Source organism: Bubalus bubalis, chromosome 6 (genome assembly GCF_019923935.1).
Source record: "Bubalus bubalis isolate 160015118507 breed Murrah chromosome 6, NDDB_SH_1, whole genome shotgun sequence".
In the NCBI taxonomy this organism is placed as follows: Eukaryota; Metazoa; Chordata; class Mammalia; order Artiodactyla; family Bovidae; genus Bubalus; species Bubalus bubalis.
This window is the reverse complement of record NC_059162.1, coordinates 54181356-54325534: the sequence shown is the minus strand read 5'-3', so window position 1 is coordinate 54325534 and position 144179 is coordinate 54181356. Positions and strand designations below refer to the sequence as shown.

General features: G+C 39.8%; 3 protein-coding genes and 1 long non-coding RNA gene across 15 annotated transcripts in view; 2 read left to right on the top strand and 2 right to left on the bottom strand.

Annotated features, from left to right (window-relative positions):
• Positions 1-27835: 27835 nt before the first annotated feature.
• On the bottom strand, positions 27836-67718 carry LOC102392713 (guanylate-binding protein 4). 2 transcript variants are annotated; one of them, XM_025288324.3, is made up of 12 exons: positions 67582-67711; positions 61754-61833; positions 61151-61346; positions 58126-58253; positions 48253-48362; positions 47851-48047; positions 46052-46297; positions 44701-44981; positions 34575-34787; positions 32970-33072; positions 32457-32650; positions 27836-28910 (listed from the first exon to the last, which is right to left on the bottom strand). In XM_025288324.3, the coding sequence occupies exons 2-12, from the start codon at positions 61754-61756 to the stop codon at positions 28725-28727; spliced, it is 1857 nt and encodes a 618-aa protein (XP_025144109.1). In that variant the 5' UTR covers positions 61757-61833; positions 67582-67711; the 3' UTR covers positions 27836-28724. The 2 variants fall into 2 exon arrangements, with proteins under 2 accessions (XP_025144109.1, XP_025144110.1); XM_025288325.3 differs by lacking the exon at positions 61754-61833 and having other exon boundaries at positions 67582-67718.
• An 18912-nt stretch (positions 67719-86630) lies between these two features.
• Positions 86631-105424, top strand: LOC102397482 (guanylate-binding protein 1). Its single transcript, XM_025288323.2, has 11 exons — positions 86631-86789; positions 93607-93806; positions 96415-96542; positions 97422-97531; positions 97807-98003; positions 98600-98842; positions 99657-99937; positions 101894-102106; positions 102749-102851; positions 103094-103287; positions 104633-105424. Exons 2-11 carry the CDS (start codon positions 93617-93619, stop codon positions 104747-104749), a joined length of 1776 nt encoding a protein of 591 aa, XP_025144108.1. The 5' UTR covers positions 86631-86789; positions 93607-93616; the 3' UTR covers positions 104750-105424.
• Positions 105425-123511: 18087 nt separating this feature from the next.
• Positions 123512-144179, top strand: part of LOC102398768 — a 22121-nt gene continuing 1453 nt past the window's right edge. The window contains exons 1-4 of one of the 5 annotated variants that reach the window (XR_003110119.2): positions 123512-123644; positions 123988-124099; positions 137063-137231; positions 138453-140009. This is a non-coding gene — a long non-coding RNA (uncharacterized LOC102398768). Of the gene's footprint in view, positions 123645-123672; positions 124100-124848; positions 125531-134129; positions 134262-137062; positions 137232-138452; positions 140010-144179 lie in introns of those variants that run through there. The other 4 variants (XR_003110120.2, XR_003110118.2, XR_006551821.1 and 1 more) reach the window with 4 other exon arrangements.
• The window catches only part of LOC102398022 (guanylate-binding protein 5), a 16265-nt gene continuing 2963 nt past the window's right edge, over positions 130878-144179 (bottom strand). For 2 of the 7 annotated variants that reach the window (XM_025288317.2, XM_025288319.2), the window contains 10 exons: positions 140436-140639; positions 139794-139921; positions 138542-138651; positions 138096-138292; positions 137087-137329; positions 135550-135830; positions 134020-134232; positions 133035-133137; positions 132542-132728; positions 130878-131111 (listed from right to left, as the gene is read on the bottom strand). In XM_025288317.2, coding sequence (XP_025144102.2) covers positions 130982-131111; positions 132542-132728; positions 133035-133137; positions 134020-134232; positions 135550-135830; positions 137087-137329; positions 138096-138292; positions 138542-138651; positions 139794-139921; positions 140436-140639 — 1796 coding nt within the window. In that variant the 3' untranslated portion in view covers positions 130878-130981. Of the gene's footprint in view, positions 131112-131136; positions 131465-132541; positions 132729-133034; positions 133138-134019; positions 134233-135549; positions 135831-137086; positions 137330-138095; positions 138293-138541; positions 138652-139793; positions 139922-140435; positions 140640-144179 lie in introns of those variants that run through there. The other 5 variants (XR_006551819.2, XM_025288318.2, XM_044944734.1 and 2 more) reach the window with 5 other exon arrangements.

Below are 144179 nucleotides of genomic sequence, written 5' to 3'. Positions count from 1 at the left end.
GTGTCGGGAAGGAGGAGATGGCAACCCACTCCAGTATTCTTGCCTGGGAAATCCTGTGGACAGAGGAGCCTACTGGGCTACAGTCCAAGGGATTGCAGAGTCAGACACAACTTAGTGAATAAACAAGAACAACAATAAATAAATCAGAGCTTTGAACATTTGCATTCCATTATGAACAGCATTTTTTTAATGGAGAAGGCAATGGCAACCCACTCCCGTACCCTTGCCTGGAAAATCTCTTGGACGGAGGAGCCTGGTAGGCTGCAGTCCATGGAGTCACTAAGAGTCGGGCACGACTGAGCAACTTCACTTTCACTTCTCATGCATTGGAGGAGGAAATGGCAACCCACTCCAGTACTCTTGCCTGGAGAATCCCAGGGACAGAGGAGCCTAGTGGAGGAGGAAATGGCAACCCACTCCAGTACTCTTGCCTGGAGAATCCCAGGGACAGAGGAGCCTAGTGGGCTGCCGTCTATGGGGTTGCACAGAGTCGGACACTACTGAAGCGACTTAGCAGCAGCAGCAGCAGCATGAATAGCATTTTTAACTCACTATTGGGATTGCAGTTTATTATTTTTATACTTTTCTGTGAATAAGTGAAAGTGAAAGTCACTCAGTTGTGTCTGACTCTTTGCAACTCCATTGAATTCTCTAGGCCAGAATACTGGAGTGGATAGCCTTTCCCTTCTCCAGGGCATCTTCCCAACCCAGAGATCCAATCCAGTTCTGCCACATTGCAGGTGGATTCTTTATCAGCTAAGCCACAAGGGAAGCCCAAGAAAACTGGCGTGGGTAGCCGATCCCTTCTCCAGGAGATCTTCCTGACCCAGGAATCGAATCAGGGTCTCCGGCATTGCAGGTGGATTCTTTACCAACCGAGCTATGAAGGAGTCTTTCTGTGAATAGTAAATTTTTAAAATGATACTAAATTCTTTGATACTCATAGAAGAACACATACCCAACAGGAAAGTACTTTTCCTCTGAAAAAGAGAAATCATTTATATTAAGAAAAATTTTCTGCTAGGTGATGGGTGTTGAAATCCCTTGTCATACGTTTACTTGATGAGTATTAATTAATGAATGATATTACACAAAATCTGTCATATAGAGTGTTCAATATCCTCAGATGAGTTATCTTGCATAGGAAATGAGGCCGCAATGAGGCATTTTACTCATCCTCATGGATTGGACAGAATCCAGAGTCAATTTATGTAGTTGCAGGGTGCAATAAGGGTGTTTTATCCTAGTGATTAAGTAGGAGACAAACATTCTGAACAATCACAGATTGGAACTCGACAAGGTTATTTTTTTCCATGTGGCTGTTGTATTTAGTCATTAAGTCATGTCTGACTCTTTGCGACCCCATGGACTGTAGCCTGTCAGGTTCCCCTGTCCAAGTTTTGTGTGGAAATTAGTAGTAAAATATTTCAGAATAATGTGTGCTGTATTTGTTTAGATGCTGACTCCAATTAATACCCACAAGTGAGTGAAAGTCTCTCTGCCGTGTCTGACTCTTTACGACCCCACGGACTGTAGCCTGCCAGGCTTGTCCATCCATGGGATTCTCCAGGCAAGAATACTGGAGTGGGTTGCCACAGCTATTTGTGGCCCTGATGAGTGGAAGCTCATGTATTTATTCACATGCCTTTGTTTGAATACCTGGGGCTTATGTGGTAGGCTTTGTGGTGGGAGCTACATAGACAGGGAAGAACATCAAAAAGACAAGATCATGAGGCAGTAGGAGACAAAATATAAATAGGTCGTTTCAGTACTAAAATTACACAAAAATCCTGTGGTCTGAAGGAAATCTGATACAATGGCACCACAGAGAAGGACACCAGACCCAATCTTAGGAAATCGGAGACGATAAGGAGGAACGGATGGTGACAGATCAGAGTTTCAGGCTGGGGACCTGGATTAGGGATATCTATGTTGGGCTCAAATTCCCAAAATCAAGAGAATTTGTCCTATTGGGGAATTGCCAGCAATTTATTCTAAGTCAATGGTCAAGCATCAGACAGCTAAGAAGAATTCCTAAAATGTTGAGTTGAAGAGAAATTTTCCTTTGAAATCACCATCTTTTAAAATCTAAGATTAGTACTTAGAGAACATTTTAGCCAACATACCCAGGGACCCTTTTTCTGTAAAGAATTAGGGACTAAATTTCAATGCCTTAGCGAGAACTCCAAATGACAAGAAAGTTAGGATGCACATCATATATTTTCCACTTCCTGCTGTAACAAGTAGGTATTCCCTGTTGAGCTGACATGTTATTTCTAGTAGTTATAATCCTTTCACCTTGTCATAGGAACTTCTTCATTCCATACATTATTCTGCTCTTAATTTTAATAACTGTACTTATGTTTCAATATGTAAGAATTCTTGAAAAATATAAATGTCACAGAAGAAAGTGTCATGCAAAGTTAGTTATCCTCTCATGTCTTACATGGAGAAGGCAATGGCACCCCACTCCAGTACTCTTGCCTGGAAAATCCCATGGACAGAGGAGCCTGGTAGGCTGCAGTCCATGGGGTCGCGAAGAGTAGGACACGACTGAGCGACTTCACTTTCACTTTTCACTTTCATGCATTGGAGAAGGAAATGGCAACCCATTCTAGTGTTCTTGCCTGGAGAATCCCAGGGATGGGGGAGCTTGGTGGGCTACCGTCTATGGGGTCGCACAGAGTCAGACATGACTGAAGTGACTTAGCAGCAACAGCATACTGTATTGATGTTTTCTTTCTGACTTACTTCACTCTGTATAATAGGCTCCAGTTTCATCTACTTCATTAGAACTGATTCAAATGCATTATTTTTAATAGCTGAGTAATATTTCATTGTGTATATGTACCATGGCCTTCTTATACATTCATCTGCTGATGGACATCTAGATTGCTTCCATGTCCTAGCTATTATAAACAGTACTGCAATGAATACTGCGGTACATGTGTCTCTTTGAATTCTGGTTTCCTTGATGTGTATGCCCAGCAGCGGGATTGCTGGGTCATATGGCAGTTCTACTTCCAGTTTTTTAAGGAATCTCCACACTGTTCTCCATAGTGGCTGTACTAGTTTGCATTCCCACCAATAGTGTAAGAGGGTTCCTTTTTCTTCACACCCTCTCCAGCATTTATTGCTTGTAGACTTTTGGATCGCAGACATTCTGAGTGGCATGAGATGGTACCTCATTGTGGTTTTGATTTGCATCTGTCTGATAATGAGTGATGTTGAGCATCTTTTCACGTGTTAGTTAGCCATCTGTATGTCTTCTTTGGAGAAATGTCTGTTAGTTCTTTGGCCCATTTTTCGATTGGGTCATTTATTTTTCTGGAATTGAGCTGCATGAGCTGCTTATGTATTTTTGAGATTAATTCTTTGTCAGTTGCTTTGTTTGCTATTATTTTCTCCCATTCTGAAGGCTGTCTTTTCACCTTGCTTATAGCTTCCTTCGTTGTGCAAAAGCTTTTAAGTTTAATTAGGTCCCATTTGTTTATTTTTGCTTTTATTTCCATTACTCTGGGAGGTGGGTCATAGAGGATCCTGCTGTGATTTATGTCAGAGAGTGTTTTTCCTATGTTTTCCTCTAGTTTTATACTTTCTGGTTGTCTTTTTAATTATAATGTATCTTGGTGTTTTGCTCTGGATTCATGTTATGTGAAACACTCTCCACTTCCTAGACTCCAGTGTCTGTTTCCTTTTCCAAGTTAGGAAGGTTTTCAGCTATGATGTCTTCAGTTATATTCTCATCCCACTCCCTCTCTCTCTTCTCCTTCTGGGACCCCTATACTACACTGAAAATATGTGTCAGCTTAATGGTATAGGGTCTCTTAAATTGTCTTCAGCCTTTTGGGTAGGGACAGATCTTGGCACTAAAGAGTCAATGTGGCAGCTGCCAAGAGTGTTCATGTGGTTCAAAGTTCCTCAATATGGCTGCCACCCAGAATCTGTGTCTCCAGGGTGATCTACAATCACCACCTCGCCTCTCCAGGAAACTCTAAAATTAGCCAGTAGGGCTGGCCCAGGCTCCTATAAAATTGCTGCTTTTTCTCTGGGTCCTCATGTGAGTGAAATTTTATGTGTGCCATTTTAGACTGAGTCTCTATTTCCCAAAGTTCTGTGGGATTCCTGAAACTATGCCCTATTGGCCTTTAAAGTTAGATGCTCTGGGGCTCATCTTTCGGGTACTGGAGTCCTGTGTTCAAGAGCCTGAAGTGGGGCTCAGAACTCTTGCTCCTGCAGGAGAACCTCTACAAGATGATTATTGTCCAGTTTGAGGGTTCCCTCACTCAGGGTGTATGGGATCTGATGATATTGTGATTTTGCCCCTCCTACCAATCTCCTTGTCATTCCCTCCTTATGTCTCTAATTATAGAAGATCTATTCTGATATTTTCCCATCTTTTCCATTGATTGTTTCTCTGCAAGTAGTTTTGGTTTGGTGTGCTTATAAGTGTAAGAAAGCTCAAGGTCTTTCTAAAATTCCATCTTGGCTGTTCTCAAAAGTTATTTCTTAACTAAGCTTTCAAGAAATTGGTGTCAGTTTCTCAAATGACATGTCAGTGTGTCCATAGAGTTTAAGGCTGTATTTAAGTCTAATTTGAGAAAATCTGAGCAACAATGCATGAATTCTGCCTGTCTCCTCCCTTGTTTCCTTTCTTGCTTTGTTTGATTAATGTTTTGTAAATGAGAAGTTCTAAAGTTTATCTCGACCCTTTTTCATGAATGTAAAGTGCTGGTGTCAATTTTAGGACAAAATGTGAAGTACAGTTTATGGTTAATAGAAGTGAAATTGAAAATGAAAGTAGGGAAGGATTACTTTGAAATAGGTCTAATGCTAGTAATCAGACCTATTTTGATTAGCTTCTTATTTTGATCAAAAAATGTACTGTTTATGTGGGAAACAAACCAAAACCTTGATACCAGGGACAGTTGAAACTTTTTGTAAATTGCATATAATATCAAGGTAAATGATGGTGAATTCTTTAAGTTTATAACCTGAAGAAAGTTCATTTTCTCATCTCTCTTTTAGAGTGTTTTTTTTGAGATAGTTGGGCAAATGTACTTTCCCTATTTTTAAAACTATTTATGTTTCATGTGTACATCACTATAATTTGACATCTGTATATAGAAATAAATGATCACTACCACAAATACACTTGTCATTCATCACTATACAGGTGATTCTCTTCACCAATTTTGTCTACCCCCGGCACTGTTTCCTCTTGTAATTGCCAATTGTTCACTGTATCTATGAGTTCATTTTGTTTTACTTTGTTTGCTTATTTGCTTTTTCTTTTTTTGTCTCCTCATACAAGTGAAATAATATGGTATTTGTCTTTCTCCACTTGATCTATTTCATTCAGCATAATAGTGTCAAGGTCCTTCAGTGTTGCAAAAGTCAGAATTTCATTCTATTTTATGGCTGACTAGTATTTATTGTATTTATATATAAAACATCTTTTTTTGTCCATTTATTCATTGACAGGCACTTAGGTTGTTTCATATCTTGACTATTGCAAATAAAACTGCAAAGAATATTGGGGTGCCTGCCAGGAGCCACCACAGGAGATCCCACCCATGACAAAGGTCATGCAGAAAAGACCTGACAGGCAAGGGCAGATCAGGCCTCGAGGGACCCCCTGAATCTGCTCGAGCATCTACCCCAAAACCAAAATCTCTCTGTTTATTATATTGTGCCTTTCACCAACTCTTCTGACATTAACAGGGGGCTGTCCCTGACCACCTTTCTCTGGAAAAAAACCAACTTAGGGCTTTAGTTAATGGACATGATAAGAGTGTTTCAATTCAGACCCCTCTGATGGCTTTCTAGCTTGCCTGACAGATTTATCCATGCTCTTGCAATTAACACACATGATTGCTCACAACTCCCCAACCTTGAAAGGCACAGGAAGCCAAAACATTCTAAAAGTCCTAATAAGCATAAAGTCTTTTAAGGGATGAAAAATTATTAGAATAGATAGTACTGGTAAAGGGCTTCATTATTGGGCCAGTGCTTGCTGCCAAGTTCCCATATCCTTTATCCATTGTGCACCTGGGAGTGCATTAGTTAACATAGTTGGAATGTAAGAAAAACAAGTAGCAACCTTGGAATTAACCACATCAGACCTTTGAGCTAATTGGTTCTTTATTTGTTGTGACCCACTGCACCTTTGCTCCGTGAGAATGTAACTTTATTTAGTATTTTCTGAGGCTGGGGAAAATAGAGAAAAAACACTTCAAGGGAAAATAAGTTCTCTGGTTAAGCAGCCTTTATCAAAAAAGGGTCATAAAATGTACACAGGCCTCCAAGGCCAGAAGATATTGTACACAACATTGTTTATGGGAAAGGTATGAAGAAAAAAATCCCGGTTTTGATAAAGACAAAACAGATATAATGTTTGGGCTGACTCTGTATGACTTTGCATCTTTCATTTCCCTCTACGTACAAATTAAGGTATAAAAGTTCCTTTTGAAAATAGTTATGGGCCTCGCTCACCAAAGCTTGGTCTCCCTGTGTCATTCTTTTTTTCCTTTTCCCTCCTTTTCTCTCTCTGTTGTTCTTTCAGGATGACTCCTTGGAACACAGGAGCTTTATTGGCTTTCTGTGTAAATCAAGGAAGATCAAGCCCTGCTCTCGGCTTTGCTATCCTTATCGCCTAAGCCATCATCCTGAGGGTACCCCTGGATCCTGCTGGGGCTGGACCCTGGCAGGTGCCTGTATCCTTTTGAGATATTCCCTGGTGGCTCAGATGATAAAGAATCTGCCTGTAATGAGGGAGGTCTGAGTCAATTCCTGAGTCCATAAGATCCCCTGGAGAAGGAAATGGCAACCCACTCCAGTTTTCTTGCCTGAAAAATCCCATGGATGAAGGAGACTGACAGGCTACAGTCCATAGGATCACAGAGTGATCACACAACTGAGTGACTACACTTTTATATCCTTTTGAATAACTTTTCCTATTCTTTGGAATAACCCTAACCCTAACCGTAAACCCTAACCCTAACCCTAACCCTAACCCTAACCCTATGCTCAGGATCCTTCAAGCTAGGATTCACAGCACATGAAGATTTAGAAAAGACAGCGGAACCACAGATCAAATTGCCAACATCTGTTGGATCATAGAGAAAGCAAACATCTGATGGATCATACAGAAAGCAAGAGAATTCAAAAAAAAATCTACTTTTGCTTCACTGACTATGCTAAAGCCCTTGAATGTGTGGATCACAATAAGCCATGGAAAATTCTTAAGGAAATGGGAAAACCAGACCATCTTATCTGCCTCCTGAGAAACCTGTATGCAGGTAAAGAAGCAACAGTTAGAACCGGACATGGAACAATGGAGTGGTTCAAAATTGGGAAAGGAGTACATCAAGGCTGCATATTGTCACCCTGCTTATTTAACATACATGCCAAGTACATCATATGAAATGCTGGGTTGGATGACTCACAAGCTGGAATCAAGATTGCTGGGAGAAATATCAATAATCTCTGATACATGAATGACACCACTCTAATGGAAGAAAGCAAAGAGGAACTAAAGAACTTCTTGATGAAGGTGAAAAAGGAGAGGGAAAAAGCTGGCTTAAAACTCAACATTCAAAAAATGAAGAGAATGGCATCTGGTCCCATCTCTTTATGGCAAATAGATGGAGAAAACATGGAAATAATGACAGGCTTATTTTCTTGGGCCCCAAAATTAGTGTAGACAGTGACTGAAGCCATGAAATTAAAAGATGCTTGCCCTTTGGAAGGAAAGCTATGACCAAACTAGACAGCATTTTATAAAGCAGAGACATCAGTTTGCACAAAAAAAAAAAAAAAAGTGCATATAGTCAAAGCTATGTTTTTTCCAATAGTCAAGTACAGATGTGAGAGTTGCACCCTAAAGAAAGCTGAGCACCAAAGAATTGATGCTTTCAAATTGTGATGCTGGAGAAGACTGTTGAGAGCAGCATGGAGATCAAACCAGTCAATCCTAAAGGAAATCAATCCTGAACATTCATTGGAAGGACTGATGCTGAAACTGAAGCTCCAATACTTTGGCCACATGATGCGAAGAGCCAACTCACTCTGGAAAAGACCCTGGGAAAGACTGAAGGAAGGAGGAGAAAGGGGTGACAGAGGATGAGATGGTTAGATGGCATCACGGACTCAATGGACATGGGTTTGACCAAACTTTGGGTGATAGTGAAGGACAGGGAAGCCTGGCAAGCTGCAGTTCATGGGGTTGCAAAGAGCTGGACATGACTAAGTGACTGGTAAAACAATGGTAGTTTTATTTCCAGGCTCCCTGACATTTCGGTGGCTTAACCTATGTTCAATTCTGGCTGTAATCATTTCTTTTCAGGGAGCTGAGATGCAAAATTATTCTTTCCCACGAGGGCAATTAACCTAACAATGGATTACTCAGTTTCCAATTTTGCATGAGTTGAACACTATGAAACAAGGCTCAGAAAGTTCAGCATGTAATAGCAAATTTTACAGTTTTCATCACATTATGGGAAAACAAGATCCCATTGATCTTAAGGAAACATGCTCTGTACTGGCTAAAAAATGCAATGAAAAGGACTTATTTGCTTTGATATATAATGAAACCATTTTATCCTTTCTAGTCGTGTGTGTGTGTGTTAGTCAGTCATGTCTGACTCTTTGTGATCCCATGGGATTGTAGCCCACCAGGCTCCTCTGTCCATGGAATTCTCCAGGCAAAAATACTGGAATGGTAATCCATTCATTTCTCCAGAGGACCATCCTGACCTAGAGATCGAATCCAGGCCTCCTGTATTGTGGGCTGATTCTTTACCATCTGATTACAGTCTACCTATAGGCATGTTCTAGTGTTATTCTCTTAGTTGTGTCTGACTCCTTGCAACCCCATGGACTGTGGCCTGCCAGGCTCCTCAGTCCTTGGGATTCTACAGGCAAGAATAATGGAATGGGTTGCCATGCCCTTCTCCAGGGGATCTTCCCAACCCAGGGATTGAACCCAGGTCTCTGTCATTGGAGGCAGATTCTTTACTATTTGAGCCATGAGGGAACCCCATACATGTACTAGGCCTGCTTATTCAATGATATAAAAATGTCCTCTTTTTAAATTGCTATGAAGAGGAATTTCTTTAAAAGGTTTTGTTTGTTTGTTTGTTTTAAATTTATTTATTTTAATTGGAGGCTAATTACTTCACAATATTGTATTGGTTTTGCCATACATCAACATGAATCCGCCATGGATGTACATATGTTCCGCATCCTGAACCCCACCCCCCCACCTCCCTCCCCATACCATCTCTCTGGGTCATCCCAGTGCACCAGCCCCGAGCATCCTGTATCATGCATCAAACCTGGACTGGCAATTCGTTTCTTATATGATATTATACATGTTTCAATGCCCTTCTCCAAAATCATCCCACCCTCTCCCTCTCCCACAGAGTCCAAAAGACTGTTCTATACATCTGTACCTCTTTTGCTGTCTCACATACAGGGTTATCGTTACCATCTTTCTAAATTCCATATATATGCATTAGTATACTGTATTGGTGTTTTTCTTTCTGGCTTACTTCATTCTGTATAATCGGCTCCAGTTTCATCCACCTCATTAGAACTGATTCAAATGTATTCTTTTTAATGGCTGAGTAATACTCCATTGTGTATATGTACCACAGCTTTCTTATCCATTCATGTGCTGATGGACATCTAGGTTGCTTCCATGCCCTGGCTATTATAAACAGTGCTGCGATGAACATTGGGCTACACGTGTCTCTTTCAATTCTGGTTTCCTTGGTGTGTATGCCCAGCAGTGGGATTGCTGGGTGATAAGGCAGTTCTATTTCCAGTGTTGTTGTTTTTTTAATTATATTTTATTTTTTAACTTTACAATATTGTATTGGTTTTGCCATATTTCCAGTTTTTTTTAAGGAATCTCCACACTGTTCTCCATAGTGGCTGTACTTGTTTGCATTCCCACCAACAGTATAAGAGGGTTCCCTTTTCTCCACATCCTCTCCAGCATTTATTGCTTTGGGTATTAGTTCTAAAAGGTCTTGTAGGTCTTCATAGAATGTGGGGTAACTCCTTTCATGCCTCATATGGGTATCATTAAAACATAAATAACTTTCCCATCTAACAAATCCTGCCTATTTCTCTGGGCATTCAAGGTCTCATTATGGATTCAGAAACTATGTTTCAAGACTCAGTCCTCTCTACTCTGCTACTGGGAATCTTTTTCAGAACTTAACCCAGGTGGCAGCTCAATGATGATATGATACCTATGTTGATATCTTCTCCATTTCATTTTCCTCCTCTTCACATGGACAGAAGTAAGAAAAGTGCTACATGTTCATGAATAGGAATGTAGAGTTCTCATCTCAGCCTTCTCACAAATTCTGCTTATGAATGCATACTTTTCCTCTTGGGAGTCTGATAAAAATATATAGGTTAATAGAAGTTGCATCAATTCTATAACATATGGAGTTTAGCTTATCAAGATATGTGGTGAATAACGGACAGAGAATGTTTCTTGAGACACTATTTTATATGTACAAAGTTTGGATTGTCTGTTGAAAGGAAAGTAGTGTCTCTTCCTGTTGGGCCCTTAATTTCTTGCAGGTTTAACCCCTTTAGGTTCTGGGCAACCTGGACTACCTGCTGTCACTCACTGTATTTTGTGAACTTCTCTTCCCTTGCTGGTTTCCATCTGGGATCCACAGTGTGATCTGAGTCCAAAGTCATCTAAATGTGTTATGTACTGTCTTCCTACAAACACTGGTTCTTCTGTGCACAGAGCTTGGACAATGAGGATCATAGGAAAAATTTTGCCCTGGCCTTTTAATTTGCTGTCTTAATTCAACTTTTGTGACATATTCTTGCCAATTGTAAACTCATATGTTGGATAATGAGGTTAAATTCTCTTGTTGTTCAGTCACTAAATTGTGTCCTATTCTTTGTGACCCTGTGGATTGCAACACTTCACCATGCTTCCTGCTTCCTGTTCTTCACCATCTCCTGGAGTTTTTCTCAAACTCACGTCCATTGAGTTGGTGATGCCATATTATCACTTTTTTTTTTTTTTTTTTGCTGAATATGTACTATATTTGTTCATTTAGAGCTTCTTCAACCTGGTTCTTGTGTAATGATGCGATATGCCAGAGTTTAACCACTTTTCTATGTATGGCTATTTAGATTGCTTTCAATATTTTGCAATTACAAACAATGCAGAAATGAATAGACCTACAAGCCTTCTCATATTTTTCTTTTTTTTTAATATAAATTTATTTATTTTAACTGGAGGCTAATTACTTTACAATATTATATTGGTTTTGCCATACATCAACATGAATCCGCCATGGATGTACACATGTTCCTCATCCTGAACCCCAGCCCCCCACCTCCCTCCCCATACCATCTCTCTGGGTCATCCCAGTGCACCAGACCCAAGCATCCTGTATCATGCATCAAACCTGGACTGGCAATTCGTTTCTTATATGATATTATACATGTTTCAATGCCCTTCTCCAAAATCATCCCTCCCTCTTCCTCTCCCACAGAGTCCAAAAGACTGTTCTATACATCTGTACCTCTTTTGCTGTCTCGCATACAGGGTTATCATTACCATCTTTCTAAATTCCATATATATGCATTAGTATACTGTATTGGTGTTTTTCTTTCTGGCTTACTTCACTCTGTATAATCGGCTCCAGATTCATCCACCTCATTAGAACTGATTCAAATGTATTTTTTTTAATGGCTGAGTAATACTCCATTGTGTATATGTACCACAGCTTTCTTATCCATTCATGTGCTGATGGACATCTAGGTTGCTTCCATGCCCTGGCTATTATAAACAGTGCTGCGATGAATACTGGGGTACATGTGTCTCTTTCAATTCTGGTTTCCTCAGTGTGTATGCCCAGCAGTGGGATTGCTGGATCATAAGGCAGTTCTATTTCCAGTTTTTTAAGGACTCTCCACACTGTTCTCCATAGTGGCTGTACTAGTTTGCATTCCCACCAATAGTGTAAGAGGGTTCCTTTTTCTTCACACCCTTTCCAGCCTTTATTGCTTACAGACTTTTGGATAGCAGCCATTCTTACTGGCATGAGATGGTACCTCATTGTGGTTTTGATTTGCATCTGTCTGATAATGAGTGATGTTGAGCGTATTTTCATGTGTTTCAAGCCATCTGTATGTCTTCTTTGGAGAAATGTCTGTTAGTTCTTTGGCCCATTTTTCGATTGGGTCATTTATTTTTCTGGAATTGAGCTGCAGGAGTTGCTTGTATATTTTTGAGATTAGTTCTTTGTCAGTTGCTTCAGTTGCTATTATTTTCTCCCATTCTGAAAGCTGTCTTTTCACCTTGCCTAGAGTTTCCTTGTTGTGCATAAGCTCTTAATTTTAATTAGGTCCCATTTGTTTAGTTTTTCTTTTTTTTCCAATATTCTGGGAGATGGGTCATAGAGCATCCTGCTGTGATTTATGTCGGAGGGTGTTTTGCCTATGTTCTCCTCTAGGAGTTTTATAGTTTCTGGCCTTACGTTTAGATCTTTAATCCATTTTGAGTTTATTTTTTTGTATGGTGTCAGAAAGTGTTCTAGTTTCATTGTTTTACAAGTGGTTGACCAGTTTTCCCAGCACCACTTGTTAAAGAGATTGTCTTTTCTCCATTGTATATGCTTGCCTCCTTTGTCAAAGATAAGATGTCCATAGGTGTGGGGATTTATCTCTGGGCTTTCTATTTTGTTCCATTGATCTATATTTCTGTCTTTGTGCCAGTACCATACTGTCTTGATGACTGTGGCTTTGTAGTAGAGCCTGAAGTGCAGTTTGATTCCTCCAGTTCCATTTTTCTTTCTCAAGATTGCTTTGGCTATTTGAGGTTTTTTGTATTTCCATACAAATTGTGAAATTATTTGTTCTAGCTCTGTGAAAAATACCGTTGGTAGCTTGATAGGGATTGCATTGAATCTATAGATTGCTTTGAGTAGTGTACTCATTTTCACTATATTGATTCTTCTGATCCATGAACATGGTATATTTCTCCATCTATTAGTGTCCTCTTTGATTTCTTTCACCAGTGTTTTATAGTTTTCTATAGAATATGAAGGCATGGAATTTTCCCCTACATTTCACACCTCTTTTCAGATGACCAAGGTTACTCTCTGTAGAGAAATTTTGGCATGTTGATTGTGAATATCTCAATTCACAATAGAAACAAAACTGTTCTTTTATGAAAACATTTATACATCAATAATAAACACCTGAGAATCTTGAAAATTATGTATTCCATTATAACAAGCATTTCTAGCTCATTGTTAGGGTTGCAGTTTATTATTTTTATACTTTTTTGTCGATAGTGAATATTTTTCCATGATTTTGATTCCTTTATAATCATAGTAGAATCATAGAAGAACATACACAACTGGAAAGTACTTTTCCTTTGAAAATGAGAAATCGTTTATTTCAAAAGAAAATTTTTTGCTAGGTGATGTGTATTGGAATCCATTGTCATATATTTGCTAGGTAAGTATTAATGACATTACACAATACCTGTCGTACAGCATGTCCAATGTATATGCATGAATTATCTTAATAAAATTGCTTACATAAAGAGGAGGCTTCAATGAGGGATTTTATTTGTCCTTTTGGTTTGGACAGAAACCATGGGCAAGTAATGAAGCTTCAGGTATAATAATGATGTTTGATTCTAGTGAGCAAGTAAGAGACAAATATTCAAGTCAATGGCAGATTGTAACTGAAAAAGGTATTTCCTCCATGTGGTAATTAACATTAAAATATTTCAAATAATAGTGTGCTGTGTATGTTTAGATGCTGACTTCAATTAATACCCATAGGGTGGTTAATAGAATGTGAATTGACCAAATCTAGAATATAACATTTTAGATAAGGTGATTTTTGTACAGGAAGTCTTTTCTGAATTAAGAAAAAGAGTTTGTTAAGGGGCATAAGAGCCAATAGTAATAATGAAATCAGTGTTGCTTAAGACATGTGATATGTTGGGAAAACTGAGCAGGTCCCAATCCTCTTGCACGAACAGGACATAAGGTAGGGATGGGCCACGGCTCCTGCCAGCTGTGCTGTTCCAAGGCTCCCTTCTACTGCTCTTATTAACCGCATCCCAGAGAAGACCAGCCCTTGATAGAACTTCAAGGCCAGAGGACCTGCCATAACTGGTAACCATGGACCAGGTGTTTGCTTCATAGAGCAGGGCTTCCCTAGACTGCAGATTGGTTGTTTAAATGTTCTTGCCTGTGTTACACTCAATGCTCACACAATTAACAGAAAAAAAAATCTGAGCCTGAGGAGACCAAAGGACCCTACTTGACACTTTCTTCCTAGTCCTGCTTCCTTAAGAAGATATTATTTCCCATATTCTTGAAGAGAAGTCTCTTTTCCAATCTGTGTGTTAAGCTTCTGTTTTTAATTTTAATAACTGTATTTATGTTTCAATAAGTAAGAATTTCTACAAAGTATAAAAGTCACAGAGGAATGTGTCATGCAAAGTTAGTTATCCTCTCATGTTTTACATCAGATATGCAGGTCCATTCCTATTGTGCTCATGGATACCAATTTCTTCTGTATTTTCCAAAGATAGATGATAATATATGCACATATTCATTATTTTTCCATTCAGTAATACAACTATATACACTTTTTGCATCTTGAGGTTTTCTCATGTTAGCACAAATAGAGTTTCCTTTTTCACTTCAGTGACTGTAGAGTATTCCTGTGTAATTGTGTCTCAGGATTTATCTCACTACTGTATGACAGAGGGACTTTAAAGTTGTTTCCTCTTCTGGAATTACAACAACCCTGCAGCAAATATACTGCTACATATGTCATTTTCAACTTGGGTAAATAAACCTGCAAGATAAATTGCTAAACATGGACTTCTGTATCAGCAGTATTTGCATTTAAATCTTTGGTACATATTTGCACCAATTTTCACTCTCCCTAGCATTTATCAGAGACCCCCATTCCCTGGTATCCTTGCCAGCCAGTGTCCTGTCCAAACTCTTCTTTCTGGACCATCTGGGAGGTGACATAAGTCCCTCCTAATTTTACCTTGTACATCATTTATGATCAGTAAAGTTAAAAACAATTCTCTTGTATATTTCTGCCAATTTAAAAATGTCTTTGTTGCTTTTTCCTCACTGATTTATAAGGGCTCATTATAACTTAAAGAATTGATCTCTGTAACTGTATTATAGACTGCAAATGTTCTTCCTCTTCTCATTTGTTTCTTGCTTTTCTTAACACTTTTCTAGAATTAATCATTATCTTACAAGTTGTTTTCTGTTTATTAAAATTAACTAATTTAATCAAAATTTTTTTTTCTTTTTTGCATATCAGGCCCTGGTAATCCCTTTGGTAATAACTTTAGTAATTTTTTGGTAGTCAGTTTTTATTTTTAAGCTCCTCCTGAACAAAACTATAATGATAAACATATTTTAAAAATGAACTGTAGTGTTACACTTCTAAAACATAAGAAGCCTTTCAAAATATACTTAGTAGGGTTTCTCAGCCCCTTTCATATGATCACTGAGAAGTTTTACTCCCACACAAAGTGCTTTATAAGCCCCAGCGAATATTGCAATTAATGTCACGCTAGCCGTATCAAGGACATTTGAAATGAAGGACTTATTTTCAGTTGTTTCAATATCTTCTTTTAGCTAATCTATCTCTTTAGTTAGCTCCTCAGCTTCCTTTTTAAATCCTTCTGTAAGTATTTCTTTTTGCATCTGTAAAAAAGGAGATTCCCCTTTTGAAAATGCCCCAGATTAGCATTCTGTATCAAAGTTACAGGTGATATGCATGTGCATCTATTTCTCTAATACCTTAGATGTTTTTTGATATTAGTCTAATATTTGCAAACATTTGTACTAGGGAAGAGAGAACATCCAGGGTTTGGAGCTTCCATGTTCCCTCAAGACCATCTTTCTGGGCACAAAAGACTTGGGCCTAGGTCATGCCTGAAAACTACCCCAAGAAGGGGTTCCAGCCCTAAGAATACTCTTTGGGAGAATATGTGAGTGCATTCTAAATATTTGTCAGTTTCACTGAGGTAGAATGACCACACACATGTCACCAAAATGGTACTCCTGACTTGCTTTAGAACTCTGGCCATCAAATTGCAGACAAAGAAAGTGTTTACTCTAGGTGTATAAAATGAATCAGGCAGACATGGAAACAAATATAGTAAGTTTTACAGTTTAGTATCCTGTATTTCATACCGGCACAATCTGATACCTTCAAGAACAGATGGAACTATTCCAGGTCTCTGACGGTTGTCCCCCAAATTCTAAGGACTCTAAGACTAAGGTCCTATTCACATGGGAACAAATGTGATACTGTAATCACCATGAACAGCAGCCCAGGAGCCTGGGCCATGTTATTGGTCCCATTCAAACACTAACACTACAGAAAGTGCTGAGTCTTTCAGAGGTAAACCTTCAGCACGATTCACATCTCTTTGATATTACAGTGAATCCTATGTTTTTGTATTTCCCTCTGGGATCTGATTTAAGGTCAAATTCCTGTCCCTTTATTCCTGAGGAGTTAGGGGTTCCCCATCAGGCCCAGCCCAGGCCCATCTAGACTTACCTTCAGCTTGAGCTCTGGCATCATTTCCTGCTCTCTCAGAAAGGTTTCTCTTTCCCTATCCATCTTCTCTTACAGTTGGGTGAAGTTTTCTTTGAAGCTTCTCTCTTTTTTTTAAATTTTATTTTATCTTTAAACTTTACAAAATTGTATTAGTTTTTGCCAAATATCAAAATGAATCCGCCACAGGTATACATGTGTTCCCCAGCCTGAACCCTCCTCCCTCCTCCCTCCCCATACCATCCCTCTGGGTCGTCCCAGTTGTGCTTCCATTTTTTGTTCCTCTTCATTCTGTTTCTCTCTTAGCAGCTCCTGTTCCCTCTTAGCTGTATCCTTTTTGGCACACTCAGCTCTTTTACAAGAGTTTTAAAGAGGGAAGAGTTGTGCTGAGCTGTCACCTCCTTTGCTCAGAGATAAAGTGGCTTTATTATTGTGGGAAGGAGTCTGACTGTTCCTGCTACTACATCAGACAACATGTTTCAGCCCCATGATATAGAAGCACTGATTGGATGTACATAAAACCCAAACTCCCCCGTTTATTTCCACATGTAGCAGAGAGGTTCCATGGAAGAAGAGGAAGGTCTGGTGTCAGGAAGTGTTTGTTCCCACATCTGCCAAAGGGCAGCACAGGAACCACCTTCCCCTCTGAGAGCTCAGTCCTCTCTGTACCTGCCATGGCCTTGTCCCCATCAGTGAGGGCCTGGTCTGCCTGCAGGATGGCTTCTTCTATTCCTCCCTGTGACTACAGGAAGCTCTGCAGGACCTCGTTGGCTTGAGGAAACAACAAGGATCAAAGACTCATCAGGCAGCAAAGATGTAGTGTCTTGCTATGGAAATTGTTGTTCAATAAATCTACAGACTGGATCCTGTAAATTCTCCATCCTTTGTAGGCTCCCCAAATGGTTACAGACCCTAGAATTCTGTGCAAGTCTACAAACCCCTACCATCCATTGTTCACATCTGCCATATCTGCATGTTCTTTTTCTCTTGACTAATGCTCATCTACTGTTTCTTTATTAGGGCATCATTTATGCATACTTCAACTTGTCCTTTCTACCTCATCTTCCTGGAAGCTTTCCTAAGCTATATTCTGAGTTCTGAATGGCTGCCAAGAACTCACAGCTACCCCACCAGTAAACCACTTGCTGGCTGTGTTGTCTTAAGCAAATTAATAATTTCTCTGTACATCAGAGTTCTCAATTTTATTATGGCATGACAGCAGTACCTAATTCATTATTCTGAGGACTAAAATCATTGTCTCATCAATATAGTGGAGTGGAAAGATCCTGAGTTCACCCCCAAAGTCTGTTTGCAAAACAACCATTGGTGAAAAACATGGAACCTATCAGAAGAGATCTCCTACAAATGGTGATATAAAGGAGGAACCACAGTGAGATGAGTAGGAGAAGTGGAGTCTCAATACAGTCAAATTCCATACCTCTGTGTGGGCTATTCACTATTGAGAGGATAATTATAACCCTAAACGTTTTCCAAGGAGTGAGAATTCCTAGATCTGTATCATCACCCACCCCTCCACCACAGCCATGGATCTAGCACCTTGAAGACAATCCTCAAGAATTTTGCTGTGAAGGCCAGTGAGGCTGAATTTCAGCAGTCCCAGAGGGCTTGGGGAAATAAGAATCCTAGCTCTTACAGGGTGCACACCAAATGTCACATGTCCCAGGACCCAGAGAATAAGCAGTAATTTGATAGGAGCCTGGGTCAGACCTACCTGCAGTGTGGGGCCTGAGCAAGGGGATTTATTGTTATTTAATGGAATGGTTTTTCCAAGAGTCATGTATGGATGTGAGAGTTGGACTGTGTAGAAAGCTGAGCACTGAAGAATTGATGCTTTTGAACGGTGGTGTTGGAGAAGACTCTTGAGAATCCCTTGGACTGCAAGGAGATCCAACCAGTCCATTCTAAAGGAGATCAGTCCTGGATGTTCTTTGGAAGGAATGATGCTAAAGCTGAAACTCCAGTACTTTGGCCACCTCATGTGAAGAGTTGACTCATTGGAAAAGACTCTGATGCTGGGAGGGATTGGGGGCAGGAGGAAAAGGGGACGACAGAGGATGAGATGGCTGGATGGCATCACTGACTCAATGGACATGAGTCTGAGTGAACTCCGGGAGTTGGTGATGGACAGGGAGGCCTGGCGTGCTGTGATTCATGGGGTCGCAAAGAGTCAGACATGACTGAGCGACTGTACTGAACTGAACTGACTGAATGAAAGTGTGCTCGGAAGGTCAAATTTAAGAGCAAACTTATCTGGAGCTGCAACCAGGGGTCAAGTCAGCTGCCCTGGCTCGCCCCTAGGACTCCTCCTGCGTCTGGCTCCTCTGGAAACCCGATTCTTGTATTCAGAAGCTGAAAAGCCAGCAAGTTATTAAAGGCCATTCAGGTATTGATGGGGATTATGAGAAAAGAAATCAAAATTGAAAGAACATGGATTTAAAAAAAAAAAAAAAAAACAGAGGCAGGAATCTGGAGGAAATGTGGGAAAGACAGGGGATGACTGTTCCTCCATGCCTGGCTGGGTAAGCTTTTGTGTCTTCTACACAAGTGGCTTGAATGTGGCCCAAGTAATGTGCAGATGAGAGTTCAACAGTCTGTCTCTCAGGGGTGTTTTTGTGAGAGAGGGGTTTGTTTATAAATTTTTCTCCACTTGAAAAATGTTTCATTTTTTCCTTTCTAAAATGTTTCTTCTTTTTAACTCAGTGATTTTTTTTAATATAAATTTATTTATTTTAATTGGAGGCTAATTACTTTACAATATTGTATTGGTTTTGCCATACATCAACATGAATCTGCCACGGGTATACACATGTTCCCCATCCTGAACCCCCCTCTCACCTTCCTCCCCGTACCATCCCTCTGGGTCACCCCAGTGATTTTTTTTTAATTAGTAAAAGAAATATGTGTGTGTACAAAATCCTTAATTTTATAGCCCATAGTCACTATTTTTTTTAATTGGAGAATAATTGCTTCACAATGTTGTGTTGATTTCTGCCATACAACACCACTAATCAGCCATAATTATGTGTATATCCCCTCCCTCTTAAGCTTCACTATTATTTTGTTTGAGTTTTCCTCTTTTCTTTTACTAGCGTGGATCCAGATTTGGAGGTTAAGGCTTGATTCATCCCTTCCATTGTTTTCTGTATCTTTTAAGGCATTGTACTAACCTGCAAGTTAAAAGTTTGACTGCTGCTGTTAGGGAACCAGGTTCTTTTGCCCAAGGAGCTGCAAGCCAAAACACTGAGACCCCAGGTTTGCAGCAGAGAGTTTATTTGTGAGGTATCAACTAAAAAAGATGCACAATTTGAGAGTTGTGAGTTAAGTCTTATTTGGGGCAAAATGAGGACTGTAGCCCAGAAGGCAGCACCTCAGGTAGCTCTGAGAGACTGCTCCAAAGAAGTAGTGGGGGATGTTCAATATATAAGGTTTTGGTGAACGGGGAGTTCAATGCAATCAAGTGCTTACTTTACAAGAGTTTTTCTCCTAGTCACGAGGATCTGATGTCACCATGAATGGATTTAGTGGTTTTCTAGATATGAAGGGGCTCTTCCCTGATAGCTTAGTTGGTAAAGAATCCACCTGCAATTCAGGAGACCCTGATTCAATTCCTGGGTCGGGAAGATCTCCTGGTGAAGGGATAGTCTACCCACTCCAGTATACTTGGGCTTCCCTGGTGGCTCAGCTGGTAAAGAATCCACCTGCAATGTGTGAGACATGGGTTCAATCCCTCAGTTTGGGAGATCCCCTGGAGAAGAGAAAGGCTACCCACTCCAGTATTGTGGCCTGGAGAATTTCATGGGCTGTATAGTCCATGGGGTCGCAAAGAGTCAGACACGACTGAGCGACTTTCACTTTCACTTTAGATATGAGGAGATGCAGGGATTGGTATCATAAAATCTGTTCCCCCCAAATATTTAACTATATAAAGACGTGTCCCATCAGATTCCCTGGAGCACAGAGTGCCTCATTCCACCCTGAACTTCCTCAGGGGTTGTTGAAGGTCAACAGCTGCAGCAGCACAGGGTTCAATCTCCTCAGAGGCAGATGACAAATGCCCTTATTGTTCAGTTGTTGGCAGTGCTCTTGGCAAGTGCCCATTAATAGTTGACAGAGGCAACGCAGTAAGGCTGCAGGGGCTGTGATGACAGTAGGTCATGGGACAAGCAGGTCTCTTCTGAGCAGACTCTGATGAGCTATATTGGTTTCCCTGGTTTCAGCCCGGTTTGTTGTGTTACAAGAGGAAGGAGTTTTCAAACAAGCTCTTCCCTTATCTGCTGTTCTGTAAAAGGAGCTCAAGAATTTCCCTTAGGTACCAGTTTCTGTTACAGGTTTTTAACCCTATGAATCAGGGTTTGGCTGTCCCATCTGTATTTCAGATGGCAATGAGGGAAAGGAAGGACATGCAGAGTATAGTCTCAAAATTCTACGCCCAAGCCTCCCCAAGAGCAAGGGCGGTTGCACATATTCCCTATGCAGACTTCTCTAGCTGCAAAGGCAACTAGAAAAGTATAATATCCTTAGATTACCATACACTTATTTCGTAAAATAGAATGATACAATATTTGGAGCGGCTGCTGCTGCTAAGTCGCTTCAGTGGTGTCCGACTCTGTGAGATCCCATAGATAGCAGCCCACCAGCTCCCCCGTCCCTGGGATTCTCCAGGCAAGAACACTGGAGTGGGTTGCCATTTCCTTCTCCAGTCCATGAAAGTGAAAAGTGAAAGTGAAGTCGCTCAGTTGTGTCTGACTCCTAGCGACCCCATGGACTGCAGCCTACCAGGCTCCTCGGTCCACGGGATTTTCCAGGCAAGAGAACTGGAGTCGGGTGCCATTGCCTTCTCCAATTTGGAGCTGCAGAGTGTGTTATAACTGTAAAGGTGTTTGTGACGATATCAAGGACAGATTTTTCTTGAATTCTGAGACCACACTTAGTATATTCAAGACTTGAACCCAAGCTGGGAAAATTACTGTGGCCCCATAAGCCTGAGTCACTGAGATTGATTCATAGGGAGGTTGGGCATGTGACCTAAAACCAGATAAAGTTAATCTTTTCTTAGTTACCTGTATCCAAGAAAATTTTCTCTCTTTTTCTCTCTCACTCTTTGTCTTTTTTGGGCTCTCTTGATTTCCTGAGAGATTTCTTCATTAACTTTTTGTTTTCATTAACTTTTTGTTGTTGTCAGCGAGGGAATAAAGATGTATGATTCAAAACGAAAATTTTAATGCCATTTAGATATGTTTGGCTCTGCAACATGATGTATATTATAAACATGATATATGTTATTACTTACAAATAAATTTGGAGTCTTTCAGTTTCCATGGTTTGTAATTGCTTCAGGAAAAAATACTTTAAAAGTTATATCCCATAACTCTAATTCACAAAAGTATAGTATTAGGAAAGGAAGAATGAGTAAAATGTGTTCATAAATGGAAGGCAGTCAATGAGATGATTTAACTGAAGATTTTTATAGTTGCTATTTATTTAACTCCAGAAAAAGTGGTCTTGCATCTTGTTTTAGAAGTTGTGCTTCTTTGTCACCTAGTAAGGAAATCAGTCCTGAATATTCATTGGAAGGACTGATGCTGAAGCTGAAACTCCAATACTTTGGCCACCTGATGCGAAGAACTGACTCATTTGAAAAGACCCTGATGCTGGGAATGATTGATGGCGGTAGGAGAAGCGAGCAACCAAGGATGAGACAGTTGAATGGCATCACCAACTCAATGGACATGAATTTGAGTAAGCTCTGGGAGTTGGTGATGGACAGGGAGGCCTGGCGTGTTGCAGTCCGTGGAGTCGCAAAGAGTCGGACATGACTGAGTGAACTGAACTGAACTGAATATTGAACCTTGTGTCCAGTGAAACATCTGAGAGGAAGAATCTCATTTCCACATCCTCAGAGTTTAATGCCAGACCACAGGGTGTGGATGGACCAGCATTATAAACAGTTCGAACATGAAGTACTTGCAGTTCAGAAATATGAGTGCAATTCTTCACATGGAAAATGTGGGCACAAAGAAGTACTAGCTCTTTGGGGGATAAAGTTCCTAGGCTTGGGGAGCTTTAGAATTGGAGAGAGTAACCATTGAGGCAAAATGTTGATAAAAACAAGGCAAAACTAAAAGCACCTTGGATGTTGCTGAGCACAGAAATAAAGATAAAAGAATAGGCATTCAGGACTACAAAATTGTAAGGTGATAGACCTTGTTTGCTTATTTGGCTATAATAAGTATGTCACTCTGCTTCCAAGCTGGGGTGGAGGTGTATCACCTGAGGAAGTTCAGCCTCAGTGTATCTGCAACATGAGGTAAAGGGATAACTGATAGTGTTCAAGCTAATCTCTCTTTAGATCTCATTTTTAAAGGAAAAAGTTATTTCTGGCTTAAGGTTCCTTTTACCATTTTTTAAGTGTCAGAAAGTTCACATGATCAAAGTCTGCAGTTAGTTGGGTAGGAGTTTAATATAGTTTAATATAGTTGGGTAGGAGTTTTGGGGGAAGGTGTCTATTAGAGCTATACAGAAACAGAAAGCAGGATCTAATACAAACCGAAAGCCCCAAGTGTCTGTGCATTCATCCACCATTAGTCTCATTCTGTGTTGTCCATTCTTCTAAATTTTTAGGATCCACATGTACTTCACCAGAAATGGTTACCTTCTCATTCATCTCCACTACCTTTTAAGAATATTGGAGCCAATAGTCATATCATAATTGTATTATAATCTAATTGTATTTGTATTGTACAATGTAATTGTATTATATATTACAGTTGTATTTATATGTAATACATATAATAAATAGATTTAAGAGCCTAGATCTGATGAATTGAGTGCCTGATGAACTATGGAATGAGGTTCGTGACATTGTACAGGAGACAGGGATCAAGACCATCCCCATGGAAAAGAAATGCAAAAAAACAAAATGGCTGTCTGGGGAGGCCTTACAAATAGCTGTGAAAGAAGAGAAGCTAAAAGCAAAGGAGAAAAGGAAAGACATAAGCATCTGAATGCAGAGTTCCAAAGAATAGCAAGAAGAGATAAGAAAGCCTTCTTCAGTGATTAATGCAAAGAAATAGAGGAAAACAACAGAATGGGAAACACTAGAGATCTCTTCAAGAAAATTAGAGATACCAAGGGAATATTTCATGCAAAGATGGGCTCTATAAAGGACAGAAATGGTATGGACCTAACAGAAGCAGAAGATATTAAGCAGAGGTGGCAAGAATACACAGAAGAACTGTACAAAAAAGATCTTCACGACCCAGATAATCACGATGGTGTGATCACTGACCTAGAGCCAGACATTCTGGAATGTGAAGTCAAGTGGGGCTTAGAAAGCATCACTATGAACAAAGCTAGTGGCAGTGGAGCTATTTCAAATCCTGAAAGATGATGCTGTGAAAGTGCTGCACTCAATATGCCAGCAAATTTGGAAAACTCAGCAGTGGCCACAGGACGGGAAAAGGTCAGTTTTCATTCCAACCCCAAAGAAAGGCAATGCCAAAGAATGCTCAAACTACCGCACAATTGCACTCATCTCACACGCTAGTAAAGTAATGCTCAAAATTCTCCAAGCCAGGCTTCAGCAATATGTGAACTGTGAACTTCCTGATGTTCAAGCTGGTTTTAGAAAAGACAGAGGAACCAGAGATCAAATTGTCAACATCCGCTGGATCATGGAAAAAGCAGAGAGTTCCAGAAAAACATCTATTTCTGCTTTATTGACTATGCCAAAGCCTTTGACTGTGTGGATCACAACAAACTGTGGAAAATTCTGAAAGCAATAGGAATACCAGACCACCTGACCTGCCTCTTGAGAAATCTGTATGCAGGTCAGGAAGCAACAGTTAGAACTGGACATGGAACAACAGACTGGTTCCAAATAGGAAAAGGAGCACGTCAAGGCTGTATATTGTCACCCTGCTTATTTAATGTCTATGCAGAGTACATCATGAGAAACGCTAGACTGGAAGAAGCACAAGCTGGAATCAAGATTGCCAGGAGAAATATCAATAACCTCAGATATGCAGATGACATCACCCTTATGGGAGAAAGTGAAGAGGAACTCAAAAGCCTCTTGATGAAAGTGAAAGTGGAGAGTGAAAAAGTTGGCTTAAAGCTCAACATTCAGAAAACGAAGGTCATGGCATCCGGTCCCATCACTTCATGGGAAATAGATGGGGAAACCGTGGAAACAGTGTCAGACTTTATTTTTCTGGGCTCCAAAATCACTACAGATGGTGACTGCAGCCATAAAATTTAAAGACGCTTACTCCTTGGAAGGAAAGTTATAACCAACCTAGATAGCATATTCAAAAGCAGAGACATTACATTGCCAACAAAGGTCCGTCTAGTCAAGGCTATGGTTTTTCCTGTGGTCATGTATGGATGTGAGAGTTGGACTGTGAAGAAGGCTGAGCGCCGAAGAATTGATGCTTTTGAACTGTGGTGTTGGAGAAGATTCTTGAGAGTCCATTGGACTGCAAGGAGATCCAACCAGTCCATTCTGAAGGAGATCAGCCCTGGGATTTCTTTGGAAGGAATGATGCTAAAGCTGAAACTCCAATACTTTGGCCATCTCATGCGAAGAGTTGATTCATTGGAAAAGACCCTGATGTTGGGAGGGATTGGGGGCAGGAGGAGAAGGGGACACAGATGATGAGATGACTGGATGGCATCACCGACTCGATGGACGTGAGTCTGAGTGAACTCCGGGAGTTGTTGATGGACAGGGAGGCCTGGCATGCTGTGATTCATGGGGTCGCAAAGAGTCGGACACGACTGAGCGACTGAACTGAACTGATCAAATCCTAAGGGCATATATGTGTCTTTGCAGACCTTGTTTTCTTGGGAGCAGAATAAAAGCACTGTTGTTGTTGTTATTCAGTCACTAAGTCATGTCCAGTACTCTTGCCTGGAGAATTCCATGGACAGAGGAGTGTGGCAGGCTACAGTCCATAGGGTCTCAAAGAGTTGGATTTTCTATTTGCATTTCTAATGAGTTCTGACAATTCATCTGTAACACTAAAGAATTTCCTTAATAAATACATTCTGTGAGGACTGTGTAATACCCAGTCAGCAGGCAAGAGACTCTTATGAGCACACCATACACAAGTCTAAGGAGAAGGGGAAAGAGATGTAGTGATGTCCAGAGAAGCTCACTCTTCCTGTTCTAAGTACTGTGTGAAAAAATGGTTGCCTTGCTGTCTTCCTCCAGAATTGTTCACCAAGTACTTGTGTAGAACTTTGATTCCATCAGTAATTTAACAAATATTTATTAAAGTCTGGAAGAGGCCTGGAGCCTTAAAATTTGTGTAACTTTATTTCAACAGATGACCACTTGGGACTGAACATCAGAGCAGTGAAGGTTCCTTTCTCTCTGCTTTAACAGTCCTTTCCCTCACTCCTGACCCCTTCCTTTCTCTAAGCCACGATCACTTCATGGCACAAATGCGTGTGCCTGTTTCTTGTTTGCATTACTTGTCATGTGTGTCAGGAAGATTTGATGGGGAAACAGAACTCCTCACTGTCCCTTCACCCCCTTTACCAGACCATCCAGACTTCCAGTGTTCAAGATATTCCTCTGATGACACCAGAGGGTCTTTGGGGACTGGACCAGCTGAAGGACTTATTCCAGAGACTTTGGTCAGAGAAGTGGCAATTGGTCATTAACCCTGAACCCTTCAGAAAGCAGAGTCATCCTATAGACTCTGCAGTTTGTCAGCATGTGGGTGGCATGTTCAGTGAGAAATGGATCCTCCTCACATCAAAAGCACAGTTTTATTTCAATAGACATTCCTTGAACTGGTAACAGTTATGGTGACAATATAAATTTTGCCGATTACTGGCTCTTTTTTTTTTTTTTTTTTTTTTTGCTATTTTAAACAATATCATTGTTCTGTGAGCCAAATGTGGTGGCTTCATTGCTGGGCAAGTCTCCTGGGAGAGAAACTGGAGGAACTCAGAGCACATGGGTTGTGCAGTCTCTCCCAGAGAAAAGTGGCAGGTTCAGATGGGTGTGTGTGTACTTTCTGCCTGAATTCTTTCAGTACCAGTTCCTAAAATTGTGCCCTTTATTTTGAGAACCCTAAACAGCAATTAATGTAGTAAGGAAGTGGCAATTTGGGCCCCTGATGGGTGGAAGTTTATGTATTTATTCATGTGTATTGTTTGAACACCGGAAGTCCCAGTGGTGGTCTTTGTGGTGGGAGCTAAGTATACAGTGAAGATCAACTGGTAGACAGGATCATGAGGTGGTTGCTGCTAAGTTGCTTCCGACTGCTGCTAAGTCGTGTCCGACTCTTGTGACCCATAGACGGCAGCCCACGAGGCTCCCCCGTGCCGGGGATTTTCCAGGCAAGAACACTGGAGTGGGTTGCCATTTCCTTCTCCAGTGCATGAAAGTGAAAAGTGAAAGTGAATCGCTCAGTCGTGTCTGACTCTTAGCGACCCCATGGACTGTGGCCCACCAGGATCCTCCGTCCATGGGATTTTCCAGGCAAGAGTGCTGGAGTGGGGTGCCATTGCCTTCTCCACATGAGGTGGTAGAGGAGATAAAATGTAAACAGGTCATTTCAATGTCGAAATTATATAAAAATCCTGTGCTCTGAGTGAAACATGGTACAATGGGGGCACAGAGAAGGGACACCATGCCCAGTTCATTTTAAGCACAAGGTCTAGCATTAGACAGCTGAGAAGAATTCTTAAATGTTGTGTTGAAATTGAAGAAAACCTCTTCTTTGAACACACTGTCTTCATAAGGTGTAGCAGGAATTTGGAGGTTATAACATTCCAGCAGACTTTATACCTAAAAATCACTTAGGGACTAGAAGTTCAAAGCCTTAGTGACAACAACAGTATGATACACATCTGGTGCTTTCTGCTTCCTGCTCTAAGTAGATTCCTCCTGCGGAGTTGACTTTTATTTCTCACAGTATTCAACACTGGCATCTTGTCATAAGAACTATTCCATCCCATGTATTATTATTTCTTATTTAATGTCAATAATTCTATTTATGTTTGAATAGGTGATAAATCATACAAAATATAAAGCCCACAGAAGAATATGTCTGGTATTTTTGGTCTCAGGTATGCAGGTCCATTCCTATTTTGCTCATGGATACCAGTTTCTTTCGTGTTTCCAGAGATAGAAGATAATATATTCATATATTGATTATGTTTTATATCAGTAATGCAATTTACACACTTTCTGCATCTTTATTTATTTATTTACTTACTTATGATACATCTTGGAGATTTTCTCACATTACCACAAATACAGCTGCCTTTTCACTTTAGTGATATAGAGCATTCCTGTGTAATTGTGTCTCAGGATTTACCTCCCTAGTATGTGATAGGGGGACTTTAAAGATGTTTCCAGTCTTTTGGAATTACAACAATCCTTCAATAAATGTACCACCATTCATTCCATATTCAGCTTGGGTACATAAATGTTTAAAATAAATCCCTAAGTGAGAACTTGCTGGATCAACAGTATTTGCATTTAAATTTTGGTATACATCTGTATCAATCTGCACTCTTCCTAGCAAATATCAGGCTGCCAATTTCCTGTAACCCTTGCCAGGCCAGTGTCCTGTCAAAACTATACTTCTTGGCCCACTGAGAGGTGACACAGTTATCTCCTAATTATATTTTGCATATCTTTTATAATCAGTAAAGTTAAATATTTTAATTATTTTCTTATATGTTTACCCATTTAAAAAATGCGGCTGTTACCCTTTCCTTGCTAATTTATGTGGGGTTGTTAGATCAAGCCTAAAGAAACTCTCTCCATATCTATATCATAGGTGACTGTCCCTTCTCTTTATGCTTTGCTTAAAACTTTGCTATGAATCAATCATTATCTTTTAACTCATTTTCCATTTCTTTAAATCAACCAAGTCAATCAAAATTATTTAGATATTTAGATATCAGGCCCTGATTCTTTGGTAATAATTTCTTATTTTTAAATTTTTCTTGATTGAAAGTATTGTGACATATACTTCAAGGATTAGCCACCCTTACATGAAGTTTTTTTTCATGTACTTAACAGGAATTGCCAGCTCATTTAACAATTCACCTGAGATCCATCATATCTATACACGGATAAAAAATTTAAATAGTGAGAATGCTAACATAAGGCCAAATGCTGTCAGAATTTTTAAAATTTCAAAGAGCCTATCATTTTTAGTTCTTTTGATTTCCTTTTGTAGTTGAAGTATCTCAATATGTAATTCACTGGCTTTCCTTTCAAATCCTTCAGTAAGCAGTTCTTCTTGCATCTGTAAAAAGAAGACAGTGCCCTGTTGAAAATATCCAAACATCAAAGTTTTATATCTAACAACTACAGGAGCTCAGCACCTGTGTCTATTTCTATATGGCCTTAGATGCTTTTTGATGAGTTTGTCCAATATTTCTAAATGGATGTGGGTGGGTAGAGAGAATATTTAGAGTTTACAGCTTCCCAGGATTTACCTAAATCAGTGACCCCAACCTTTTAGGCACCAGGAACCAATTTCGTGGAAGACAATTTTTCCACAGACCAGAGTAGGGGGGAATGGTTTCAGGATGATTCAAGCATATTGTGTCTATGTGCACACTATTCCTATTATTATTACATCATGTTATATAATGGAATAATTACACAACTCACTATAAAGCAGAATCAGAGGGAGCCCCGAGTTTGTTTTCCTGCAACCAGATGGTTGCATCTGAGGGGATGGGAGACAGTAATGTCTGAAATGTGTTGCTTATGTCCAGTCTACTAGGCAATCTAATTTCAGTTGCTGTTACTGCAAAAAACCCTGCTTAGTGAAGACAGGATGATGAAATGGAAGCAGGCTTTTCAGTGCTTTTGTGGCAACCTCAGGATATTTCACTTTGCTGTTAATCTGGAAAGTATTTGACATTTGAAGCTATCTCAAACATACTTTTAAGGCCACTGTCATTTGGGAGTTCATGCAAATTCATCCTGTTCTACAACGGATAAAGTTGATTCATTTGGTTTATTCACAAATGGGTTTCAGATCCTTTCCTTTCCGGTTTAGGGGTCTTTTGTGTTTGGGAAGTGATGTTCAAACTGTTTGGAAAGCCGAGATAGGTGTTCACACGCCGGTTGGGAGAAAGAGGCCCTGGCTCAGTCTTTTTCAAAATCTCTGCTAATGTTTGAAACGTGCCAAAAATCCCAGTGTTCACCCATCATCCGCATACTTACAGTTTGCCTTTGAATGCAGCCACTTTATCTGCTGACTTGAACACAGTTGTCATTCTCCCATGAAGTTGACAGATTGAGTTTGTTGAATATGTCACACAAGTAAGCAAGTTTGGGTCACAACCCATTCTGTGTCACTGAAATGTGCTGCCAGTGCTGTCTTTCTAAAAGGAATCTCTGGAGCGGCTCTCTTAACTCAAAAACTCTGGCCTGGGACCTACCTTTAGAAAGCTATCCCACTTTTGTGTATAAGAGATGTGTGTGCTCTACATCTGTTTCCTCACAGAGCTGGGAAAACAGACATGAGTAAAGGGCAGATATTTTAATGTGGCTGACAATTTTAATCACATCGTGCAAAATGTTGTTACGTTCAGGTGACATTTTTCATCTAGCCAGCATTTCTCTAAGGATAACACAGTGCATAGACTCACATTCAGAAGCGAGCTCTTTGACCTGAATAGTGAATCGAGAAAGCCATTCAGTCATGGCAGCCACTCCATCCGTGCACATACCAATACAAATGCCTGATTCAGGTGTCCTGCTATGTAATCATTCAAAGACTTGAATAGTTCTGTGGTTGTGGTGTTGGTTGGCAACAAAACTGCACATAACATATCCACATGCACATCCTCTGAAAAATAGATTCCTCAAAAACAAGATTGTTGCTTTGTTGTCAACATTCATAGACTTGTCAACCTGGATTGCATACCACCGTAACTCATTAACCTCTAACAATTATGCCTCAATGTCCTCTGCTATTTCATCAATTCATCTAGTTATAGTGCTAGCCAAAAGAGGAACTCATGCCACCTTCTGAACTGCAGCCTGTCCTGAAAGTTCCTGACAAATGTCCTTGGTAGTTGGCAGGATTAACTATTCACCAACTCTTCTTAGCTCTAGCATGTGGTTAGGCACTAAGAATGATGCTTTCAGTGCTGACACGTTTGATGAAGTGGTAGCCTTCAATAACTGCTTCTGTTCTTCTTGTTCACATTTTTTTTTCTTTTGAAAAACTGTAAAAGCTTGTCCTTCAATGCAGAGGGCTTGGTTTCTATGTGGCGAATCAGTCTTGAAGGTTTCATGGCTTCGATGTGTACCTGGTCCCTACATCTTATGCAGAGTGGGTTGGAGAATGTGAACCACCTAGTGCAATGAACCTGTAATTTAAGTAGGACTTCTGGTAATTTCTTTTAAATGCAACTTGCATTTATTTGGCAGTCTTAGCGTCTTCTGCGGTCTCATCATCACCTTTTCAAAGAAGCTGTACAGTGACATTTTTTTTAAAACTTACTTTGGCTAGGCTTAGCTTGTGAGCTCACCAAAACTGTGATTGAGACAAGTGAGCAGTGTGGAAAAGAGGTGGGGACAGAAGTGGTAAATAAAACAACCAGTGGGCCATATATGGACTAAAATAAGTGTTGGATTCTTACTTGAAACCTGCCACCAGATGTACAATTGAAGTACATCAACTCTTGCCAGTATAGAACCTGCCACGAGATGCAGCTTAATTAATTGTCACTTGCCACTCACTGATAGGGTTTTGATATGAGTCTGCCAGCAATTGATTTATGATGGCTCTGTGCAGTCAAACCTCTCTGCTAATGATAATCTGAATTTGCAGTCACTCCCCAGCATCACTGCCTCAGCTCCAGCTCAGATCATCAGGCATTAGATTCTCATAAGGAACACACAACCTAGACCCCCTGCATGCACAGTTCACAGTAGGGTTCAGGCTCCTCTGAGAATCTAATGCCACCACTGATCTGACAGGAGAGAGTTCAGGCAGTAATGTGAGTGACGGGGAGTGGCTGTAAATACAGATGAGGCTTTGCTCACTTGCTTGCTCACCACTCACCTCCTGCTGTGTAGCCTTGTTGCCAATAGGCCACATCTGCTGCCAGTCTGTGCCTGTGGCTGCCGACCCAAGCTCTACACCATCTCCCTGGGTAGGGAGGACCTGTTCCTCAGTCAGGCCTTAAAGCTATACCAGTGATGTGTTTCAGCCCTAAGAATGCATTCTGGGAGGGAATGTAGGTGAATTCTGAATATTTCTCAGTTCCCCTGAGATAAAATGGCCACAACTCATGTCACAAATAATGAGATCTGCTGACCCTCTTTAGGACACTGACTATCAAACTCTAGGTTTGAACAAAGAATACATTTACTCTAGGTGTGTAAAATGAATCAGGCAGATCTGGAAACAAATGTAGCAAATTTTAGAGCTTTCAGCATCCCATATATCATACCAGGCACAATCTGATACCTTCAAGAGCAGATGGAACTATTCCAGGTCTCTGATGGTTGTACCAAAAATTCTATCGACTCTAACACTGAAGTCCTATTCATCTTGGGGCAAATATGACACTGTAATCACCACAAACAGCAGTTTAGGAGCCTGGACCGTGTTATTTTCCCTTCCAGACCCTAACAGTACAGAAAGTGCTGAGTCTTACAGAGGTGAGTCTTCAGCACGATCCACATCTCTTTGATATTTACATAAAACATATGTCTTTGGATTTCTGTCTGGGATCTGACTATAGGTCATATTTCTGTCCCTTTATTATAGAGAAACTAGCATTTTGCCTATCAGATTCTGCCCACGCCCATCTAGACTTACCTTCAGCTTGTGCACCAGCACTGCTTCCTGCTCTCTTAGAAGGTTTTCTCTTTCCATCATCAACTTTTCTTTCAATTGGGCTACATTTTCCTTATAGCTTCTCTCTTGGGCCTCCATTTTTTGCTTCTCATCATTCAGTTTTTGTGTTAGCAGATCCTGTTTCATCTCTGCTGCTTGTCTCTTGGTACATTCCTCTGTTTCACAAGAGTTTTAAAGAAATAACAGTTATGCTGAGCTGTACCTTCCTGAGCTCAAAGACTAAAATGATATTAAATTGGTGGGAAGGAGTCTGACTGTTCCTGCTACCACATTAGACAGCTTGCTTCAGCATATGAGGTAGAAGCCCTGATTGGATGTACATAAAACCCAAACTCCCGTGGTTATTTCCATGTGTAGCAGAGAGGTTCCACAGAAGAAGAGGAAGCTCTGGTTCCAGGAAGAGTTTGCTCCCACACCTGCCAAAGGGCAGCACAGGAACCACCTTCCCCTCTGAGAGCCCAGTCCTCCCTGTACCTGCCATGGCCTTGTCCCCATCAGTGAGGGCCTGGTCTGCCTTCAGGATGGCTTTCTCTACTCCTGCCTGTGACTGCAGGAAGCTCTGGAGGACCTGGTTTGCCTGAGAAAACAACAAGAAGCAAAGACTCATCAGGCAGCAAAGACTAGAGTCTTGCTGTGGAAATTATTGTTCAGTAAACCTACAGACTGTGTCCCTATATGTTCTTCATCCTTCTTGGGGCCCCACAGTGGTTAAAGATCCTGTAATTCTGTGCAGTTGTACAGACACCAATCCTCGACTGCTTGCAGCTGTAGTCTCTGCACATTGTTTTTCTTCTAATGCTCATCTACTCTTTCTTTATTAGGATACCATTTACTGACAGTCCAACTTGTGGCCTTTACCTCCTCTTCCAGGAAGCATTCTTAAGCTTTATTCTGAGTTCTGAATGGCTTCCAAGAACATAACAGCTGCCCTGTAAGCACTACTACTTGATAGTTGTGTGATCTTGGGCAACTTAGTACATTCTCCCCATGTCATATTTCTCAACTTTATAATAAAGATGATAGCAGTATCTAATTTATATTATTCTGAGGACTAAATTGATAATCCAACCAAATCACCTAAGGTACAGTTGATGTAGTGAGTGCTCAACAGACATCAGCCATCATCATCATCACCACCACCATCACTGTCACTCATCCCTATCAATGTATATAATAACCATTGTCCCACCATATCCATTGACTATTTACATGTCCTTCTCAGGTAAGACCATAAGCTTCTTGAAAATAGCAGCTTTTCTTTAATGTTCCCTATTCTTTGCAGAAAGCCCATTTGAGGGAAATTTCTTTTTAAAATTTTGTTATTTTATTTTTATGCAATTTTTAAAGGTTACACTGCATTTAAAGTTACTACAAAATATTGGCTATATTCCCTATACTTTGCAATATATCTTTGTAGCCTATCTTACACCCAATCATTTGTACCTCACACCCTCCCTCCTGTATTGCTCCCACTCCACATTAGTAATCACTAATTTGTCCTCTATGTCTGTGAATCTTCTTATGTTTACTAGTTTGCTGTAGCTTTGGATGTCAAATATAAGTGATATCATCAGTATTTGTCTTTCCCTGTTTATTTCTCTTAGTATAAGTCAATCCATGTTGCCACAAATGGCAAAATTTCGTCCTTTTATTTTTTTAATAACTGTGTAAGTAGCATTCATATATATGCACATTCCACATCTTCTTTATCCATTCATCTGTTGATGGATATTTAGGTTGCTTGCATATCTTGGCTATTGTAAATAATGCTGCTATGAACTTTGGGATGAGGGTATCTTTTTGAATTGGTGTTTTGCGAAACCTAGTACATTGTTTGAATACGAGGAATAGTCTCTTTCATCTAGATCCTTGATAATAAGTCCTGTCTTTGGGTAGAAATATTTCTGGTTTGTTGAAGAGTAGCTAACACGCTGTAGATATAAAAGCTGAAAATGTAAAGATATTGCCATGCTCTCCTTTCTCTACAAAAGTTGTGCTATGGTCTTAGAATTTCAAAAGAACCAACAAAAACCCTTGGACTCCAATCTGTTGTTCTTTCCCAATCCCCGTACTCCTCACCTTAACTCCTTTCCTGGGAATGAGTTTATAGTTCTCTTCAAACTTGTTCCTTGCTTCTAAGTAACAATGGTGTCCTCCAGGGACAAAGAAAGTTCCCTCTGAAATATTCATCATTAAGGGCTCTGAAAGCTTTTTAAGCTCAGCCTGACAATATCTGACAGATGCTTCTTCATTTTGCAACAAGAAAGCATCTTTCTTTTTCTTGATCATGATCTGTTGAAAAAACAAGGAGAAATGCAATAGAAAGGAGCTGTTAGAAGAAAACATCCAACTGTGATCCTCTTGAAGGAAGCAATGGGACAAATTGGCGCACATGAGACACAGAATAATAGATACAGAGTCAGGAGACTAGCTTTAGTCCCAGGTGTGACCAACTCTGTGTGACTTATAGGAAGTCCCTTAACTTTCTTGTCTCCATGTCAGCATCTGTGAAATGATGGGTTGGCAGATGTGAATTTCATTGTTCCTTTAACAGTAGTAGGATTAATAGTGATAAATCCATCAACAATGAAAAATAACAAGTTCAATTATGATTTGAAGTAGGCTTTCTTAGGCATACTAGGTGCTTTAGATAAAATATATATATAGCAAATCAACTGCCTAACATAGTGAGTGAAGTACACACTGAACAGAGTTTTGAACTTTTTCTGAATTCTTGTTTCATTGAGGGTTTGATTGTGTGAAAACATAGGAACAGAAATTTCATACCTGTCCTAATAAATTACAGTTGGGCTGGTTTTACTCTGAGAGATTTTTGTAACTTGTAGGACATACAAAGGTAGACTGAAAGACAAGGTTTCAGTGATGGTGCTAATGGTAAGTAGAATTACGAACTCTAAGAATTCTCTCCCTTGGTGTTCACACTGCATGGTCTCTGGACCTATGAACATGATGAACGTTGATCCTGTGTTTAGATTATGTCTTATTGTACAGGCTACTTTAAGAAAGTGAGATTACCCAAGTGGGCATTACATAATCACACAAGCCCTTTCCATGCAGTCTTCTCTAGTTGGTGGCAGAAGAGGTAATTGGAGTGATTAGAAATAAAAGCAGAATACAATGCACCATTACTGGCTTGAAAATGAAGGGGGGTTCCCCAGAGCCCATATGAGTTCTGATGAAAGATATATTCATATATTTACATATGGGTAGGACACTCTGGCTTATACATGATTTAAATTAAACTTTATGCTAAATACAATAACCTGTTTTGTGGCCTATCAAACATGTACATCTGCTCTAACCATTAAAAAAGAATGCATTTAAAAATCACAGTGGAGGGGGCGGTCCTAAGATGGTGGAGAAATAGGATGGGGAGACCACTTTCTCCCCCACAAATTCATCAAAAGAACATTTAAACGCTGAGTAAAATCCACAAAACAACTTCTGAATGCCAGCAGAGGACATCAGGCACCCAGAAAAGCAGCCCATTGTCTTCGAAAGGAGGTAGGAAAAAATATAAAAGACAAAAAATAGAGACAAAAGAGGTAGGGACGCAACTCCGTTCCGGGAAGGGAGTCTTAAAAAGAGAGAAGTTTCCAAACACCAGGAAACACTCTCACTGCCGAGTCTGTGGCGAGCCTTGGAAGCACAGAGGGCAACATAAAAGGGAGGAAAAAAATAATAATTAAAACCCACAGATTACGAGCCCAACAGTAACTCCTCCAGCAGAGAAGCAGCTCAGACGCCTGCACCCGCCACTAGCAAGTGGGGGCTGGGCAGGGAGGCATGAGCTGCATGGCTTAGAGTAAGGACAGGGCCTGAATGCCCCAAGGGCACTCTGAGAGAACTAAGTTGGGCTAGCAAACCAGACTGTGGGATAACGACCACGCGCAAAGCCAGCCCTAACCTAAGACACTACCAGGCCTGCGCACAGAACAAAGGACTGAACAGAGATAGCTGGCTGCAGACCATTCCCCTCCAGTGACAGGCAGCCAGAGTCGGAAGGGGGCAATCGCAGCCCCAGAGAGACATTATCTACCAAACTGAAAGCAGGCTTCTTTGCTAACTAAGACTTCTTGGGGTTCTGGACAGTCAACATCTGCCTGAGAAGGTGTGCCGGTTGTACACCCAGAAAACCGAGCGGCAGGGACAAGGGAGGCAATAAGTCGCAGCGACCATGCTCACCAAACATCTCATTACCTGAGCTACTCGGACCTGGGAAGGGCACAAAATGCAGGCCCAACCAAGTCTGCACCTCTGAGAACTACCCGAGTGCCTGAACCTGAGCGGCTTAGACCTGGGAGGTGCATGAAGCCAGGGCCAGCCTTGGACGGTACCTCAAGGAGCAACATAGAGCCTGAGCAGTGTGGACAGGAAGGGCATATACGCCATGAGTGGAGGCAGGCCCAGTGTGGCTGAGGCACTGAGAGCACAAGCCAGTGTTATTTGTTTGCAGTGTCCCTCCCTCCCCACAGCGTGACTGAACAAGTGATCCTAAAAGAAAGTGTCCACCACCGCCACCTTTGTGTCAGGGCAGAAATCAGACACTGAAGAGACCAGCAAACAGAGGAAGCTAAAACAGAGGGAACCACCTTGGAAGTGACAGGTGCAATAGATTAAAACCCTGTAGTTAGTACCAACTACATGGGAAGGGGCCTATAGATGTTGAGAAATACAAGTTAGACCAAGGAACTATCCGAAAGTGAACTGACCCCACAATACCCACAATACCACCAGAGAAAGTCCTAGATATATTTTTACTATTTTTACAATCATTCTTTCATTTTTTTATTTTAATTATTTTTTTAATTTTTACATCCTCTATTACTCCTTTAATTTTCACTTTTATAACCTACTAGTACTTTGCAAAAAAAAAAAAAAAGACCCTATTTTTTAAAAGCAAACTTCATATATATATATAATTTTTGTGACTTTGGTTTTTTTTTCTTTTCTTTTTTCTCTTTCTTTTTTTTTCTTCTTTTCTTTAATATTGTATTTTTTAAATTCCAAACTCTACTCTAGATTTTTAGTCTTTGCTTTTTGGTATTTGTTATCAATTTTGTACCTTTAAGAACCCAATCTTCAGTACCCATTTTTACTTGGGAACAAGACTACTGGCTTGACTGCTCTCTCCCTCTTTGGACTCTCCTTTTTCTCCACCAGGTCGCCTCTGTCTACTCCCTACCCCCTCTCTTCTCTACCCAACTCTGTGAATCTCTGTGTGTTCTAGACAGTGAAGAACACTTAGGGAACTGATTACTGGCTGGATCTGTCTCTCTCCTTTTCATTCCCCGCTTTTATCCTTCTGGCCACCTCTGTCTCCTTCCTCCCTCTTCTCTTCTCTGTATAACTCCATGAACATCTCTGAGTGGTCCAGTTGGGGAGTGCACATAAGGAAGTGATTACTGGCTAGCTTGCTCTCTCCTCTATTGATTCCACCTCATCTCATTCGTGTCACCTCTAACTCCCTCCTCCCTCTTCTCTTCTCCATGTAACTCTGTGACCCTCTCTGGGTGTCCCTCACTGTGGAGAAACTTTTCATCATTAACCTAGATGTTTTATCAATGGAGCAGTATAGAAGGAGAAGTCTTGAGACTACTGTAAAAATAAGACTGAAAACCAGAAGTAGGAGGCTTAAGTCCAAACCCTGAGAACACCAGAGAACTCCGGACCCAGGGAACTTTAATCGACTGGAGCTCATCAAATGCCTCCATACCTACACTGAAACCAAACACCAGCCAAGGGCCAATAAGTTCCAGAGCAAGACATACTACGCAAATTCTCCAGCAACACAGAAATGCAGCCCTGAGCTTCAATATACAGGCTGCCCAAATTTACTCCAAACCCACTGACATCTCATAATTCATTACTAGACACTTCATTGCACTCCCGAGAGAAGAAATCCAGCTCCACCCACCAGAACACCGACACAAGCTTCCCTAACCAAGAAACCTTGACAAGCCACCTGTACAACCCCACTCACAGCGAGGAAACTCCACAATAAAGAGAACTCCACAAACTGCCAGAATACAGAAAGGCCATCCCAAACTCAGCAATATAAACAAGATGAAGAGACAGAAAAATACCCAGCAGGTAAAGGAACAGGATAAATGCCCTCCAAACCAAACAAAAGAGGAAGAGATAGGGAATCTACCTGATAAAGAATTCTGAATAATGATAGTGAAAATGATCTAAAATCTTGAAATCAAAATGGAATCACAGATAAATAGCCTGGAGACAAAGATTGAGAAGATGCAAGAAAGGTTTAACAAGGACCTAAAAGAAATTTAAAAAGAGTCATTATATACTGAATGACACAATAAATGAGATCAAAAACACTCTGGAGGCAACAAATAGTAGAATAACAGAGGCAGAAGATAGGGTTAGTGAAGTAGAAGATAGAATGGTAGAAATAAATGAATCAGAAGGAAAAAAGAAAAACAAATTAGAAGAAATGAGGACAATCTCAGGGACCTCCAGGAGAGTGTTAAATGCCCCAACATTCGAATCATAGGAGTCCCAGAAGAAGAAGACAAAAAGAAAGACCATGAGAAAATACTTGAGGAGATAATCATTGAAAACTTCCCTAAAATGGGGAAGGAAATAATCACCCAATCCAAGAAACCCAGAGAGTCCCAAACAAGATAAACCCAAGGCAAAACACCCCAAGACACATATTAATCAAATTAACAAAGATCAAACACAAAGAACAAATATTAAAAGCAGCAAGGGAAAAACAACAAATAACACACAAGGGGATTCCCATAAGGATAACAGCTGATCTTTCAATTGAAACTCTTCAGGCCAGGAAGGAATTGCAAGACATACTTATAGTGATGAAAGAAAATAACCTACAGCCCAGATTACTGTACCCAGCAAGGATCTCATTCAAATATGAAGGAGAAATCAAAAGCTTTACAGGAAAGCAAAAGTTGAGAGAATTCAGCACCACCAAACCAGCTCTCCAACAAATACTAAAGGATATCCTCTAGACAGGAAACACAAAAAGGGTGTATAAACTTGAATCCAAAACAATAAAGTAAATGGCAATGGGATCATACTTATCAATAATTACCTTAAATGTAAATGGGTTGAATGCCCAAACCAAAAGACAAAGACTGGCTGAATGGATACAAAAACAAGACCCCTACATATGTTGTCTACAAGAGACCCACCTCAAAACAGGGGACACATAGGGACTGAAAGTGAAGGGCTGGAAAAAGATTTTCCATGCAAATGGAGACCAAAAGAAAGCAGGAATAGCAATACTCATATCAGGTAGAATAGACTTTAAAACAAAGGCTGTGAAAAGAAACAAAGAAAGACACTACACAATGACCAAGGGATCAAACCAAGAAGAAGATATAACAATTATAAATATATATATATATATATAACCCAACATAGGATCACCACAATATGTAAGACAAATGCTAACAAGTATGAAAGGGGAAATTAACAACACAATAATAGTGGGAGACTTTAATACCCCACTCACACCTATGGATAGATCAACTAAACAGAAAATTAACAAGAAAACACAAACTTTAAATGATACAATAGGCCAGTTAGACCTAATTGATATCTAGAGGACATTTCACCCCAAAACAATGAATTTCACCTTTTTCTCAAGCTCACACGGAAGCTTCTCCAGGATAGATCACATCCTGGGCCAAAAAATAGCCTTGGTAAATTCAAAAACACTAAAATCATTCCAAGCATCTTTTCTGACCACAATGCAGTAAGATTAGATCTCAATTACAGGAGAAAAAACTATTAAAAATTCCAACATATGGAGGCTGAACAACACGCTGCTGAATAACCAACAAATCACAGAAGAAATCAAAATATGCATAGAAATGAATGAAAATGAAAACACAACAACCCAAAACCTGTGGGACACGGTAAAAGCAGTGTTAAGGGGAAAGTTCATAGCAATACAGGCATACCTCAAGAAACAAGAAAAAAGTCAAATAAATAACCTAACTCTACACCTAAAGCAACTAGAAAAGGAAGAAATGAAGAACCCCAGGGTTAGTAGATGGAAAGAAATCTTAAAAATTAGGGCAGAAATAAATGCAAAAGAAACAAAAGAGACCATAGCAAAAATCAACAAAGCCCAAAGCTGGTTCTTTGAAAGGATAAATAAAATTGACAAACCATTAGCCAGGCTCATCAAGAAACAAAGGGAGAAAAATCAAATCAATAAAATTAGAAATGAAAATGGAGAGATCACAACAGACAACACAGAAATACAAAGGATCATAAGAGACTACTATCAGCAATTATATGCCAATAAAATGGACAATGTGGAAGAAATGGACAAATTCTTAGAAAAGTACAACTTTCCAAAACTGAACCAGGAAGAAATAGGAAATCTTAACAGACCCATCACAAGCACGGAAATTGAAACTGTAATCAGAAATCTTCCAGCAAACAAAAGCCCAGGTCCAGACAGCTTCACAGCTGAATTTTACCAAAAATTTAGAGAAGAGCTAACACCTATCCTACTCAAACTCTTCCAGAAAATTGCAGAGGAAGGTAAATTTCCAAACTCATTCTACAAGGTCACCATCACCCTAATACCAAAACCTGATAAAGATGCCACAAAAAAAGAAAACTACAGGCCAATATCAATGATGAACAATAGATGCAAAAAATCCTTAACAAAATTCTAGCAATCAGAATCCAACAACACATTGAAAAGATCATACACCATGACCAAGTGGGCTTTATCCCAGGGATGCAAGGATTCTTTATTATCTGCAAATCAATCAATGTAATACACCACATTAACAAACTGAAAAATAAAAGCCATATGATTATCTCAATAGATGTAGATAAAGCCATTGACAAAAGTCAACATCCATTTATGATAAAAACTCTCCAGAAAGCAGGAATAGAAGGAACATACCTCAACATAATAAAAGCTATATATGACAAACTCACAGCAAACATTATCCTCAATGGTGAAAAATTGAAAGCATTTCCCCTAAAGTCAGGAACAAGACAAAGGTGCCCATTCTCACCACTACTATTCAACGTAGTTTTGGAAGTTTTGGCCACAGCAATCAGAGCAGAAAAAGAAATAAAAGGAATCCAAATTGGAAATGAAGAAGTAAAACTCTCACTGTTTGCAGATGACATGATCCTCTACATAGAAAACCCTAAAGATTCCACCAGAAAATTACTAGAGTTAGTCAATGAATATAGTAAAGTTGCAGGATATAAAATTAACATGCAGAAACCCCTTGCATTCCTATACACTAATAATGAGAAAATAGAAAGAGAAATTAAGGAAACAATTCCATTCACCATTGCAACAAAAAGAATAAAATACTTAGGAATGTATCTACCTAAAGATACTAAAGACCTATATATAGAAAACTATAAAACACTGGTGAAAGAAATCAAAGAGAACACTAATAGATGGAGAAGTATACCATGTTCATGGATCGGAAGAATCAATATAGTGAAAATGAGTATACTACCCAAAGCAATCTATAGATTCAATGCAATCCCTATCAAGCTACCAACGGTATTTTTCACAGAGCTAGAACAAATAATTTCACAATTTGTATGGAAATACAGAAAACCTCGAATAGCCAAAGCAATCTTGAGAAAGAAGAATGGAACTGGAGGAATCAACCTGCCTGACTTCAGGATCTACTACGAAGCCACAGTCATCAAGACAGTACGGTACTGGCACAAAGACAGAAAAATAGATCAATGGAACAAAATAGAAAACCCAGAGATAAATCTAGGCACCTATGGACATCTTATCTTTGACAAAGGAGGCAAGAATATACAATGGAGAAAAGACAATCTCTTTAACAAGTGGTGCTGGGAAAACTGGTCAACCACTTGTAAAAGAATGAAACTAGAGCACTTTCTAACACCATACACAAAAATAAACTCAAAATGGATTAAAGATCTAAACGTAAGACCAGAAACTATAAAATTCCTAGAGGAGAACATAGGCAAAACACTCTTCTACATACATCACAGCAGGATGCTCTATGACCCACCTCCCAGAATATTGGAAATAAAAGCAAAAATAAACAAATGGGACCTAATTAAACTTAAAATCTTCTGCACAACAAAGGAAACTCTAAGCAAGGTGAAAAGACAGCCTTCAGAATGGGAGAAAATGATAGCAAATGAAGCAACTGACAAAGAACTAATCTCAAAGATATACAAGCAACACCTGCAGCTCAATTCCAGAAAAATAAACGACTCAATCAAAAAATGGGCCAAAGAAATAAATAGACATTTCTCCAAAGAAGACATACAGATGGCTGACAAACACATGAAAAGATGCTCAACATCACTCATTACCAGAGAAATGCAAATCAAAACCACAATGAGGTACCATTTCATGCCAGTCAGAATGGCTGCGATCCAAAAGTCTACAAGAATAAATGCTGGAGAGGGTGTGGAGGAAAGGGAAACCTCTTACACTGTTGGTGGGAATGCAAACTAGTACAGCCACTATGGAGAACAGTGTGGAGAGTCCTTAAAAAACTGGAAATAGAACTGCCATACAACCCAGAAATCCCACTGCTGGGCATACACACCAAGGAAACCAGAAATGAAAGAGACACGTGTATCCCAATGTTCATCGCAGCACTGTTTATAATAGCCAGGACATGGAAGCAACCTAGATGTCCATCAGAAGATGAATGGATAAGAAAGCTGTGGTACATATACACAATGGAGTATTACTCAGCCATTAAAAAGAATACATTTGAATCAGTTCTAATGAGGTGGATGAAACTGGAGCCTATTATACAAAGTAAGACAGAAAGAACAACACCAATACAGTATACTAACACATATATATGGAATTTAGAAAGATGGTAACTATAACCCTGTAAGCAAGACAGCAAAAGAGACACAGATGTAGGCAACAGTCTTTTGGACTCTGTGGGAGAGGGAGAGGGTGTGATGATTTGAGAGAATGGCATTGAAACATGTATAATATCATATATGAAACGAATCGCCAGTCCAGGTACAATGCATGATATTGGATGCTTGGGCCTGGTGCACTGCGATGACCCAGAGGGATGGTACGGAGAGGCAGGAGGCAGGGGGCTTCAGGATGGGGAACATGTATATACCTGTGGCAAATCCAATACAATATTGTAAAGTAATTAACCTCTAATATAAATAAATAAATTTAATTAAAAAAATAAAAATCACAATGAAGTAACTGTAGGGCAGGATTAAAAATTGAGATTTGTGGCCATTGTAGATGTGGTTTCAGATATGTTTCTGCATCCCTGAGAACCTCAATCTTCTGAACTGTATTAAATTCAAGGATGCCACCATCCATTCTCAAAAGAGTGTCTGCTAGTAACTGGGAGCTGCACACTTAGGAACTCAAAGTGTACCATTGTAAATATGCAATAGTTTCAGACCCCAAACAATCCTTCTTTAACAAGCACTCTTATTTCTTTCCAGCTACAATCTTAATTCTTGACAAATAATACAGGTAATTTTGCGGGTTTTGCCTACAGTAAGGGTTCCCCGCACCCTGCATTTTGTCATGCAACAGAACAGAATTCAAGTTCTTCTTTAATCTGTATCTTTGGGCTCTAGTCCTCATTTGGCTCAAATAAAACTCTTTTCTTATCCTGAGAAAAGTTGTTTACTGATTATTCTTGGTGGTATTGCTAAACCCATTTGAACCTTGTTTTTAGCTTGCTGTGCTCTGAGCACATCACCCATACACACCCTACACTGGCGTATGACCTGTAAAAGTGTGAGCGAATAACTGTGTGCTGCTTTAAGCACCAAAACAAAGGGTAATTTGTTTACAGTAGAAAATAAAAAGGCCAGTTTTTAGGGAAAAAAGAAGGAAAGTGGCCTGTAGAGTCCTGTCATTCACAAGAATCCAAACTCCTTTTACAATGAGAAGCATATGAATCATAAGTGAATAGAAGGCACCTAAGAACATTTCTCATCCTCTGCAGAGGATGAGATGGTTGGATGGCATCCCCCACTCAGTGGACATGAATTTGAGCAAACTCCAGGACACAGTGGAGGACAGAGGAGCCTGGTGTGTTGCAGTCCATGGGATTGGAGAATCAGGCATGACTGACCTACTACTGAACAACAGCAACAACAAAGCACATTTCTAGAACCACAGGAATCAGGAAGGATATATTTTAGGCCACATTACCGCAAGCTTCTTCTGGAAATCCTGATTTTCATCCTTGAAAGAACGCTCCATGAAGACTGCAATGGCTTCCTTCTCACAGGCTGCATGCACCTCCAGCAGATCCTGGAGCGTGTCTGTGGGGAGGCTCAGTCGCTGGGCCATCTGCTCACTGTAGTGGTCAGCTGCCTTCTGCACAGCTGCTGAGTTCTCCAGCTGGGCCAGAGTTGTCACTGCGTTCTCCAGACAAGGAACTGATCCACTGTTGATGGCATTTACATAGGCCTCCACCAGAGGCCCCAGCCCTGAATAACATATTATATTGTGTTGTCCAAAAAGTTCGTTTAGATTTTTCCCATAAGATGCTACAGAAAAATCCGAACAAACTTTTTGGCCAATTCAATATTTTGAAAATAGAAAGTTTTCATTCATTTTATGAACCTTAGGTCAGTATCCTAAACATCACTAAAATTTTATTGAGCTTGAAATTTTCTTTTCTTCTCTTTCTTCTCCTCATCTTCATATCCTTCTCCTTTTTCTTCTATAATTTTCTTATAATAACACCAGTGTCCCCTATTCACTCTCTTTTATGGTTCTCAATTCATCACAATACAATATTAACTGAATACCTCAATAATATGTTCAAAGTTCTCCTGGAACACTTTCCCCATTGTAGCAAAATACAGAGAATTATTTATATATGTAAATAAATTGTGTATTTTGTGGGTACTATTTCCAAATGAAAATGCAGTGCCCCATGTAAAAATGTCATCAAGAATTTCCAGTGACAAAAACATTAAAACAGAGCACATCTCAGCACAGGGCACTGTGAGACTGCTCAGGTAGCCTGTGCATGAAGACAGCTCTGTTTATAAGACTGTATTTACATTTGTTTCTCAGTCTTTCAATGAGTTTACATAGATTCGTGGTGTACTACTTATTTTCTGATTCATGTGAATTCACAAAATAACTTGTATATCCTCACTAGAAATACTTATCCACCGGATGGCTCATCATAATGAATATTTGCATCCTTAACATAGCTTCAATGTAAATTTGGGTTGGCCAAAAAGTTCGTTTGGGTTTTTCCATAACATCTTACTAAAAACCTGAAAGAACATTTTGGCCAGCCCTACAGTTTCATGAGATATGGTAGTCTTCAGAAAACCCTCATGTAGGGAAATTTTAACAAAGTAACACGCACTTCTATATGGGGCATAAATATGTTTTTCCAAATTATATAGAGAAGACACAACTGAAAAAAAGAAAACACAATTATTGGCAATCCCAGAGGATATTCACAACTTCAACTCCACCACACATTCCTCACCCACACTGAATCACAGAGAGCCATGCTCTAGCAAAGGAGGCTCACTTTTCCCGGTGACAGTGATTCCTTCTTTTAAGGTCTTGGTCTTTGCATGGGTATAGATATATGAACAGAAATCTTTTGATTGCTTCTGGAAATCCTCATCCAGTTGATTATCTGGCATTTCCTCAAGATGGAGTAATTGTTTTTTGTTGCTTGCAGGACGGTCAAAGACAAAACACTTCCGTTTGGGAAAAAACTTCCTGATACACTCTCTGGGCAAGTTGAAATTTTGAATTTGGGGACCTTCATCTGCAAAAGTGGAAAAAGAGCAATCACAGAAGCGACAGACTCCAGGTAAGGGGGCTGAGGACTTTCATTTCCAGGGATTTTTGTATCACTCTAATTCCTGTGCCTGTAAATCTTTTTCAGTCTTACGGTAATCTACTATGGAAACTCTGTTTTGTACTGAGCCAAGAGTGAAGAAAGTACTCCTGGGGAGGAAGAAGAAGCCTCCATTCCAACTGAAGAAACCTGTGGTTGTTTTCCTCAGCCATTGTATAGTATGCCATGGATTAATTATTTATTAAATGAAGACCTCATACAGCTTATGGCAGAAACCCTGTTGGGGATTTATACAGACCTGCCAATGAACTTCCCTTGTGGCTCAGATGGTAAAGCATCTGCTTACAATGCAAGGAGACCTAGGTTCAATCCCTGAGTCAGGAAGATCTCCTGGAGAAGGAAATGGCAACCCACTCCAGTATTCTTGCCTGGAAAATCCAGTCCATGGGGTCTCAAAGAGTCAGACACAACTGAGCGGCTTCACTTTCTTGAAAGATAAACTAATACATATAATTGTCAGAAATACTTTTCTGATCTTACTGTCTCCATTTCAGATATGAAATGTAAGCTCAAAAGTAAAGAAATCATAGAAATAAGGATATTCACAGTATTTCTGGGAAAGAAACCACGTGGGAGACAAATGATACACAAGGCAGTGAAGTTTTACAAAATCAGAGTAAAAAAAATGCACATTCTATAAATATGTTTTGCGATTACTTTAGCATACACAATCTCATGGTAAGATTGGCCTAAATGAAACTAGGACACCTCATCAGTCTTCTGTGACATTTTCTGTTGGAAGTGACAGTAGCATCCAGAGAGATTCTGAGCATATATCTGCAGTTCAATAAATATTTATTGAAAGGGTAAATAAATGATTAAGCAAACAAAATCAATATTTCTTCTAAGTACCACTCATTATTCTCTCTGCTAATTATAATCTGTTATAACTAATTTGTTATATAATATGACATACTATGTAAGGTTCTAGAATAAAGAGTGTGAGACTAGGCGAAAGCATTTGAAGACATTTCACAGTCTCAGTGAAAGGACATAGCAATGCTTTTCTTTGGAACTAATTAAGGTATAAATTGTCTGTCTGTGAAGAATGTATCCATATAAGATAGTAAAATACACTGTGTGAAATATATTTAAAAATTAATTATTTTGCTTACCTTATGATTCTGTATTTACTAATTTCAATTTGATGGGTTATATTTCTCAAATAGAAGAGGAGAAACACTTAATATGAAACACAGTATATGAGCCTTTCTTTTTCATGGTATTACTTTTTCTAAAGTCATTCGGTAGAATATTGGATTCTAAATTTCCTCTATGAGCTTAAGTTCTGGTGGCTGGGGTTTTCCCAGTAACAATAATGACTGAAGCCACCTCCCAGTCATTCACCAATTACCATTAGCATGGCCTCAAATCCAACTTCAAATCAAGTTCTGACATAAAGGGCTCTGTTGACCCCACCTCCTACTGAGCTTCCTACCACCCTGGCCTTGCTCTGATACCTGGAATCAACTTCAAGGCATTCTCCAGGTACTCATCTTCCGTGATGGAGTTCCCATCTAACTCCAGCTCCAGCATGAAATCCCGCACAGTCCAAATAAAGTCTGGAAAGAAACTCACAAATCGGGCTGAATCCTCTACTTCATCAAAGCTGGGAGATGATTTGGTTCTGATCAGCTCTGTTAATTCAGTCACATAGCTGGAATTTTAGCTAAGGAAAAAGAAGTACTCTCCAACACAGTTTCCAGATCTCACCTCAAAACAAGTTCTATCATCATTCCCTTTTGCTCCATTTTCCATCTTCATCAACCATAAGAATGAAGTCATGGGCAAGAAAAAAACAGTGTCAGTTGCTATTCCCATAAACTCAATGAAACACAGTGGTTCAATTCCTGAAAGGATACTGCAGCTGCTGCAAGGCCTGATGGTTGATGCTGTTCATGCTGTTGTAGATAAAGGTGCTGCTCAGGAGCACAGCCAGGGCAAAGATCCACAAGTCATTCTTGGAGTCCTCCTAGAAAGTATGTTAGAGAGTGAGGACACTACTCCTCATGCTCTCATTCAGGTGTTCATTCACTATAACAGCTGTGCTGTAACTCAGTTGTAAGGTAAATAAATTTTCAAGACAATGATAAATTCAAACTTTCTGGTATTGATATTTTCCGCTTCAAGTGCTTCAGTGTGATTAGCTATTTACAGAAGTGAATGACATCTTATATGTGATTAAAATGTTTAATACAGGCCTGGAACATAGAAGTTGTACAACAGTAAGTGGGCAGTGATTGCTTTGCAAGTTTTTCTAGATCACAATGTATATTAGAGTCAGAAATACTATTTAATTAAATTTATCAACTGCTAACTATGCATCTAGATAGCAAAAGATACTTATTTGCTTATGAGGATATAAAGTTCCACATGATAATGCCCACCCTAGAGAGATGGCTTTCTTGAGGGGCAGATATACATGGGAACATACAAATCTATCCACAATGACAAACAGCCTGGCATTGAACCAAATGTTGTACTGTAAAAGACAAAGTGGCAACTCCCAAAAGACAGAAAAAATACTCTGTGCATTCAGAGCCATAATTAATTATGTCTGATAGTGACATGATGGAATTAGGTTAAAAGGAACTGTGCTTTCAAAAATTTGTAGAATGTGGATTTGTGGAGTTATAGGGACTCTGCAGGTAGAAGGGCTCACAGAAGCTGATCACAATTGCCAGAAAGTGTGGTCATACAGAGAAATTACAAGGTTATTTTATTTGACTGAAGTAGTTTTACCCACGTAGTAGTAGATGTTGAGGCTAAAATTGAGATTTGGAAGGTCATGAGTGACTTTGGAATTGATTATATATATATATATATATATATATATATATATATATATATATATATATATACTACAGAAATGGGCTCCCTGCCTGACAATGCAGGGGACATGTATTCAATTCCTGAGTAATGAACATCCCCTGGAGAAGGAAATGGCAACCCACTCAAGTATTCTTACCAGGAAAATCCCATGAACAGAGGAGCCTGGCAAGCTACAGTCCATGGGGTTGCAAAGAGTTGGACACGACTTAGTGACTGAGTACACATGCATACTACAAAGATATTTGACACACAGTGGGGCAGCAAGGGGTTCTGCTGCACAGACACAATATATTCCAAGTGATGAAAGGTGAGAACCAACAAACAAGAATATGCTACCCAGCAAGAGTCTCATTAAGATACGATGGATAAATCAAATGCTTTCCTGACAAGCCAAAATTTAAGAGAATTCAGCACCACCAATCCAGCTTTGTTTGTTGTTCAGCAAGAGCAACACTTGCTCAGTAGTGTCCAACTCTGTAAATCCCATGGACTGCAGTATGCCAGACTTCCCTATCCTTCACTGTCTCCCAGAGTTTTCTCAAATTCATGTCCATTGAATCGGTGATGCCATCCAACCATCTCATCCTCTGTCACCCACTTCTCCTCCTTCCTTCAATCCTTCCCTGCATCAGGGTCTTTTGCAGTGAGCCAGCTCTTTGCATCAGGAAGCCAAAGTATTCAAGCTTCAGCTTGAACATTATTCCTTCCAAAGAATATTCAGGGTTGATTTCCTTTAGGATTGACTGGTTGGATCTGCTTGCTATCCAAGGGACTCTCAAGAGTCTTCTCCAGCACCACAGGTCAATAGAATCAGTTCTTCGGTGCTCAGCCTTATTTATGGTCCAACTCTCACATCCATACATGACTACTGGAAAAACTATAGCTTTTACTAGATGGACCTTTGTTGGCAGAATGATGTCTGTGTTCTTTAACACACTGTCTAGGTTTGTCACAGATTTTCTTCCAAGGAACAAACATCTTTTAACTTCGTGGCTGAAATCACCATCTGCAGTGATTTTGGAGCCCAAGAAAATAAAATCTGTCACCGTTTCTATTGTTTCCCCATCTCTTTGCCATGAAGTGATAGGACCGGATGCCATGATCATTTTTTGAACGTTGAGTTTTAAGCCAGCTTTTTCACTCTCCTCTTTCACTTTCATCAAGAGGCTATTTAGTTCCTCTTTGCTTTCTGCTGTGGCATAAGGGTGGCATCATCAGCATATCTGAGGTTATTGATATTTCTCCCGGCAATCTTGATTTCAGCTTGTGCTTGATCCAGCCTGGCATTTCTCATGATGTACTCTGCATATAAGTTAAGTAAGCAGGGTGACAATATGCAGCCTTGACATACTTCTTCCAAGTTGAACCAGTCCGTTGTTCCATGTCCAGTACTAATTGTTGCTTCTTGTCCTGCATACAGGTTTTTCAGGAGGCAAGTAAGGTGATCTGGTATTCCCATCTCTTGAAGATATTTGCACAGTTTGTTGTGATCCACACAGCCAAAGGCTTTAGCGTGGTAGCCAATGAAACAAAAGTAGATGCTTTTCTGGAATTCCCTTACTTTTCCTATGATACAACAGATGTTAACATTTGATCTCTGGTTCTTCTGCCTTTTCTAAATCCAGCTTGTACATCTGGAAGTTCATGGTTCATGCACTGTTGAAGCCTAGCTTGAAGGATTTTGAGCATTACCTTGATAGCATGTGAAATGAGTGCAATTGTGTGGTAGTTTGAACATTCTTTGGCATTGCCCTTCTTTGGGGCTGGAATGAAAACTGACCTTTTCCAGCCCTGTGGCCACTGCTGAGTCTGCCAAATTTGCTGATATACTGAGTGCAGCTCTTTAATGGCATCATCTTTTAGGATTTGAAATAGCTCAGCTGGAATTCCATCACCTCCATTAGCTTTGTTTGTAGTAATGCTTCCTAAAGTCCACTTGACTTCACACTCCAGGATGTTTGGCTCTAGGTGAGCAATCACACCATCATGGTTGTCTGGGTCATTAAGATCTTGTTTGTGTATTTCTTCTGTGTATTCTTGCCACCTCTTCTTAATCTCTTCTGCTTCTGTTATGTCCATACTGTTTCTGTCCTTTATTGTGCCCATCATTGCATGAAATGTTCCCTGGTATCTGTAATTTTCTAGAAGAGATCTCTAGTCTTTCCCATTCTATTGCTTTCCTCTATTTCTTTGTATTGTACACTTAAGTGAAAGGCAAAGGAGAAAAGGAATTATATACCGATCTGAATGCGGAGTTCCAAAGAATAGCAAGGAAGGATAAGAAAGGTTTCTTTTCTTTTATTTATTTTTTTAATTGAAGGATAATTGCTTTACAGAATTTTGTTGTTTTCTGCCAAACCTAAACATGAAGGAAAGGCTTCTTAAGTGAACAATGCAAAGAAATAGAGGAAAACAATAGAGTAGGAAAGACTAGAGATTTCTTCAAGAAAATTAGAGAAACCAAGGGAAAATTTCATGCAAAGATGGGCACAATCCAGCTTTACAAATATTAAAGGAACTTCTCTAGGCAAGAAACACAAGAGAAGAAAAGGAGCTACAAAAATAAACCCAATACAATTAAGAAACTGGCAACAGAATTATATATATCAATCATTACTTTAAATGTAAATGGATTAAATGCACCAACGAAAAGGCATAAACTGGCTGGGCTGATGAAAACATGTGCATGTACGTGCTTCCACTTACCACATCACTCTACTTAGTCCCCCAAATTGTATGTAATTATTTTATATTTTTAGGTTAATCATGTTTTATTATGGCTTGCAATTGTAATTATCTTTTTTTTTCTGGCTATTGATTGTGAAAACTGATACACATCTTTTATTACTGTGATTATGTAACTATTATTCCCTTAATACTATTGTATCATGCTGCTGCTGCTAAGTCACTTCAGTCGTGTCCGACTCTGTGCAACCCCTTAGACGGCAGCCCACCAAGCTCCCCCATCCCTGGGATTCTCCAGGCAAGAACACTGGAGTGGGTTGCCATTTCCTTCTCCAATGCATGAAAGTGAAAAGTGAAAGTGAAGTCGCTCAGTCCTGTCTGATTTTTAGCGACCCCATGGACTACAGCCTACCGGGCTCTTCCATCCATGGGATTTTCCAGGCAAGAGTACTGGAGTGGGGTGCCATTGCCTTCTCCATATTGTATCATTATTTGTCAACAACAACAACAAAATAACAGAATTCTGTTTCAGTGCAATTGCCATTTAATAGAAAACCTGTAATCACTTTTTAAAATCCAGATGCATATCAGAATTATCTTGGAATTTTTTGAAAAATACAAATGCTCAGGTATTGTTTTCTTTTCCCCAAAGCTCTAGATGTGTTTCTAATGAACAGTCATATTTAAATATGACATAAATAAATATAACAACTGGACTATATGATGATATTTTACTTTCCTCCAGGTTGTTTCACTTTTCCTATTTCATATTCAGTGCTCCCATTTGGTTTAGTTTATGCTTTCCAATTTCTCTGTCTCTTTTTTTTTTTGATGTTCTTCTAAAGTCCTTATCAAGAATAGTAGAAAAGCTTTTGTATATATATGATATATATGAATCTATTATACATAATGTGTATTATATATATATTTTAGAAAACATAAATTTTTGTCTCGCTAAAAATTATGACATTTTGATTCTATTTGTTTGACTTAGCATGCATAGAGTCCTAGATTTCTAATTTATATTCACTCAAAACTTTGATATAGTTCCATGTATTTTGGCAGAAGCACACCGGCTGTGACGTACCACGCAGAAGTGTGGCCGAGAGAAGCTACCCCTCGCCCAAGGTCAGGGGCAGTGACTGAGAGTGCCAGGATTCGAAGGCAAAGGAGCGGCCTAGAAGAGCTATCCCACATCCGAGGTCAGGGGCGGCGGCTGACAGGAGCAACCCCACGTCCAAGAAGTGGTGGCTGTGAGGGCGCAGGGGGGCTGAGAGGAGCTACTCCACATTCAAGGTCAGGAAGGGCAGCCGTAAGGAGATATCCCTCATCCAAGGTAAGGAGCAGCAGCTGTGCTTTGCTGGAGCAGCTGTGAACAGATACCCCAAGTCCAAGGTAAGAGAAACCCAAGTAAGATGGTAGGTGTTGTGAGAGGGCATCAGAGAGCAGACACACTGAAACCACAATCACAGAAAACTAGCCAATCTGATCACATGGAACACAGTCTTGTCTAACTCAATTCAACTAAGCCATGTTGTGTGGGGCCACTCAAGTTGGGCAGGTCATGGTGGAGAGATCTGACAGAATGTGGTCCACTGGAGAAGGGAATGGCAAACCACTTCAGTATTCTTGCCCTGAGAACCCCATGAACAGTATGAAAAGGCAAAATGATAGGATACTGAAAGAGAAACTCCCCAGGTCAGTAGGTGCCCAATATGCTACTGGAGATAAGTGGAGAAATAACTCCAGAAAGAATGAAGGGATGGAGCCAAAGCAAAAACAATACCCACCTGTGGATGTGACTGGTGATAGAAACCAGGTCCGATGCTGTAAAGAGCAATATTGCATAGGAACCTGGAATGTCAGGTCCATGAATCAAGGCAAATTGGAAGTGGTCAAATAGAAGGCAAGAGCGAACGTCGATATTCTAGGAATCAGCCAACTAAAATGGACTGAAATGGGTGAATTTAACTCAGATGACCATTATATCTACTACTGTGGGCAGGAATCCCTTAGAAGAAATGGAGTAGCCATGAGGGTCACCAAAAGAGTCCGAAATGCAGTACTTGGATGCAATCTCAAAAACGGCAGAATGATCTCTGTTCGTTTCCAAGGCAAACCATTCAATATCACAGTAATCCAAGCCTACGTCCCAACCAGTAACGCTGAAGAAGCTGAAGTTGAACGGTTCTATGAAGACCTCCAAGACCTTTTAGAACTAACACCCCAAAAAGATGCCCTTTTCATTATAGGGGACTGGAATGCAAAAGTAGGAAGTCAAGAAACATCTGGAGTTACAGGCAAATTTGGCCATGGAGTAGGGAATGAGGCAGGGCAAAGGCTAACAGAGTTTTGCCAAGAGAACACACTAGTCATAGCAACACCCTCTTCCAACAACAAAGAGAAGACTCTACACATGGACATCACTAGATGGTCAACACCGAAATCAGATTGATTATATTTTTTGCAGCTAAAGATGGAGAAGCTCTATACAGTCAGCAAAACAAGACCAGGAGCTTACTGTGGCTCAGATCATGAACTCCTTATTGTCAAATTCAGACTTACACTGAAGAAAGTAGGGAAAACCACTACACCATTCAAATATGACCTAAATCAAATCTTTTATGATTATACAGTGGAAGTGAGAAATAGATTTAAGGGACTAGATCTGATACACAGAGTGCCTGATGAACTATGGAGAGAGGTTTGTGACATTGTACAGGAGACAGGGATCAAGACCATCCCCATGGAAAATGCAAAAAAGCAAAATGACTGTATGAGGAGGCCTTACAAATAGCTGTGAAAAGAAGAGAAGCTAAAAGCAAAGGAGAAAAGGAAAGATAAAAGCATCTGAATGCAGAGTTCCAAAGAATAACAAGGAGAGATAAGAAAACCTTCCTCAGCGATCAATGCAAAGAAATAGAGGAAAACAACAGAATGGGAAAGGCTAGAGATCTCTTCAAGAAAATTAGAGATACCAAGGGAACATTTCATGCAAAGATGGGCTTGATAAAGGACAGAAATGGTACAGACCTAACAGAAGCAGAAGATATTAAGAAGAGGTGGAAGAATACACAGGAGAACTGTACAAAAAAGACCTTCACAACACAGATAATCACGATGGTGTGATCACTCACCTAGAGCCAGACATCCTGGAATGTGAAGTCAAGTGGGCCTTAGAAAGCATCACTACGAACAAAGCTAGTGAAGGTGATGGCATTTCAGTTATTTCAAATCCTGGAAGATGATGCTGTGAAAGTGCTGCACTCAATATGCCAGCAAATTTGGAAAACTCAGTAGTGGCCACAGGACTTGAAAAGGTCAGTTTTCATTCTAATCCCAAAGAAAAGCAATGCCAGTGCATGCTCAAACTACCGCACAATTGCACTCATCTCACATGCTAGTAAAGTAATGCTCAAAATTCTCCAAGCCAGGTTTCAGCAATACTTGAACCATGAAATTCAAGATGTTCAAGCTGGTTTTAGAAAAGGCAGAGGAACCAGAGAGCAAATTGCCAACATCTGCTGGATCATCAAAAAAGCCAAAGAGTTCCAGAAAAACATCTATTTCTGCTTTATTGACTAGGTTAAAGCCTTTGACTGTGTGGATCACAAGAAACTGTGGAAAATTCTGAAAGAGATGGGAATACCAAACCACCTGATCTGCGTCTTGAGAAACCTATATGCAGGTCAGGAAGCAACAGTTAGAACTGGACATGGAACAACAGACTGGTTCCAAATAGGAAAAGGAATATGTCAAGGCTGTATATTGTCATCCTGCTTATTTACCTTATATGCAGAGTACATCATGAGAAACGCTGGGCTGGAAGAAACACAAGCTGGAATCAAGACTGCTGGGAGAATATCAATAACCTCAGATACACAGATGATACCGCCCTTATGGCAGAAAGTGAAGAGGAACTCAAAAGCCTCTTGATGAAAGTGAAAGTGGAGAGTGAAAAAGTTGGCTTAAAGCTCAACATTCAGAAAACAAAGATCATGGCATCTGGTCCCATCATTTCATAGGAAATAGATGAGGAAACAGTGGAAACAGTGTCAGGCTTTATTTTGGGGGGCTCCAAAATCACTACAGATGGTGATTGCAGCTGTCAAATTAAAAGATGCTTACTTCTTGGAAGGAAAGTTATGACCAACCTAGATAGCATATTAAAAAGCAGAGATATTACTTCACTGACAAAAGTCCGTTTAGTAGAGGCTATGTTTTTTCCAGTGGTCATGTATGGATGTGAGAGTTGAACTATGAAGAAAGCTGAGCGCCAAAGAATTGATGCTTTTGAACTGTGGTGGTGAAGACTCTTGAGAGTCCCTTGGACTGCCAGGAGATCCAACCAGTCAATCCTAAAGGAGAGCAGTCCTGGGTGTTCATTGGAAGGACTGATGCTAAAGCTGAATCTCCAGTACTTTGGCCACTTCATGAGAAGTGTTGACTCATTAGAAAAGACCCTGATGCTGGGAGGGATTGGGGGCAGGAGGAGAAGGGGACAACAGAGGATGAGATGGCTGGATGGCATCACTGACTTGATGCACATGAGTTTGGGTGAACTTTGGGAGTTGGTGATGGACATGGAGGCCTGGTGTGCTGCAATTCATGGGTTCCCAAAGACTCAGACACGACTGAGCGACTCAACTGAACTGAACTGATTTTGGCATCTAGCATATTCTGAAGGAGATCAGCCTTGGGATTTCTTTGGAAGGAATGATGCTAAAGCTGAAACTCCAGTACTTTGGCCACCCTATGCAAAGAGTTGACTCATTGGAAAAGACTCTGATGCTGGGAGGGATCGAGGTCAGAGGGAGAAGGGTGCGACAGGGGATGAGATGACTGGATGGCATCACTGACTTGATGGACATGAGTCTGAGTGAACTCTGGGAGTTCGTGATGAACAGGGAGGCCTGGTGTGCTGCAATTCATGGGATCACAAAGAGTTGGACACGACTGAGAGACTGAACTGAACTGATTACTGCTAGAAGTCTGTGTGTGCTTAGTTGCTCAGTCATGTCCTACTCTTTGCTACCTGCTGCCTGCCAGGCTCCTCTGTCCATGGAATTCTCCAGGCCAGAATACTGGAGTGGGTAGCCATTCCCTTCTCCAGGGTATTTTTCGGATCCAGGGATTTAACCCAGGTCTCCTGCATTACAGGCAGATTCTTTACTGTCTGAATCACCAGAAAAGTTCATTATCTTAGTTATTTTTTAAAAAGAAGTTTTTTGAATGAGGCTTGAAACTTCTAATCCAATTCTGAGAATATAAAGAAATGCTATGTTGTAAAAAAAAAATAGGAATTTAACATGTGATATAGTATTATTAACTAAAGTTCAGATTTTGTTCAAATTTCACAAAACTTTATGCTTGTGTCCCTTGTTTTCATACCTTATTCAAGACTCCACATAGCATTTAACTGCATTGAGCAGCTTCAGCTGCATATAACAAATTCTGGTAAATTCTCTTTTCATTTTTATTCTATTACAAATTTTTTCTAGTTTTCCTTGTTATGGCCTTTTGGATATACCCATCCAAAAGGACATTAAATTTCTAAACCCATGGAATTTTTTAAGTATATCTTTGATATTAATTTCTCATTTTGATACCAAATTCTCATTTAAATGCTTTCTACTCTGCAATCACCCTCTGTGTTTTTTTCAGTCTCCTAACTGTATTGAGGATTTCAATGGTTAAGTCAAATATCTATCTTGGTAAATGTCACAGTGCACTTATAAGTGTGTGGGTTATTTTAACATATCTTTTAATATTGGTCTCTAACATAATTCCACAATGATAAGAGAAAAGATTCTATGAGTTCAATACCTTTATACCATGACTCTTTAGCACCTGATCTCACATCCCTGGATATGTTCCCTTGTCTCCTAGTTTATAATCTATGGGTACTTGGGTAGAATTTGCATTCTACTCTTGTGAAAATTGTATAAATCTTAGTTATGTTGAATTGGTTCATGGTGCTTTTCAGGTCTACTATATCCTTCTCTTTTTCTGAATATTCATTCCATTAATTTTCAAGAGTTTGATATTGAAGCTCCAACTAAAATCTTATCTACTTAAAATTAATTATAATATATGGTGGTACTATATATAGCTTTCTTCTGTATTTTCCAGGTCTCCTATAAATGTGTTATCATATTTTCACAATTTAAAAATAAAAATGAAAGAGGAAAAAGAGTAGAGAAGATTCCCTGCCTTACCTTCTCCACATTGCCCAGGCCCTCAGTGTCCAGAAGGACCAGGGTGTGGTTCTCCTTGGACGGGTGGGGCACACACCACATCCAGATGCCTTTGGTTTCAGACCTCACTGTGGACCCCAGATGGAAACCTGCACAGAAAGAAGAATGCACCAAACAATACGAGCAGATAGTCCAGGCTGCCCATGGGTTACTTTGGGTAAAATTGTTGAAATGTGAGTGCATGGCTGGGGGAAATGTGTTTTCATTTCAGCAAGGACTGTCAGTTCCAATGTTTACACATGCTCAAGACCTTCCCAAGAAATATTTCTTGTCCCCTATTCACCTCATAACATTAATGGCTCATACTGTGTTACATTCCAGAATTAATGTGAACTCTATTAACCTTTCTATTTTTATCAGTTCCATATCCTCCACTTTCTGATGCAGTCCTAACAGTGAGAGGTACCAGCAAGAGAGCGGAAGTCAGGCGCCTGTTTCCTTGGCTTCCACCCTGGTGAGCTATGGTGTCCTAGTACCTCTGTTCCTCTGCCTTCATCACATCTCCTCTTATTTAGCTCTATCCAGTTGTTCTGGGCTCTGTCACATTCTGGAATCCACTAATTGCCTCTTCACCCTATAGGAATTATAAAGGCTCCCTGGCCATTGTTTCTGCCATCCTCTGAGTGCTCCTGCTTCCTTCAGAAAAATGAAGTGAAGACCTGTGAGAATTGTTTGCCCTTCTTTCTAAGGCTTAAACCAACAGAAAGTGATTATGTGAGGTAATGGGCTTCCCTGTTAGCTCAGACAGTAAAGAATCTACCTGCAATGCAGGAGACCTGGGTTAGATCCCTGGGTTGGGAAGATCTTCTGGAGAAGGGAATGACAACCCACTCCAGTATCCCTGCTTGGAGAATTCCATGGACAGAGGAATCTGATGGGCTGCAGTCCATGGATCACAGAGTCAGACAGGACTGAGCAACTAACACTCATATGTGTAAGAAAGCAAAATATGTCTTATCTATAGTCCAAGATTTTGACTGTCTGCCAGATGCCAATGCTTCCTTCAACTGAGAATAGAAATGGATATGATGAAATGCCTAGGGGAGCATGGCTTAGGCCATTCAATTACCATGTTCTGTGTATTCTGCTCTAGCGGGTATAAGACCTGAGATGATCTTTACTCTTCTACATCATGATGGCATTTGACTGCTGTCTGATTAATACAGAGCAGTCTGAGCTCCCAGTTCTCCCAGGGAGAAAGGCAGGGTATAACAGTCAGTTATGTGAGGTAAAGGAGAGACAAAGAATCATAAGAAGGTAACAGTAGTGAGCTGCTTCTGCTAGTGAACTTTGGGCACCAGTTTTGCTTGTTTGTTTGGTTTTGTTCTTCCTGTCATTTAACTGGGATAGCAGTGCCACAATTCAAGTTCTTTAAAACATAACCAGGTGAAGGATTTCCTTAGTAATGGAAATCACCTCCTTATTACCTGATGTTATCTTGAATAAAATAAAAAGGAATATTGTTGAAACACCTTGACTGTTGAAACATCTTGACTGATATCATTTCTTAAGAGTTCTCAAATCTTTAATCACCAAAAAAATGACCTATTAATTATTTTAGCCTGGCAAAGAAAAAATGCTCTCCCCTGACTAGTTGTCAAGAATTCTTTAAAAGAAAGACAAATATAAAATGTTTAATTTGAGGCCAATGGGAGACTGTAAGCAAAAAGAAAGAGGAAGACAGGAAGAAGTCTATCTACAAGTACTACTTACTTGTAGTGGGGAAAATAATGTGCAACTGTACAGACACCAGATCAGCCAAAGCTAAAAAACTTCTTACCAAATTTTTATGATGATGTGGAGAATTCCAGTTACTGCTAATATGTACATAAATTGCACATAAAATTTGAAAAACTGTTTGATATTATCTTGAAAGCCTGAAAACATATGGACTCCATGACCCAGTAATGGCACTTCTGAGTATATCAAACAAGGGTAGCTAGTGTACACGTGCACCAAGATATAGATACAAGAATATTCACAACAGTGAACCCATAAATGTTGGAGCTACAAATAATACCAGTGTTCATCATCAATGAGTGAATAAATACAATTCCCTATCCTCTGTCAATAGCATACTCTACAGTGGTGAATATACATGAATTATAGATGTGTATGACAAACTAGATGACCCTCATAAACTTCTTGTTGAGCTAAAGAAGCAAGACCCCCATGACTGTCACAATGTAACTCCCTTTGTATTAAGTTTGAGCAATCCTTAACAAATGCAGAAACATTTGTTTAATACAAAGCCATTTTTAAAAAGGAATAATGAAAGAATGCACCATGAAAGTCAAAACATTGGTGAGATCTAGTGAAGGTATGAGAGGGCATGATTTGGGCTTTTGGGTGTTGAAGTATTTCTTGATCTGTGTAGTGATTACATAGATGATCACTTTAGGTTTATCAACTTTATTGTGTGTGTATATATATACATATATATATGTCTTATGCACTGTTCTATATGTAGTACAGCTCAGATAATAGAAAAGACCAAGTAGAGAAACAGGGGTATAATTTACCAAAGCTTGGAAATAAGGAAATTAAATGAAGCAAAAAATGATGGATGGTAGCTTCATTGAGATATGGGAGGTTTAGGAATTCATCTGTCTGTATTTCTTTACATCTCTTCTAAAAAAACAGAGCGTGTTGAACAACATTTGTGTGCTATTTGAAATAACCCTGTGGTTTAGGGCAAAAGTGATGAAGGAGAAAGGAAGGGGGTACTTTTTGAAGATGAACCCTTGAGGAGATGGCAGTGGATGGGATTGGGACAAATAAGGCGGACATTTTGATGGGCCTGTGAACTCTCCATTACTGGATAAAAGAGGGAACATTGTGGAGAGACAGGTTTGGAGATACAAATTCAATGGTGAGAATTAAGAAGTTGTTTTCAGTGGGGGGAGTTAGAACATGGCAATAGAGGAGGATGATCAGCAGCCTGTGTTATCACTGCTTCCCAGCAAATGGTCCTGAACATACTCACCACGGTTCTGTCCTGCTAGGCGGTTCATCAAGTAGGACTTTCCTGTCCGATACAGCCCTGCAATGGCCACCACCACCAGAGGCTGAGATATCTGGTCAAGAATCTTCAGTGCTTCGGGATTTACTGATAACTGATTTTTCTGGTTTTCCACCAGATAGATGGGGTCCATTTTGGTAGGTCCAGCTGCAATGGGAACCTGTAACCCAGAGGAACAGCTTAGTAGACTATAAGATCTGGAAGTCATCTCTCACAGTGTACATTAGCTTTATGTTTGTGGAACTTATGTATCAATTCTCCATGCTTTGCATGTTTCTAAAAGGTAAGTATTTAGCCAACCTGTATCAAGGCCTGTACAGGTAAATTATGGAAATTATCTTATTGATCTTTAAATGAACCCTAAAACAACCTTGCCCACATGAGCCCTATAGTGAACAGAATGAGAAAACAAAGTATTGATGACGGAACCTTGAAAACACTAACATTTTGGGGGTACACAGAGGCAGATGGGACATGAAGGAGATGAGGAGTGTTCAGAGATGATTTCTGGAGTGTCAGAATGATTTGGTCACTCATTAATTGTACAAATATTCACTGAGAACCTACCATGTGCTGAACACGGTTCCAGGGGCTCAATATCAAACTGAAGAAAATGGATAGAAATCTCTGCCTCACGGTACTCTATTCTAGTGGAGGAAACAGATAATATAGAAAGTAAAACCAAAATACATATATGTAAGGCTTGTACATGCTCAGTCATATCCAACTCTTTGCCACCCCATGGACTGTAGCTTGCTAGCATTCTCTGTCCTTGGGATTTTCCAGGCAAGAATACTGGAGTGGATTGCCACTTACTACTCCAGGAGAGCTTCCCAACCCAGGGAGCAAACCCATGTCTCCTGCATTGGTAGGCAGATTCTTTAATACTGAGCCACCTGGGAAGCCCTATATGCACATGAGAGGGCAATGGCCTATGAAACACTGTGGGTTGAATTTATGGAGAGAGTATCCAGGGAAGACCTTGACAATAAAGGAAAGATGAAGGTGATCAGTGTCCTCATCCTTTGATGAGGACAGACAGATGCAGGGAAGCAGTGGGAGCAGGAACAGGCTGGAAGAGGAGGGACGGTGAGAGAAAGAAATTGAGGTAAAGAATGCAGCTTCCTCTCAAACAAACACAACAGAATTTAAGGTACCTACACAATGTTGTTCATGTAGAATTAATTTATTAACAGAAATTGTAGGACATTTCTTAAGCAGATAGAGAAGAGAAGCAAGCAACCATGGTGTTGTCAGATCTGCCTAGATATGTCAGAGTCTCACATCTGGGCTAGCTTCTACTTTAAATAATTTCATTACAATGGTAGGGTGTTTCATGATCTCAAGAGTCAGACTGCAGTAGCAGTCAGAGAGCTTGGATTGTCCCTTTATTTTTTCAAAGACTATACTAAGCAACGTCCACATGCTGCCATACTTTATGAACTGTGTGATGACTGGGAAGATTAATTTCTCTGTGCCTCAAGTTTCTCTTCTGGAAAGTGGTGACATGAAAAGTAAAGATCAATCTGTCCTTAAGGTCGTTGTTGTTCAGTTGCTAAGTTGTGTCCAACTACAGCATGCTAGGCTTCTTTGTCCTTCACTATCACCTGGAGTTTGTTCAAAATCATGTCCATTGTGTCAGTGATGCTATCTAACCATTTCATCCTCTATCATTCCTTCTCTTCCTGCCCTAAATCTTTCCCAGCATCAGGGTCTTTTCTAGGCGGCATTTTGCATCAGGTGGCCAAAGTATTGGAGCTTCAGCTTCAGCATCAGTCCTTCCAATGAATATTCAGGGTTGATTTCCTTTAGGATTGACTGGTTTGATCTCCTTGCAGTACAAGGGACTCTCAAGAGTCTTCTCCAGCACCACAATTTGAAAGCATAATTTTTTTGGCACTCAGTCTTCTTTATGGTCCAACTATCACATCCATACATGACTACTGGATAAACCATAGCTTTGACTATACACACCTTTTTTGGCAAAGTGACATCTCTGCCTTTTAATATGTTGTCTAAGTTGTCATAGATTTCCTTGCAAGGAGCAAGTGTTTTTTTTAATTTCATGACTGCAGTCACTATCTGCAGTGATTTTAGAGCCCATGAAAATAAAATCTGTCACTGCTTCGACTGGATGCCACGATTTTAGTTTTCTGAATGAGTTATGTCAGCTTTTTCACTCTCCTCTTTCACCCTCATGAAGAGACTCTTTAGTTCCTCTTCAATTTCTGCCATTAGAGTGGTATCATCTGCATATCTGAGGCTGTTGATATTTCTCCTGGCAATCTTGATTCCAGCTTGTGATTCATCCAAAACAGCATTTTGCATGATGTACTCTGCATATACATTATTAATAAATAAGTGGGGTGTCAATATAAAGCCTTGTCATCATCCTTTCCCAATTTTGAACCCGTCCATTGTTCATGTCCAGTTCTAACTGTTGCTTCTTGACTTGCACACTCAAGGTTTCTCAGGAGGCATTTAAGGTGGTCTGATATTCATGTCTCTTGAAGAATTTTCCATGATTCTTTATGATCTACACAGTCAAAGGCTTTAACATAGTCAATGAAGTAGATTTTTTTTTTTTAATTCCCTTGCTTTTTCTATGATCCAACAGATGTTGGCAATTTGATCCCTGGTTCCTCTCCCTTTTCTAAATCCAGTTTGTACATCTGGAAGTTCTTATTTCATGTACGGCTGAAGCCAAGCTTGAAGGGTTTTGAGCATTACCTTGGTAGCATGTGAAATGAGAGAGAGTGGACAATAGTTTGAGCAATCTTTGGCATTGCCCTTCTTTTGTACTGGAATGAAAACTGACCTTTTCCAGTCCTGGAGCCACTGCTGGGTTTCCAAATTTGCTGATATATTGAGTGCAGCACTTTAATAGCACCACCCTTTGGGATTTGAAATACCTCAGCTGGAATTTCATCACCTCCACTAGTTCGTAGTAATGCTTCCTAAGGCCCACTTGACTTCACACTCCAGGATATCTGACTCTAGGTGAGTGATCACTCCATCGTGGTTATCTAGGACATTAAGTTTTTTTGTGTGTAGGTCTTCCGTGTATTCTTGCCACTTCTTCTTAATCTCTTCTGCTTCTGTTATGTCCTTACTTCTTCTGTCCTTAATTGTCCCCATGTTTGCATGAAATGGTTCTTTCGATATCTCCAATTTTCTTGAAGAGATCTCTAGTCTTTACCATTCTATTGTTTTCCTCTATTTCTTTGCATTGGTCACTTAAGAACACTTTTTTATTTCTCCTTGTTATTCTCTAAAACTCTGCATTCAGTTGGGTTTATCTTTTCCTTTCTCCCTTGCCTTTCACATCTTTTCTTTTCTCAGCTACTTGTAAGGCCTCCTCAGACAACCACTTTGCTTTTTGCATTTCTTTTTTTTGCGGGGGGAGGGGGAGGGATTGTTATTGTCATTTCCTCCTCTACAGTGTTATGAAACTCTGTCCATAGTTCTTCAGGTATTGTATCAGATCTAATCCTTTGTATCTATTTATCACCTCCAGTGTATAATCAAGGGCTTCCCTCATAGAGCAGTCAATAAAGAATCTGCCTACAAAGCAGGAGATCTGCATTCAATTTCTGGGTTGGGAACATCCCCTGGAGAAGGAATTGGCAACCCACTCTAGTATTCTTGCCTGGAGAATAATCCCATGCACAGAGAAGCCTGGCAGGCTACAGTCCATAAGGTCACAAACCAAAACAATGTATAATCCTAAGGGATTTTATTTAGGTCATACCTAATGGACTAGCAGTTTTCACTACTTTCTTCAATTTAAGCCTTATCTTTTCAATAAAGAGCTCACGATCTGAGCCACAGTCAGCTCTAGGTCTTGTTTTTGCTGACTGTATAGAGCTCATCCAATACGGGCTGCAAAGAATATATCACTCTGATTTCAGTATTGACTATCTGGTGATGTCCCTTCACCATGACAACAAGCCTGTGATCCATGTAGGTAGTGGGGTCATTAGGAGGATTACATATCTCATAATGCTTACCATACTCTTAAAATTATACAAGCACATAGTCAATCCTATATAATTTTACAATTGTGTGTCTCTGAAGACTGGGAGGGTAATTTCTGAATGAAAGGGGAGAGTTGGCTTTGGCCTGAGAAAGTGACACTTCCTTCCCTGGTTGCAGCAGTGGGAGGACACAGCCCAAGAGGAAGATGAGCAGGCTGGGAGGCCCAAGCAGTAACAACTGAGAGGGAGAACAGCAACAGGGGAAGAGTAAGGCTGGAGGAGCTGAAAGCTGCCCCGAGATGTCCAAGTACAGGTTCTGGAGTTGAGCTGCCAGGGTTCAAACCTGAGGGTTCAAGTCACTTATTGTCTGTTGAAACCTTGAAAAAGGAACTTACGTGCAAAGCCTCCATTTTCTTACCAGTGTGATAGGAAAAACAGTAATTCCTGCCTGATTCATTACTATACAGATGGTAAGATATAAGTTCTCAGAAAGTTTTAGAAACTTTTCCTGCATTAATGTATGACTTCAACAGTAAATAGTTTGGACGATATGCTATAATGTGTTGGTGCATTCTGTAAGTTGCAATTTGCCATGAAATATAAGTTATCTAAAATCTCTCAGGGAAAAACATGAATTTGCTCAAAAGAATTCCTCTCTAAAATTTCTCCTTCTCTCACTCTCTCTTACTCTTTTTTTTTTTTTTTTTTTTCCTACAGTGGATTGGGAGCAGAGATAGAGCAGTAAAATGAACTTTTGCTTCTGTGTTAGGTGAAAATTAATAAAAGGAAACTTCACTCGAATAGAATCAGCAGGCCAGAAAGAAGAGCTCTCACACAGTACCACTGGAGATCAGTTATGAGAATTGACAATCACAAACCCCAGGGAAAAAATCTTCAACAGGAGATACTCCAGTGAGAGTCCCCAACAGGAAAAAGTATGCCTCACATCTCCTAGAAGAACCCAGGAGAACCCCAGCAACCCAGCCAAGGAAAAAGGGTCATTACCTTGAACTCTCACTTTTCCCCAATGGTCTCTTTTAAAACAATCCTTCCCAACTTACTACTTTTCTCTATAAAATAAGACAGAGAAACTTCCTCTTTTTCTTGGTTGAATTTGCCCCATGTCTTTTGCTACAGCTTGCTTGTCCCAAATGACAATTCCCCTGCTATTCCTGAGTAAACCCATTTTTACTTGAAAAATCACTATTTTTAAGGTGAACAGTTTTAAGCAACAGGAATAGTAGCATTCACTTCTGAGTCAGAATATTCATAAAGCTTTGGTAGGAGTTCATAAGTTTACCACGGTTTTTTTTTTTTAATTAAAAATATTCTGAGGTTTTCAAACCAAGAAACTTCAAAACTAAATAACTAGAATGAAATAGTGTTACTAGATGGCAGAAGATGATGAACAGTTTCCAATGGTTATTATTCAGTAGAGTTATCTGAAGTGATAGTTAAAAGTACCCCACACTCTGTATTTTCAGCAAGCATCAGAAGTTATAAGAGGCAGTATTTGCACAGGCCAGGTATTTTTAAAAAAATGCATGGTAAATAAACATGAATTGGCTTACAGTAAGTATTTTTTTTATTAAGAATGAGATTAAATTATTTCAAATAATACAGTTTTGTATTATTCAGAATATTGAATGTTAAGAGGAAAAAAAATCCACTGTTAATCTGTTAGGATTTAAATTGTGGACTACCACCAGTGCCCAGCGGGATGCAGTCATGATGGAGGGGGCTGGAGGAGGAGACTGTACCCAGGGCTTCTGCGAGGGGGCTGGGAGTTGGGCCCTCAGTCCTAAAAAGGACTTCAGCCCCTTCTTCTCAGAAGATGAAGCATACTCCCCTTCTTGTCCCATGCCGGACTTTTTGCTCCAGCCCTGCTTAGGGGGTTCCCTTGGACAACAAGGAGATCAAACCAGTCAATCCTAAAGGACTTCAATTCTGAATATTCATGGAAGGACTGTTGCTGAAGCTAAAGCTCCAATATTTTGGCTACCTGATGTGAAAAGCCAACATATTGGAAAAGACTCTGATGCTGGGAAAGATTGAGGGCCGAAGCAGAAGGGGTGACAGAGGATGAAATGGTTGGATGGCATCATGGACTCAATGGACATGAGTTTGAGCAAACCCCAGGAAGTAGTGGAGGCTGGGGTGCTGCAGCCCATGGGGTCGCAAAGAGTCGGACACCATCTTAGCAGCTGAACAACAGCAACTGCTACATGCTCCAGGAGGAGCAGAGCATCAGGGTGACATGCCTCAAAGCCAACCAACTCTGAGCTGCTTGAGCTAAGCTCTGATCCCACGGGGCCATTTTTGCCTCCCCTCCCCCAGGATAGGGTCTGCACTGGGGGATTTTATTGTCCTTATTTAATAGAAGAGTACTTGGAAGGTCAAGTTTAGGAGCAAACTTACTTGGAGCAGACACTGCAGCTGAGAGTCAAGTCAGCTGCTCAGGATCACCCCTAGGGCTCCTCTTGCTTCTGGCTCCTCTGGAAACTGCTCTTATATTCAGCAGCTGAAAAGCCAGTTGGTTATTAAAAGTCATCCGGTGTGGGTGGGGTTTATGAGAATTGAAATCGAAAGGACAGAAGGACTTGTATTTTTTTTTTTTTTTTTTCTTTCCTGGAGGCAGTAACCTAGATGCCTTCCAGGAAAGCCAGGGAGATAAGGGTTCCTCCCTGCCTGGCTGGGTAAACCCAACTTCCTCCCTCCTCCACAGGTGACTTAGGCATTCCTGACCCCATAGTGAATGGGATCCAAATAATGGTAGGATGAGAGTTCAACAGCCTTTCTCTCAGGGGTGTTTTTGTGAAAGAAGAGGTTTGATTATTAATTTTTCTTCAGTTGAAAAGTCTTTAATTCGTTTCTTTTTCCCTTTCCTTTTTAAAAAACTATTTTCTTTTTAACTCAGTGGTTTCTTTCTTCACTGGAGAAGTAAATGGCAACCCACTCCAGTGTTCTTGCCTGGAGAATTCCATGGACAGAGGAACCTGTGTATTTAACCCTTGATTTTATAGCCCAGAAATACTCACTTTTTTTTTTTTTTTCTCTGTTCTTTTACTAAGGTGGATCCATCTTTGGGGTTTGGGGGTTGATTAAGATTTCTTCCATTCTTTTCTGTATCCTAAGGTGTTGTACTACCCTACAAATTAAAAGCTTGACTGCTACTGTTAGGGAACCAGGTTCTTTTGCCCAAGGAGCTACAAGCCAAAACATTGAGATACCAAGGTTTGCAGCAGAGGCAACCCAGTAAGGAGGTAAGAGAACAAGTCTCAGGTCTGCCTTCCAAGAGGACAGGGGCTTAGAAAATTAACAGGAAAAAGAAGCAGAATGGTCTTATGCCTTAGAGAAAGGTGATTGTTGGTAAGGAAAAGAGATAATTGGTATTCTGTGCAAGTTTATCTGGGTTACATGCTTCTTCATGGGACATGTGCAAATACAGAGGATTTTGTGTGAAACAGGTTGGTGAATTTTGGGCTGTGATGATGGTGGGTCGCCTATGGGACAAGCAGGTCTCTTCTGCACAGATTCTGATGAGCTGTATTGCTTTGACCTGGTATCAGCCAATTTTGTTGGGTTACAATTCAGTTCAGTCACTCAGTCATGTCCAACTCTTTGCAACCCCATGAATCGCAGCACACCAGCCTTCCCTGTCCATCAACAACTCCCGGAGTTCACTCAGACTCACGTCCATTGAGTCAGTGATGCCATCCAACCATCTCATTCTCTGTTGTCCCCTTCTCCTCCTGACCCCAATCCCTCCCATCATCAGAGTCTTTTCCAATGAGTCAACTCTTCGCATAAGGTGGCCAAAGTACTGGAATTTCAGCTTTAGCATCATTCCTTCCAAAGAAACCCCAGGGCTGATCTGCTTCAGAATGGACTGGTTGGATCTCCTTGCAGTCCAAGGGATTCTCAAGAGTCTCTCCAACACCACAGTTCAAAAGCATCAATTCTTCAGTGTTCAGCCTTCTTCACAGTCCAACTCTCACATCCATACATGACCACAGGAAAAATATTAGCCTTGACTAGATGGACCTTTGTTGGCAAAGTAATGTCTCTGCTTTTAAATATGCTATCCAGGTTGGTCATAACCTTCCTTCCAAGGAGTAAGCATCTTTTAATTTCATGGCTGCAGTCACCATCTGTAGTGATTTTGGAGCCCCCAAAAATAAAGTCCAACACTTTTCTACTGTTTCCCCACCTATTTCCCATGAAGTGATGGGACCGGATGCCATGATCTTTGTTTTCTGAATGTTGAGCTTTAAGCCAACTTTTTCACTCTCCACTTTCACTTTCATCAAGAGGCTTTTGAGTTCCTCTTCACTTTCTGCCATAAGGGTGGTGTCATCTGCATATCTGAGGTTATTGATATTTCTCCCGGCAATCTTCATTCCAGCTTGTGTTTCTTCCAGCCCAGCCTTTCTCATGATGTACTCTGCATATAAGTTAAATAAGCAGGGTGACAATATACAGCCTTGATGTACTCCTTTTCCTATTTGGAACCAGCCTGTTGTTCCATGTCCAGTTCTAACTGTTGCTTCTGAGCTGCATACAGATTTCTCAAGAGGCAGGTCAGGGGTCTGGTATTCCCATCTCTTTCAGAATTTTCTATAGTTTATTGTGATCCACACAGTCAAAGGCTTTAACCTAGTCAATAAAGCAGAAATAGATGTTTTTCTGGAACTATCTTGCTTTTTCCATGATCCAGCAGATGTTGGCAATTTGATCTCTGGTTCCTCTGCCTTTTCTAAAACCAGCTTGAACATCAGGAAGTTCATGGTTCACATATTGCTGAAGCCTGGCTTGGAGAATTTTGAGCATTACTTTACTAGCATGTGAGATGAGTGCAATTGTGTGGTAGTCTAAGCATTCTTTGGCATTTCCTTTCTTTGGGATTGAAATGCAAACTGACCTTTTCCAGCCCTGTGGCCACTGCTGAGTTTTCCAAATTTGCTGGCATATTGAGTGCAGTACTTTCACAGCATCATCTTTCAAGATTTGAAATAGCTTAACTGAAATTCCATCACCTCCACTAGCTTTGTTCGTAGTGATGCTTTCTAAGGCCCACTTGACTTCACATTCCAGGATGTCTGGCTCTAGGTCAGTGATCACACCTTCGTGATTATCTGGGTCGTGAAGGTCTTTTCTGTACAGTTCTCCTGTGTATTCTTGCCACCTCTTCTTAATATCTTCTGCTTCTGTTAGGTCCATACCATTTCTGTCCTTTATCGAGCCCATCTTTGCATGAAATGTTCCCTTGGTATCTCTAATTTTCTTGAAGACATCTCTAGCCTTTCCCATTCTGTTGTTTTCCTCTATTTCTTTGCATTGATCGCCGAGGAAGGCTTTCTTATCTCTCTTTGTTATTCTTTAGAACTCTGCATTCATATGCTTATATCTTTTCTTTTCTCCTTTGCTTTTCACTTCTCTTCTTTTCACAGCTATTTGTAAGGCCTCCCCAGACAGCCATTTTGCTTTTTTGCATTTCTTTTCCATGGGGATGGTCTTGATCCCTGTCTCCTGTACAATGTCACGAACCTCATTCCATAGTTCATCAGGCACTCTATCTATCAGATCTAGGCCTTTAAATCTATTTCTCACTTCCACTGTATAATCATAAGGGATTTGATTTAGGTCATACCTGAATGGTCTAGTGGTTTTCCCTACTTTTTTCAATTTAAGTCTGAATTTGGCAATAAGGAGTTCATGATCTGAGCCACAGTCAGCTCCTGGTCTTGTTTTTGCTGACTGTATAGAGCTTCTCCATCTTTGGCTGCAAAGAATATAATCAATCTGATTTCGGTGTTGACCATCTGGTGATGTCCATGTGTAGAGTCTTCTCTTGTGTTGTTAGAAGAGAGTGTTTGTTATGACCAGTGTATTTTCTTGGCAAAATTCTATTAGTCTTTGCCCTGCCACATTCCGTATTTCTATGCCAAATTTGCCTGTTACTCCAGGCGTTTCTTGACTTCCTACTTTTGCATTCCAGTCTCCTATAATGATAAGGACATCTTTTTTGGGTGTTAGTTCTAAAAGGCCTTAGAGGTCTTCATAGAACCGTTCAACTTCAGCTTCTTCAGTGTTACTGGTTGGGGCATAGACTTGGATTACTGTGATATTGAATGGTTTGCCTTGCAAATGAACAGAGATCATTCTGTCGTTTTTGGGATTGCATCCAAGTACTGCATTTCGGACTCTTTTGTTGACCATGATGGCTACTTCATTTCTTCTGAGGGATTCCTGCCTGCAGTAGTAGATATAATGGTCATCTGAATTAAATTCACCCATTCCGGTCCATTTTAGTTCACTGATTCCTAAAATTTCGATGTTCATGCTTGCCATCTCCTGTTTAACCACTTCCAATTGCCCTGATTCATGGACCTGACATTCCAGGTCCTATGCAATATTGCTCTTTACAGCATCAGACCTTGCTTCTATCACCAGTCACATCCACAGGTGGGTATTGTTTTTGCTTTGGCTCCATCCCTTCATTCTTTCTGGAGTTATTTCTCCACTGATCTCCAGTAGCATATTGGGCACCTACTGACCTGGGGAGTTTCTCTTTCAGTATCCTATCATTTTGCCTTTTCATACTGTTCATGGGGTTCTCAAGGCAAGAATACTGAAGTGGTTTGCCATTCCCTTCTCCAGTGGACCACATTCTGTCAGATCTCTCCACCTGACCCGCCCCTCTTGGGTTGCCCCACAGGCATGGCTTAGTTTCATTGAGTTAGAAAGGCTATGGTCCTAGTGTGATTAGATTGACTAGTTTTCTGTGAGTATGGTTTCAGTGTGCCTGACCTCTGATGTCCATTTGCAACACCTACTGTCTTCCTTGGGTTTCTCTTACCTTGGGCATAGGGTAACTCTTCATGGCTGCTCCAGCAAAGCGCAGCTGCTGTTCCTTATCTTGGACAAGGGGTATTTCCTCACCGTGGCCCCTTCTGACCTTCAACGTGGGATAGCTCCTCTAGGCCCTCCTGCGCCTGCGCAGCCACCGCTCCTTGGACATGTGGTTGCTCCTCCCTGCCGCTGCCACTGACCTCGGACTTGGGTAGCTCCTCTCAGCTGTTCCTGCGCCTCCGCAGCCTGGCACTCTCAGCCACTGCCCCTGTTTTCAAACAACCTGTTCCCTTATCTGCTGTTCTGTAACAGGAGCTCAAGAATTTCACTTAGTCACCAGTTTCTGTTACAGGTTTTTAACCCTGTGAATCAGGGTCTGGCTGCTGCTTCTAAGGCACTTCAATCGTGTCCAACTCTGTGCGACCCCATAGATGGAAGCCCACCAGGCTCCCCCATCCCTGGGATTCTCCAGGCAAGAACACTGGAGTGGGTGGCCATCGCCTTCTCCAATGCATGAAAGTGAAAGTGAAGTCGCTCAGTCATGATAGGGTTTGGCTATCCCATCTCTATTTCAGATGGCAATGAGGAGAACGGAAGGACAGGCAGAATGTAGTCTCAAAGCTCTATGGCCAAGACTCCCCAGGAGCAAGTGCTTTGGCACATATTCCCTATGCAGATTTCTCTAGTTGCAAAATCAGCTAGAACAGTATAAAAATCCTTAGTCTGATAGCCATATGCTTATTTTGTAAAATAAAATGACACTGTATTTGGAGCTGCAGAGCGTGTTGTAACTGTAAAAATGTATGTGACAATATCAGGGATAGATTTTTCTAGAATTCTGAGACTACACTGAGTAGATTCAAGACTTGAATCCAAGCTGGGAAAATTACTGTGGCCCTGTAATTCCTGAGCCACCAAGATTGATTTAGGCAGAGATTAGGTATATGACCTAAAACCAATAAAGTTAATCATTTCTCAGTTACCTGGATCCAAGAAAAAAAATTTTTTTTCTCTCTCTTGCTCTTGGTCTTGTCTTGGTCTCTCTGGATCTCCTCTCTTGTTTTCATCAACTTTTTGTTGTTGTCAGTTAGGATATAAAGATTTGTGTTTCTAGATGAAGACTGTAAGGCCACTTAGATATGTTTGGCTCTGGAACATGATATATACTATTACCAAAGTATCTACGAGTATTATATGAAAACAGATTACAGTGTGTGTGAGTAACACATATAGCAGCATATGAAAATAGATTTTAAGAGCAAAAATGCCTGTCTATAGGCATGCAGAAAATTGAAGACAATTTCAGCTTTATAGAAGACATAATATTTTTGTATTTGTATGTACCTTGTGGCTCAGCTGGTAAAGAATCCACCTGCAATGTGGGAGACCTGGGTTCGATCCCTGGGTTGGGAAGATCCCCTGGAGAAGGGAAAGGCTACCCACTGCAGTATTCTGGCCTGGAGAATTCCATGGACTATACAGTCCATGGGGTCACAAAGAGTCGGACACGACTGAATGACTTTCACTTTCACTTTATAATATGGCTTCCAATAAATTGAGAAATGGAACAACTGAAAGAATAGGGAAAGTCACAATTTTAAGGACACACTTATCCCACTTCAGAGATTAATTAATAGAACAAACACACAAAATCAGTAATGGTGTTGAAGACATGAGGTGAAGTGACGTGTTATTTGCTCAGTCATGTCTGACTCTTTGCAACTCCATGGACTGTAACTCATCAGGCTCCTCTGTCCATGGAATTCTCCAGGCAACAATACTGGTGTGGGTTGCCACTTTCTTCTCCAGGGAAATCTTCCTGACCCAGAGGTCAAACCCATATCTCCTGCACTGTAGGCAAATTCTTTAACATCTGAGCCACCAGAGAAGCCCAAAGATTTAAAGAGGATAATCAGCAAATTGAACAAATAGATATTTAATATGTTGATAATTGTGATCAAACACTGTATAAAACATATTTTTTCAGGTAAACAAATTAAAGTCAAGCAGAGTATACCAATTTACCATAATACTATGTTAAAAAAAATATTCCCTGGTGGCTCAGGTGGTAAAGAATCTGCCTGAAATCCAGGAGACCCAGGTTCAATCCCTGGGCTGGGAAGATTCCCTGTAGAAGGGAATGGCTGCCCATTCCACTATATTTGCCTGGAGAATCCATGGACAAAGAAGCCTGGCAGGCTATAGTCCATGAGTTTGCAAAGAGCTGGACACGACTGAGCAACTAACACTTTCACTTTTCAATTTTATAAAACAGTGACAAAAAGAAAACTGAAGATTCTTATTTTTTATATTACAATTCTAAATAATATATAGGTCACAAAGATTTTATTTTGAAAAATAGAAAATATTTTTAAATGAGCAATACTGATAATACTATATTTCAGACTTCAAGATGCAGTTAAATCACTAATTTCAGTGAAATTCATATCCTCAAGCCATAAACTAGTAAAGAATTAAAGTAGAAAACAAGCTAAATATCAATCTCTTCAAGTGATCCAAATGAGGAAAAAGTAGAAGAAACCAAAATAAAAGCAAAACAGACTTAATGAAGTAGAAAACCAGTATATAATAGGAGAGTCAAAGCAACCAAACTGTTTGTAAAATTGGTAGTTTATGAAATTGGTAAAGCTAGAGTGACTAATCAAGAGAAATGAGATCCATGTTCCAAACTACTAAGAATCCAAAATGACTCAAGAGAACATTGCTTCAATCTGAAAAGAAAAAAAGATCCAAATAATATATAAAATCATGCTTTTAAAAACTCATCCCGAGTGAGGTCACAAAGCAAGAAAATGAAATTTCAAAGAGTTGCAATCCCTTTTGAGAAGATGAGCCACATAAACAAGTTATCTTTTATCTGATTATAGATATTAGAATAACAAAATTTTTAATAAACTTCCTGCATATTGCACAATGGCCAGAATCCCCAATAAACCTTGACATAAGAGAAATTCACACACACTCATATAAAATCTTCCATTGGCCTCCATCAAGTATCATGAGAAATAGTAGATGCAGGGCAGGAGATATGCAGTAAGCTTTGTTGGGCAGACTGACTGAGCTTTTCAAGGTTTGAGGTGCAACAGATTTACCTGGAAAACCTAAGAGTATGCAGGCATTCAACAAAGCCTTGCAGTGAGTAAATAAACAAAAACAAAAACAGCAGTCTACCATTGGAATAGGTCAAGAGCACAGAGACTGCCCACAAGACAAGTATGCAGGGTCTGCTAAAGGTTGAGGATGGAACAGGAAAACTAAAAGAGTCTTCTGGTGCTTCAGGTCTTCCAGTACAAATAGAATTCCACTGGAGGAATGTGAAGCTTGTGGTGGATTTGATGGAGTGTAGCAACAAAACTCAGCACAGATGAATTACTACACTGACTAAATGCCCCCCACAATCATCCTAACCAAAATAGAGGTTGTGCTATTTTTCAAATATAAATCTTATTATCTCAATATCCACTTTTTTTTTACAGTGCTAAGCATACAATAAAAATGGAGTCAAGCAAAAACAAGAAACAAACAAACAAAAAAACCCGAGTTAAAACTATGCATCATGAGATAAGACAAAGAACAGAAACAATATCAGAAATAAACCTAATGTGGAAAAATCAGGGCCTTTGAAATCACTATTACTATGTTGAAAAATCTATTGGAAAGGTGAATAACACACATGAACACATTAAAATTTTTTAAAGACTGCATGCTATTAATAGAGTTAAATGGAAATCCTATAAAAGTAAAGTACAATATCAGTGACTAAGAATTCTTTTAAAGGAATTAACAGAAAATATGTCAACAATTTGGTGGAAAGAACCATACAATCTGAGATAGATCGATAGTCATTAACCACATGGAAGCACAGAAATAAAGAGAAAAAAAATATTCTGAGCCTTCAATAGTTTAGGATATCCCCCAGTACAATAACAAAAGATTTCTTGTGCACACAATTGGAAAAATAAAAATAGAAGAAGTAAAGAAAGAGGCAGGAAAAATACTTGAAGAGAAAATTTCCCAAAATTAATAAAAGAGACAAATGGCCAATCAAAGTTCATAGAACCCCAAACAAAACAAATATAAGATACATATGGCCTTGCACCCCACAGACTAGTAATAAAAGCCAATTGTGAAGAGAAAATCTTAAAGACAAGCAGTGAAAATAGAAACATTACATACAAAAAAGCAAAAACTAGGCTTGGAAAGAAACATTGCTAGAAATTGCATAAGCTAGGAGAAAGTGGAATAACATCTCTTTTAAAGTGTTGAATGAAAAATGTCAACCAGAATAATCTACAGAGTAACAGTGCCTTTAAAGTGAATGCAAAAGACTTTTAAAATGTAGCATTTGTATGTAACCTATTGGTAGGAATGTAAATTGATGCAGCCACTATGGAAAACAGTATGAAAGTTCCTCAAAAGACTAAAAATACAACTACCATAGCAAGAGTATGGTATGGGCATGGTACATGGTATGAGTTCATGTAAGCATTACACTCATTCATGATTGTTCTGCGCTTATGAACTAATCACTTCCTAAAGGCCCCACCACCAAAACCAGCACATTGGGCATAAGTTTTTCAACATATGATATTTGGGGAGACATACTGATTTAGATGGTAGTGTAAAAGGAGATCCAACCAGTCCATTCTGAAGGAGATCAGCCCTGGGATTTCTTTGGAAGGAATGATGCTAAAGCTGAAACTCCAGTACTTTGGCCACCTCATGAGAAGAGTTGACTCATTGGAAAAGACTGATGCTGGGAGGGATTGGGGGCAGGAGGAGAAGGGGACGACAGAGAATGAGATGGCTGGATGGCATCACTGACTCGATGGACGTGAGTCTAAGTGAACTCCGGGAGTTGGTGATGGACAGGGAGGCCTGGCGTGCTGCGATTCATGGGGTCGCAAAGAGTCGGACATGACTGAGCAACTGAACTGAACTGATAAAAGCTCTCTAGGGCAGGCAGGGGTCTCCAACACCCCTTACTCCCTGCTGCAGACTGGTACTGGTCCATGGTCTGTTAGGAACTTGGCTGCACAGCAGGAGGTGAGCTGCAGGGCAAGAAAGGGAAGCTTCATGTGCCACTCCCCATCAAGTATAGTTCACCACTTGAACTATTCTCTACCTCCACTCCCATTGTCTTCCATCAGACCTGTCCCTGGTTCCAAAAAGTTTGGGGATCACTCTTCTAGGGAAACCAAAAGATAGCAGAGAGACAAAAACATTAACAGTAAGAAAATTTTATTCCCTGACACAGCAGTCAAAACAAGTGGTAAACACAATCTAACCTGTAGACAGTTAACATAAAACCTCACACTATGGACATATTTACCTCAGGTCCTTCAAAATATTAAACTATGCCAGCTTTCAACAAAAAATTACTAGACATGCTAAAAGGCATAAAAGCAGTCTGAAGCGTCAAATCAAGTATGAGAACTAGACTCAGACAAGGCAGAAATTTGCAAATTATCAGACAGCTAAATTTAAAATTACTGTGATTAATATGCTAAGAAATCTAATGGAGAAGGAGGAAAACATGAATGAACAAGTGAGTAATGTAGGGAGAGAAATGGAAACTCCCACAATTGTAAGGAGATACAAGAAACTAAAAACAGGCTGACAGAATGAAGAATGTCTTTGGTGGGTTCATCAGTAGACTGAACATGATTGGGACGGACTCAGTGAATTTGGAGGTGTGTCAATAGAAACTTCTCAAATTGAAAAGCACAGCATATTCAACTACAGAAAATCAAAGGCAAAGAGAAAATCTTGAAATAAGCCAAAGAGATTTTATTTTATTCATAGAGGCACTAGGGTAAGAATTATATCAGGCATCTCCTTTGAAAGCATACAAGCAAGAAGAGAATGGAGTGAAATAATCAAAATCTTGAAAGAAATAGCAACACCAAATTAGAATTCTGTATCTACTGAAATTATTCTTCTGAGTGAAAGAGAAATAAGTACTTCCTCAGACAAGCAAAAATTGAGGGAATCTATCACCAGGAACCCTGATTTGTAAGAAATGTTTAAAGTTCTTCAGAGGAGGAAAATGATATATTAGAAATTTGGATCTACATAAAGACTGGAAGAGCACTGGAGGAGGAATAAATGGCAAGAAAATAAAAATATATTTCTCTTATTCTAAGTTGATCTAACATACAATTTATTAAAACAATAACAGCACCAATGTATTTGAAGATTGAAGAGTATGTATGAGTGAAATGAATTAAAGCAATGATACAAAAGACCAGAATAAGAATTAGGAATATTTTGTTATTTTAAGGTGCTTGTGCTATTGGTGATGTGGTAGAGTGTTATTTGACACTGAACATGGATTGGTTAGAAATGTATATTGCAGTCTCTAGGGCAAACAGTTTGAAAAAAAATTTTAAGAGGTATAATTGCTATGCTAAGAAAGGATAGAAAATGGAATCATATAAAATGCATAATTAAAACCAAAAGTTAGAAAAGGAGTGAAAGATAAAATAGTGACAAAGATATGGGCAATGAATAGTGAAAAGTATAAAGTCAGGTGGATATTAATCCTACTATATCAGTAATCAATTTCCATATCAATAGTCTAAACACACCAATTAAAAGACAGAGACTGTCAGAGTGGATTAAAAACACAAAACTCAATTATCTATTGTGTATAAGAAAACCACTTTAATATAAAGACAAAGGTAGACTAAAGGGATGGAGATTATGGCATATCATATAGGGTATATATAGATTATAGTATATGTCATATATGGTATATATAGATCATGGTAGATAACATCAGTTTAGTTCAGTTCAGTCCCTCAGTCGTGTCCGAGTCTTTGCAACACCATGGACTGCAGCACGCCAGGTTTTCCTGTCCACCACCAACTCCTGGAGCTTGCTCAAACTCATGTATATCGAGTGGGTTATGCCATCCAACCATTTAAACTTCTCCTCCTTCCTTCAATCTTTTCCAGCATTAGAGTCTTTCCTAGTGAGTCAGTTCTTCACATCAGGTGGCCAAAGTATTGGAGTTTCAGCGTCAGCATCAGCATCCTTCCAATGAATATTCAGGACTGATTTCCTTTCAGATTGACTGGTTTGATCTTGCAGTCCAAGGGATTCTCAAGAGTCTTCTCTAACACCACAGTTCAAAAACATCAATTCTTTGGCACTCAGCTTTGTTTAGAGTCCAACTCTCACATCTGTACATGACTCATGGAAAAGCCATAGCTTACTCTGGATAAGAGTTTTGTTGGCAAAGTAATATCTCTGCTTTTTAATGTGCTGTCTAGGTTGATCACAGCATTTCTTCCAAAGAGCAAGCGTCTTTTAATTTCATGGTTTAAATCACCATCTGCAGTGATTTTGGAGCTCCTCCAAAAATAAAGTCTGTCACTGTTTGCATTGTTTCCCCATCTATTTGCCAGAAGTGATTGGACAGCATGCCATGATCTTAGTTTTCTGAATGTTGAGTTTTAAGCCAACTATTTCACTGTCTTCTTTCACTTTCATCAAAAGGCTCTTTAATTCCTCTTCACTTTCTGTCATAAGGGTGGTGTCATCTGCATATCTGAGGTTATTGATATGCCTCCCAGCAATTTCATTCCAGCTTGTGTTTCACCCAGCGCAGCATTTTGCATGATGTACTCTGCATACAAGTTAAAGAAGCAGGGTTACAATATACAGCCTTGATGTACTCATTTTCCTATTTGGAACCAGTCTGTTGTTCCATGTCCAGTTCTAACTGTTGCTTCCTAACCTGCATACAGGTTTCTCAAGAGGCAGGTCAGGGGTCTGGTATTCCCATCTCTTTCAGAATTTTCCACAGTTTCTTGTGATCCACACAGTCAAAGGCTTTGGCATAGTCAATAATGCAGAAATAGATGTTTTTTCTGGAACTCTCTTGCTTTTTCCATGATCCAGCAGATGTTGGCAATTTGATCTCTGGTTCCTCTGCCTTTTCTAAAACCAGCTTGAACATCAGGAAGTTCACGGTTCATGTATTGCTGAAGCCTGGCTTGGAGAATTTTGAGCATTACTTTACTAGCGTGTGAGATGAGTGCAATTGTGAGGTAGTTTGAGCATTCTTTGGCATTGCCTTTCTTTGGGATTGGAATGAAAACGGGCCTTTTCCCGTCCTGTGGCCACTGCTGAGTTTTCCAAATATGTGGGATGTTGAGTGGAGCACTTTCACAGCATCATCTTTCAGGACAATAGATGAGATATCTAGTATAGATATCTAGACTAGAAGAGATATCTAGTCTTTCCCATTATTTTGTTTTCCTCTATTTCTTTGCATTGATCACCAAGGAAGGCTTTCTTATTTCTCTGCTATTCCTTGGAACTCTACATTCAAATGAGTATATCTTTCTTTTTCTCATTTACCTTTCACTTTTCTTCTTTTTTCAGCTATTTTTAAGACCTCCTCTGAAAACCATTTTGCCTTTTTGCATTTCTTTTTTTGGGGATGGTCTTGATCACTGCCTCCTGTACAATGACATGAACCTCTGTCCATAGTTCCTCAGGCACTTTGTCTACCAGATATAGTCCCTTGAATCTATTTGTCACTTCCACAGTATAATCATGAGGGATTTGATTTAGGTCATACCTGAATGGTCTAGTGGTTTTCCCTACTCTCTTCAATTTAAGTCTGAATTTGGCAATAAGGAGTTCATGATCTGAGCCACAGTCAGCTCCTGGTCTTGTTTTTGCTGACTGTATAGAGCTTCTCCATCTTTGACTGCAAAGAATATAATCAATCTGATTTCAGTGTTGACCATCCAATGATGTAGTCATCTCTTGTGTTAGAAGAAGGTGTTAGTTATGACCAGTGCCTTCTCTGGCAAAACTCTGTTAGCCTTTCTCCTGCTTCATTTTGTACTCTAACACCAAATTTGCCTGTTACTCCAGGTATCTCTTGACTTCCTACTTTTGCATTCTATTCCCCTATGATGAAAAGGACATCTTTGTGGGTGTTAGTTCTAGAAGGCCTTGTAGGTCTTCATGGAACCATTCAACTTCAGCTTTTTCAGCACTAGTGGTGGGGCATAGACTTGGATTACTGTGATATTGAATGTTTTGCCTTGGAAATGAGCAGAGATCATTCTGTCATTCTTGAGATTGCAATCAAGTACTGCTTTTCAGACTCTTGTTGACTATGATTGTTATTCCATTTCTTCTAAGGGATTCTTGCCCATAGTAGTAGATACAATGGCCATCTGAATTAAATTCGCCCATTCCAGTCCATTTTAGTTCACTGAATCCTAACATGTTGATGTTCACTCTTGCCATCTCCTGTTTGATCACTTCCAATTTGCCTTCATTCATGGGTCTAACATGCCAGGTTCCTATGCTATATTGTTCTTTGCAGCATTGGTCTTTACTTCAATCACCAGTCATGTCCACAACTGGGTGTTGTTTTTGCTTTGGCTCCATCTCTTCATTCTTTCTGGAGCTATTTCTCCACTCTTCTCCAGTAGCATATTGGGCACCTACTGACCTGGGGAATTCATCCTTCAGTGTCATATATTTTTTCCTTTTCATACTGTTCTTGGGGTTCTCAAGGCAAGAATACTGAAGTGGCTTGCCATTCCATTCTCCAGGGGACTGCATTTTGTCAGAACTCTCCTCTATGACCCAATCCATTTTGGGTGGCCCTACATGGTATGGCTCATAGTTTCATTGAAGTAGATAAGGCTGTGATCCATGTGATCAGTTTGATTAGTTTTCTGTGACTGTGGTTTCATTCTATCTGCCCTCTGACTGATAAGGATAAGAGGCTTATGGAGGCTTCTTGATGGGAGAGACTGACTGAAGGGGAAACTGGATCCTGTTCTGATGGGTGGGGTCATGCTCAGTAAATCTTTAATCCAATTTTCTGTTGATGGGTGGCGCTGTGTTCCCTCCCTCTGGTCATGAAGATAATGGCTACCTCCTTCAAAAGGTCCCCTTCAGGCACTGTTGTATTCAGTGTCCATGGTTCTGCAACAGGCCACTCTCAACCTTCCCCTCTGCCAGAGACTCCTGGACACTTCCAGGCAAGTCTGGGTCAGTCTCTTGTGGAGTCAGTGCTCCCTTCTCCTGTGTCATGGTGCACACAAGGTTTTGTTTGTACCCTCCAAGAGTCTGTTTCCCCAATGTTCTGTGACTGCTGTAATCAAATCCCACTGTAACAGGAGGGAAAGGGGCAGGGCACAACTTTAGAAAGAATAGCATCACCCAAGGACACAACATAAACTGATTAGAATCAAATGGTACCATGATGGCAGACAATACTAGATCTTGATCCTCAGTCACAAGTGAAATGACACATCCAGAAGTGCCATGACAGTTCCAAGGCACTGTTAAAAGATCAAGGAATGGGCAGTGGCCCAAATCCTGGAAATCTCTTCCCCCTTTCCAAAAATAGTTCAAATAATCCTCACACTCATTAGCATGTTAAATTACCCAGCCTATAAAAACTAATCACACAACATTTTGTGGTCTCATTCACCCTCTCCAAAGGCTCACACTCTTGTCTGTGTAGTGTGCTTATCTCTGTATCTGAATAAATCCACTTCTTACTTATCACTTTATCTCTCACTGAATTCTTTCTGCAATGAGACATCAAGAACCTGAGCTTCACTAGGTCCTAAAACTAGGTACTGTGGGTTTTGGCTAGGTTTGAGTCCCAGCCATGGGGTTTCAAGTCCCAAGAAGGGATTTGGATGGGTTCAAGTCCCAGCCACGTGGATTCAAGTCCCAAGCAGGGTTTTGCTGGGTTCAAGTCCCAGCACATTGGGTTTTGGTCCCAATCTGTGGTAAATGGTTTCACCACTGGCCTCTGACGTCAAATTCCTTGGGGGTTCTCAGTCCCTTTGCCAGATCCCTAGGTTCATATACCATACTAACACTAAACAAAAGAAAACTGTGGAAGACAGACAGAGTAGACTTCAGAACAGGAAAACTATCATGGATAAAGAGGGCAATTGCATAGGAATAAAAGGGTTACATTTCCCAGAAGATATAACATCCCTCAATGTGTTTGTGCCTAACCACAGAGTGCCAAAATATGTGTGCCATAACCTGACACAACAGGGAGGAGAAACAGAGGAATCCATTGAAGGTTTGAAGGTTTCAACACATCTCGGTTAAAAATGGACATGTATAGTAGGTGGAAAATCATTAATGACATATCTGACTCTTTGCAACCCCATGAACTGTAGCCCACTGGGCTCCCCTGTCCATGGGATTATCCTGGCAAGAATACTGGAATGTGTTGCCATTTCCTTCTCCAGGGGATCTTTCCAACCTAGGGATCAAATCTGCGTCTCCTGTGGCTCCTGCATTCGCACATGGATTCATTACCACTGAGCCACCTGGGAAGCCACACAATGTAGAACTTAAGAGGATCTCAAATCAGCTGTAAGCAGTTCACATCTATAGACTACTCCATCCAACATCAGCAGAATATACATTCTTTTCAAGCTCATATGGGCCAAGGTAAATCACATTATGGGTCATAAACTATACCTCAACAAATTAAAAGAATAGAAGTAATACAATATTTCCTGTCAGATCACAATTGAATAAACTGGAAATCTGTAAGAAAAAGCTGGACATTTCCTGAATATGTGGAGATTGAGTAGCACACTTCTTAATAACATATTGGTTAAAGGAGGAATCTCAAGAGAAATTTTAAAAGAGTTGAGGTAAATAAAAACGAAAATACTGCTTCCCTAAATTTGTAGAATTTTGTGAAAGCAGAGCTTAAAGACACATTTATAACATTGAGTGGGCATATAAAAAAGAAGAAAATTTTAAAATAAAAAGCCCAAGCTTCCATAATAGGAAACCAGGAAGAGAAGAGCGAATTCAACTCAAGCAGAAGAAAAGTAATAATTAAGGTTAGAGTAGAAATTCCTAAATATTAAAAACAAGAGATCAATAGAAAAATCAACAAAATTTAAAAAAAAATCAAAATCATTAAGCCTCTAGCAAGGCTAACAAGGAAAAAAGAGAGATGATGTAAATTACTGTTACCAGAAATTAAGTATGGACAATGTACAGATATCATGGACATTAAAAGCATAATCAAGAAATAGTATAAACAACTCTGCATCCACAAATTTGATACCCTAAATGAAATGGACCAATTCCTTGAAAGACAATTTCTGACAAAACTCATTTAAGAAGAAACAGACAATTTAATAAGACTTATAAATTTATCAAATAAATTAAATCAATACTTAATAACCTCTCAAAAAGGTTGTTAAGAAAGCACCATGCTCAGTTCAGTTCAGTTAAGCTCAGTTGCTCAGTCATGTCCAACTCATGCAACCCAATGAATCACAGCACGCCAGGCCTCTCTGTCCATCACAAACTCCCAGAGTTCACTCAAACTCATGTCCATTGAGTCGGTGATGCCATCCAGCCATCTCATCCTCTGTCGTCCCCTTCTCCTCCTGCCCCCAATCCCTCACAGCATCAGAGTCTTTTCCAATGAGTCAACTCTTCACATGAGGTGGCCAAAGTATTGGAGTTTCAGCTTTAGCATCAGTCCTTCCAAAGAACACCCAGGACTGATCTCCTTTAGAATGGACTGGTTGGATCTACTTGCAGTCCAAGGGACTCAGTCTTCTCCAACACCACAGTTCAAAAGCATCAGTTCTTCAGTGCTCAGCCTTCTTCACAGTCCAACTCTCACATCCATACATGACCACTGGAAAAACCATAGCCTTGACTAAACGGACCTTTGTTGGCAAAGTAATGTCTCTGCTTTTGAATATGCTATCTAGGTTGGTCATAACTTTCCTTCCAAGGAGTAAGTGTCTTTTAATTTCATGGCTGCAATCACCATCTGCTGTGATTTCGGAGCCCAAAATATAAAGTCTGACACTGTTTCCACTGTTTCCCCATCTATTTCCCATGAAGTGATGGGACCAGATGCCATGATCTTAGTTTTCTGAATGTTGAGCTTTAAGCCAACCTTTTCACTGTCCACTTTCACTTGCATCAAGAGGCATTTAGTTCCTCTTCACTTTATGCCATAAGGGTGGTATCATCTGCATATCTGAGGTTATTGATATTTCTCCCAGCAATCTTGATTCCAGCTTGTGCTTCATCCAGCCCAGCATTTCTCATGATGTACTTTGCATATAAGTTAAATACGCAGGGTGACAATATACAGCCTTGACGTACTCCTTTTCCTATTTGGAACCAGTCTGTTGTTCCATGTCCAGTTCTAACTGTTGCTTCCTGACCTGCATAGAGGTTTTTCAAGAGACAGGTCCGGTGGTCTGGTATTCCCATCTCTTTCAGAATTTTCCACAGTTTATTGTGATCCACACAGTCAAAGGCTTTGGCATAGTCAATAAAGCAGAAATAGATGTTTTTCTGGAACTCTCTTGCTTTTTCCATGATCCAGCGGATGTTGGCAATTTGATCTCTGGTTCCTCTGTCTTTTCTAAAACCAGATTGAACATCTGAAAGTTCACAGTTCACATATTGCTGAAGCCTGGCTTGGAGAATTTTGAGCATTACGTTACTAGCGTGTGAGATGAGTGCAGTTGTGCAGAAGTTTGAGCATTCTTTGGCATTGCCTTTCTTTGGGATTGGAATGAAAACTGACCTTTTCCAGTCCTGTGGCCACTGCTGAGTTTTCCAAATATGCTGGCATATTGAGTGCAGCACTTTCACAGCATCATCTTCCAGGATTTGAAGTAGCTCAACTGGAATTCCATCACTTCCACTAGCTTTGTTCGCAGGAAGCATAGTTTAAGGGTAAAAAGAGTTTCAGATTCACATCTCACCTCTACGACATGCTTAGTGAACTTGACCCGGCATATTATCTTACCCTTTCTGAAGCCTCCTTGTTTTCAATGGAGATAGCACACCACTCATTTTGCATGGTTTTACTCAGAAATGAATTGGACAATTGTAACATATGTGCTTCTTAGAAAGAAATTCAGCAATAAAACTGTTACTTCTACTACTATTCACTGAGCAAACATGAAAAGACAGTATAGTGAAGTGGCTTAACAAGAGGGTTTGGAATGAAGAGTGATTTGGTTCAGGTTATTTATAGTGTTGTGATTTGGGATAAGACATTTAATCTTTCTGTGCCTCAGTTTCTATAAAATGGTGGAGAAATGTCTGTTACAAAATATCAGCTATTTAACCTATGTAGGGTGATCAGCACTGAGCATGGAACACATGCTGTGTGCGCACTGGGTATTAAGTTCCAGGGGCTTCATGTTCATGAATCTGTAAGATGAGTCATTTTCTTAACTTACAGCATGCATAAAAGAGGAGCCACGCCCACTATGTGTCTGTCCATTATTTAAGGAAATTAAACCTAAAAATTAATATGTTTCCTATTCTAGGTTTCCCAAACTGACACCCAATCCTGAGATACATTCCATTATATTTAAGAATCTAATAGACACCTTTTTCAACACTAAATGGTCTCTAAGATGTCTTTCAAAGCTATTAATGTGAAGGTTCTAGAGAAATTGTGTCAAACACATCTTTTTTTTTTTTTTTTTTTTTTTTTTAGAATAGCTTTCAGAAATTCCTTATATGGCTGTTGAGTCATTGCTTTGTTCTCAGTGCTTTCAGTTTCACATTACTGTAAATCTGTTAGAGAGGTTGCTTTCCTTCTGTCTGTTTGCTAAAGGAAAGCAGGTAAGACTCAAGATATTGAGCTGGTGAAATAGAAGTCTAACCATCTAGTGAGAGAAAGAGAAATTTGTTACAGAACCATTCCACCTGAGCTGAGAAGAAAACAGGTAAGAACTCTAGCTTTTCCTCAAAGCAGATTCTTCTTCAGTGCTAAAGGAGCCCTGTTATAGGAGCAGGAGCCCATGGTAAGATTAGTGCAGGGGTGCGAAGGGATCTGTAATGGTTAGTTTTCTAATAAATGATCAGCATCAAGACTGTAGCTCATCCTGATTTGGGACATTGGTCAAATGAAATCCAGGTGTTAGCATGGGCCATCCCATCTCTGGGTCATGACTGTGCTTGTGTGGAGTTAAGCACCAAGGACACAGGGCTAAACTGAGTTTGGAATGAATTAGGATTGTCCTTCTCTTTGCTGATGTTGACTGTGGATAATGATTGTATTACCATTTTCTTTGATACAACTTGCTCAATACTGATTTGACTGCAGCTAAGAAACTGAAAGGGTGGCAGATATGTTTTGTTTTGTTTTTTTCTCATGAGAAGGAAAGAACAGTAAATGAGGTGCAGTGGAAACAGTCACCTGGCACTGTTAAAGACAAGGGGAAAAGCTGAAATCCAGAGTGAAAGATGTAGATTTATGAAGACATCATACTCTTCAGTCCTACCTTTGCACTCTATTTTAAAGTCGACATCTTCCTTTAGAAACAGCACAGGTTCACTAGGTTCAATGTGTTGGTGCCAACTCGAGGATGCCTTACACCTTAGGACAGAATTCAGTCCCACCACTTTATAAAAAGCTTTGTCTTTAAAGAATCTACTCTGGAGCAGTGCTAAAGTCACCATTGTTTTTTTATTTTGCCCTCTCTGGGCTCTCAAGGAGTTCTGATCTTGCCTCCTGGAAACTCTTCCCCTGACTTCCTTGGCTTGGCACTAGCCCCATTCATCACTTACTGTCTGACACCTCTCTCTCTCTTTTCAGTTTCCTGCCCTTGGTTCCCTTACCACTCCTCTCTCCTTACCCCTACCCCTCTTCATCTTCTTCCCGCTTCTACTTCTCCTCTACAAGATGGGAGAAAAGAACAAAACAGAAAACCTAGATTGTATGGCTGGAAATATAGCTATTTTCTTTCAATAACTTTCTTCTCTACCTCTGTTAATCTCTTCCTGATCTTTTAATCTTTATTTCAATTTTTTCTCCCCTCATATACACACCTGATTTTTAGCAACATACAGTGTTACAAATTGTGTAGTTTATCTCCACGTAGTTGGAGGCTAATTTGCCGGGGACCAGCCCCAGCTGATCCAGGGTATTCGAAGGAGAGATGGCTAGGCGACCTATTCAAATGTTAATTAGAGATAATAAAGAGTAATAAAATGAGGATAGCTCAGTAGGAAAATTCAGTGGAGAAAAGAAGCTGAGTGGCTTGGTTTACGCGGAAAATCAATATAACCCGTGACACCAGGTTAGCTCTGACCACGGAGGCCTCAGGCGCCCTCTCGAATAGCGGAAGGTGCCCCACCTTAGACACCTTCTCGAGTGGGTCTTAGAAGCCCAGGCAAATAAATGGTCGCAGAGGACATCCGCGCTCCAGATGGACACTCAGCTGGAAGTTAAAGGGAAGAATGACATGGGGAGACCAAGCGTTGGTGAGCAAGGCCCATAGCTTTATTTTCAACAGGGGCTTTTATACCCTAAGTTACACATAGAGGATAATAGGGGATGCAAAATCAGCAGTCTTTGATGCTTATCAAAAACCAGGGTTTCTTTCCTGCAGATTTATCGTATACAAATGGTTTAGGTGATTTACATCATCTTCTGGCCAGAGGCCTATTAACATTTTATGACTCTTGACAAGGACTTATCAACAAAGACTTATTTTTTCTCTAAGAGTAATTATTTTAAAGTTTGGCGCCATCTTCCGAAGATAAGATTACGTTCCTATAGGGTGGATGTGTAATGGGTTTACAAAGGAAAGAATTTACTACCTTAAGGGTCTAAAGTTACTAACACCAGGCCACTACTTATTTTTTCTGCATACCAACTATATTAATTAATGCACATTCAAGGATACAATTCAGGGGATGTGAAAACTTGGCAACAAACATTAGCTCATCAATGAAATCTTTTACTAGCTTTATTCTGACAGCTTCTAATTCTCTGAGAGGCTCTAAGCTATTTGAATATCTTAAGCTTCCCGTGCCTCTGGAGGCTGGGAGACTGTAAACAATCGTATGCATAGCTGTAGGTGTCCGGGTAAACTTGTCAGGCGAGTTAGAGAGCCATCTGAGGGGTTTGGATTTAAACACTCCTAATTGCCCAGGAACTTTATTAATTGGAGCTGTAAGTTAACTCTTTGACAGAGAGAGTGAGATGGTGGTGGGGGACAGCCCCCAGTAAAGTCAGAGGTGAGAGCACAAAGCAATAAAGTAGGCAGACTCTGGTTTTTTGGGGGGTAGATGCTCGAGAATATCCGGGGGCACTCCCGAGGCTCGATCCCGCCTTTGCGTATGCCGAGCCCCCTTCCTCATGACCTTTGTCACGAGTGGAATGTCTCTCGCCGGCTCCCGGCACTAATTTATTGTGATTTAGGTCATACCTGAATGGTCTAGTGGTTTTCCCTACTTTCTTCAATTTAAGTCTGAATTTGGCAATAAGGAGTTCATGATCTGAGCCATAGTCATCTCCCAGTCTTGTTTCTGCTGACTGTATAGCTTCTTCAACTTCGGCTGCAAAGAATATAATCAATCTGATTTCGGTGTTGACCATCTGGTGATATCCATGTGTAGAGTCTTCTCTTGTGTTGTTGGAAGAGGGTGTTTGCTATTACCAGTGTGTTCTCTTGGCAAAACGCTATTAGCCTTTTCCCTGCTTCACTTTGTACTCCAAGGCAAAATTTGCCTGTTATTTCAGGTGTTTCTTGACTTCCTACTTTTGCATTCCAGTCACCTATAATGAAAAGGACATCTTTTATTGGGTGTTAGTTCTAGAAGGTCTTGTAGGTCTTCATAGAACCATTCAACTTCAGCTTCTTCAGCATTACTGGTTGGGGCATAGACTTGGATTACCATGATATTGAATGGTTAGCCTTGGAGATGAACAGAGATCATTCTGTCATTATTTCAGATTGCATCCAAGTACTGTATTTTGGACTCTTTTGTTTACTATCATGGCTACTTCATTTCTTCTAAGGGACTCTTGCCTACAGTAGTAGATATAATGGTCATCTCATCCCTTGTTTGACCACTTCCAATTTGCCTTGATTCATGGACCTAACATTCCAAGTTCCCATGCAATATTGCTCTTTACAGCATCGGATCTTGGCTTCCATCACCAGTTACATCCACGGCTGGGTATTGGTTTTGCTTTGGCTCTGTCTCTTCATTCTTTCTGGAGTTATTTGTCCACCAATCTCCAGTAGCATATTGGGCACCCGCTGACCTGGGGAGTTCATTTTTCAGTGTCCTATCTTTATGCCTTTTCATAGTGTTCATGGGGTTCTCAAGGCAAGAATACTGAAGTGGTTTGCCATTCCCTTCTCCAGTGGACCACATTTTGTCAGAACTCTTCACCCTGACCCATCCATCTTGGGTGGCCCTACACGGCAGGGCTCATAGTTTCATTGAGTTAGACAAGGCTGTGATTACACTGGTTAGTTTTCTGTGATTGTGGTTTTCATTCTTTCTGCCCTCTAATAGAGAAGGATAAGAGGGCAAAACTGACTGAGGGAGAAACTGGGTCTTGTTCTGATGGGTGGGGCCACGCTCAGTAAATCTTTAATCTTATTTTCTGTTGATGGGTGGACCTGTGTTCCCTCCCTCCTATTTACCCGGAGCCAAACTATGGTGGAGGTAAAGAAGATAATGGTGGCTTCCTTCAAAAGGTCCCATGTATGTACTGCTACATTCAGTGCCCCCAACAATGCAGCAGGCCACCACCAACCCACGCCTCCGCCAGAGACTCCTGGACACTCACAGGCAAGTCTGAGTCAGTCTCCGTGGGCTCACTGCTCCCTTCCCCCAGGTCCTGGTGCACACAAGGTTCTGTCTGTGCCCTCCAAGAGCCTATTTCCCAGAATAGAGTTCCAAAGAATAGCAAGGAGAGATAAGAAAGCCTTCCTCAGTGATCAGTGCAAAGAAATAGAGGGAAACAATAGAATGGGAAAGATTAGAGATCTCTTCAAGAAAATTAGAGACACCAAGGGAACGTTTCATGTAAAGACTGGCTTAATAAAGGACAAAAATGGTATGGACCTAACAGAAGCAGAAGATATTAAGCAGAGGTGGCAAGAATACACAGAAGAACCATACAAAAAAGATCTTCACAACCCAGATGATCACAATTGTGTGATCACTCACTTAGAGCCAGACAGCCTGGAATGCAAAGTCAATTGGGCCTTAGGAAACATCACTACGAACAAAGCTAGTAGAGGTGATGGAATTCCAGCTGAGCTGTTTCAAATCCTAAGAGACAATACTGTGAAAGTGCTGCACTCAATATGCCAGCAAATTTGGAAAACTCAGCAGTGGCCACAGAGCTGGAAAAGTCAGTTTTCATTCCAATCCCAAAGAAAGGCAATGCCAAAGAATGCTCAAACTACCGCACAATTGCACTTATCTCACACACTAGTAAAGTAATGCTCAAAATTCTCCAAGCCAGGCTTCAATAATACATGAACTGTGAACTTCCATATGTTCAAGCTGGTTTTAGAAAAAGCAGAGGAACCAGAGATCAAAATGTCAACAACTGCTGGATCATTGAAGAAGCAAGAGAGTTCCAGAAAAACATCTATTTCTGCTTTATTGACTATGCCAAAGCCTTTGACTGTTTGGATCACCACAAACTGTGGGAAATTCTTCAAGAAATGGGAATATCAGACCATCTGACCTGCCTCTTGAGAAATCTGTATGCAGGTCAAGAAGCAACAGTTGGAACTGGACAGGGAACAACAGACTGGTTCCAACAGGAAAAGGAGTATGTCAAGGCTGTATACGCCCTTTTTATTTAACTTCTATGCAGAGTACATCATGGGAAACGCTGGGCTGGATGAAGCACAAGCTGGAATGAAGATTGCTGGGAGAAATGTCAATAACCTCAGATATGTAGATGACACCACCCTTATGGCAGAAAGTGAGGAAGAACTAAAGAGCCTCTTGATAAAAGGGAAAGTCGAGAGTGAAAAATTTGGCTTGAAGCTCAATATTGAGAAAACTAAGGTCATGGCATCCGGTCCCATCACTACGTGGCAAATTGATGGAGAAACAGTAGAAACAGTGGCAGATTTTCTTTTTTGGGAGCTCCAAAATCACTGCAGATGGTGATGGCAGCCATGAAATTTAATGCTTACTCCTTGGAAGAAAAGTTATGACCAACCTAGATAACATTAAAAAGCAGAGACATTACTTTGCCAACAAAGGTCCATCTAGTCAAGGCTATGGTTTTTCCTGTAGTCATGTGTGGATGTGAGAGTTGGACTCTAAAGAAAGCTGAGTGCCAAAGAATTGATGCTTTTGAACTGCAATGTTGGAGAAGACGCTGTGGTGTTGGAGAAGATTTAAAGAAAATCAGTCCTGAATATTCATTGGAAGGACTGATGTTGAAGCTGAAACTCCAATACTTTGGCCACCTGATGTGAAGAACTGACTCATTTGAAAAGACCCTGATGCTGGGAAAAATTGAGGGCAGGAGGAGAAGGGGATAACAGAGGACGAGATGGTTGGATGACATCACCGACTCAATGGACATAAGTTTGAGTAAACTCCGGGAGTTGGTGATGGACAGGGAGGCCTGGCATGTTGCAGTCCATGGGGTCACAAAGAGTTGGACATGACTGAGTGACTGAACTGAACTGAATTTATTGTGAAGCTAATGAATTTTAAGTTTCCGAGCCCCTTGTTTCTACAAGCCCACAGCAAGCTTTTGGAAGAGCTTTAAGCCATGTGTTTCACAAGGTTACAGACTTTTATAAAATTTGCTAAAGTCAGTTCCACTTCTAGGAAAGAAGTGTGAGAAAATCTGTGAACTATTATTTCAGTAGAAATAAGGATAGCTAATGAGAAAATGCATTTCAAATCATTAAAAATTGTTCAGAGACATATTAATTGATGAACCTTTATTCATGAAATTCTTTATTCATAGTAAGAATTAATGAATAAAAAATAAATATTGACTCTTCACACAAAGATAGGAAATGCAACAAATCTCTCTGAATCCTATTCTGTTTTACATTTAATGTCTAGTATAAATTCCACCTCAGTGCAGGAGACCACAGTTCGATTCCTGGGCTGGGAAGATCCACTGGAGAAGGGATAGGCTACCCATTCCAGTATTCTTGGGTTTACCTGGTGGCTCAGCTGGTGAAGAATCTGCCTGCAATGCAGGAGACCTGGGTTCGATCCCCGGGTTGGGAAGATTCCCTGGAGAAGGGGAAAGCTATGTACTCCAGTAGTCTGGCCTGGAGAATTCCATGGATTTTATATTCCATGAGGTCACAAAAAGAGTCGGACTCAACTGAGCAATTTTCACTTTCATAAATTTTTAAATGTGAATCCAAATAGAAGATTTCAGTGGTAAATTAAATGGAAGATTTTGTTCATGAGGGTGATTGTATGTTGAAAAGTCACTGTCATATCAATATTTTTAATGAGCTACTTTGATAACACTTCTCCAATTTTCAAAAGGAAACAGATTTAATCTCATATATCTCACTGTTGACATAAATGGCCAAGGTTTTTTGTGATTGGCCAAAAAATCTCCAGATGCACTAGGATCATCTTTCTCTTTGCTGATGTTAACTGTCTTAACTAGGCACACAGTTATATTGTGGGGATTTTGACATTCCTCCTTCTGAACGCAAAATGACCTGATGAAAACTCTTGATCTGTTTAGACTGGAAATTCTAATTCATCCCATATCTTCCCTTGCAGACAAAGGGATATGGCCTCAGAGATCCACATGCCAGGCCCAGAGTGCCTCATTGAGAACATTAATGGGAGACTGCTGGTTAATCCAGAAGCCCTGAAGATCCTGTCTGCCATCAGGCAGCCTGTTGTGGTGGTGGCTATCGTGGGCCTCTACCGCACAGGCAAGTCCTACCTGATGAACAAGCTGGCTGGGAAGAACAAGGGTGAGTGACACCAGCAGAGCCCAGCCAAGTCCCTTCTGTCCACCCACACTCCCAGCGTGCAGCACAGTGATGTGAGGAGAGGAAGTGAGAGACCTGGGAGGGATATTGAAAGCTAACCTTCAGTCCACAGTTATGTTCTTATCGTCACTATGACCTGTATCAGATCACAGCTCTTTGCACTTTGTCTTAGTTTCTTTTTCAAAAGCACAATTTTTTCCCTTCCTAGAAAGACAAATGTGGTAATAAAAAATAAGTAATGTATGTAGTACTAAATTACAAGACACTTACAAAAATATTCATGTAATGAGAGCATTTCTATTGATCTTTAAGATTTAAAAAATGTTTAAATCTGTATTGGTTGTTCTTATTTCTTTTCTTATTTTTAACTGTTGTAAAGTTATACATGGGCTTCCCCAGTGGCTCAGCAGGTAAAGAATCCACCTGCAATGCAGAGATGCCGGAGACCCGGGTTTGATCCCTGGGTAGGAAAGACTCCTGGAGGAGGGCATGGCAACCCATTCCAGTATTCTTGCTGGGAAAAATCTCATGGTCAGGGGAACCTGGTGGGTTACGGTCCGTGGAGTTGCAAACAGTCAGACACAGCTGAAATGACTGCGCATGCCCTCATGCAGGATACACATACATAAAATTTACCACAAAATTTACCATTGTAACATTTTTTAAAATTCTGTGGTATTAAGTAAATTCACACTGTTGTGTAAACATCACTAACATCCATCTCTGTAAATTTCCCCCAACAGGAATTCTATACCCCAATAAACAAAAATGCCCCAGCCTTTGACAACCACAATTCTATATTATCTATAAATTTGACCAGTCTTGGAATCTCGTGTAAAGAATCATATATTATTTGTCCTTTAGTGATAGGTTTATTTCACTGAGTATGATGTCTTCAAGGTCCAACAATGTTGTAACAGGTATCAAATTCTCTTCCTTTTTAAGGCTGAGTAATTGTATGTGATACCCATTTGCTTATCCAGTCATCCAGTTTATGGACATTTGGACTGTTTCCTCATTTTGACTACTGTGAATAATGTTACTAAGAACATGGGTGTTCAAATATCTGTTCTGTACCTGCTTTCACTTCTTTTGGGTATACACCAAGAAATGGAATTGCTGGATCATATGATAATTCTATGCTAAGCTTTTTAAAGAAATCACCATATTATTTTCCACAGAAACTATACCATTTTACATTCCCACCAGAAACACACAGTGGTAACATTTGTTATAGTTTTTTTTAATAATGGCCATCCTAATGGCTATGAAGTAGTATCTCATTGTGGTTTTTTAAAGTAAAAAATTTTTTAATATTATCAAATTCATTCAGTGTCAAATTTTCCAACTTCATTATAAATATCAATTAATTTTCAGGATTCACATAAGCTGTATGCTATGCTTTGTTGCCCTTTTTTTGAAGTACAGTTGATTTACAATATTGTGTTAGTTTTAAGCGTACAGCAAAGTGATTCAGCTATATATACATATATATTTTTTCAGGTTTTCCCTTATAGGTTGTTTTAATACATTGTGGTTTTGCTTTGTACTTCCCTAATGACTAGTAATGTTGAGTATCTTTTCATGTGTTCACTGGTCTTTTGAATAATTTCTCAAGAGAAATGTCTGTCAAGTCATTTTGCTCATTTTTTAGTTGGGTTGACCTTTAATTTATTTGTGTTAAATTGTAAGACTTCTTTACATATTCTGCGTATCAATCCTTTATCAGATTTATGACTAGCAAATATTTCCTCCCAATTTGTGTGTTATCTATTTAACTCTCAATAGTGTCCTTTGATCGGAGAAGGCAATGGCACCCCACTCCAGTACTCTTGCCTGGAAAATCCCATGGGTGGAGGAGCCTGGTAGGGGGCAGTCCATGGGGTCACAAAGAGTCGGACGCCACTGAGCAACTTCACTTTCACTTTTCACTTTCATGCACTGGAGAAGGAAATGTCAACCCACTCCAGTGCTCTTGCCTGGAAAATCCCAGGGACGGGGAGCCTGGTGGGCTGCCGTCTACAAGGTCGCACAGAGTAGGACACAACTGAAGCGACTTAGCAGCAGCAGCAGCAGTAGCAGCAGTGTCCTTTGATACATAAGTGTTTTAATTTAGATGAAGTCCAACTTATATATTTTTATTGCTATTTATATTTTTGGTATTATTTCCAAGAAATTTTTGCTAAATGCAATATTGTGAAGTTTTTCTCCTGTATTTTCTTCTACTACTTTCATAGTTTTATTAATAGCTCTTAAGGTCTTTGATCCATTTGGGTTAATTTTTTAAAAAGCAAAGCTTTCTCTCTTTCATTGTTGAATATTATGTTGGCTGTGGTTTTTTTTATATGACTTCTATTATGTTGAGATTTTCCTTAAATTTCTAGTTTGTTGATTGTTTTCCTCTTGAAAAGGTTTTGCATTTTTTTAAGTATTTGATACTTTAATTTCCCTGTTTCTCTGATTGTAAGTAAGATTAATACTTGTTGTGGTTTCAGTTCTCCTAAACTTGATTTTGTTAACTTGCATCCCAACTTCCAGAACCACTTGATATTAGAATCCCACCCTCTCTTTTCCCCCTACCCCCTTGCAGGCTTCTCTCTGGGCTCCACGGTGCAGTCTCACACGAAGGGCATCTGGATGTGGTGTGTGCCTCATCCTAAGAAGCCAAACTGTACTCTAGTTCTGCTTGATACTGAGGGCCTGGGGGATGTGGAGAAGGTAAGGAATGAGGTTCCAGTTTGGACTAAGCCCTCATGTCTGAATGTCCTCTACACTTTTAATTTTCCTTTAAATAAGACCTTTGTTTAACCATGTTTTTTCATTTCTGTTTAGATGCTATGAAACCAAGTTATGAACCAGGGGTTAGGAAAATATTCATAAGGCAGAATCCTAGAAGAAGAGCATAGTGATCAGTAGACAGTATCCTAATTAACAAAAAGCTATAAGCTAAGCCAGTTAACACAGATGCATAAAGGGAATACAGATAAACTCAAAGTGATGAATTTTATCTTGCAAAGAACTTTAGATAAGGATTTAAGTTCCAAAGCCCCATACTCTTGGCTTTAACTTTAAAGTCTGTCAGTAACTCAGTGACTTTTGTAAATTATTTGAACTTTTTAACCTCAGCTTTCTGATCTGTAAAACAGGTGTATTAGCTCTACATTTGCCTCATAGTATTGTCTGGAATATTTATAAGATAAGAAATGGGAAGTGTTAGTTGAACAACAATATCCTACTGAGATAGAAACAAGTATTAGTACCCTAATATTAAGACAATTTTTCTGTAAAAATAAAGAGAAAAATTAACTTTAAATTACATTTAAGACCTTTGACTGTCCACCCACAATAACTATTTGTTTTGCAATTATCTACCAATGATCATAAGAGGGTCTAATGAGAATCAGGGTAAAACAAAACATATCAGAAAACTATTCAAAGTCATTTTTGCTTGGATTTGGTTTTCTTTGTCACCAGTCTTGAAAGAAAAAAAAAAAAAAAAAAAAACTCTAGTTACATGAGCATCCTTTTACTACTGCTGATCAGGAAAGTGCCATAAGAATGAAACACAATCCTGGTAAAATATGTTCTGATTTTCAGGGTGACAACCAGAATGATTCCTGGATCTTTGCCCTAGCAATACTCTTGAGCAGCACTTTTGTGTACAATAGTATGGGAACTATCAACCAGCAGGCCATGGACCAACTGCAGTATCCTTTTGGGATCCAAACTACATCAAAATCAGAGGGGAGACCAATATTTAGAAAACAGCTGACTAACTGTGAATCCTGGTGAAACAAACACGAGAAATATAAAAAAGAATTCAATGGCAAGGGGAAAATCCTATAACCTACTGAGGAATTGATACTTGGGATACTTGGGTTAAGAACAAAGGAGAAATAAAGGTTTAGTATGTGGAACTAATATAGAATGGGGGGGGGGGGGACTCTTCATTCACGCCAGTTTTCTTTATTTTGCTACTCAGCTATGTGACGGAGCTAACAGATAAAATCAGGGCAAGATCCTCACCTGATGTGGATGGGGTTGAGGATTCAGCTGACTTTGTGAGCTTCTTTCCAGACTTTGTATGGACACTGAGGGATTTCTCCCTAAACTTGGAAGCAGATGGACAGTCCATCACAGCAGACGAGTACCTGGAGAATTCACTCAAGCTTAAGAAAGGTAAAGGGGACTTAGAATTGGTAAACAGATGACAAAACACTAAAAACTATTATTCCTTAGTTTTCTGTCAACAGTTGTCTTCTACTTATAGTTTCTATTTCTTGTCAAGGGGTGATTACTAAGAAGTAATGCTTGTTTACTATCTGAATAATAGATTTGGTTTTAGATTATTTTTCTCCCTGTTCTAAGAATAAATTTCTTTTTCTTTCACCTTTCCCTGTGCTGTGATTAGATTGATCTTCATGCTTAGGGCTTGTGGTGCTGTAATTAGCCAAAGAGTAGGAGTAGAATGGTCATTTATTTGAAGAAAAGAAATGCAAGCATGAACCATGCACAGTTCAGGGCTGGTAAAGGATTGTTACAGGCAAATATTGTCCAATCTAGCCTGCCAGTTGGTTTTGTAAATAAGATTTTATTGGAATAATGTCATACCCATTTATTTATAGTTTCCCTATGACTGCTTTTAGGCTACAATAGGAGACTTGAGTACTCAGAAAAGAGACCATCTGGCTTGCAAAGTCTATTTACTGTTTGACCCTTTACAGGAAATGTTTGCAAGACCCTACATTAGGCAAATTCCTTTTTTCTTCCTCCAGGTACCAGCCCGAAAGATAAAACTTTTAATCTGCCTCGACTCTGTATCCGAAAGTTCTTCCCAAAGAAGAAATGCTTCATCTTTGATCGACCCACTCATAGGAAGAAATTGGGCCAGCTTGAGGACCTGTGTGACGATGAACTGGACTCCGAATTTGTGCAACAAGCTGCGGTCTTCTGTTCCTACATCTTTAGCAATTCCAAAACTAAAACCCTCTCAGGAGGCATCAAGGTGGATGGACCTCGTGAGTCCTCTTCCCAGTCTTCACTCTCACTGTTAAGACTAGAGGACGGTGTGATAACATCCATGTAGCTTCAACTTTGAAAAATGCACATCTACTGATATTATCGTGATAAATTCTAGGTGGCACCAACACTTCTGATAGGTTTTATTAGTCAGACTTCATAGTTGAGAAAAGACACAAAAGGCAAAGAATAAAAGCTCTGAGAGTGGACAATTGTCCTAGTAAACTGGACCTGCCCTGTCCAACATGGTTTTCACTAGACAAGTGTTCCTATCTAAATTTAAATGTAGCTAATAAAAAATATGGGAATTTAACATTCTGATCACACAGCTATGTCTCAAGGGCTCACACCTACATGAGGTTAGTGGCTCCCACCCTGGACAGCACACACAGAATACTTCCAAAATCACAGAAAGGTCTCCTATAATGCTCTGCTAGAATAAGCAAAATGGAGGACTCATTTTGATTTGCTCCACAAATATTAATCAAATGTTTCCCATGGACTTACCAGGGCTGATGATACAGACATAAATGAGAGAGATATGGTTTCTGGCCTAACAGTACCTGCAGGTGAAGTAAATGTACTCAATAAACACAAAAGGTTCTCAACCATTGATGTATATATACCACCTGAGGATCTTGCCAAAGAGGAGGGTCTAAGTCATTCAAACTGGGCCAGAGGCTGCATTTTTAGCAAGTTTTAAGGTAATGCTGAAAAATAAATGGTTGGTAATAAACAACATTAGAATTAGACAGAATAGAAAGTTTCCTCACTGATGCCTACAGTAAACATCATCATTGTTCTCTGTCATAGGTTTAGAGACCCTGGTGCAGACCTATGTCAATGCCATCAACAGTGGGGATCTGCCCTGCATGGAGAATGCAGTCCTGGCCTTGGCTGAGATCGAGAACTCAGCTGCAGTACAAAAGGCCATTGCCCACTATGACCAGCAGATGGGCCAGAAGCTGCAGCTGCCCACAGAAACCCTCCAGGAACTGCTGGACCTGCACAGGGCCACTGAGAAAGAGGCCATTGAAGTCTTCATGAAGAGTTCCTTCAAAGACATAGACCAATTATTTCAAAAAGAATTAGCGGTAATTTTTTTCTCAAGTTTATACATATTAGGCTCTTGGAAAGTAAAGTATTACTAGAAAATGAAATAGGTGCTTATTTTGTAAAAAGCAATTTTTCTAGACAAACATTATTTGTTATCATAAGAGGAACCAATTCTATTATGATATACTTTATTATGAGGCACTGAAATTTTTTCTTTCATGAATAAACTAATAATCTTCCCTATAATTTCATTACATGCATACAGGTAATAATCAGAGTTTCTAATCAAATCACAGACTCATTTTTATCAGACTGATTGGATATTTTGGCCAAAAGCAAAGAATATTTTATTCTTAGTTATCATAAGCAGGTTTATATTGAGCTACATTTATTTCACATGCAATCATTTGTCCAGTTGGAAAATTAGGAGTTTTCTCCAAAGGTGAAGCATGTAGCTAGTAATCTCTGCTCCAAAGGTTACCCTCATGGAGAGAGGGGCTTCTGTAGAAAGTCAGGATCAGGAGGAAGGTTATGATTTTGTTGCTTTTTTTGTGAGTTCTTCTAGTGGTCACAGACATTTTTTTTTTTTTTTTTTTTTTTTTTTTAATTTTATTTTATTTTTAAACTTTACATAACTGTATTAGATTTGCCAAATATCAAAATGAATCCGCCACAGGTTTACATGTGTTCCCCATCCTGAACCCTCCTCCCTCCTCCCTCCCCATTCCATCCCTCTGGGTCATCCCAGTGCACCAGCCCCAAGCATCCAGTATCATGCATCGAACCTGGACTGGCAACTCGTTTCATACATGATATTTTACATGTTTCAATGCCATTCTCCCAAATCTTCCCACCCTCTCCCTCTCCCACAGAGTCCATAAGATTGTTCTATACATCAGTGTCTCTTTTGCTGTCTCGTACACAGGGTTATTGTTACCATCTTTCTAAATTCCATATATATGCGTTAGTATACTGTATTGGTGTTTTTCTTTCTGGCTTACTTCACTCTGTATAATAGGCTCCAGTTTCATCCACCTCATTAGAACTGCTTCAAATGTATTCTTTTTAATGGCTGAGTAATACTCCATTGTGTATATGTACCACAGCTTTCTTATCCATTCATCTGCTGATGGGCATCTAGGTTGCTTCCATGTCCTGGCTATTATAAACAGTGCTGCGATGAACATTGGGGTACTCGTGTCTCTTTCCCTTCTGGTTTTCTCAGTGTGTATGCCCAGCAGTGGGATTGCTGGATCATAAGGCATGTCTATTTCCAGTTTTTTAAGGAATCTCCACACTGTTCTCCATAGTGGCTGTACTAGTTTGCATTCCCACCAACAGTGTAAGAGGGTTCCCTTTTCTCCACACCCTCTCCAGCATTTATTACTTGTAGACTTTTGGATTGCAGCCATTCTGACTGGCGTGAAATGGTACCTCATAGTGGTTTTGATTTGCATTTCTCTGATAATGAGTGATGCTGAGCATCTTTTCATGTGTTTGTTAGCCATCTGTATGTCTTCTTTGGAGAAATGTCTATTTAGTTCTTTGGCCCATTTTTTGATTGGGTCATTTATTTTTCTGGAGTTGAGCTGTAGGAGTTGCTTGTATATTCTCGAGATTAGTTGTTTGTCAGTTGCTTCATTTGCTATTATCTTCTCCCATTCTGAAGGTTGTCTTTTCACCTTGCTAATAGTTTCCTTTGATGTGCAGAAGCTTTTAAGGTTAATTAGGTCCCATTTGTTTATTTTTGCTTTTATTTCCAATATTCTGGGAGGTGGGTCATAGAGGATCCTGCTGTGATGTATGTCAGAGAGTGTTTTGCCTATGTTCTCCTCTAGGAGTTTTATAGTTTCTGGTCTTACGTTTAGATCTTTAATCCATTTTGAGTTTATTTTTGTGTTATTTTTTTGAGAAGCTTTTCCAGAAATTTGGAGGTCAAGCTAACCTCTTTTAATTCTTCTGTTTATTAATACTTCTTATTTTTTACATCAAAGGCCCAGCTAGATAAAAAGCGAGATGACTTTTGTAACCAGAATCTTAAAGCATCAGAAGATCATTGCTCTGCTTTACTGAAGGATATTTTCAGTCCTCTAGAAGAAGATATGAAACAGGGGATTTATTTGAAACCAGGGGGCTATCGCCTCTTCATTGAGAAGATGCAAGAGCTGAAAAAGAAGTATTTTCAGGAGCCCAGAAAGGGCGTACAGGTAACCAAGATTGATTCTGGGAAGCTACTGATGCCTCCTTGAGGTGACAGTGTGACCACGTGTGTTTTACACAGATGCGCAGTTACAGGACCAACAGCATTCAGGCTCTCATTCTATAAACACGTACAGGGAGCCTGTTACACCAGGTATGACCAATGTGCTCATCCAAGAGCATACACTAAGTTAACAATTGAGTTATAAACTGGATTACCAGATGTATCCAAAATTTCAAATAATGTCATCATTTATCTCTCTGCCTGTGGCTCCCCTAGCCCTACACTTCCCTCCCTCTCATTCTCCCTCTACCCACTTTATTCAGATCCACTTTCTCCATGATGCTTTCATTCTCCAACAAGTTCACCCCATAAGGGACCACAGCACCAACAGCTCCAAAATCAGAGCCCTCAGTTTACAAGAACAGAGAATCACTATTTACATGTATATCAACCTCTTCAAAAGGATTCTGCTCAGGAGGGCACCTTGCTTGGCCAGTCTGGAGCATGTGCTCAGCCCAGTGACAGGGAATCTGATCACCAGGCACACCAGGGCCAAGAGGAGCAGTTCCTAGAGGGAAAGGTGGAAAACATGAATAAGTGTTTATAGTCATTTCCTACTACTAACTCTATTTTGCCTGGATCCCAGGCTGAGGAAATTCTTCAGGACTACTTGAAGTCCAAGGAGTCTCTGACTGATGCAATTCTACAGACAGACCAGACGCTGTCAGAGAAGGAAAAGTTGATTGAAGGTGAGGAGCAAGTCAAGAGACTAGACAGCCTCGAAAGCTCTTTAAAATTCTAACTAATTCAGCTATGTGAACTGAGGAGCCTTAAACTATAGCAACATGAGAAAAGATGTCTCTTACTTGCTAATATCTTTTCTGAGTAGGGTGTATGCAGCCAGTAGCAACAGTGATAGGGAATTGTACATGGAAGAAAGAAGCAACTTGGTTTCCACATACATTTTTCTTTTTCCTCTTCCTCCTGACAGTGGAACGTGTGAAAGCTGAATCTGCACAGGCTGCAGCAAAAATGCTGGAGGAAATGCAAATAAAGAACCAGCAGATGATGGAACAGAAAGAAAAGAGCTATCAGGAACATGTGAAACAGCTGACTGAGAAGATGGAGAGGGATAGGGCCCAGTTACTGGAAGAGCAAGAGAGAACTCTTGCTCTCAAACTGCAGGTATTTAATTGCAACACTGTGTGGTTCCTATTATTCTGTTTTCCCTCCTGGTCACAAATGTGGCCCAGCAGTGAACTTGAAGCCCAGAAGAAGGACCTTGCATGCTTACTTGTTCTTTTCACTCCCTATTTGTCTGCCTGAACTGGCCCCTACAGTGTCTTGTTACTAAAAGATTTTACTTGCAGCTATGTCACACCTAGTCTTTTATCACTATATCTGTCAATCGTGGTAGCTGTTATCTGCTAGGCATTAAAAAAAAAAAAAAGGGTCTTATCGATATCAGAGCAAGACCTGTCATGTCCCTAATACTTAGGAGATGAAAGAGAGGTTCAGACAAGACTAAATAACTTTTATAGGGTCACAATGCTTGAGAAGATATCTGAACTGTCTTCACCACTTAGAGGGATCCATGATTTTTTTTTTCTGTCACAACTGGTATGACCTTTAGCTATAAGAAATCCTTCATAAGCAGAAGGACTCCTTAACTCACACCGCTGTGTCTCTCTGTCACTCCTACTGGTTTCCTATACCCTGCTCCTAGTATGTGTTGAGCTGTGCAGAAATCCAGTATGATCAAGTCTGGGACCCTGATTCTCTCACCTATATTTTGGTCCTCCTGCCACCAAGTTGTGGAAGCTTAGACCAAATTTCCTCATCTAAGATTTAGACAATGTATCAGATTTTGGAAATCCTTCTATTTCTGTGTTATGTATGTGTGTGTGTGTATTAAAAAAAATAAAAATGCATAGATAAGACTCAAAGCCGAACATTTCATTAGGTTGTCCACAAAGGTTGTATACAAATAATGGGAAAAAAACTAAGACTGCTAATTGAGATTTATCAACATATCAAGATGAACTTATGTCAGGAGATATAAGTCAAAAATCTTTCTTAACTCAAGGAGACTCAGGAAAAGCAATCACAGAGATAGAAGACTTAAGAGAAAGTAAAATGAAAATTAATGATAGAGAAAATTTCAAGAAGAAATTAAATATTTTTGAGTAACATGGAAAGTTACATTACCATATGTAAAATAGATAGCCAACGGGTATTTGCTGTATGGTTCCGGAAACTCAAACAGGGGCTCTGTATCAACCTATAGGGGTGAGACGGGAAGGGAGATGGAAGGGAGTTTCAAAAAGGAGGGGATATATGTATACCTATGGCTGATTCATATCGAGATTTGACAGAAAACAACAAAATTCTGTAAAGCAATTATCCTTCGATAAAAAATAAATAAATGAAAAGTAAAAAAAAAAAAAAATCCTTGAATGTGGAAACTAGATAGTAGTTAGAGATTTACTTAATGATATACACTATTCAATTTCCATTTGTATCTTTTTAGGAACAGTCCCGACTACTACAGGAAGGATTCCAAGAAGAGAATAGACGACTTCATAAGGAAATACAGAATCTCCAGAAGAAGATGAATAAACCAAAGAAGGAATGCTTCCTAAGCTAAAGAATTAAAGAATAGAGCTTTCCTGGTCACTCTTATCCAAAGCATTACTATTTGGCAAAACTAATACAGTTATGTAAAGTTTAAAAATAAAATAAAATTAAAAAAAAAATTAAAAAAAAAAGTTTAAAACTAAGAAAAGTGTCACCATACTTGATAATATTTAGGTTTCACATTTTTACTACACTAAAATTTGCAAAGACATGCAGTTCTATAATTGAAGTCATGTGCATCTTCCTCACAATATTGTAAACTGTGTAGCAAGATGCACTTTACCTCTGTGCCAGCACAGGAGGTATCATAAGCTGGTACCACCCAGGAGCTTCTTCTTCCAGATGACCACTAGTTAGACAAGTGGATACTGAGCAAAGTCTTAGGTCAAAGTCTTGGGACATAGTTGGTCGTGAGTTTGACCAAATGCACAAGAGGTTGGGAAGAACCATTCTAGCTTCTAGTAAAGGCAGTATAAGGTGTCCCATTGTTTCAAGTCTGCATGGTCTGTCAGTAGTAATGTGACTCCTGGATACCTGGAATGGGCAGTGCTTACTGGTGAATCCCAAGCTAAAGCAAATCACCTTGTATAGTGATCTAGAAGGTCTACAGAATTTCCACAGGAAGATGGAAGAAACCATTAGCATGATTATAACTTGGATCATAAATAAATGGGCTAAAAAAGGAGACTTTCCCTTCTGGTTCATTTCACACAGATTATAATTTTAATTACTTTAATTAATAACTTTAATGGAACACTTTAGAACTTCAAGTGACAATACACTAAACATAGTAACAGGATGACAATTATACATTGTCTTTGTAGCCATTTATAACTTGCAAAGATGAGCTTGAAATGATGACAGATAATGTGTTAGAAAACTGAGCTAAATTAATTATTAAATTGTTCATTACCCTGAAGTTTAGGCTATTGTTTCCCAATTCTTGAGTCACATCCCCCAAGAGAATATGGGTTGTTTTTGACTTCTTTTGATCAGTAAAATAATACTCTTGGTATTACTTAGGACTTTATCACAACTGTCAAAAGCCCTAGGTAAATGCTTAAAACTTCTTAGAGCAATGAAGAATTATTTCAGTTTGGAAGCAAAAATTTAAAATGTTGAACTTTACATTTCTGATTTTTTATAGTTTTTCACCAAAAAAAAATAACGTTTTCATTTATATAGCCATGATTGGCTAATGTTTTTGTAAAATCTGGGATAGTAACTATTCATGAGTATGTCCTCAATTCTGCCATAAAGCAACCACAGATGATACACAAATGGATGGTATGCCTGTTTTCCAAGAAACCATTGTTTTAAAATGCAGCTGGCACTCTGAAGCCATAATTTGCAGACTCTTGCTTTATATAATAGAAATATTCATCAAAGTTTTTCACATCTGCTTTATGTTCCTTGCATTTGTAAGGAATATAGGGATTACATCGCATATGTTAGCATTGTGAAAAAGATTATACAGTGTTTCAAAATATTACATGATGAGAGAAAAGCAGGAAAGCAGCTAATGCCACTGAATATACATTAATAAACCTGCTTGTTCTGATTGCCTTAGAACCTTTTTTTCCATTGAATCTTCCCTTCGTTTCCCATCAGCATGGAGAATACCTCCTTCCACAGTTAGGCAAGTGCTGATAAGTAGTAGTTTTTTACTCAAACTGCAGCTTCATAGGGGACCACATGAGACTCAAGCATATTAAGTGGAGTATTTATGTAAATTCACCCTGTAGTTCCCACACTGCACTGCAAGAAAGGAGTAAACCAAATGCATTTTTATTAGTTAAACTTCATTATAGAAAAGAATAACTGCATTCAAAACCTAATAGTGGTTTCTTTGTTAATCATTTAAAAATAAGAAAATTAAAGCTAAACAAAAGTAACTCCCTTTCTAGTTTTGTAGCATGAGTTTCTATACCAGATTATAAGCTATACCATTACATAAACTAAACTCCATAATTGCAGAATTAATGTAACCTCTATTAACCTATAATTTTTATCTGCCTCTAGAAGATCAAGCAGGCATTCATAAGCAGAATTTATGAGAAGACTGAGATGAGAAATCTATATTCCTATTTGCCATCATGCAGCATTTCCTTTTCCTTATTTGCGTCCATGTTAAGAGGAGGCCAATGAAATGGAGAAGCTGTCATCATAGGATGGTGAACACCGAGTCATCACCTGAGTCCAGTTCTGAAACAGGTTTCCAGTGAAGACTGTCTTGAAACCTCATTTCAGAACCCATAATGAGGCCATGAATGCCCAGACAAATAGGCAGGATTTGTTAGACAACAGAATTGTTTATGTTTTAGTGATGTCCCTGTGGTGCATAAGGGTTTCCTATGTGGTAAACAACCTGATTCCCAATGCAGGAGACAAGAGTTCGATCCCTGGGTCAGAAAGATCCCTTGGAGAGGGGCATGGCAACCCACTCCAGTATTCTTGCTGGAAGAATCTCATGGACAGTGGAGCCCGGCAGGCTACACAGTCTGCAGGGTCACACAGAGTTGGACACAACTGAAGCAACTTAGAATGCATGCACGCACATGTGATGCATAAAATGAAAGAATGAGAAAGCAAAGGACGTATGGTGGAGGCTTGAGAACACTAACATTTTGGGGGTGAGCAGAGGCAGGATGGGACATGCAGGTGATGGCTCTAGGAGTTCTGAGACAAGGTTATGTCTCATTTTTGTGGAATACTTACCATGTACTGGACATTGTTCTAAGTCCTCAGTGTACAGAAGTGAATAAAGTGGATAAAATCCCTGCCCCATGCAGCTCTAGTCTAGGGTCAGGCAGGTGATTACAAAACAAAGATAGTTAAAGTCCATATATGTGTTGCTGCTGCTGATGCTGCTAAGTCGCTTCAGTCGTGTCCGACTCTGTGAGACCCCATAGACGGCAGCCCATCAGGCTCCCCCGTCCCTGGGATTCTCCAGGCAAGAACACTGGAGTGGGTTGCCATTTCCTTCTCCAATGCATGAAAGTGAAAAGTGAAAGTGAAGATGATAGTAAATGCTCTGAAGAAAAATAAGCAATGAATAAAATTATCAGAAACTGGGATAAAGACTGTTGTGCATTCAGTTACATATAGAGTATTTTGAGGAGTCAAGATGAAGCTGATCCTCAACCTTGATGAGACAGGTTTAGTGAAATGGTGGGAAGAGGAGATAGACTGGATGGAGGAGTGACTGGGAAAGAAAGGAAAAGAGATAAAGAATGTAGTTTGTCTCCACATGGAAGGGAAAGACCTGCATTGTGTCTAGAGAAAGACATGCATCCAGGTTTAATTTATTTAACTGGAATAAAAAGATAGTTCTTGTTTATGTGTTGACAGGAAGAGAGGAAAAAATAGCGAGGGTGTCTGAGGATCTCCCAGGTATGACTAGAGTTCTGCATCTGAAGGAGGCTCTCCTTTGTATTTTTACATCTCAATGAGTGGGACATTTCATGACCTCAAGAGACAGAGAACAAAGAGGATGGTTACTCCTTTATTCTGAGACAGTGCTATGCAAAAGACACATGTTCCCACACTGCTTCCAGCCCTCTGCTTAAGCTGGGGTAACTTTAGACAGTCATTCAGGTCCTCCTGGAGCCCATGTCAGAGGAGCTCTCTTGTCCAAAGGTGCCCCACTAAAAGGTCTGAGTGTGTATATTTATAAAACTTATGATTTATCTTTCAAAATAATCACTAACATTTAGAGGCTCATTCTTCCATTTTTCACTGGGATGAATACAGATTTTTAGGACTTGTATATTTTATGAGTTTACTTTCACTGATGCAAAAATTCAAACTGAATTACATCACTGTACAACAGAAATTAACACATTGTAACTCAACTAAACTTCAATTTTTTAATTTTTAAAAATAATAAAAAAATAAAAATCCAAAAGTGAATATTTACTTAAATGTGTAAAGCAATCCTAACCAACAATAAAATTTTCAAATCTGTCAAATCATCAAACATTTTCTCTCAGCTTTCAGTTTTTCTTCTATTAGGATACTTCTAATAATTGTTGAATGTTAGTGTGAACAATAATTCTGGAGAAACTAAACATATAGGAATGTAAAGCACTTCTCTGTATTGAACTAGTGAAATAGAATGCATGATCCAATTACTCTTTAACTACATGTGTAGCCTTCTGGATGGATACAGGTAGGAACTGTGTCATGGAATCTTTGTGCACTTTGGTTCATCAGCCACTTTGCCCAGAATATTCTGAGTGGATGATAAGACATTAAAAGTTGGTTCTTTGATAATACCATACTAAGAACTAAGTACTAACACTTAGATGTTAGAGATTTACTTTTTGTAATACTGCAAAAACAAATTCTTTAAATGACAGATGAATCAAGAAAGCTATTACATGGAAAAAATATCAGGGGACAAATCCATAATTTAAAAAGTTAAATATACCCATTCCCTTTGATGTGTGATGAGATGCAACCAGTCACATTTTTCAAGGAAAATTTGTCTCTTAATATGAGTTTACCTCCTGTCCTTCTTAATTTGAAGTGTTAAAATATACTCTTTTTTTGTTGTTGTTATTATTAAAGTTGGAAAGTGCTATGGTTTTCCTGCAATGCATGGGGATACATTTTATTGGGGCTATAATCCAAAAGAGTAAGAGGGGAATAAGTAAATATACAGAGGCGTGAGTGACTTTTAAAGGTCAGCTAGAATCCACTGTAGTCAGTGTACAGGTCATGGAGAAAGAGTTTGGAAGATCAGTTGGGAACTTGGGCTTAATTTCAGGGCTTTAGAGTCATGGGCTTTATTTCACAGATAGGTAGGATATTCAAGATTATACTAGGCTTGCCCAGAGCTGTGCTTGACAACCATCTCTCTTATGGAAGGAGGAGAGAGTCAAGTGAAAACTGGAGATAGAGCTCAACTAGGAGGCTGTTGCTATGGGCCGGAAGGCATGACTGATACCGTTCTAACACTCAAGGCTTATGTGAAAGCATTTTCAACAGGGTCCTTCAGGGATTCAGTTTTCTTCCTGTTTAATGTTCTGCACCCACTAAGACGTTTTGTTTATTTGCAAGGTTAGAATTTGACTACTGCCAAGTCTGTGATCCAGACAATAGGAAGGGAAACACGGACTGGCAGAGTATAGGCTCAGCGTATATGGCTCCATCCCACAGTGACTCACCTGTGCTTCTGCTACTATTCCACGTTCAAAGTTAATTATGTGTTCAGATGTAACTGTGAAGCAGCTGGAAAAATATAGTGTCTGACAACTTTTCCTTTGTCTTACTTGTATAATAGAATCATACAATATTTAGAAGAAAAGGTAGGCAACAAGAGCAGAGAATGATTCTAACATCCTGAAATTGAACTCACAACTTCAAGCAGTGAACTCAAATGAGTGAATTATAGTAGTCCAGGATTTCTTGAGCCACAGAAATTAATTTAGGAGAGCTAGGCACGTGATGCAAATCTGAATAAAGAGAATTCTTTCTAAGCTAATTTAACTAGGAGCTTCTCTCTGTGTCTTTTTTCTTTTTGTTCATGATAGTACAAGGATGCAAGTCAAGAGATGAAGAATCTAAAACTATTTTTTTTCTGTTTGACTACAAAGCCAGATTATTATAATTATTCATAAAAAGAAGGAAAAAACAAATTTGTAATCTTTCTTTCAGGTTTCCCTGGTAGCTCAGCTAATAAGGAATCCACCTGCAATGGAGGAGACCCCAGTTCGATTCCTGGGTCAGAAAGATCCACTAGAGAAGGGATAGGCTACCCATTCCAGTGTTCTTGGGCTTCCCTGGTGGCTTAGCTGGTAAAGAATCTGCCTGCAATGTAGGAGACCTGGATTTGATCCCTGGGTTGGGAAGATCCCCTGGAGAAGGGTAAGGCTACCCACTCCAGTAGTCTGGCCTGGAGAATTCCATGGACTACCCATGGGGTCAGCTTCCATGTTTTGTTATTACATGAGAAGAAATATCATTTAAAATTATATTCTGTTTGAGTCACAGCGAGTGACACAAGAGTAAATAGTGATAAAGTAAGAATTTTAAAAATTATTTCCTAAATGATTGGAGGTTAATAGAGTTTAATTTAATTGATATAATATTTCTTTATATTCAATAATTTAACTCCAGATAAGATTGCCTAGCATCTTCTTCTATAAAGTTTGTCTATTTGTCACCTGATATTATTTGCCTTGGGACCTAGTGAAAGATGTACAGAGACAATAGTCACATTTTTCTTTTTTGGTGTAAATAACAGAAATTTTTTTTTTCTCACAATTCTAGAGGCTTGAATTCCAAGATTAAGGTTTTGGCAGAGCTCTTTCCTTGGTTTTAACATCCTGCAGTACAAAGCTTGGTGAAATAAAACAAAGTTGCAGAAGGACCAGTCCTTCCCACACTTTTGAAGCAGTTTCAATTTGGAAATTTGCTGTGATTGTTCAGCTGATAAAAATATGAGCACAAAAATAATGGCCTTTTGGGAATAAGATTCATATAGGTTTGTCAAATTCTAAAACAGGATTATAATAGCCACCATGACTTAACTGTAGGAACAAACACCTAAAATAAAAACACATTGGCTATTTCTGGGCATGAAAGTACTCAGGATAAAAAAGTCAGAATTCAGATTTACACAAATGTAAGGCAATAAAACTGTCAGGTTGAGTCAGCATAATAAATGCACTGTTGCTTGCAAGTTGGAATGAAAGTTGTATTACCAAACCATACACCCTTTATTTAGTTTCAGTGTACCTGGAAACATGAGATTTAAAGGGAAAACTTGGTAACAAAGGCTTTTAACTTGTAGGATAGCTATTTAGGGAGAAAAGAAGACTTGAGTAAGACCTGGGTATTGACATGTTAGAGTTACATATTTATAAGTTTACAAAGTCAGGGTTGGTTTGCATGCCACTTTATGACAGGCTCCAGCCAGTTCTCTGGTCCCCTTCTCCAAGCTGGTTCTGCCCATGGTGATCCCTTACACACATCTACCCTAACAAGAGGTAAGAATAGCCTTGTCTAACATCACTGATGGTTACTGCTGGGTAACGCTTGAGACTCCTGATCATTCTTCCTGTCAGGGGGCCCTTCACAGACTCACTGACATCCCTAGAGAAAAATACAGTGATTTGTAAATGGGTTGAGGTTAAAAAACAAAAAACCACCTTATCCATCTTCCCAAGATCCAATCTGGAAAACATAGTGTTAAGAGTCAACTGATGTGCCCTCTCCATGGGTGATGCATTGGTTTTGGTGTGGAGGGAAAGTGATCCTAATTCTCAGTTCCATTGAGGTAGCACCTAACAAATAATGGGAACTGTTAACCCTGTATAGAACACTGGCTAACAAAGTGAAGTGTGTTAGTCACTCAGTTATGTCCGACTCTTCGTGACATGACAGACTGTAGCCTGCCAGGCTCCTCTGTTCATGAAATTCTCTAGGCAAGAATATAGGAGTGGGTAAAGCTCAACATTCAGAAAACTAAGATCATGGCATCTGGTCCCATCACTTCATGGCAAATAGATGGGGAAACAGTGGAATAGTGTCAGACTTTATTTTTTGGGGCTCCAAAAATAAAGTCACAACGAGTGACATGAGTAAATAGTGATAAAGTAAGAATTTTAAAAATGATTTCCTAAATGATTGGAGGTTAATAGAGCTTCATTTAATCGATACAATATTTCTTTATATTTAATAATTTAACTCCAGATAAGATTGCCTAGCATCTTCTTCATGAAATTAAAAGACGCTATTCCTTGGAAGAAAAGTTATGACCAACCTAGATAGCATATTCAAAAGCAGAGACATTACTTTGCCAACAAAGCTCCATCTAGTCAAGGCTATGGTTTTTCCAGTGGTCATGCATGGATGTGTGGGTTGAACTGTGAAGAAAGCTGAGCACTGAAGAATCGATGCTTTTGAGCTGTGGCGTTGGAGAAGACTCTTGAGAGTCCCTTCGACTGCAAGGAGATCCAACCAGTCCATTCTAAAGGAGATCAATCCTGGGTGTCCTTTGGAAGGACTGATGCTGAAGCTGAAACTCCAATACTTTGGCCACCTCATGCGAAGAGTTGACTTATTGGAAAAGACTCTGATGCTGGGAGGGTTTGGGGGCAGGAGGAGAAGGGGACGACAGAGGATGAGATGGCTGGATGGCATCACTGACTCGATGGACGTGAGTTTGAGTGAACTCCGGGAGTTGGTGATGGACAGGGAGGCCTGGCATGCTGCAATTCATGGGGTCGCAAAGAGTTGGACACGACTGAGCGACTGAACTGAACTGAACTCAGCCATTCCCTTCTCCAGGGACTCTTCCTGACCTCAGGATCAAACCCAGGTAGGTCTCCTGCTTTGCAGGCAGATTCTTTACTGTCTGAGTCACCAGGGAAGCCCAGATTAAACTAAAGAAAGCGTTTTCCTCAGTGTTTATAAATGCAGCAAGTTTTCAGAAATGTCCACATCCTGTGTTCCATATTGACCAAGCTTGATACTTATAAGTCTAGATGTATCTATTTCAGGTCTCTTTGATAGTTGTACCAAGAAAATTAGAGCTAAGGCTCTATTCATTTAGGACACAATGATATAATCCTTGTGTCCTATAATCAACATACACAGCAATTCTATAATCAACATACACAGAAATCCAGCTCCCTGGGAGATGTTACATGTATACTCTAAAGTCTAACATAACAGAAGATGGTTGACTCTCTTGTAAATTTAAGGGCTTCAGCAGAATCCAGACAGATTTGAGGCAGTTGGTGAATCATAAGCCATTTGTGTTTTTCTCTGAGATCATGACTTCACTTACAATTTGGTGTCAGTACTTCATGAAATGCCTTGGCATTATTCATCAAGCATTGCCCAGGTCTGATCTAGACTTACTTTCAGTTTGTGCTTCGGCATTCTTTCCCATTCTCTCAGCCTTGAGTCAGGGTCTATTTTCCTTAAAGTTTCCATCTTTTTTTAATTTTTTTAATGTATTTATTTTTAAATGGAAGATAAGTGTTTTACAATGTTGTGTTGGTTTCTGCCATACATCAGCATGAATCAGCCAAATGTATACATATGTCCCCTCACTCTTGAACCTTCCTCTCACTCTATCCTGCCCCTTTAGGTTGTCAGAGAGCAGTGGGTTTGAGCTCCCTATGTCATACAGCAAATTCCCACTGCCTATTTATTTTACATATGGTATTGTGTATGTTTCAATGCTATTCTCTTAATTTGTCCCACCCTGGCTTCCCATGTGGCATTAGAGGTAAAGAACCGACCTGCCAGTGCAGGTAGACATAAGATACATGGGTTCAATCCCTGGGTCAGGAAGATCCCCTGGAGGAGGGCATGGCAACCCACTCCAGTATTCTTGCCTGGAGAATCCCATGGACAGCGGAGCCTGGCAGGCTGCAGTTCTTAGGGTTGCACAGAGTTGGCCATGACTGAAGCAATTTGGTATGCACGCCTTCCCCTGCCGAGTCCACAAGTCTGTTCTCCACGTCTGGGTCTCTATTGCTGCCCTGCCAATAGGTTCAGCAGTACCATTTTTCTAGATTCCAGATATATGCATTAATATATAACTTTTTTTTTTTCTTTTTTTTTTTTTTACTTTCTAACTTTCTTCACTCTGTACAAGAGAATCTAGGTTCATCTACCAAAGGTTCACTCTTGAGCCATCATCTGTTGCTGCTTCTTTCATAGTTTCTGACTTAGCAGCTCCCAATCCTTCTTAACTGCTTCCTTGGCCCAGTCTACTACCCATGAAGGTTTTATGAAGAAAGCAACAGTTAGGCCTATGCTTTGCTGTCCTGAGACCAGAGAAATAAAGTTAAGAATAGCTGCAAAATTTCTGAATCCACTCAATGTACACACCATCAAAAGCATGTATCAGACAGGCAAGGCCTGTCTGGCTGGACAGCCAACTATAACCTCACTTGTTATTTTCAGATAAGGCAGAGTGTCTTTTATAGAAAGAGATGATGTTCCTGTTATAGGAAGATATCCCACTCAAATATGTCAGAAGGCACTGCAGGAACCTACTCAATTGCTGTGACCTGAGCCCTGCCCCTATACCTGCTAGGGCCTTCTCTCCATTGGGGAGAGCTTTGTCTATCTGCAGGATGGATTCCTCTATTGTTTTCTGTGGCTGCAGGGAACGCTGGGAGACCTCAGTCACCTGAGGAAACAAGGAACAAAAATATTTCAGGTAAGAAAGATCTAGAGGGCTTCTTGGTGGCTCAGCAGTTTAAAAAAAAAGTCTACCTGCAATGCAGGAGATGTAGGAGACAGAGACCTGACTGGGTCAGGAATATCCCCTGGAGAAGGGAATGGCTACCCACTCCAGTGTTCTTGCCTGGAGAATCCCATGGACAGAGGAGCCTGGTGGGCTACAGTCCATAGGGTCACAAAGAGTTGGACAGGACTGAAGTGACTGAGAATGCACGCACATGAAAGATCTAGACTCTTGCTAAGGAAATTAAAATGCCAAATCTGACCTTGTAAACTTTGTATCTGTTAGGAAAATTAAATAGATAGCCTTGTTTAGGCTTCAGAGAGAAAACAGAGCAGGCCTTGACCTTGCTTCTAAGCTGCCTGGATACTGCCCTGATTGTGAGTACCCTGACTGCCTGCTGTGAGTACAAGCCTTGAGTCCCCATATAAGATAGAGGACAAGTCTTGAGATTGTTGAGCCTCTAGAGGGTGTCTGGCCAATGAAGCCCAAGACTTAACAACATTCCAAGTTTTTACAAAACAACTTTTTATTCCAGTATTCATGCCTGAAGTATCCCATGGACAGAAGAGCCTGGCAGCTACAGTCCATGGGGTCTCAGAGTCGGACACGACTGAAGTGACTTAGCACACACACACATATTGAAAGTAAGCTACATAATTCTCTAATAAATATTGGTATTATTTATTTGTATATAACAAGTGTCTTATTTTGTTAATAAATCCTTGAATGTGGGATGAAAGTGAAAATTTTCTGCAAAACAGCACCCAAAGATCTTGCTTTGTTTCTTCTTCTTCCCCATCACTCACAAACAACAAACATTTGCTCCTCGCAATTCTGGAGTCTGTGAAGTCCAAGATCAAGTTGCCAGAAATTGGGTGTCTGGTGAGAGTTGCTTCCTGGTTCATAAATGGTGCCTTCTCATCGTGTCCTGACATGAGGAAGTTGTGGGGGAGCTCTCTGGGCCCTCTTATATAAGGGCACTAATCCCACTCATGAAGGCTATGTCCTCATGTCTTAATCAGATCCCAAAAGTCTCACCTCCAAATACTTTAGGGATTAGATTTTAACATATGGATTTTGGAGGGAGAAAAATATTCTGTCTGTAGCACCAAGCAACCATTAACAGATTGACACTAACTAAGGAAACGGGACAACTAAATACATTGTGGGGTCCTGGCACAGAAGGGCACTCAAGATGTGCAGAATAAATGATTGGGGTCTGGATTTTCATAATAGGAGCAGAATTGGTCTCCACTACAAGAATCTTCAGAGAAACTGTGACTGCTCATATTGATGAGTCAGCCTTGTGTCCTGAGAAATCACATCATGGAACTAGAGTGAAATACAGTTGGTTTTGACTGAATTTCCAGACTATGCTCTCTCTCTGGGCTCCTTTGGATGGTTTGAGGTGCTAGTGCTCATCTGTGAAGACAAGATGTGTAGATGAAGGTGCAGATAATGATACACCAGCCCAAGTGTTGTAGGACTAGAGAAGCATGGAGGAAAACTTTGTCCTGAAAACAGAATCCCTTCTGGAACAGCCCTGGCAGGACATCACAGGGCCTGTGTTTAAGCACTTTGCTGATGGGTCCCAGTGGTTCTGCAGGTGGCTCAGCAAGGACTTGGTCCACATTTGTATCTTTATTTCCCTGGCCATAATATACATTCCAAGCTCTTTGGTGGGACCTACAAACCCTCCTTTGTTTTTTGCTTCTCTTCTTTTCACAGCTATTTATAAGGCCTCCTCAGACAGCCATTTTGCTTTTTTGCATTTCTTTATCTTGGGGATGGTCTTGATCCATGTCTCCTGTACAATGTCACGAACCTCTGTCCATAGTTCATCAGGCACTCTATCAGATCTAATCCCTTAAATCTATTTCTCATTTCCACAGTATAATCATAAGGGATTCAATTTAGGTCATACCTGAATGGTTTAGTGGTTTTCCCTACTTTCTTCCTTTTAAGTCTGAATTTGATAATAAGGAGTTCATGATCTGAGCCACAATTCACTCCAGGTCTTGTTTTTGCAGGTTGTATAGAGCTTCTCCATCTTTGACTGCAAAGAATACAATCAATCTGATTTCAGTGTTGACCAGCTGGTGATGTCCTTGTGTAGAGTCTTCTCTTGTGTTGTTGGAAGAGGGTGTTTGCTATGACCAGTGAGTTTTCTTGGCAAAACTCTATTAGCCTTTGCCCTGCTTCATTCTGTACTCCAAGGCCAAATTTGCCTGTTACTCCAGGAGTTTCCTGACTTCCTACTTTTGCATTCCAGTCCTCTATAATGAAAAGGACATCTTTTTGTGGTTAGTTCTAAAAGGTCTTGTAGGTCTTATAGAACCATTCAACTTCAGCTTCTTCAGCATTACTGGTCGGGGCATAGACTTGGATTACCATGATACTGAATGGTTAGCCTCACAGACTAACAGAGATCATTCTGTCATTTTTTTAGATTGCATCCAAGTACTGCATTTTGGACTCTTCTGTTGACTATGATGGGTACTCCATTTCTTCTAAGGGATTCCTGCCCACAGTAATAGATATAATGGTCATCTGAGATAACCATTCCAGTCCATTTTAGTTCGCTGATTCCTAGAATGTCGAAGTTCACTCTTGCCATCTCCTGTTTGACCACTTCCAATTTGCCTTGATTCATGGACCTAACATTCAGAAAAAGAAATGCAAAAAAGAAAAATGGCTGTCTGAGGAGGTCTTACAAATAGCTGTGAAAAGAAGAGAAGTGAAAAGCAAAGGAGAAAAGGAAAGATATACCCATTTGAATGCAGAGTTCCAAAGAATAGCAAGGAGAGAAAAGAAAACCTTCCTCAGCGATCAATGCAAAGAAATAGAGGAAAACAATAGAATGGGAAAGACTAGAGATCTCTTCAAGAAAATTAGAAATACCACGGGAATTTTTCATTCAAAGATGGGCTCAATAAAGGACAGAAATGGTAGGGACCAAATAGAAGCAGAAGATATTAAGAAGAGATGGCAAGAATACACAGAATAACTGTACAAAAAAGGTCTTCATGATGCAGATAATCACAATGATGTGATCACTCACCTAGAGCCAGACAGCCTGGAATGTGAAGTCAAGTGGGCCTTGGGAAGCATCACTACAAATAAAGCTAGTGGAGGTGATGGAATTCCAGTTAAGCTATTTCAAGTTCTAAAAGAGGATGGTGTGAAAGTGCTGCACTCAATATGTCAGCAAATTTGGAAAACTCAGCAATGGCCCCAGGACTGGAAAAGCTCAGTTTTCATTTCAATCCCAAAGAAAGGCAATGCCAAAGAATGCTCAAAACTACCACACTATTGCACTCATCTCCCACGCTAGTAATGTAATGCTCAAAATTCTGCAAGCCAGGCTTCAGCAATACGTGAACTGTGAACTTCCTGATGTTCAAGCTGGTTTTAGAAAGGCAGAGGAACCAGAGATCAAATTGCCAACATCCGCTGGATCATCAAAACAGCAAGAGAGTTCCAGAAAAACATCTATTTCTGCTTTATTGGCTATGCCATAGTCTTTGACTGTGTGGATCACAATAAACAGTAGAAACTTCTTCAAGAGATGTGAATACCAGATCATTTGACCTGCCTCTTGAGAAACTTATATGCAGGTCAGGAAGCAACAGTTAGAACAGGACATGGAGCAACAGGCTGGCTCCAAATAGGAAAAGAAATACGTCAAGGCTGTATATTGTCACCCTGCTTACTTAACTTATATGCAGAGTACATCATGAAAAATGCTGGGCTGGATGAAGCACAAGCTGGAATCAAGATTGCTGGGAGAAATATCAATAACCTCAGATATGCAGATGACACCACCCTTATGGCAGAAAGTGAAGAAGAACTAAAGAGCCTCTTGATGAAAGTAAAAGGGGAGAGTGAAAAAGTTGGCTTAAAGCTCAGCATTCAGAAAACTAAGATCATGGCATCTGGTCCCATCACTCCATGGCAAATAGATGGAAAAAGAGTGGAAACAGTAGCAGACTTTATTTTTGGGTCTCCAAAATCACTGCAGCTGGTGACTGCAGCCATGAAATTAAAAGATGCTTACTCCTTGGAAGGAAAGTTATGACCAACATAGACAGCATATTAAAAAGCAGAGACATTACTTTGCCAACAAAGGTCCATCTACCCAAGGCTATGGTTTTTCCAGTATTCATGTATGCATGTGAGAGGTAGTCTATAAAGAAATCTGAGCGCTGAAGAATTGATGCTTTTGAACTGTGGTGTTGGAGAAGACTCTTGAGAGTCTCTTGGACTGCAAGGAGATCCAACCAGTCCATCCTAAAGGAGATCGCTCCTGGGTATTCATTGGAAGGACTGATGTTGAAGCTGAAACTCCAATACTTTGGCCACCTGATATGAAGAGCTGACTCATTTGAAAAGACCCTGATGCTGGGAAAGATTGAAGGCGGGAGGAGAAGGGGACAACAGAGGATGAGATGGTTGGATGGCATCACTGACTCAATGAACATGAGTTTGGGTAGGCTCCAGGAGTTGGTGATTTACAGAGAGGCCTGGCGTGCTGCAGTTCATGGGGTCTCAAAGAGTCGGACACAGCTGAGTGACTGAACTGTACTGAACAAAACCTCCATCACAGCTTTTTCTCTAGCTTTCCATCCTCATGTCTTAAGTGATGCCTCCCACCTCCCATTGAGTTACAGCATATACGCATGCAATCTCTGTTGTTTTCATATATTTGTACATATTTTTTCTTATGCCTTGATGCTCACCTACCCTTTCTCAACCAGAGTAACACTGAGTGATACTACTTCTAGTATCTTGTATCTCTTCTTCCCCCGATTTTTCCTAAGCTCCCTTCCTAATTTGGAATGGCTGTCATGTACTTTGAGTTGTCTCATAGGTATACCACATGCTGGTTGTGTGACTTTGAATAACTTAACTTCTTTGTGCATGCTGCTAAGTCTGCTGCTAAGTCGCTTTAGTCATGTCTGACTCTCTGCGACCCCATAGACAGAAGCCCACCAGGCTCCCCCATCCCTGGGATTCTCCAGGCAAGAACACTGGAGTGGGTTGCCATTTCCTTCTCCAATGCATGCAAGTGAAAAGTGAAAGTGCAGTCACTCAGTCGTGTCCGACTCTTCACGACCCCATGGACTGCAGCCTACCAGGCTCCTCCGTCCATGGGATTTTCCAGGCAAGAGTACTGGAGTGGGGTGCCATTGCCTTCTCCATCTTTGTGCATAACATTTATCAATTGTATATTGTAGGTAGCAGTAGAATCTAATTCATAATATTATTCTGGAGGCTTAACTTGGTAATCCAACAAAAGCATCTTAGAATATGCCTGGTACAAAAAAATGCATACCCAATAGGTACTAGCTGTTACTTTCTTCTTATACTATTCCTTGTCCATCATCATCATCATCATCATGATCGTCTGTGTATTCTAGTGTGATAACTCTTATTAAACTGGATTCAATCAACTATTATATTTGTTTGCATTTCAGATAATAACCACTGTGCAATCAAAAGTTGTGTCTTAAATATTGTACCCCCTGTTTTTAGAAAAAGTCAGTACAAGAAAGAAATCTTGTTTGCTTGGATTCATTATTCTAAACTACTTTTAGAAATATTTGTGGTCTCTTCAAGAATATCTAATTGAGGTTATAGAAAGATAAAAAGTCAAACTATCACCTTCTTCTACTTTGGTACTGTGTGGTCTGGTACTTAGGCCTGTGGGGTACTGTGTGGTACTGTGTGGTCTGGTACTTAGGCCTTCAGGAAGAGGAATAAAGACCATTTGACTTCTTTCATTTATCCATCTCCGATCTCTCCTTGGGCTTCCCTGGGGGCTCAGATGGTAAAGAATTTGCTTGCAATGCAGGAGACCTGGGTTTGATCCCTGGGTCGGGAAGAGCCTCTGGAGAAGGGAATGGCAACCCACTCCACTCTTGCCTGGGAAATCCCATGAACTGAGGAGCCTGGTGGGCTAAAGTCCACAGAGTTGCCAAGATTCCTTATCTTAACTCCTTTCTTGGGCACTAATTTATAGTCAAGTTGAACCTTTTCTTTGCCTCTAAGTAAAAATTGTGTCCTCCAGGAACAGAGAAATCTTTTGAAATAGTCTCCACTGTGGGCTCTAAAAGCAGTTTCAGCTCAGCCTGGCAATAACTGGCAATAACAGATGCCTTTTCATTCTGCAACAATAAATCATCCTTCTTTTTTCTATAGTATCTTGCCGGGGAAATGTAGAAAAATACAATAAAAGAAGTTGTTATTAACAGAAGAGATGCTCCAACTGTGATTCTCTTGGACAAAATAGCCTGATGGCTTTAGAGTGGCTGGAATTTGGAATGGGCAAGGTTATCTAGAAATTAGTTTTAGAGCCAGCCACTTCTGACTAATTTTTGAGGTTACCTACGGAAATTCTCTTAACTCCCTTGGGCTAATCTCATTATCTGTAAAATGATGAGTTTGGCAACCATGAACTCGAGGTACCCTGATACAGCTGTAGTATGATTAACAGTGACCCAACAACCAATAATGAGCAATAGAAAGTTGGATTGTGGCTGAAAGCAGAGCTTCCTCAAATTACTTGTTTTGCTATAAACGAAAATTTACATGTAGAAAAAGTAACTTGCCCAATAATAGCTGCAAGCACTCTGAACATAGTGTGGAACCTTTCATGAGTACTTTGAATGATGACTTGAAGGTGTGAAAATACAGAAATGGATAAGTTCCCTGGCTCTTAACAATTACAACTCAAATTGTTTTCTGGCGCTTTATCAATATGAACTAAGACTTTTTTTGTCAGACGTTATTTAGTCTGATTCATGCTGATGTACAGCAGAAACTAACATAACACTGTAAAGCAATTATCCTCCAATTAAAACTAAATAAATTAAAGAAAAAGAAGTTATATAGGCAAAAAAAAAAAAAAAAAAGACCAAAAAAAGCTTTCAGTGACTGTGTCTCTGGTAAGTAGACTTAAAAACTTCCTAAAGATACTTCTCCTGTAATATATATATACACTGCATTTTCCCTGGAAATTGACTGAGTTTTCATCCTATGCTTAGGCTACATTATAGAACACAATTTAATTTTTAAGAAATGGAGGCTGACCAGGGTGGCATTACCTAATCATATGAGAATATTTCCTGGTGCTCTCCAGGACTGTGGAGCTCAGGCCTGTCCCCAGCAATTTGCATAGCCTCAAGAGTGGAGGGAATACAACTGATAAAAATCATTCTGAGGTAGCAGCTTTAAACTGGTGATAGTCAATCTCCATTTGGAAGGGCTGCCTGAGGGGTCTTGGGATTCTCCAGAAATCAAGGCTGCTGAGTGTTGAAGGATACCTGAGCTAGCCGCCCAATTCTCCCAGGTAAGGCAGTCCAGATTTTCTCAGTCCTGCCTTTGGGGAAATATGTGAATTTGTGTAAGTAATGTCTTGGAATTATGCAGATACCTTGAACCCCCAAAAGCCTGCTCCTATGAACAGGCTTCTTCTGACACTTGCCCTGTGCCAGGTCCCTAACTACCCTGATCTGCTTTGCCCACCCATACACGATACGACCACTGTTACCCAGCCTTGGGAAGCCTAAAGTTTTATTTGTCTCTTGTGTAAGAGTTGGAAATCCTTGCATGGCACAGAGAACTCTGTTCAATAATTATTGCCTATGAAAGCATGAAAAAAGATCTTAACCTCTGTGAGCCTCTATGTTCTTAACAATAGGTAGGTAAACAACAATTCTGCCTGGATTTGTTACTGTACAGGTTAATAACAAATAGCTTAATAAATAATTTTTATTTTGCCAGGACTAATATACTACTTCTTCAGTGAGCAAGTGAGGCCATGAGTTCATATGTCCATAAGTCCTGTAAACAGTAAAATGCTAGAAATCTAATTGACTGAGATTATTTTGTCAGAAGAAAATTATAGATTGGCTTAACTTCTCCTCTGTATGAAATCTCTTATTTCATTTTATCTGTTGGGAGCAGTATGGAGTAAAGCAGGGTTTTGTTTGTTTGTTTGTTTTTTGGTGTCTTATAAGCAGGAGAAATTGAACAGTTCTTAGAGTTAATATTACAAAAGCTTTGGGGAAGAGTAGATGAGTTTACACAACTGAGTATTTCAGGTGTTTTGTTTGCTTGCTTTTGTTTTTTGCTTTTACTGTAAAGAAGATGTCCAAGCAAATAAACTTCAGACTTCAATTAAACAGGTAAATTAGATTATTAGATGATTAACAGTTTCCAAAAGTTATTATCTGTAATGTCTTCTCCGTGATGATTAAAACTGTCCCAAATCCCTATTTACAGCAAGTTACCACAGCTGATTCTGATGTAACTTGTGCATGGACCATGCTTTTTAAAAGTGCATGCTAAATGAGTAAACTTTATAGCTATTTTTAACAGTGGGTGAGCATATATGTGATTGAATTATTCCATATAATATAGCTTTGTAGAATTTATGAAACTAAATATAGTTATTACAAAAATAAGCAAGAAAAAAAAAACCTACTGGGATGTAAACTGTCTGAAGGTAGGGGCCCTCTTGTCTTTTTTTCTCGGTTTCTCCAATGCCCGGTAGGGGGCAGTTAGAAAATATTTGAAGGAGGGAGGAGGGGACGGGAGGAAGCGACCCCTACCCGCACCTCAGCAAAGGGGCTGAATTTTGGTCCTCAGTCAGAGAAGGGATTTCATCCTCCTTTCCGCAGTTGAGGTAAGATTCACTCCTCTTCCTTTGTAGGGCTTTTTGTGCAGCCCCAGGGGGAGATGCTAGAGGAAGAGTAGCGCATCTTGCTTTGGTCTCGCAACCGCAACCACCACACAGCATCGCGGCGCGGTCACCAGCTAGCTACCTTTCAGCTTGCAGGGAAAGCCGCGGGTACGGGAGTGCGGTCTGTGCTGGGAAATTTTTGTTGTTAGTTAACGGAAAAGTGCATGGATGACCATACTGAGGAGCGAATTTGTGTATCGCGCGGGGGAGCTGTAGCTGGGGGACAGATTCTCAGTTCTCAACTGCCTTTGCTCGCCCTTCGCGCTCTCCCTGCCTCTGGCTTCAGAATTCGAGTCTTCAGTAGAGGAAAATCAAGCAGGATGTTAAAGCCTTTGGAGATACGGCGAACCGAAAGAAGAGCTCATTTTGTGGTTTAACTGTTGGAGTTTTTAACGTTTGTGAGTTTGTTTTTTCTTTTTTTTAATTGGGGAACGGTTTGTAGGATGAGGTAGGTGGCAAGTAGGCTTGGTTCCTCTACACCTAGCATTGGAAACCCAGGTGTTCTAAAAACAGGCCTGGCCCGTTTTTTACGGTTGGCTTGGGTTTCCTTGGCCTCGCAATAAATACAGAGCAGCAGCCGTGAATGTGACAAAGTAACTGTGGGATGAAATAGTTCAACAGACCATTTCTCAGGAGTGCTTTGTCAGGAAAGAGGTTTGGGGTTTTGTTTCTGTGGCTAATTTTGGTAATTTTTGCTTACTCATTTCCTTTCTTTTCTCTCTCCTACAGCTTTTAAAAAGAGTACTTTTGTAGTTAACATACCTACTTTATTCATAATAATAAAAATATGTGCAGAATGTTCATGCATATGTGAAACCTTGATATTATAGATATAGGTTATCCAGAGATAATCACTACAATTTTGATGTACATTCTTCCTGATTTTTTCTTTTCTTATATTAAGGTATATCTGTATTTTGATATCCTGAAGCTTATATAATTTGGGGTTCTGCTTTAAAGAAAATAAAAAATAAAAATTCAAAGAAAAATTTTAAATAAGCAAATAAATTCTAAGTAACTTTTTTTTAAAGCCAACAGTGCTACAGAACTTTATATTACCTTCTTTGATTTTTACATTTGCTAGAGTACTTTCTTCTTATTTCTTATCATATTTGAATTTCTTTGTGCACAATAATTTCTGGCATTCTTAATAATGTTGAGACATACAGAAGAAACATTTTGAGTTATTTTAAAATTCCATTCCATTATACTGAGCAACAGAATGACAGTTATAATTAAATCGATCTTTTACTATTTTTGTTGTCTTCTGAATAGTTAAAGGTAGGAGCTGTTTTGCTAGAACAGTGTGGTCTTCAGTTCATTAGCTACCTTTTTTAATTTATTTTTTAATTGGAGAATAATTGCTTTACAATGTTGTGTTGGCTTCTGCCATACAACAATGTGAATCAGTCATTTTATATGTGTGTATATATATACATATATACTCCCTCTTGAGCCTCCCCCCACATCCTGTCCCTCTAGGGTCACAAAGCACAGAGGCTGACTCCCTGTGTTATAAAGCAGCTTCCCACTAGCTATCTATTTTACACATGATAGTGTATATATGGCAATGCTACTTTCTTAGTTCCTCCCAACCCTCTCCTTCTGCTCCTGTGTCGACAAGTCTGGACACATGACTCCACCCCATCATCTGTCTTATGGTTCTTTAGATCTTTAGTTGTAGACCTTTTCCAGAAGTTTCCAGTTTTTTTCATCCATGGTTGTTCTGCAAATGGTTGTGACTTTGGTGTGCCTATGAGAGGAGATGAGGTCAGATGAGTGTCTTTGTGCTCTATCATCTTGTGTGGTCTCCTGAATTTAATATTGAGGTATGAAAATCCTTTTTTCTTTTATATTTGATGTAATGCTATTCATCACATTTTCTTAGGAAAGTTTACCTTTAAGTTGTGATTATATACTACCTTTCTTAATGTTAAAGCTAAAATGTACTCTTCCAATATAGTTCAGTTCAGTTCAGTTACTCAGTCATGTCCAACTCTTTGTGACCCCATGAATCGCAGCACACCAGGCCTCCCTGTCCATCACCAACTCCTGGAGTTCACTCAGACTCATGTCCATTAAGTCGGTGGTGCCATACAGCCATCTCATCCTCTGTCGTCCCCTTCTCCTCCTGCCCCCAATCCCTCCAAGCATCAGGGTCTTTTCCAATGAGTCAACTCTTCACATGAGGTGGCCAAAGTATTGGAGTTTCAGCTTCAGCATCAGTCCTTCCAATGAACACCCAGGACTGATCTCCTTCAGAATGAACTGGTTGGATCTCCTTGCAGTCCAAGGGACTCTCAAGAGTCTTCTCCAACACCACAGTTCAAAAGCATCAATTCTTCGGCACTCAGCTTTCTTCACAGTCCAACTCTTACATCCATATATGACCACTGGAAAAACCATAGCCTTGACTAGACGGACCTTTGTTGGCAAAGTAATGTCTCTGCTTTTGAATATGCTATCTAGGTTGGTCATAACTTTCCTTCCAAGGGGTAAGCATCTTTTAATTTCATGGCTGCAGTCACCATCTACAGTGATTTTGGAGCCCCCCAAAATAAAGTCTGACACTGTTTCCGCTGTTTCCCCATCTATTTCCCATGAAGTGATGGGACCAGATGCCATGATCTTAGTTTTCTGAATGTTGAGCTTTAAGCCAACTTTTGCACTCCCATCTTTCACTTTCATCAATAGGCTTTTGAGTTCCTCTTCACTTTCTGCCATAAGGGTGGTGTCATCTGCATATCTGAGGTTATTGATATTTCTCCTGGCAATCTTGATTCCAGCTTGTGCTTCCTCCAGCCCAGCCTTTCTCATGATGTACTCTGCATATAAGTTAAATAAGCAGGGTGACAATATATAGCTTTGACGCACTCCTTTTCCTATTTGGAACCAGTCTGTAGTTCCATGTCCAGTTCTAACTGTTGCTTCCTGACCTGCATATAGGTTTCTCAAGAGACAGGCCAGGTGGTCTAGTATTCCCATCTCATGGTGAAATTAGATGATCAGTGCTTTCTTTTTTTAAAAAAAAACTTTACAACATGTATGAAGTAAACATAATTTTCTATTTCAACATTGCTATTATTTCATCTTTTGACATAGCCTTGACTAGATGGACCTTTGCTGGTAAAGCAATGTATCTGCTTTTTAATATGCTATCTAGGTTGGTCATATTTTTCCTTCCAAGGAGTAAATGTCTTTTAATTTCATGGCTGCAATCACCACCAGCAGTGATTTTGGAGCCCCCCAAAATAAAATCTTTCACTGTTTCCATTGTTTCCCCATCTATTTGCATGAAGTGATGGGACTGGATGCCATGATCTTAGTTTTCTGAATGTTGAGTATTAAGTCAACTTTTTCACTCTCCTCTTTCACCTTCATCAAGAAGCTCGTTAGTTCTTTGCTTTCTGCCATAAGGGTGGCGTCATTTGCATGTCTGAGATTATTGATATTTCTACTGGCAATCTTGATTCCAGCTTGCACTTTATCCAGCCTGGCATTTCGCATGATGTACTCTGCGTAGCAGTTAAATAAGCAGGATAACAATATATAGCCTGGAAGTACTCCTTTCTCAATTTGGAACCAGTCTGTTGTTCCATGTCCAGTTCTAACTGTTGCTTCTTGACCTGTATACAGATTTCTAAGGAGGCAGGTCAGGTGGTCTGGTATTCCCATCTCTTTCAGAATTTTCCACAGTTTGTTCTGATCCACACAGTCAAAAGCTTTGGCATAGTCAATAAGGCAAAAGTAGACTTTCTTCTGGAATTCGCTTGCTTTTGCGATGATCCATGAATGTTGGCAATTTGATCTCTGGTTCCTCTGCCTTTTCTAAATCCAGATTAAACATCTGGAAGTTCATGGTTCATGTATTATTGAAGCCTGGCTTGGAGAATTTTGAGCATTACTTTGCTAGCATGTGAGATGAGTGCAATTGTGTGGTAGTTTGAGCATTCTTTGGCATTGCCTTTCTTTGGGATTGGAATGAAAACTGACCTTTTCCAGTCCTGTGGCCACTGCTGAGTTTTCCAGATTTGCTGGCATATTGAGTGCAGCACTTTCACAGGATCATCTTTTAGGATTTGAAATAGCTCAACTGGAATTCCATTACCTCCACTAGCTTTGTTCATAGTGATGCTTCATAAGGCCCGCTTGACTTTGCATGTCAGGATGTCTGACTCTAGGTGAGTGATCACACCATCATGGTTACCTGGGTCATGAAGAACTTTTTTGTATAGTTCTTCTGTGTATTCTTGCCAGCTCTTCTTAGTATCTTCTGCTTCTGTTAGGTCCATACCATTTCTGTCCTCTATTGTGCCATCTTGCATGAAAATTTCCCTTGGTATCTCTAATTTTCTTGATGAGATCTCTAGTCTTTCCCATTGTATTGTTTTCCTCTATTTCTTTGCATTGATCACTGAGGAAGTCTTTCTTATCTTTCCATGCTATTCTTTGGAACTCTGCATTCAAATGGTTATATCTTTCCATTTCTCTTTTTACCTTTAGTGCTAGCAAAGTAATGCTCAAAATTCTGCAAGCTAGGCTTCAACAGTATGTGAACTGTGAACTTCCAGATGTTCAAGGTGGATTTAGAAAAGGCAGAGGAACCAGAGATCAAATTGTCAACATCCGTTGGATCATCAATAAAGCAAGAGAGTTCCAGAAAAACACCTACTTCTGCTTTCTTGACTATACCAAAACCTTTGACTGTGTGGATCACAACAAACTGTGGAAAATTCTTCAAGAGATGGGAATACCAGACCACTTGACCTGCCTCTTGAGAAACCTGTATGCAGGTCAAGAAGCAAAATTAGAACTGGACATGGAACAACAGACTGCTTCCAAATTGGGAAAGGAGTATGTCAAGGCTGTATATTGTCACTCTGCCTATTTAACTTACATGCAGAGTACATCATGAGAAACACTGCACTGGATGAAGCACAAGCTGGAATCAAGATCGCCAGGAGAAATATCAATACCTCAGATATGCAGATAACACCACCCTTATGGCAGAAAGCAAAGAACTAAAACGAGCTTCTTGATGAAGGTGAAATAAGAGAGTGAAAAAGCTGACTTAAAACTCAACATTCAGAAAACTAAGATCATGGCATCTGGTCCTATCACTTCATGCAAATAGATGGGGAAACAATGGAAATAGTGAAAGATTTTATTTGGTGGGGTGGGGAAGGCGGGGGGCGGTGCTCCAAAATCATTGCAGATGGTGATTGCAGCCATGAAATTAAAAGATGCTTGCTCCTGGGAAAAAAAAATATGACCAACCTAGATAGCATATTAAAAAACAGAGACATTGCTTTACCAGCAAAGGTCCATCTAGTCAAAGCTATAGTCTTTCCAGTGGTCATGTATGAATGTGAGAGTTGGACTCTAAAGAAAGCTGAGCACCAAAGAATTGATACTTTTGGTCTGTGGTGTTGGAGAAGACTCTTGAGAGTTCCTTGGACTGCAAGGAGATCCAACCTGTCAATCCTAAAAGAAATGAGTCCTGAATATTCATTGGAAGGAATGATGCCAAAGTGAAACTCCAGTATTTTGGCCACCTGATGTGGAGAACCAACTCATTGGAAAAGACCCTGATGCTGAGAAAGATTGAAGGTTGGAGGAGAAGGGGATGACAGAGAATGAGAATGAGATGGTTGGATGGCATCACTAAGTCAATGGACATGAGTTTGAATAAGCTCCAGGAGTTGGTGATGGACAGTAAAGCCTGGCATGCTGCAGACCATGGGATCACAAAGAGTTGGACATGACTGATGACTGTACTGAGCTGATTTTACTGGAGATAAAGAAACAAAAAGGAAATAAAATGTATGCTGCTGCTGCTGCTAAGTTGCATCAGTCGTGTCTGACTCTGTGTGACCCCATAGACGGTAGCCTACCAGGCTCCCCCGTCCCTGGGATTCTCCAGGTAAGAACACTGGAGTGGGTTGCCATTACCTTCTCCAGTACATGAAAGTGAAAAAGGAAAGTGAAGTCACTCAGTCGTGTCCGACTCTTCGCGACCCCATGGACTGTAGCCCACCAGGCTCCTCCGTCCATGGGATTTTCCAGGCAAGAGTACTGGAGTGGGGTGCCATTGCCTTCTCCAATAAAATGTATAAGAAAGTATTTAATTTTTTACTATTAAAATAATTTTCAGTCATTTTACAGAAATACTGAAATCCCTGAAGATGTAACTATTGGGAGAAAAAAAGCCAAAGTGGTAGAATTATTTTTAAAAATGTTACGGTTATTTACAGTTAATATATATATATATATATGCATATATTTTTATAACCTATAGTTTTTAATAAAAAAAATCAGTAGGTTTTCATATATGATTGCAAGCAATTACACTCTCTTAATTTTAGTACTGTAAGCAAGGCTCAAAATTAAATGCCAACATTTGGGGCTTAAAATTAAATAAGCCCCATCATATTGTTTGTCACATTATGTTGCATTCCTTATACTGTTTATTTACAGACTTAAAGGATTATAAACAAAATCCAATAGTAATTGGTTCATAATATAAAATATCCTATTTAAGTTATCCCCTTGGTGAGGATAGAAGGAAGGTTAGACTTCTTTAGCTTTTCAGCTTTTGACATAATTTCCATGCTGGTAGTTCTTTCCACCTTCTAGAGTACTTGCGTTTCATTATGATGTTATTTGCTTATAGCTTAGAATAATCTAAGCAGATTGTCTACCAACCATGACCAGGAATCATATAATTGCCCATAAACTGAGTGTCCTCCATCCAGTTGGGAACCATTCATTGTATACTGTCTGCACTAAGAAGCTAGGTTAGCTTTAGTTGTTTTTTATCATCGATGCTTCTCCCTGATGGCCTCCAGCACGAAACCATTTGGCAAAAGTGACGTCCACCTGAGTTCAATCAAGACCCATGTGACTTGGTTTATTATAGAAACACTCCCCACTCCAGGTCACTTCCAATCCCCACTGAGAAAAATATGGAAAATTAGAGGTTCAAGAGAACATTTCCCTGATAGAACCTGCCCAATATCACTGCCAAGAGGTAATGATAAAATGTCCCTTATAATAAAAGTCATAATCTTTTTAAGGAAGCAATCAATACTTAAACTATTGGTACATTTACTAAGAAATTAGTAAAATGCATGTTTTACCCATTGAGTATCATAACTTAATAATTCAATACAAAAGTTCAATATAAATATCATGAAGTTTATTTAAATGATGATTGTGTCAAGTTCTATAGCTTCTTGTTCCTTTGTGTCTTCAGTGAAAATGAACAAGTAAATGAAATTCTAGTGTTTTAGCTCTTTAGAGTAAGAGGCATGTATCATCTGGTGAGTCATTCCTTGGAAGATTCTGGAGTTCATCATGAAGTTTTCTGTTCTCAGCTTGCAATTTCTCCTTGAGCTTTTTAACCTCTTCCTAAAGAGTGATACATAAAACGAAAGAGCTGAGCAAAAAGTGGTGTCCAGATCATTGTTTACGGAAAGTCCCAGTCACTGACTTTCCCTTACTTATTTTAAACAATCAGTACTAAAAGATAGTCCCTAATTCCTCCTTTCCATTCCTATCCATTTTACCTCTTACTCTTGGTTTCCTACTTGTGTAATTCTTCTTCCCAGTCTGTTCCTATAGCTGCAGAAACATCATCTCTCAATCCCTGAAATATTGGTATCCCAAGAATTATATCCTAAGGCCCCTTCTCCCTTTGTCCTGAAGCAATCTGAATCACATCTTGACTTCAGTTCTCATGTACACACAAAGGAACATCAGATCTAGTATTACAAGGAGAGGTTGAAATTAGTAAAATGCACATTTTATCCATTATGAATATCATAACTATAACTCAATACAAAAGTTCAACTGGGTGGTCTAGGTGATATCCTTAATCAGGTGATGAGTCTGAGCCTTAGATAAGGGAATCTGTTCCATGTCTCCACAGTCATGGGGTTAAAATAGAAGGAAAGAATGAGATCAGAAACCCTAGATTGAAAATACTGCCCTTTGGTGCAGGTCTGTAATCTCAAAATTGTCTTGAAACAGTTCTTGGAAAACAAGAACCTACAGGTAGAACAGCCATGATGGGGAGGATGCCCTTTGTCTCCTAAGGGTGCTCACAGAAGAATGTATGACTAGGTTTGTAGATATGAAAGCATTGCAGATCCCACTCACTGGGAAGGCTGTTTTGATAATTTGCTAGGCTGTGTGATAGTGGCATTAATTATCTCTTTGGAACTTAATTTTTCTAATCAGAAAGATGGGGGCATAATGGCCCTGATTCACTGAATAGACTAGGTTAAAGAATGTAGGTATGGTGCTTTGTACAGTGCTTGGTAGATAGGAACTACTGCCAACTGAGTGATAATAATAGCAGAGGACTGGATGAAACAAACTCTGCAAGTTAAAGGCCTTCAGAACCAGCAACAATTAAGGTAAAGACAGGGGCATGGACATAGTAATATGAGATTAATTTAACAAGGTAATCTATGACCAAAGGAAAAGACTAGCTAGAAAAATGAACAAAATAACAAAAAGACTAATTACTGTGGGTTAGAAATGTCCTTGGATTTTGCTTAACAAATTATAGTGCTTATGCTGTGCCAAGAACCATTCTAAACTCAAATATTGACTCATTTAAGCTTCAAAATAGCCCTATAAAATAAGTAATATTAATATAACTGTCTCCAAACAATATATTTAGTAAGGTGGAGCTGGGTTTCTCACCCACGCTATTTGATTCCAGAGTCTTTGCCCTAGGCTACAGTCTTATGCTGCCTCTTCCACGTTGTTGGTGCTTCGTGTTCTCATTGATACAGAGAGGGGAGTGTGATTAAAATCCAGAGATGAAATACTTGATGAGTACCTGGAGCTGACATTCCATGACCCTCTGTTGCAGTGCCTCCTGGTATACTCTGTTTGTCTCCATTAGTCTCACTTGTTCCTGATGGAATATCTTCCTCGACTCCATCATTTGCTGATGCTGCATTAGACTTTCCATCAGCCTTTGTGCTTCAGCCTTTATAAACTCTTCTGTTATACCTACCTCGGAGAGGAAGAAAATGACAAACCTCTCTAGGATTAAAGTACCCTTCCTTCTGCCCCCACTCCCTTATTTGTTATTGCCGCTACTTCATAGGTAAAATCTCCTTGGTCATTTTTTCTCCCTGCATGTAATCATATGGTAGCTGAGGGTATATGCCCTATTCCGGTATAGACTGAGGAGCTAAGAATGGTACGTCTTTGCCATTCTAGCTCTAGTTTAATGATCCCAGGTTTAACCAGGTCAAATTAACTTAAAATGTGTAGAATTTCTGTGTTGCATTTTTTCCCCCATTTTTCCCTCACCTTCGATCTCCTTTTCCATTGCTGTGAGAGCCAGGTCTGTCTGCAAAATGGTAACACTCATAGACTCCTTGGACTCTAAATATTTCTGAAGAGCTTCCTCAGCCTAAGAACCCGAAAAAATATAATCAGAAGTAAAAAAATGATTCAGTTCAGTTCAGTTGCTCAGTCGTATCCGACTTTTTGTGACCCCATGAATTGTAGCACACCAGGCCTCAATGTCCATCACCAACTCCCGGAGTTCACTCAAACTCACATTCATCGAGTCAGTGATGCCATCCAGCCATCTCATCCTCTGTCATCCCCTTTTCCTCCTGCCCCCAATCCCTCCCAGCATCAGGGTCTTTTCCAGTGAGTCAGCTCTTCTCATCAGGTGGCCAAAGTATTGGAGTTTCAGCTTCAGCATCAGTCCTTCCAATGAACACCCAGGACTGATCTCCTTTAGGATGGACTGGTTGGATCTCCTTGCAGTCCAAGGGACTCTCAAGAGTCTTCTCCAACACCACAGTTCAAAAGCATCAATTCTTCGGCGCTCAGCTTTCTTCACAGTCCAACTCTTACATCCATACATGACCACTGGAAAAACCATAGCCTTGACTAGATGGAGCTTTGTTGGCAAAGTAATGTCTCTGCTTTTGAATATGCTATCTAGGTTGGTCATAACTTTCCTTCCAAGGAGTAAGCATCTTTTAATTTCATGGCTGTAATCACCATCTGCAGTGATTTTGGAGCCCCCAAAAATAAAATCTGACACTGTTTTCCCTGTTTCCCCATCTATTTCCCATGAAGTGATGGGACCAGATGCCATGATCTTAGTTTTCTGAATGTTGAGCTTTAAGCCAACTTTTTCACTCTCTTCTTTCACTTTCATCACAGAAGTCTAGTTCAATTCCACAATTATTATTCTTCCTGTCTGTTGTCATTGAGTTTTCAAAGAAGAACCCCCCCAACAAGCCCCCCCATAATTAATACATAAAACCAAGGATACCTGTATTCCTTTCCTGGGCTCCTGATTGTACTTTGCCTTCAGCTCGTCTCTCTGCTGAATGAAGAGACGATGGCCCCCGGGTTTTGAATAAACCCCTTGCTTCACATTTTCTTCTAGAGGATGAAAAATATCCTCAAGTAAAGCTGAGCAACGATTCTGTGATGCCTCCAAATTTCGTTTATGAAAGTCATTCTGTTTGGCTGCTAGCTGCATCTTTAAGGGGACAAAGGCCCATGGAAAAGGTATTACCAGCACTTCAGTATTTTTAGAAATGATTCACAAAGAGAATCTCTGTATTTTTTCTGGGAATTCAAAGACTACAAGCAATACTTTATTCTTTCTACCAAACCTATTCTAAAAAAGTTCCATGGATAATACACTGTAGAAAAGTGACTTTACTTTTGTATCTGAAGTCTCTGGACATCCCTTTCTTTTGCCTCTTCTACTTTAGATAGAATCTTCAGACTACAGATCTCTAGCCTCAAGCCCTAATTTTAAATGCAACCTACTGTGTTACTATTGTTTCAATATTATATTGGGTCTGGGATTTCCAGTGAGGAGGTAGAATGGATAATTGGCCTGAATAATGAGCATATGCTATTAAACCTGAGGAGATAATCTTTTAGTAGAGCGTTTGGCAATTCTGTATGCTTGATTAATAAAAAAGGAAAGTTAATACTTTATGAATACAATTTTTTAAGGGATAAGACTGCTTTGAAAAACTAGTCCATGGGTGTAACATAGTAAGATGAGTTATCTGTGTGTGAAACTTTCAGAATCTACAGGGTCTAGGGGCTTCCCTGGTGGCTCAGTAATAAAGAATCTGCCTGCAATGCAGGAGATGTGGGTTCAATCTCTACGTTGGGAAGAGATCCCCTGGAGAAGGAAATGGCAACCCACTCCAGTACTGTTGTCTGGGAAAACCCATGGACAGAGGAGCCAGGAGGGCTACAGTCCATGGGGTTGCAAAAAGTAGGACATGACTTAAGACTAAATAATGACAACAACAGTTGGGTCCAGGGTAGTTATATGCTTTTTGTTGTTACTTGTCTTCAGAATAATAGTGAAATCTTGGTCACACAAGTGATAGTCATTATCTCTCAGTCTAGTAAGAATTGTTTTTCTTTTTTTTTTTTTTCGAATTGTTTTTCTTAAGTCCACGTTTTGTATTGCATAGCAACATTTTGCCTTTTATTGCCCCTGCTGCTGCTGCTGCTGCTGCTAAGTCGCTTCAGTCGTGTCTGACTCTGTGCGACCCCATAGACGGCAGCTCACCAGGCTCCCCCATCCCTGGGATTCTCCAGGCAAGAACACTGGAGTGGGTTGCCATTTCCTTCTCCAATGCATGAAAGGGAAAAGTGAAAGTGAAGTTGCTCAGTCATGTCCGACCCTCAGCGGCCCCATGGACTGCAGCCTTCCAGGCTCCTCCATCCATGGGATTTTCCAGGCAAGAGTACTGGAGTGGGGTGCCATTGCCTTCTCCATTTATTGCCCCTAAGTCCCATGAACTATAGCAAAAAACTTAATTACCTCTAATTTTTTCTGGTACCCTTGGTCCTCATCCTTGAAAGAGTTCTTCATGAAGACTTCAATGGCCTTTTTCTCACTGGCCCTGTGCAGGTACAGCAGTTCCTGAAGGGTTTCTGCGGGCAGCTGCAGCTTCTGGCCCATCTCCTGGTCATAATGGGCAATGGCCTTTTGCACTGCAACCGAGTTCTTAATCTGGGCCAAGGTCAGGACTTCACTTTCCATGCAGGGCAGATCCCCACTGTTGATGGCATTGACATAGGTCTGCACTAGGTTCTCTAGATCTTCACAGGGGGAAGAGATGCTTGAATTATTTGCAGAGAAAAAGGACATGCTCTTGAACTAATTCTGAGAATGTTAATTTAGCATATTCAGCCTTCTGCACAGTGTTCAAATGGCCCAAGTAAGTTCCTTTGGGAAATTATGTGATCAAGAAGACAGATCTTTCATTCTCTGAGAAAAGAAAGTGTTCAAAGGAGAAAATTGAAGATTTGTGTGATGACCTACATTTCATCACTTTCTAATTGAGCAATGAGGAGATGGTTATACAAAGTTGTGTGTATTCATTTATTTAGAATACTGTAGACCTTTTGCCTGTTTACTCTTCCCTTTCTTTCTCTCTTCCTCAGATTTCTATTCCCTTCAAAATTCCCTTTTCTCATCCACTTGAACATGTAAAGCTGGTGTGAGTGTTACCCTCACCTGAAAAAGCACAAAGTAGGCAAATCAGACCAGGTCACCTTACTCTTTGCTGGAACTTTCCTGTTTGTCCTCCTCATCCTTTGCCTACTTATGTTTCCACTCATCTTCCCTTTAGATTGTAGCAATAATTTACAATATGGACTTCCCTAGCTCAGACTGTAAAGCATCTGCCTACAATGCAGGAGACCCGGGTTCGATCCCTGGGTTGGGAAGATGCCCTGGAGAAGGAAATGGCAACCCACTCCAGTATCCTTGCCTGGTAAATTCCATGGACAGGGGAGCCTGGTGGGCTATAGTCCTTGGGGTCACAAAGAGTTGGACATGACTGAGTGACTAACACACAATAATTTACAAAGTTCCAAGACATAGAGTATTTAGGAACAATTGGATTGAGAAGTCTGCTTAGATTTCTTAAAGGGTTTTAGACAACCAGGGCATCTGTTTGTTTAATGTTTATGTTAAGTATGTTCCATTTCTACAATGTCTGTCTTCCCATTTTCTGCCTATCTAAGGCTATGGCACTTAACAAGTACTCACTGTATTGGTGGAACAAGTGCTGCCAACCCATGTGGGTTAGTCTAGTTCAACAGTGGATCGTTTATAGGCAGAACTTTTTTAACTTGACATTTTCTTCAGATTATTCTTCCTATTTTATCTTATTTTGCAAGCATTACTAAAAACATCTAGAAATATGTTTGGAAATATTTAATAAATATGATACGATTTTCTTGGTAGTATCTAACTATGCATTTTTAGCATTGACAGTGGAAGGAAAAATTACAACAGTGCTCTCATTCTCTATTTTGAATTGAAGGAAAACCCTTGAAAAAGTACTCACGAGATCCACTGGCCTTGATGCCTCCTGAAAGAGTTTTAGTCTTGGAATGGCTAAAGATGTAGGAACAGAATTCTGCCACTTGTTGTACAAACTTAGGATCCAGATCATCATTATGCAGTGTCTCAAGCTGGGCAAGCTTCTTCTGGTGAGTGGGCAAGTCAAAAATGAAGCATTTCTTTACTGGAAAAAATTTCTGTATACACAGACGAGGCAGATTAAAATTTTGAAGATGTTGGTTGGTGCCTTTGGAGGGAAAAATAGGATTTATTTAGTATCAAATTAACATTCATTTTAATCTATTTCCCACAAATAAATATGCCCTCTACCTGATGCTGGGCTTCCCTTGTGGCTCAGCTGGTAAAGAATCTGCCTGCAATGTGGGAGACCTGGGTTCAATCCCAGCTTACAAAGATCCCCTGAAGAAGGGAAAGGCTACCCACTCCAGTATTCTGACCTGGAGAATCCCATTGACTGTACAGTCCAAGGGGTCACAAAGAGTTGAACACAACTGAATGACTTTCACTTTCACTCCCTGATGTTATTTACTTCACTACATTTTCACAAACCAAAGCAAAAGCTTAAAAGGTGATCAACCAGGGAAAGGAAAATGGAAAAGTAATTTGCTCCAAGAACAGGGAATAATATAATTTAATATGGACTTTATTAGTTTGTTTAAATTAACAGCATTAATTATTAACAATACTATTAATAGTATTATTAGTATTGTGTATTATTAATAATATTAATTAACTAAAATAATTAATTTAATTACAGTGATTAAAATAATTATTAATAATTATTATTGATCAATTATAACTACTTAATTAACTGTTATTAATAGTATTATTAATACTATGTATGTAATACTATTAATACATATTATTATTAATGCTATGTGGTCATTTAGTCAGCTGAGTAAATATAAGAAACTATAAGTTTAACCAGCAACATACAAGAGATAACTTCTTGTGCTATTTTTCTCCCTCTTTCCAAAATTGGAGTCCATTACCTTGCTTTGGCCTCAATGAATTCTCCAGATATTCATCTGCTGTGATGAGTTGCCCATTTGCTTCCAGGCCAAGGTAGAAATCTCTCAGAGTCCACACTAAGTCTGGACAGATTCTCACAAAGTTAGCTGCATCATCTACCCTGTTAAGATTAGGTGAGGTATCTATTCTGAGCAGATGTGACAGTTCTGTCACATAGCTGAGATGCAATTAAGGAAAACTTTTGGAAATAGGACTGCATCTGAGCCATATTTAATTCCATGCCTTTATATGCTTTTATATTCTCTTTGGGTTGTAACCAAGTCCTCATTTCATTCAGTAAACATAAGGACTTTGTCTTGTTCTTTTAATGTTCACAGTGTTTTCACCTTTGTGTTTGATACACAAGGACTTATGAATGGAGGAATTCTTTCTGGCTTTGGTACCATCCTGGACCACAAAAGGATACTGCAAGAGGTCGATAGCCCCCTGGTCAATTTTGTTCATGGTGTTGTATACAAAAGTACTACACAATAGTAGTGCCAGTACAGATATATGGGTGTCATTTGTCTTGTCACCCTAGAAGTCAGAATAAATTTCAGTCATGTCTCATGACACTCCCATATGAACAGTTGCTAAAAATAGACCCTTGATCTACAAATGTTAAACAGGACAAACTAAAATGGTTGTGAGAAGCATGGGAAATTTAGTTCTGTCATTAGCATTGATAATTTTATATAAAACCATATTTTGTTAACTTATCAGTCCCCCTTATAACTGGTTAGGTATTTGCAAAATCAATAGTCAAAGTTACTGAAGGTCACCAGAGTAGTTAAAATCAAGATTTTCAACTGTGTAAAACAAAGTTGGTCTGTATGCATAATACATGCATCTATTTTATTGAGTAACTATTATATACATGGAAGTTCATATTACTGATCTTATCTGATACTCAAAAACAATGCTGTGAGAATAAGGTTCTAACCACTGTCTCTATGTTACAGGTAAGTAAACTAAAGCAAAAATGGGTTGATCATTTTGAATTGTGGTAAATCAAAAGCAAAATGAAGACATGAAAAACAAGAGAAGTACAATGGAAAGATCCCATTTTGTGCTCAAGCCAGCTCATACCAGCTTACAGCAGCCGATTGTGTACACCTTTTCTGAGCCTTGAGTTTAGTGACTTCACTTTGGTAGCTTGGAGTCAGCTGTGATGGGAGCACTTAGAAAACTGGAAAGTACTACAAATCAAGGCTTTTTTTCTTGCCAGATAGAAGTGGGAAAATAATATGTATCTCCTGTGCAAATGATAAAATGGATGAGACCAAAGGGGAAATAGGAGATTTGAGGAGACTTAGTCTTGCTTGTCAAAGTCTTAAGAGCTGCAAGTACTAGGGTCCTGATTTGGACTCAAGTTCTGCTGCCCTGAAGCCCACTGCTAACCTCTGGCCTCTGCAGGGTCACTCATGACGGTAACTTTTTTTGCACCATCTCTCTCTTCAGTTCGGTTAACTGCCTAGCTCCACATTAGCAGTCTCCCAATTGTGATTCTGGCTTTCACACCTATTTTTCTCACTTCAGGTTTCTAAAATTTGACTATTAAAAACAAAAAGGGGAAAAAACGTATACCCTGGACAAGTAGAAGTAAAAAAAAAAGTCTCCCCATGTAAAGAGTGTTCAGGGATGAGGAGGTTGATTAAAAAGAAATTCTTGTTCCTTACCTTCTCTACGTCTCCGAGTCCCTCAGTGTCAAGAAGAACCAGGGTGTGGTTTGGTTTCTTGGGGTGAGGCACACACCACATCCAGATGCCCTTCGTGTGAGACTGCACTGTAGATCCAACTGAGAATCCTACAGGGGGAATTGAGACGCTGTAATAGAGGAGTGGATCTGGAAACTGGAGACTGTCTTAAGTGAGCTACCATTTAAGGAAAGCAAGGTGAGGATATGGCAGAAAATATAACTCTGTATTGTGATCTGAATTACAATAGAGGAATGCGATAATAAGAATGCCAAGTACCATAGGGCTGGAAATTTGACATTTCTTTTTTTTGCAAGAATATTATATTATCAAAATTTATTCCCTTATAAATACACATGTAGAAGTTATTTCATTGATGTCTTCTTATAATTGGAAAGTACTGTAATTTTTCTAAGTAGATACTGAGGGAAAAAATGAGGTGATATGTCAGAAGGAGAACTCTACTTTTCATCTCCCAGAAGATCATTAGCTAAATTTGAGCCAAGCAATAGCTTTCAATATTCCTCCCAGGTCTCTAACTTTCTCTCCTCACATCACTGTGCTGCATGTTGGGAGTATGGGTAGACAGAAGGGACTTGGCTGGGCTCTGCTGGTGTCACTCACCCTTGTTCTTCCCAGCCAGCTTGTTCATCAGGTAGGACTTGCCTGTGCGGTAGAGGCCCACGATAGCCACCACCACAACAGGCTGCCTGATGGCAGACAGGATCTTCAGGGCTTCTGGATTAACCAGCAGTGGCCCATTAGTGTTCTCAATGAGGCACAAGGGTTCTGGCATGTGAATCAATGGGGCCATGTCCACGGTGTCACCTGATGTTCAAGGAAAGACATGGGATAGACTGAAGTTTCTATTCTTAAAGCAGAGAAAAGTATTTTACTTCCTCAACCTGTAGACATACTTCTCCCCAGATGGTCTAAGTTTCTGAAGAAGTGAATAATAATAAATAAAAAGATAGATAAAAGGGTCATAATAAATAAGCCCAAGCCCTTCAAATAAGAGAAGTCCTAGACCCAACAACACAAGAGAAGACTCTACACATGGACATCACAAGATGGTCAATACTGAAATCAGATTCATTATATTCTTTGAAGCCAAAGATGGAGAAACTCTATACAGTCATAAAAAAAAAAAAAAAAAAAAAGAAGAAGAAGAAGAAGACTGGGAGCTGACTGTGGCTCAGATCATGAATTCCTTACTGCAAAATTCAGACTTAAATTGAAGAAAGTTGGGAAACCACTAGACAATTCAGGTATGACCTAAATCAAATCCCTTCCAATTATAGGGTGGAAGTGACAAATAGATTCAAGGGACTAGATCTGATAGACTGCTGGAAGAACTATGGATGGAGTTTCATGACATTGTACAGGAGGCAGTGATCAAGACCATCCCCAAGAAAAAGAAATACAAAAGGGCAAAATGGTTGTCTGAGGAGAGCTTACAGATAGCTGAAAAAAGAAGAGAAGTGAAAGGCAAAGGAGAAAAGGAAAGGTATACCCATTTGAATGCAGAGTTCCAAAGAATAGCACGGAGAGATAAGAAAGCCTTCCTCAGTGATCAGTGCAAAGAAATAGAGGAAAACAATAGAATGGGAAAGACTAGAGATTTCTTCAAGAAGATTAGAGATACCAAGGGAAAGTTTCATGCAAAAATGGGCTCAATTAAGGACAGAAATGGTATGGACCTAACAGAAGCAGAAGATATTAAAAAGAGATGGCAAGAATACACAGAAGAACAATACAAAAAAGATCTTCATGACCCAAATAATCACGATGGTGTGATCACTCACCTAGAGACAGACATCCTGGAATACGAACTTAAATGGGCCTCAGGAAGCATCAACATGAACAAAGCTAGTGGAGGTGATGGAATTCTAGCTGAGCTATTTCAAATCCTAAAAGATGATGCTGTTAAGGTGCTGCACTTTACATGCCAGTAAATCTGGAAAACTCAGCAGTGGCCACAGAACTGGAAAAGGGCAGTTTTCATTCCAATCCCAAAAAAGGCAATGCCAAAGAACATCAAACTACCACACATTTGCAGTCATCTCACATGCTAGCAAAATAATGCTCAAAATTCTCCAAGCCAGGCTTCAACAGTACGTGAACCATGAACTCCTAGATGTTCAAGCTCATTTTAGAAAAGAAAGAGGAACCAGAGATCAAATTGCCAACATCCTCTGGATCATCGAAAAAGAAAGAGGTCCAGAAAAACATCTCAGTTCAGTTCAGTTCATTCGCTCAGTCATGTCCGACTCTTTGCGACCCCATGAATCGCAGTACGCCAGGCCTCCCTTGTCCATCACCAACTCCCGGAGTTCACTGAGACTCACGTCCATTGAGTCAGTGATGTCATCCAGCCATCTCATCCTCTGTCATCCCCTTCTCCTCCTGCCCCCAATCCCTCCCAGCATCAGAGTCTTTTCCAATGAGTCAGCTCTTCGCATGAGGTGGCCAAAGTACTGGAGTTTCAGCTTCAGCATCATTGCCTTCAAAGAAATCCCAGGGCTGATCTCCTTCAGAATGGACTGGTTGGATCTCCTTGCAGTCCAAGGGACTCTCAAGAGTCTTCTCCAACACCACAGTTCAAAAGCATCAATTCTTCAGCACTCAGCCTTCTTCTACTTCTGCTTTATTGACTATGCCAAATCCTTTGACTGTGTGGATCACAACAAACTGTGGAAAATTCTTAAAGAGATGGGAATACCAGACCACCTGACTTGCCTCCTGAGAAATCGGTATGCAGGTCAAGAAGCAGCAGTTAAAACTGGACATGGAATAACAGACTAGTTTCAAATGGGGAAAGGAGTAAATCAAGGTTATATATTGTTACCCTGCTTATTTAACTTCTATGCAGAGTACATCATGTGAAATGCCTGGCTGGCTGGAATCAAGATTGCTGGGAGACATATCAATAACCTCAGATATGCAGATGACACCACCATTATGGCAGAAAACAAAGAACTAAAGAGCCTCTTGATGAAAGTGAAAGAGGACAGTGAAAAAGTTGGCTTACAACTCAACATACAGAAAACTAAGATCATGGCATCTGGTCCCATCACTTTCTGGCAAATAGATGGGGAAACAATGAGAGAATTTATTTTTGGGGCTCCAAAATCACTGCAGATGGTGACTGCAGCTATGAAATTAAAAGATGCTTGCTCCTGGAAGAAAGAAAAGCTATGACAAACCTAGACAGCATATTAAAAAGCAGAGACATTATTTTGCTGAAAAATATTTGTCTAGTCAAAGCTATGGTTTTTCCAGTAGTCATGTATGGATGTGAGAATTGGACTATAAAGAAAGCTGAGCACTGAAGAATTAATGCTTTTGAACTGGGGTGTTGGAGAAGACTCTTGAGAGTCCCTTGGACTGCAAGGAGATCCAACCAGTCAATGCTAAAGGAAATGAGTCCTGAATATTCATTGGAAGGACTGATGCTAAAGCTGTAACTCCAATACTTTGGACACCTGATGGGAAGACTGACTCACTGGAAAAGACCCTGATGCTGGGAATGATTTAAGGCAGGATGTGAAGGGGATAACAGAGGATGAGATGGTTGGACATCATCACTAACTTAATGGATGTGAGTTTGAGCAAGCTCCTGGAGTTGGTAATGGACAGGGAAGCCTGCCGTTTTGTAGTCCATGGGGTTGCAAAGAGTTGTACATGATTGAGCTACTAAACTGAAATGAGGCCCTTCAAAGTTCTACTAGAGGCTGCCCCACTGGTTCTTAAGTATTTGGTGAATGTATAGAAAAGCATTTTCTGAGTCTAAACTACTGCTAGTTTGAGTCTCATTTTTCTCCATTGGCTTTTGTCTTGCTTATGTTTCTTAGTTTGTATCTCCCTCGGTCCCCAGATTGAATCTTTATGACCACTATTTGTTCTATTACACTTTTTTCCTTGACCCAATATTAGCCTGCTTTTCTCTAATTTAGGACTATGTCCAGCCAAAGTGCATTAAAGTAAATCCTGCCAGGTCCTTAGGTACCATTGTCTAGCAAATAGTAATTGTTTACTTTTTAAAGCTTCACTTTTAAAGAATTTTTATATAACTATTAATATGTATTATTCAATCAAAACTTCAATGAGTGACCATTTTATGAATGAGAAAGTGAGGGAAAATATTTTAACACTTAATCATTATAAGATTCAGATTATGGAATAAAATGTATAAAAACCTAAATATGTGTGAGATTCCTTGAATTCTATTATTCATAATTTTGATCTTGCTTGCTAAAATAAAGCCTTTTTTTCCTATTCACTCGGCACTTTTTATAATTTGAAAAGTTATATTTGAATGTGTGTGTATATATATATATAATTCAATTTTAGCAATTGAGAACTCTT

Excerpts from the sequence above, each read along its gene's own strand:
- LOC102392713 (XM_025288324.3), bottom strand. Across the intron at positions 48,048-48,252 it reads CAGGCCTTGCAGCAGCTGCA|CTATGTGACTGAATTAACAG; the intron begins GTATCCTTTCAG and ends CTAAAATTCCAG. Across the intron at positions 32,651-32,969 it reads TGGGGACAAGGCCATGGCAG|AGGAATGTACCAAGAGACAA; the intron begins GTACAGGGAGGA and ends CTTGTGAAACAG.
- LOC102397482 (XM_025288323.2), top strand. The coding sequence starts at position 93,617 with ATGGCCTCAGAGATCCACATGCCAGGCCCAGAGTGCCTCATTGAGAAC. Across the intron at positions 102,852-103,093 it reads GAAGGAAAAGTTGATTGAAG|TGGAACGTGTGAAAGCTGAA; the intron begins GTGAGGAGCAAG and ends TCCTCCTGACAG. Across the intron at positions 103,288-104,632 it reads CTCTTGCTCTCAAACTGCAG|GAACAGTCCCGACTACTACA; the intron begins GTATTTAATTGC and ends GTATCTTTTTAG.